At 42.8% G+C, this 130,129-nt stretch overlaps 1 protein-coding gene across 2 annotated transcripts; it reads left to right on the plus strand.

Moving 5' to 3' along the window:
• The first annotated feature begins 29,638 nt into the window (after positions 1-29,638).
• On the plus strand, positions 29,639-99,135 carry TET2 (tet methylcytosine dioxygenase 2). Of its 2 annotated transcripts, none has more exons than XM_064417112.1 (10): positions 29,639-29,782; positions 76,787-80,168; positions 82,342-82,432; positions 85,860-85,953; positions 87,058-87,266; positions 88,071-88,221; positions 90,376-90,465; positions 92,915-93,052; positions 94,391-94,751; positions 95,989-99,135. In XM_064417112.1, the coding sequence occupies exons 1-10, from the start codon at positions 29,753-29,755 to the stop codon at positions 97,404-97,406; spliced, it is 5,964 nt and encodes a 1,987-aa protein (XP_064273182.1). In that variant the 5' UTR covers positions 29,639-29,752; the 3' UTR covers positions 97,407-99,135. The 2 variants fall into 2 exon arrangements, with proteins under 2 accessions (XP_064273182.1, XP_064273183.1); XM_064417113.1 differs by having other exon boundaries at positions 96,007-99,135.
• The last annotated feature ends 30,994 nt before the right edge of the window (positions 99,136-130,129 follow it).

A 130,129-nucleotide genomic window follows, 5' to 3' on the forward strand; every position in this document is an offset into this window, starting at 1 on the left:
CTCTCATGCATCCTTCCCTCTGGGTCCCACACATGGCCTCACAGCAGCCAGGAGCAGGACCAGTTCAAGGAGAGATGCTGGCAGGGCTGGCAACTCCCACAGACCCCCTTCATGTCCCAGGCAGCAGCTGCCCCGTGCTTTTAATCACACAAACGTTTTATGTAACCAGTTCTCCTGAAGCTGGAGAACACTGGAAGATTTGCAGGAGCTTTTTTGTTCACTGCATGGCCCCTTTCCCCCTCTCCTAATGCAAACAGGCTCTTAACGATCTAAACAGCAGCTCGGAAATGTTTAGAGCAAACGTATTCCCAGCGGCTGGCAGAGCTGTCACTGCCTGCCAGGCAGCTGTGGGAGCAGGGAAAGGAGCCAGGTGGGGCTCCCGAGGATGGTCAGCACCTCTAACTTTTAAAGATTTCCAGCTTTTCTGGAGTGATGGAGCTGCTTTTCCTATAACCCGTGCAGGCTGGGCTTGGTCAGCCTGCATGCTGCAACCTGCAACCTTGCATGCTGGCAGCCAGCCCCCTCCAGAGATAGACCTGTGCTGTGTGTTCCCATTTCTGCCACACTCCTGGATATCAAGAGCAAAACTGCTGCCTAGTGAAATGGTGTTACTCAGCTTCAGGACAATATTTGGACATAGCCCAACCCAGCACTCTTACCAATCTAAACTCTGATGTCCATGTTTGGAGTAAAACTTTGTTGCATGAAATTTGCAAAAAAAAAAATTCAGAGGAAGTTTAAGGCATGCTATAAAATACCTGATATCAAGATAATCTCCTTCCAAATTCAGAAAGACAGTAGCAGCCATAATTTGGCTCACCCTCAGTTGTCTTCATTGCCATGGTAAAAAGCCTTCCCTACCCCCCCAGCATTTGGAAGATTTGCTCCTGAGGCAGGCTGGGGGAGAGGACCCCACAGGGCAGTGATCACTATTCCTATCTCTGTAAAAAACATCTCACTTGGAAAACCCACTGCAAGGGACCTATGCTTTTAAAAAAATTCAAGGCAAACAAATTAGCCAGTACCCCTAAGTGGGTAATCATCTCCAGAGACACCAACTACCCCAGAATGGCTGATGTAAAATCACTTTTAAAATGGGAATGAATATTCATGGAAGTATCACACTACATTCACCCACTTGCTATAGAGCAAGCCATTTTGTAAATCTGATCTCATTCCTGTGATGATGATCTGTCACCTTGCACTGCAGGTGACAGGGACTAAGCTGCCCTGTGCCTTTGTTTTCAGGAAGAATCAGGCAATTATTAAAAGTTTCACTTACTGTTTTCAGTGCAGCCCAGCCTGACAAGAAAGCTGGAAATACTGGTGACATTCCAGAGTTTAAAACTTCTAATTTCCAATACAATCTGCACCAGCTGGTATGATCAACTTCCCCAGTAAACAGGCTGAGTTGTTCAGAAATAACATTTTGGGGCAAGGGAGTAGGGAAAACAGTAAGGCACGAAATAGATTTCGCTCCCAGGAGCCACACCATGGGGTAAAGACAGCACTTCACTCAAAAATATACCTGTTAGGGATTCCCTGCCTCCCTTGCACCAGCACAGACTCCTCTAGTGAATCCAAGTATTCCCATTTTAAAATGGAACAAGAATGGGCAGTTTCATCTCTTCTCCCTCAGTGCAGCACCACCAGTGCGCCCGTGGTGCTTTGCTGTTAGGAATGGCAGATCCCAGATCCCAGTGGAGCAGGTACCACCAGTTTTCACTGCTGGAGCAAGGAGGGTTGAGGCTGATGAGCGATGCAAAGGGCAGGAAAAGCATCACCACCTCCCCTGCCCACTTCCAGCTGAGCATGAGGCTGTGGGAGCAGCCATTCCCTCAGGTTTGTACATGCCTAGTAACTAGCAGGCTGTGGCACTCAGCAAATTGTTGTCTCAGGCTTTTTGCTCCTGGTTGATGAAACACAAACGTCATTCCCTGTGAAAACAGGTGATTTTGGTCTCAACCTGTTGGTTCAAGTTTGTGCTTCTGGCACTGCCTTAGCAAAAAGCTAGGAGGGATGGAGAGAAGTGGCTATTAAGCTGCAGAGGCCTTTGATCTGCTCTATTATGTTTTACGAGGCTTTAGAGCTGGACAAAAGTTAGGGCTTGCTCCTCTCATCAACTCTGGAGGTAGAGCAGCAACAAATGCAGCTGGACAAGCTCCCCCAGCCCATCCTATGGGCATCCTTTGGTGTCCTTCAGGTTTTTTAGAATGCACTGTGATCAACCTGGGGACATATGGTGGGACACATGGGCTCTGGGAGAGAAGGACAGATGATAACTCTACTCCATCCCAGCCGTGCAGCATTTCTGGCAAGACACTCTCACCCCCTCCACAGAGGAAGCTTTTGGGGGCTGCAAGGGAAGAAAGAGCAGGATGAGGCAGCAGAGCTGCCAACAAGCCTCCCTCTGACTGACTGTTTCTTTGCCTGGGTGGACTTTGCCACCACATGACTTGTCTTGAAGCTTGGTTAAAAGACAGCATGTCTGACCTTGCCCAGATGTAGCCCATTCATCTCATGGGGTTGATGACACACTTTACCACAAATTGAGTTAGGTATTCCTATTGGATGGCAGATTTCATTCCGTGTGTACTTCTACAACACAAATCTATTTAAGAAAACTTACTTTCTATTTAGCAGAAAGTTAAAGTATTTTCAAGAGACTGCATGGCACAGAAAAAAATAACAGAAAGGTGTCTTCAGAATAGCCCTGGCTACTGGAACAGCTATCTGTGCACTTCAGAAAACATGACCTCGTGTGGGCCAGGAGAAATAATATGGTGAGTACATTGCAGCAAAGGGGTCAGACAATGCAGCTCTTTTCCCTCCCTTTTGTTTGAAACACCTATAAAAGCAGCAGCTGTTTTTCTCACACAGGGTGAGAAAAATTGGTTGTGGTGTGCTCAGCCCACGGGCATGTTCCAGAGCTGCAGAAGATCCCTCCAGGGCCTGTGGGAAACCAGAGCCCCACACCTCTGTGAGCCAGTGCCAGAATAACCAGCCTGATGCACACAGCACCCATGTTAGAGGCTGCTCATGAAAGTGTGGGACTAAGGGATGAGGTTCTCTGCTGCAGAGACCATAAAGTCACAATGACCTTGGAATGTATTATAGTGGCCTCATCAAAACAAAAACCCTTCCACTTTTCTGTGCAGGAAAGACAAGGAGAGCTCTCTCTGCTCCAGGGAGATGCTTACACAGAGAAAGCTCAATCTCTAATGTAACGTGTTCACAGAGTTTAAGAGAGTTCTGTAGCATGCAAAAATACCTCAACTACGGTTATGATATAAACACCTGCAAAAGCAGATTAGATCAGTCTGTTAAAATGCTTAAATAATACCCCGGGTTCATTTTCGTGCAATTACAGTTTCCTGCAGCAGCTCACTAATGGAGATGTCAGTAACACTTCACTGGCACGTCTTGCAACAGCTCTCAGTGACCCTCACTGCCCCTTCTCACACCAGTCTTGGAGCAGCAGCAAGTTTGCACTGAAGCATCCGTTCCCCTGCTTTTGTTTCCACAAAATAACAAGGAGAGCATCTGAGAAAGGCCTGAGTTCTCTTTTACTTGACAGTCTCATGCTAACATTATTGAGCATAACTCTTGCTCAGACTGTAAACTAAACCAATAAGATGTGAGGTTTAGCAGGGGCAAAGCATGTCCTACAAACAATAAAAATCCCAGCCAGCTGTCAATTAAACCAAGAAAAAAAAATCCCTTTCAGACATTAAGCATTTTAGTCCTGCCTCATCAAAAAGTCTTCCTGATCTTGGGAAAAGGTAAATATCCTGTGGCTGTACCTGTCCTGGCTGATTTCCCTGGCAGGGAAATCCTCTGCATGTCCCTAAGCTGCCCATCCTCAGAAGGGCAGCACAGGTGCCTGTCTGCAGTCAGCCCTGCTTCCTGTGCACTGCGGTGCCTTGATGAGAATGTCCCCTGCCCACCCACTCCTTCTCTGTGGCCTTGTTTTCCCATGCTGGAGAACACCAGAGCAGCACCCAGCTCAACATCCCTACCCATGCCCAGCACTCAGCTCAACTCTCCCAGTGTCCCAGTGGAAAACTCCTGCTCCAGTGATGGCCTGAAGTGACCCATTTATTTCTCCCTATTTAATAATAAGGCAAAGGACATATTCCCTGAAGGGCACTGATGTTGAAAGCCTTGCCATACACCCCAGGAAGGAGAGCTGAACTCTCCCCATTTCCCATTTGAATTGTATTCACTAGAGCCAACTCTGTTGCCTTGGAGGTGGGAGTGAGAGGTACTGCTTCTTTGTGTCTGCTTGGTGTCAATGAAAAGAAAATTCTCATATAAAAAAAGAACATTTCCCCATGTACAAATAAAGACTTGGCTGAAGTCTCTGGGTAAGATAGATCTGTGGAAGTCTTTCCAGTGGATGTAGAAATTTGTTAAACATTTCCATCTGCTGAGGAGTCTGGCCATCAATTTGTCCTTCTAAATTCTTAAGTAGCATTGGTTTTCCAACATTGAAAAATGGAAAATTTTATTTGTGGGAATATCCAAACCAATAAATATTGCACAGACATGCACACGGGGGAAAAAAGTGGTGGCAGGTAATGCACAGGCTTGTTCTTGCCAATTAGTATGAGGGGTTTAGGAGTACTCACAAACTCTTCATGAAAATGGCCTTTTAGGCAGGCTGACGTGACCCAGATGTTTTTAATTACAATGACTCTGGGACTAATTTCTCTGCTTATCTGTCACTGCCCTCCAGCACTGGTTCCTGTTGATTAAATCTGCCTCAGTAACAGAGTACAACTTTGGCTGGAGATACTCAGTTTCCTGGTGATTGGGTGTTAAGGCTTCACTGCCTTTCCACATAAGTTAGCACATGCAAGGGAGAGCAGATCCATAGCATGCTACCTCCTTTGCCCTGACACGTGCTCAGAGTGTGTTCCTGTCCCTCTCTCCACAAAAGTAGAGAGCCAGAAGCCCTCTTCTGTCCTCACGAGCCAGAAGCCAGTGGAAGTGGATTCCAGAGGGGACCAGGACCCACAGCTTCATGTGGAAGGGCAAGAAGATCATTGAACACAAGGTCCTCTGCCCTCAGGGGCAGAAATAGCTCATCCCACAAGCCCCTCTCCCTTCCACAGACAGAAACCTCACAGGGATAGGTGAGATTCCACAGTCTGAGACCAAGCACATCATGCCACTCCAGCCAGTGAAGGGGTCGCCATTGGACTCAGCAAGGTGAGAGAAGGTTTAGGGACTGAGGCCCCAGCTCCAAACTGGAACAAAGCAGCTGTACCAACCCAGCCTGGTGAGAAAGCAAAAGCAACATGAATCACTGGCAGCCCAGCGTCCCAGCAGCAGCCACAAGCTGTAGTTTTTCTTCTAAACCCTTAGAGATTCTCCAGGTTTCAGAGCACTTTAAAAAGCCCTTATGAGTGTAGAGCAGGATTTGGGCTTATTAAATTAAGTGCAATTTATTTTTGTAAATCTCTGGGAGGACTTCACATCAAAGCCTGGTCTTGAGAGATAGTTTCAGTCATTGATTTTCATTGGCTTCACTTGGGAGGTGTATACTGCATACAGCTTAAATTGTTTCTCTGAACCACTTTAAGAAATCTACAGGAAGAAAACCCTCTCCTGACCACAGGTGACCCCTCATTTGATGCTCCTGTTATATGGGATCTGGGGTAGCCTGTATCTCTGTTTTGGTCCAAGAAGCCCCTTTTCAGGGCAACACTATTAGCTTTTATGAACTTCTCTTTATATATTTAAAGTGACTGTAGTTCCACTAATGGCTATAATTGTTCCAGACACCCATTAATTTTGATTTATTAACTTATTCAATTTCCCATATTGTAGTCTTGCCCACACTGTAAGTAATTTACTGTTTTAATATTGTGGGTCAATACTAATCATATCATCTCTAAGTTGTTTAATTAATAACAATTAGCACCTCCCATCAAGAGCTCATTTTCCTGAATGAGCACTGTTAATGTGATTTTTCAGAATCATTACCTGTACCCACTCCCAACTGACTATTCAATATGTTGCACCAGTAAAGACACTTTAAGCAGCTACAGTAGCTTGTCATCTCCCATGATTGTATCAAGAATCCTGTCATATTTACTTTTCTTAAAGCCTTGGCCCTCCAGCTGAGTAATATCATGTGCACCTCATTTGCAATGTAATAAAAAAGTATTGATACAGCATGTGAGTACAGGAAAAGAGCTTACCAACATAAACAGCAGCTCAAAAACCAAAGGGTAAATAAGAACAAAAATAGCCTCTCCACAGATGTGTGTGAGTATATAGTCCTTTTCTTCTTATGATTTTAACGACTTCTGACTTTTTTTTCAGCCCGACATTATTTTTTAGTATCAGCCTGGCATCACTGTGGTGTTTAACAAGGAATGCACAGGTATAACAGTATTCAAGTCCCTTTCACAGAGATCTTTCCAACCCCTCTATGGTCTGGCCACTTAGTCTTTCATGTCAGCAATAAACACAGGAACTAATATTCAAATTAGTCAATATCTATTTGCAGACTAAATACTCATCTTCTATCAGTTTTTCACCAGGGAAGAAAAAAAAAAATCTAGTGTCTGAATTGAAACTGAAGTGAACTCCCCAAAACGTTCACATTAATATGCAGTGGCTTGCCCAGTGACATAGCAAAGGCAACGAACTGTTATGCATCAACAGACATGGATTGGTCACACTCATTTTAACACAGGAGCTAAGCAGGAATGGAAAACAACTAACAGGCAGAGTTTTGGAGATGGGAAAGAAACTCATCTGCACAGTGGTTGGCCAATCCTGGCAGCACACACTTTGAAAATGCTGAAAGCTTACCTAGGTTTGAAAGAGGCTTAGATGAGTTCCAATGAAAGAAATCCCTCCATCACCATTATGGAACACCTTTTACTGGGGAAGTTTTTGCTGGAAAACCCCACCATAGCTCTGCTTTCCCCTGGGTGCCCACCAGGGCTTTGGCCAGAGGACAAAGCAGAGCCAGAGGCTGCTATATCCCACCTATTGCTGGGTGTGACTCCCACCAGCAGTCTTCCCCTGCATGGCTTTTAAATCCAGAAGCCAATGGATCAAAAATCCTGCCAGAGGATGCTACCTGAAGGACTCAGAAATGCACTGCTAGCACAGAACACCCCAGCACCAATGGAAGCAAAATAAAAGACAAAATATACACACAGCAAATTTATATGACATGATCATAACCCAAGTGATTGCTTCTCATCAGACTTCCTACTCGATTTCACTATGAGGAAGGTATCTGCTACGTGCAACCAGCTTAAGTCACTTGCAAACCACACATCACTTTTGTTCCCACATTAGCATAAACCCAGACTTTCCATGTGGTCAACAGAAATGCACACACAGGACAGCAGCTCTCGTGCTCTCACTACCGCCCGAACCACGCCAGGAAATGTGGTTAACCCCACACGAAGTACGGCAATACTAGCAGTGACATACCAAACAACATGACGTGGGGAAAAAAATATCAATGTTACTATTTTTACACAGGTAAAGTAATGCAAAGAGAGGTGAATGAGACCTTGAGTAGAATGGGGAACCCCACAACAGAGCTGAGCCAGGTCCTTCATCCATTCTTCTTCTGTGTGGTTCCTGGCATGGGACAGTCACTGCCCCGCGCCACATCCTCCCCTTTCCTCCCCTGCAACTGGCTCTGTTCTGACAGGTGCCCATTCCAAGTTTGCTCTTTCCCAAAGGAAAGGGAGGCAAGGGAACAATTAATGCAAATACAAAGTTTCAGAAAAATACCAGACATGGGGGTTAACATGTCAAATGCTGTCAAAGAGATATTTACCCCAGCATAGCTGGAAAAGGTGCCACAATGCAATCCTTGACAGTCACTTAATCTTAATCTTCTATGTGAAAAATTAAAGACTGTATTAACACAATGTCAGACTAACTTAATAGTACTCTTTTATCAAGTTGATATGATGGTAGCTAATTATTAAATGAGTTAATGTATGTCTTGTTATTTAATCTACCATGACTGATAGAGAACTCTGTCAAATACTTATTAGACACTCATTCCCTCTACACCTAGCTGAGACTAACGTAGCCCACAATTAAACATCCGTGCTCCCTCACTGCCAGGCACAATCACACTACCCAATATGAGCCCATTAGATATTCCCTGGTCCAAAATGGGAGCCTCATTCTCCATTTGCCTTATACTGACATTTCTTTATCTGGTTCAACATCAGCCTTTTCATTAAGGTCGTGGCAGTAACTCAGATACAGACAAGATGCTTTAAAAACTCTAGGGTTCATCAGGCTCTAGAAACTTCATTGAAACATCCTTGAAACTTCATTGGAAGAAGCTGAGCAGGAATCCATTCAGACATGGCTTTTGGTCCCAGCACTGCCAAGGGAGATGTTTCTTTTGACCACAAGAGGTCTTGCACTGCCAAAGGACGACTGTCCCTCATCAGGAGGCAGCTGCCACAAGGCCACAAGGCACTGCTCAGAGCAAGCAAATTTCTTCCCCATTCCTGGAAGTGTTCAAGTTCATGGTGGACAGGGTGTTGAGCAACTTGGAAGGTCTCTCTGCCCATGGCAGAGAGTAGGGTTGGAACTGGGGGATCTTCACATTCACTTCCAACCCAAACCACTCTCTGATTTTTGGGCCACACTCTCATTGTTTTTCTGCACTGCCATTAGGTCCATCCAGTATCAGCATTCAGCTGGATGCAAAAAAACTGAAAAGGAAGCCACCTACCTACTCTCTTCTTCAGCCAGACCTACTGGCCACTCCTTTTGGGGTTGCTGTTAGGGTCAAACCAAGCCTCGAAGTAGGAGCAGAGAATGCTGTTGTACTGGAGCAAGGCTACTGCTCTTGGGACCAGAAAGAGTGGAGAAGAGGAGGAGGAGCAAGATGCAAAGCTCAACATACCTAGTTTGCTTTAGGTCTTCTCAAATTGCTGCTCTTTCACCACTAAAAGAACAATTACCAGACAAACTGTTAAGCAACCTAATATTGCATTCACTTCAGACATCAAAAAATATACCCTTCCTTAGCAGAAACTTCTCACAATCACCTAAAGCCACCAACAGAGTGGGGCAATTTCAGACAGGCAAGTGCTTTCTAAACACCTGCATGAGCCATCCTGCTAACAGCCCAGCCTGCCCCATCGCTTTGGCTTTGTTTCAGGGAGCTGAAGGTGGGATAGCAAATGCTTGGCCTCATCCCTCCCTAATGGAGCTGGCTTCAGCTCATGTCCACTTTTGAACCTCCTGGCCAGGGGAGTGTGAAGCAGCCCTAAAGTTCTGACAGTGTGTGAGCTTGCAAATGGGATTTAGCAGAGCGCCTCTGTGTCTGTGCATACCTCTGGAAAACATCCCAGTTTGGGCTTTCAGAGGAATCTGAAGGCTAGGAAAATGAATGCTTTGAGTTATTCACACACTACTCTCACTTCTCTAGAGAAGTTTTCATAACTTCCAGCAGGCTTAGGACAAATCTTCACCTGGGCTTTTGGCTTCTATATTGTAAGGTGGCCTTGCAACATGCCAGGGCATTTTGAAGTTCTCACTGCTGGGAAAAACCAGGAGTGAAGCAACTGGGTATTTTATTTTATTTGCTGACTTACTTGGAGGAAAGGGCAGAAGTCAGAAAGTATAATATTAAATCCTGTCATAACTTCAGCTCATATACAGTCTCAGGAAAAGGCTTACTCCTAAAAATGGAAGTTGTTTGTCTGCTCATAAACAAGTCAATTGAAAATAGATTAAAATATAGACTGTATAAGAAGAGCTTCCCACCTGCCTTTGAACGCCTAAGGGAAATTACCTGAAAATGCAGAAACTGTTATACAGATCAAACAAAAGCACTTATCTATAATTACTGGACTTATCTGTTTGTCTCGGGACTAGCAGCAACAGCTCCCATTGTCAGGAATAAATATGGTGCTGTGATTTGTATTCTCTTCTTCTATCTCTTCCACCAAGATCACTCAGGAAGGACTCAGTTTATCAAAAAAAATGTTTCCTCAACTTCACTAAATAAAGGCAGATTGAAGAGATTTGGCCAGATAAATGAAGGAGGGAAAAAGAACAAGAAGAATAGCCAAAAGCTCTTTAGAGAGGATTTTCTTTCCTTTTAATAACTTTAGAGCTGGACCTGCTAGTATCTCAAAGACTTTGGAAAGTCACCTGGGAAACTCCTCACATTTCTGCTATGTCCTGGCTCTCATCCTACTTATTCAATAAATAATTATTAAAGTTTTAAGTATTCACAGACGAAACTTCCTGTTGCTTAGACTGAACAGGCTCCTGCCAACTTGACAAGCCAACACTGCACGGATGATACCGAAGCCAAAGGATAATTATCCGGTTTATATGAAGCTGAAGGAAGTGAGTGCCCAGCTGGTTTGTAATCATTTGCTGTTGGCCAGTAGCCACAGGGACTTGTCTCCATCACACACCTCAAGTTTACGGCTTTCTTCTGGGAAAAGGTGTGCCCATGCAGCTCCCACTCAAGGGTGAAAGTGGTTAATCATGCCCTACTAACTACTAGAGTTCACGAGGCAATTTTAAATACAATAGAATAGAATACCAGCAATCTGTCTGTTATGTCCTAACTATGCCCAAAATGCATCTCGGTGGACAAAAATGACATCCAGATGATCTGTGTCACGTTTGGCCCCACACACAGATGGAGACCTGTCCTCCGTGAGCAGTCACACCTCCAACTGCAAGCGCTCACCACCCTACGGCTGCTGAGGGAGGACAAGTCACTCCTGCCTGAGCTACTGCCCAGCACCACTGCGTCCCAGTGCCACCAAATGCTGAAGTCCCAGGTGAAATATGAGATGCCTGTGCATTCCTACACCCCTGCATCTTCCAACACCTCCCTCCAGCCCCACAGGCTTCAGTGCCCAACAAGGGACAGGCACAGCCCTTGTGCCAGGGTGGGAGCTGTTTGCCATCTCTATGTCACATTTACAGCTTTGCCAAGAGGTTCTCATGTGCAAGTGGGCAGCACAGAGGACAGCATGGGGCTCAAGCTGTGGGGACAGACAAAGCTGAGAGGGATGGGGATATTGAAGGGATGAGGTGGGACTTCACCAGGGGTGTAAACTGCACAGGCTTGGTGATCAGAGCAGCTCCCAGTAATTTCTAAGCCATGAAGCTGTCATTTCAGAGAGAATGTAATTGCTAGAGGAATTACTTAGTTAATCATCAGGGAACAGATCCATTATAAAAAAAGAAAAGCTCTATCCACGGGGCTCCCAAAAAAATCAATTACTGGAAATGGTCTGCTGGGGCTCCCTGGAACCACTATTGGCTTAACTGATTATTTCTAATTTAATACAAATCACACACTCCCCCTCACACTTTGATCCACCCACTTCCTGGAAGCCAACCTGGTGCCTGTGCCTGGATAAAATATTCAATGAATCCTGAACCAGTGTTGCTGCAGCCTTTTAGAGATGAGAATTTAGCTGTTAGATATTTTTGAGGACTTGTGCCATTAGGTGCAGCACTGAACTCCTCCTCCAGCCCTCCAGACAAAAGCAGTCCCAGAAAATACTGAGCCCTTAATCCATTTCCAAGAACAGCTTCTCCATCTTTCTTTCTTTTTCTCCAAAGATGATAGAAAGTTGGTACTAAGAGGCACCAACAGCAAACTGTGGTGTTCTTCTGTGGAGAAAGGTCCAAGCCCTGATCATCTTCCTATCACTTTCTTCTCAGAGGAAAAGTGTAAGCAGATAAACACGTGTCTGGGCACTGCAAGTCTTCAGACAAGGGTTAGGATGAATTTCTGAACCAAACACACAGGAAAAAATTAGGTTTCCCACCAAGCAACTTTTTGCAAACCTTTGGCAAGCTTGCTTTTTCAATAAACCATCTAAAATCATAACCCTTGGACGAAGAGGAGGAAGAAAGTTATAAATTTTGGCTATAAAGGTTTGTGTTTTAAATCTGTCTCTCCCAGGAGTCCATCTTATGCTCCCTGGACAGATTTTCCCACAGACAGTCCCACACATCCCACCAGTAACCCTGAGATGATGCATCTGCTTAGCAATGCACCCTGTACCACCTAAGCACAAGAGCCTGTGGAGAGAGGGAGGCAAACCCCACAAGTCCCTTTAAGGAACCCCAGTTTCCCAGGCTGCAGGCACCATCTCCTCCTGCCTCCACCAGCTCTGAGCCCAGCCTTGGCTGCCAGGGAGGAGCATTTCATCATGCACCACAATCAGGGAGCTGACAGGGAAAAAAACATATGGGAAGAAAACCTGGATCCTGATAGCTCTGGAGACTTTCTAAGCAAGTATTTTTGTATTTGTAAGGAAACCAGCTTCTGTCAGCAGCAGCTGTAATGGGTATTTGGGCCAAGTTGTGGCAGATGTAAAAACCATCAGTTTGCCTCTGCACCCTCCCATCCTATGGGTCTCAGCCACTCACCCCTCAGCCTTCTCACCTTTCTCCAGCTTCACTGCAGTTCCTCACAAAACAGAGCGCTGCACACTCTGAGACAAATTACCAAAATTTAGCCTTTTCTGGTTTTTGGGGTTTTTTTTAAACAATGGCTACATTCAGAGGCCAGGTGTATTTGTATGGTGAGAGTGCAGTACGCTGTGTGATGTCAATGTTTTCCCTTTCAAAAGCAAGTGATACTGAAACTAGCCTCTTCTTAACTTAATCTATTTTTTGCTAGCTTTGGGGTTTTCTTAATATGCAATAGGGAGTCTTTTAGGAAATGTATTCTCTTCACAGCTTTCTTTTTGTCCTACAGTAACCCTTTTTAAAATGCTGAGTATATGCTTGCTCAGATAAATGTGTATCTGAACACACAAGCAATTATCCTATTTTCATATAATTAATTTTTTTCAAGATTCTATATGCATTTCCTGCTCATTTGACCATGCAATAATTAATTAGCATTAATTATCTTAGATTATACCTTCTCCATCTACACACAAATTCAATTAGAAAGGCAGGCTTTTTACAGCCCACTTCAGAGAGAACACCACAAGCAGTGAAAACATATCCGTGGTGAGGACATATTTCACACCTGCCAGAGTATTCTGAGAAACTATTACTATTTTTCAAGAACCACTAAAATCAAAATCAAAGCCAGAAATCCACGTGGTCTCTGCTGCATCCATGCCAGGGACTGGACCTTCCCCCTTCTCCTTCATTGTCCCTCTTTTCCACATCCATGGGGATATTTTCTTCCTGGAAGAAAGGGTATTTCCTTCCTCTAGGTAGATATATCTGTACTTTGAAAGTTCTCTCACTGTCTGGACCAATCTCATGGCTCTTTGATGTCCTCTTGTCCATCTCCAGCTGGTGCTTGCAAACACCCAATTTAAAGCCCACTCTCATTACCTCCAGCAGCTCTTTCTCTCCACTTCAGGAGCCAGTAATTACAACTGAGGACCAATATCTAACATTGCTGACAAATTAAAGGGTTTCACTTCTGTGCTGCTGAAAGCTGGATATGTGTTTTTCCACACTGGGTGAGCGTTTCGGTTTCCTTCAGGAGGGATATGCCCACTCAGTCCAGGGAGAGGCAATTGGGGAGATTTTTCTGGTAGTGTAAGACATTTTCAGCCAAACCATTTCACCACCTTTAGACCAAGTCCTGCAGGAGTGAGATTTGAGGATGTTGTGGTAATCACTGCCCTCCTAAATTATTAGGGATGAGGTGACAGGGAAAATTATCACTCCTGGGTGGCGAATGCTATCTGGATGCTACAAAAAGCCAACCATAAGTTAACATGAAAGGAAGGAGCAAAGTGCAAAAACCCAGACAGTGCAGCTTAGCAAAGAGAAAGGGAAGTGGTAGCACAGTTTTCTTTAGAAGACCAACTACATAAGACAGTGCCCCTGGGAATGAAGCTTTTGAAGTACCAGCACAAGGAGATTAATCATCATGCCATTAAAAAAAAGAGAAAAATAAAGAAAAGAACACATCTAACCTGAGACTGTGCAGATGAGCATCATACTGATGCAAGAGATGAATCATCTGCCACCTGTGCTGACTCAGAGCAGCACCATGGGAAGCAGCTGGTGCCAAAGGCTGTGCTGCTGAGCCCTGCACCCCCACACTGCAGAAGATGCCCCTTAAGCCCCCAGGAGAGAGGGAGGGAGGGGACCAGGGATGGTGGGGAACATGTGCCATGACATGACATCTCTGTGCCATTGTGTCAGACCCTGTTCCCTGATAAAAGCTTTGGGTGCACATGCTGTACACATGCATATGTGCATGCATATGAATCTGCATATATATGCACATATACATGCATGATTGCCTATGCAGTCATTTGTATACCCCGAGACAGTACACCTAATTTGGGAGCTATTGGCACTGAAGGATGTTTGTGACTTCTGAGAAACTGAGCAGCCTTCAGTCACATGTCATAAACCTGTCACCTGGAAAAGGGAAAGGAGTTTCTCCTCAGGGCATGTAAGCAGCTTCTTATCCTAGCCTTCCCAGCAGGGCTTGGTCCAGTCACTGTCCCCCGTGCGGTCTCTGAGTAGGGGATTAAGTTCCCTGGAAGTGTTTGGTGGTGCTTCTGAGATCTCTGCCTCCTTAGAGGGGAGATGGCAGTGACATAATGGCCCTTTGCCCCTACCTTATGAAGCCCCTTTCTGTGGCAGGAGCCATTTCCCCCCCAACAGATGCTGCAAGGAACAAACTTGGCCTCCAGGGATGGTGGCAGGTGCGCAGTCCCCACACCTGCCCATGCAGCTGGAGCTCAGCTGTGGCAGGGAGAGCACCACCAGCACCCCTCTTTCCCAACAAAGCCATGGGAAGGAAGGTGGGAGAAACATGCAGTAGCCACTTTTCCTGTGTTTTGGTCTGCTCCTTGCACAACCAGGTGAGGAAGAAAGAGATTTGTGGGCTGCCTTTAAAGAGCATGTTGAGGCTGTATTTTGGAGTCATGAGCCTGCTGTTCAACTGGTGGTCCTAACTCTGCTCCTAGAGCACTTCAGATCACTTACCAAAACATCCTTTGTTCTCCTAGGCTTCCTACATTTGCCTTAGGATTTTTAGCACATTTCTCTCCAGCAGTGCAGCCATTAAGCAAGCCTGGAACTCATTTCTCTTCTCAGACTCCTTTGAGACAGTTTTTGGCAGATGAGATTAAATCAAACTGCCCCAAACCACCCATCAGTTCCCTTCCCACCACGCACATGGGGACCAGCCCCTAGGCCAAGCCTACCCCCATGCACAGAACTGAAGGAATGAGGAAGGATGGTTTTCACATGTTGGTGGAAAGCTGGTCAGAGGATGTGCCATCAGCTGGGACGTATCTGCATCTTGTGGCTTCCCAGCCCCCTCCAAAAAAAGTGTCTTCCACAGAGGAAATATGCTCACCAAAGCATCCCTCAAGTCCTTGAGCACAGCTTAGGCACATGTGATGGCGCTCCTGGACTGGGGATGTGTGCAGCTCTCTCAGGAGGCAGGCAGCAGGACAGCTGTGGTCCATGCCAGACCAAATGAGGCTGTTAGGTTTTGGTTGCTTGTAGAATTTAGTTGTGTAAAGCAGCACCAAGGAGCTAAACTTTGCTGGGGAAATGATTTTCCTCACACTAGGTAACGATTTGTATACAGATAGATATGCCAGGACATGGTTACAGTTCATTATCTCATGGAGCCACGACCGAAAATTAGAAATTACTCCCTCAGGACAAAGTCTCCCAAACCCAGCCGGGCAGATAGCATTTGTAAGAAAGTTTTCCACATCTAAAGATCCTTCCCACATAGCAGACCTAAGGATGCAAAAGCTGCCCCCAGGGTCGGCATCCCGGCCAAATCCTACAGGAAACCTCCTGACACTTTCACCGCTGTGCAAATGAGAGCCTTACACATAAGCATTCACGAGGGGGAATTCATGTCCCTGCACATTTAAAATCCTCTGGAAATGCCTTGCCCGTAGCTAAATGAGTAAATGAATTAGTGTTTAATGCCACCGCAGGCTGTGCCAGTAGCTGGCATCCCCGGCGGTGTCTGACGCCTGTGGATGCCGAAATGGCAGGCACGAAGCGACAGCAGCTTCTCACCTCGGGCAGCGGGGAGAGGGAAATCCTCCGTGAGACTGAAAGGCGACTGCGGGCGCCAGGGCTGCCAGGTGTCTCCTGCAAAGAGCCTTTCATCCAGGCAGGGCGGAGGCGATGGGGAGGAGGGCGGGAGGCTCGGCAGGAGCCCTGTTCACCCAGGCAGTGATTCCCGCAGCGCTGGGATGTGGCCCCGGGGGCCGGGGTTGCACAGACGGCTGCACGAGGTATGATGGCAAGAGGGGGCTCTCCCTGTTCCCCGTGTTTTCTGTCAGGAGGAGGAGGAATGCAATAGTTTGAGGAGGAAGAACCTCCCTGTTCACGTTAGAACAACTTCTCTTCCCCTCAGTCTCCCCAGGAAGATTAAGTTTATCCTAGTGCTGAGCCCAAACCCCAGCTCCATGAGACCCAGCTCCCCCCGTGTCCCTCACGCTGTCTCCTTGCACCACAAAACCCCATTAAAAAGGTTTGTGCCTCTGTGGGCTACAGAATGCTGGAATCTCCTTCTCCCATGTCTCCTCGGAAAACAAATCCAATAAGGGACGAGGCAGAGGATGAGGATGGAGGTGGGAGCAGCACACAGACATCACCCACACCTAACAAGGCTCACCCTTCCTCTCAGCTGTCCCTGCTCCCTACAGGACTACACCTGCCCAAAAGCAAGCTGCTGTTCAGCCCCAAGGGAGATCAAGCCCTTCCTCAGGCTGCCCTCTGGTAACCAAAACATTTTGTCAGAACAAGGAAAAAAAAACAGAGAAAAACCCAAAACGTCCCAAAGCAAGCACTCTCAGATTTTTCTAAATTACAATTTAAATGTCTGCCAGTCTATCAGCCGATAGCAGAAAGCAGATTGCAAGTGTAACAGGATGCAATCGAGTCAGACAATTCCAGGGAGAGCACCAGAAGGCTTAATATTAGAAGTATTGGCATTCACAGCCTTTGCTAATGCTTAACGATTGTTTGTGCTGATTTGGGCTGGCTTCGCAGTGTAGAGAACAACACTTTCTCTTCAAAGCTGAGAGAGACCATCATGGTCTGACTGTACTGGTGGCTGCTTTCTTGTAAATACATTTTTTCCACACCTTAATGTGAAATAAATACGTCGACAAAATTAACAAACAAAAGTCAACTCCTCAGATTGAAATCTCAAAGGATGGACATTTTGTAGGCAATTTTCCAACCAACACCATTACCTCAGGAGAAAAAACACACCTGCAGGACTCAGAGGGATTTAATGTCATTGAAATCCTGCAAAAAGTACCAAAAGAAGACAAGAGGTTTCTGCTGCCTAGGGCTACCCTTCTCTTTAGGGAAATCCATCTCTAAATTGCCCCTGTTGCAACTGGGAGCTCTGCTGCTCTCTTCAATTTGGTGTGTTAAAGCTCAGGCAGGCTGGGTCACACTGTCACTAAAATTGCTCTCCTGACTTTAAAGTGCCTGTGCATTTAAATTAAAAACATTTCTCCATGCTTTGGAGGTGAGTTTGGCTGCTCACTGAGCTGCACCAGTTGGTGCCCATCCCTCCTCAGGATGCTCTGCCCTTGAGGTTCATCCTGTACCAGCACAGAGGTGCTTTGGAAAGAGGTCCCAAGCCCTCACCTCTGGGGAAGGGGCACCAAACAGAGCAGGCATGTGGGGATGGGCAGCACATATGAGACTCCCAGCCACATGTGTGACACTAATCAGCATGTGCACGATAAGTACAGACAGCTCAGTGCCTATTGCTTAGCACCCACCAGCAGGGAGAGTGTCAACACCTTTTGGGTGGCTTGGAAGTAGATGTTAATCATTAAATCCCATTTAGTGCTTCCCAAGGGATGAGGCCTGGCATATTATGAGTGTTTTTTCTAAACCCACTGGCAGAAGGAATGTCCAAGGGGAAAAGTGGGGGGATTTTTTTTTTAAACCTGAATAACCTTGAAAGCCACATGACAACCAATTAATCTATTAGGAGGAATAGTCCCAGACCCTCAGCAGCCTGCAACATCCCACCCAGAATAATCCAAGGTTTGTTTCTCATTTCATTGGGCAGTAGGGCTGACAGCATCCTGCACCCTGCTTTCCCCACACTCAGGCCAGCCAAAATTTGTGATACCTTAAAACAAGGCTGGTTTTACAGCATGAGGAAAAGGAGATGAATGCAGGCCTCCTGCTTTCTCAACTCCTGGGGAGAGAGAGGATGTACCTTAAAAAGAAGCTTTCCATGGCTGCATTCTGTGGATGCTGCTACAGCATCCCCATCCACAGAATGATGGGGATGCCAAACAATTCCCTGCAGAAAGAAAAGGCTGTTGCTTTCCTGTAGGACCACGGTGGACCAGAAAGGTGACTCTAAAAAGGGATGAGAAGGAGGAAGGATGAGAAGATGAGCCCAGGACAAGCCCTTTACCCGGCAGGTTTCATTACATGTCACATTTCATACCCAGCTCAGTGCTCTGCTGAAGGGCAGCTCCCTGCCTTCACCACTGCCATACCTAAAGACAGAAAACAAACCAGGAAAGCAAGATGGGGGGAAGGTAATGAGGGCATTGTTTAAAAATGCAAATTCCTTGCAGCTGCTGGATCAACTGAATATGCACACAAGGGCTCTGCACGCCCATGCTGCTCTTCTCCACTCTTCACACCATGTGAGGTGTGCACGGGCCAAAAGGGCTTGGAGGCATCATTAAATCAGGCTGTCACCTCCATACACAGGTGACACATGTCAGGTACTGCAATGCCATGAGCAGGCTCCAGATGGGGATTTTTACCTCCCCATTGCTGCTGATTTGCATGTAGCAAAACCAAGGAGTTGTGAGAAATATGTCAATGAGTTTAAATGGACTGAAATGCCAAAAACATAAATTCTAGGTGACGTTCAGCTTCCAGACCAGATCTTGCTCTTCTTGCCTCAGGAAAGTTTGCCTTTAGCGAGACTCAGACTCTGACCTGCACTGAAGCCTCCAGACAGGAGTCATTGCTCAAAAGCTTGGCCAGAGAAAAACAGTCTGAAAGCACACTGTGGGTGATAAATATTATCTGCTGAGAAAACATTATGTTCAAAGTGCAAGAGAAACAAATGAGAAATTGAGAACTTTATTTTCAACATGCTAAGTGTGGGTCTCACCTAAGTTTGGAGTGAAGGGGCACTATATTCATCAAACTTTTAAGCTGTCTTTCCTGAGAGCATTTATGCACATATATGTTTACATCCCTGTCACTAATCTAGTACAGACACAAGTGCACATGTACAGGCAGTGTCTACCTTCACTTGGGATCGGTGCCTTTGCCCTCAGTGCAGCTGACCTGGTGAAATCTCCCAGCAGATGCCCAGAGCTGTTACAAACATCAGCCTCAGCAAACATCAGCTCTGCTGCCTGTTCGTTCTCTCTAATGCAATTAGGACAGATTAACATGGGTGACTAGATGTGAAAGACAACTGCACCTCGCCATCTCCATCCCACCCACATTTATTAATTTGAGTCCTGCCCTTTCCATAAACTTGCTGCTCTCTTGACCTCCCTCAGATGGAGCACCCTTTTTTTGTTGCTTGAAAATTCAGAAAAGCTCTGGCAGGGAAGCACAGCCAGCTGAAACAGTCAAAGCCACAGAAGCCCTACAGCAACAGCCCACAAAGTTCCTTTGATAATCAGGACACATGTGGGAGCTTCACAAGCTCCATAGTGGGCTAGCAGCCACCTCTCTTTACTCCTCTGTCAATCCCTGGTTTCAAAAGCCCTGGAAAGGCTGTAAAATTAATACAATTACAACTCTTTTGCATGGGACATTTGATTTTATCTGTTTACTTTGGAATGCCAGGCATCTGCTCTCTGCATAGACCTCCAGCAACAGGGCAGAGATCTTCAGATTTGTGTCATGCTTTAGTCACAGTAACAGCACAAATTTAAAAGTGTGATCCACTGACTAAACTGGACCACACAAACAACTTTTCTGACTTCTCACACAGCACAGCCTTTAGGTAACCAGCTAAAGCACCATGACGTGTCTTTTAGATAAACCCTTGATTGAAAGGCTCTGACACTTCCCCTGTTAAATTATTCCACAATTTAAGAAAAAAATGCCACTTGCTCTTAACAAAGAGAACATTTCAGGCTGAATTTCTCTAGCTTTAGCCCTCATCTATTGTGTTTTGTTTTGTCTTTGTCTGATTCCAGGTTCAGTAACCCCCCTTGGCATCCTAGCAAAAAGCAATGTAAGGTGTTCCTCCTCCTTCGCTTGTGACAATGTGTTCTGTAACTCCCTAAGTGTGGACAACTCAGGAAATGGCACCTCTCCACTATTTATCTTACTCCAAGCACCCAGATTTTATTTTCTGCATGGTCTCCAACCATGACATTTTTGTTCTTCCTGAGACTCTTAAAAAAAGTCCATCATTTTCTTGACATGATGCAAACATGGATCTCTGAAGGACTGTAGGTGGTTTCTGGTCCATCCTTGCCTGTGTGGATGTTTCCTGACAGGCCTTACCCTGCTGAGCCTCTGGTGTAATATCTTCTTCAGGCAACTTCTTTAAGTGCAGAACAATCTTTACAGTCAGAAATTATTGTCCTGGCAATAGATGCACATTGCTGCCAATTAGCCCAGGGTTTCCTTGCTTTATTTCCAGTTGATGCTCAGCATTTTAACAGAATTTAACAGGGAGCGGATGACTTACCATGTCCTCATAGCTGCCAAAATCCCAATTCAGCAACTCCAAACCCTTCTGCTTGGGGGAGAGCTTTGCTGTATAAGCTGTCATTCCTGCAGATGACCTCTGATCTCCCTCATCTAATATATTACTGGAAGCTCTCCAGCTGGCTGCATTTTTCCATCCAAAGCTTCACCAAGCTGTGAGGAGGATACCTCCCTGTGGGGCACACTTTGCCCTTGCACAGCACCACTGGGCTGCTGGCTCCAGAGCAGCCTGTTCTGCTGATGCTGAACCTGTGCCCCTCCTGGGGACCTGTGGGCAGGTGCCCATCCCTGCCAGGGGGTGACTGCTCAGCAGCTGCTCGTGCAGCACCTTCCTAAACATCTCCCTTCCCACCAAGAGGGCTGTAACAACCCTCCTCTTGACACCCTCCTGTCTTTCCTCTTTTTCCATCTCCAAAGTCATTCAATAAATCTTCCTCTTGCTTCCTCACTAATGTCAGATGAATAACAGCCTTTCCTGGTATTTGTTGCAAAATTTAACTCAAATTTTCTCTGCATAGTTTTCCCAAATCAGCTGTGCCCTTCCATATCTGCCTTTCCAAGCTGTAATCTGTCCCCCAGAGTCTCTGTGGTGCCTGTTAAATCCTAGTTTGCTTCTGTGCTAAATATCCAAACACTTCCTGTTTATTTTCTGTACTTCTGGCATGATTTCTGAAGGAATTAAAACCAAATCTGTTTATCTTTGCTAAATCCCTTTGCTGATAAGGGTATTAGTGTTCTTATTTACAAATGGAAGAGTAAGGCAAAGTAGGACTGTAAGTAAAAATCTCATAAAGTGAGTCCCTTATTTAGATGTCCTGAAAACATCCAGCAGTTGAATTTTCTAAAAATGACAGATAAAATATCCTCTAAAATTCGTGCCCCAAAAGGTGCTTCAGTTTAGGGACCTCAAATCAGTGACATCCCCATGCCCTTGGTACTGAATAAAATTGAGGATCCTGCCACAGAGGTAGAGAGCTCATCCACAATTTTTTTTGTGGAAGGAAATAAGTACATTGGAGGCTATGTGCCAGTCAGAGTCCTCAGTCACAGATAACCTTCTTCTATCAGAGCAATTACTTTTTAATATGTCTCCTAATTTTTCAGAGATGGCATTAGCAAGGCAGACGTCATCCCAACAGCTATAATTTTTTTTAAAACTTTTCACCAGGTTCATAAAATCATTCTTTTCCTTGTCTCTCAACACCTTATTAAGGGAAGCAGAAGACAGGGCAGGTTGCCACCCCCAAGAAGCAGTACAGCTATTTTTCATTTTGACAGTGGAAAGGTGCATGTTGCCAGTTTAAGGCTGACCACTGAACATGCTTTGGACTCCAGCCCTCAGCCCTGCCCAAAGTACGTGCTGATGCCAGTGACCAAAAGGAAATCCCACCTGCATCACTCCACTGCCAGCCAGAAAGGGGCACACATTGTTACATTGGGATCACAGAGGAGACCTTGTGAGAGTGAATGCTGCCCCAATGAGCCAGGAAGGCAGCTGCCTTCTCCTGAAAGAAGAGAGAATTTGTGGGGTTTTTAAGCTGCTCAGGATGGCAAGGGCTTCTGCTGGTACCTCACAGCTGCTGAGCTCTGACAGTCCACTCTTCTCGCTCTTCAAATCCTGACATTAATATGTACCTTTTAATATAATGCAGTGACTGTGACTCTGATGTATGCTTGCATCTTTCAGCAGAGCTTCTCAACAGCTATTTGAAGAAGGGCAGAAGGGCAACTGTATACAACATCCCCAGTTTCACCCGAAGAAAAAGGATTGAGTGCCCAGCTCCTTCCTTGAGCTGCAAAACCCTAGGCTACTGCCAGTTCATGTCCAAACAGGTGCTCCTTGGGTGTCTTGCCCCTGAGGAGATGTGGTGCTGACTCCCTGCCTAAATCAGAAGAAGGCATGTAAGAAAAACTCAAAGCAAGCTGACAGCTCAGCTAGGACCACAGACAAACTGCTCTGCCAGAGAAGGAAATCAAAAGAGACAAAGACAGCTACAGCATTTATCTTCTTTATACATTGCTTCTAGATTAGAAAATCCACACTACAGAGATCACCGGCACACATGCATTTACATTGCTTTTGAAAACTATTTAGCTGCTTAAATGCATGCTGCAAAGCAGTTAGCTTTCCATATAGCTTTCTTTTACAGGGTAAAATTGATTTAAGCAGAATTTAACTCAGTATAATTGTGCCTGCACTAAGGACATGAACAAACATGACACTTCTGCTCAAGGGCTGAGAATTTTTGAGTCACAAGGCAATGGCAACCCCATTATAAGGTTTGGGTTTTTCATCTGGAAGCACTGGGAGAACAGCAACCAACAAGTAAAGTCCTACTGAGCTTGTTAAAATGACTAATGATTAAAAATGAAAAAGTAAAGCTCTTTGAGTCATACAACCTTGCAGCTTCTGCCTTTCCCAGCTCCTGCCCAGGCACACAACTAAGGCTCCTTCCAAAGAGTAGCATTTGCTGTATCACATCCCAGGTGTCTGTATATCAGCCTGTTTAACTGTTTCATCAGTCCCTTCTAGTTTTCCCTTGGCACTTTTCCCTTTGCAAGAGTCTCTTAGGAGCCAGCTTTCATTATATGCCAGGAAATCACAGGCTGCGCTGCAAGAAGTGGCACATATCCTTGACTTCTCTGTTAACAGCAAAACCTTTTCCTTCCTAATTGAGAGATGAACTGTAGAAAATGACCAAATTCCTGATACCTAAAGCTGTATGTTAAAATATATACACTGGAAAATATCTAACTGAAAGGGACCAGTACTGATTACTGACACTGTCACTAGTGTCACTAGCGGACATCAAGCTCACTGGAACAGAGATACCTTTCCTCAGTGCTACAGACATGGGGAGCTTGTTTTCAGACACCTAATTTGAAAATGTGGTTTCAGGAGATCAGTGCTCAGTCACTCCTTCACTTTCTACCATGATGTTCTGAGGAATGTGAAGTCAGTTTCCAGGGAGAAAAGACACTGAGCCCCTCTCGGGGCTCAAAAGCTGTAGGAATTTAGCCTGTAGGAATTTAGCCCTCCATCCTGCTCAATTTGCAGTCTAGCAAAAGTCATGTACAGGGACAGATGAGAGAGAAGCCCTTGAAAACAAGCCACTGCTCAAACTGGGACACTTCTCAGTAAAGCTGAGAAGGCAGAGTGAATACTACTGATTTCCAGCAACAGAAGCACCAAACTCCTGTAAAAGCCTCCTGCACCCTGCTTCACACAGGCTCACACTGCCACTGAGGGCTCATCATATGCAAGGGATCCCCCTCCATCAGTGTCACCAGCAGAGACCAGGAGGAGCACACAGGAGTCGCTGTGGCCTCCTCCACCTGCCTGCTCCCTTAACGCTGCTGCGGAGCCACAGGGCGAGAGCTGCCAGCAAGGAAGGTAATGCTGAGCAGTGCAGCAGACCCCATGGACAGCACGTAAAGAACCACACCAGGATGCAACCCACCAGGCTGTGGAAGGCTTTGAAGATAAGGAGAAAACTAAACATCAGTGGAGAAGGCAGGAGGAAAAAAATCAGTAAAGGATTTGGCAGCTGTAGCATGCCTTTCCTGCCCAGTCCACTCAAGCCCTAAGCTATTCATGCAGCTGCAAAATGCTCACAGTTCAGGGATTATCTAAGGATTTTAATTCCTCCAACAATCAGAGAATGGATGGATACAGCTATCAAATGTTGCTCTAGCCCAGAAATTCAGGGAGAGATGCACATTGTCACATTCAGAACCTGACACCAGTGCAGCAGTCCTGGTTGCACGTCATTGCCCAACGATTCTGAGGAGGGTTAAAAACAGAGTTTTCCTCCCCAGAGCTGGGCTGACTGATGGTGTAGCTTCAAGCCACCTGATGGCTGTGTAGTGCACTTGACAGCAACAGCACAGCTCACCACACTTTGCTGTGGCAGGCATTTGCCTGTGGGAGAACATTCCACAGCAAGCCTGGCTGGTGGAGTGAGACCGGCTGCTGCCTCTGCTCACAGGGAGGTGTTTTGGGGAAGGGCAACCATGCACTCTGCTCCTGTCCCCCTGCGTGTGTTGGTCTGTGGTACTGGGCTGATGCACTTGTTTTCCCAGCTTTGCTGCCTTTCCCAAAGGTGCTGCAGTCCAGGAGTGAACACAAATCAGCAATGCTGGCAGGCTGGGGAGGGGGATGAGCAGAGCAGGAAGAATTGATTTTGATCCTGAATGTCACTTGTATCTAGGATCTACACACTGCTGAGTGCTCTTTCTTTGCAGGTCAGTTTCTGGCCCTTTCTTGGAAGGTTATTACCACAAGTCAACCAAGTAAAGTGACACTTCTCAGGAGTAACCACAGACCTGGTTGTCCATCCCTCAGCCCAGACTTTGCCCTACATCCCGTGAGTAAAGCTTCTGATTCTCTTGAGTAGAGGATTCAAGATTTTACTTCTACAACCATGAAAAAGCAAGCTTGGGAACTCAAAAGGACAAGCTGTACCTTCAGAAAGGATCCTCCTGCTTCACCTCTGTTTAAGCCCCCCTTACCCCTTCTCCTCTGCCAGGGGCTTCCTTCCCCCAGGGTATTCATCCCAACCATCCTAACAATTGCCTAGCAGAGGTCTAGGGTGCCAAAATTCAGGCTTTCCAGCTATAAATGCCTTAGGAATCACAAGACTACAGTCATCTTAAAGCCATAAACAGTGAACAGCAGCATAAAGACATCTACACCCATTGGCAAAAGCCAAGGCTTCAAAAGTTGAGCCATCTACAGCTCTTAGGAAACACACATCTCCCACCAACAGAATGACAGCACTGGGCAGACAACTCGTCACAGCATCCCTGCAGGCATGCCAGCCACTGGGCACCTCGCTCCCAAACAGACAAACAAAGCTCCTATGTGTTTCCTCTGCAATAACTCATCTCTTCAGTCCTGGAAAAGTCCCTTCCTGTCCAGGGTAGTAATGCAAAGACATGACAAATAATGATCTTTGATGAATTCGGGGGAAAAAAGTGAGGTGGCATCCTGTCATCAATATGAGTATGGCAGGGCCACCTCCTGCTGCCTGCTGGCATTGCTGCAGCCCCAGCATCAGTGTGATCCCTCAGCTCTGCTGAAAGTATAAACCAAAGCAAAACAACAGCTCACCGAACTGGTCCTGTTGCCTTTCCCTCACCTTGTCCCTCTAGGGCTTCTGGTGGATGCTGCTGTGATCCAGACATGGGCCCATGAGGAATCAGTGTCCCTCGTCACAGAGACAAATGTCTGTGTGGAGAAAGGACACAAGAGATTTTCTGCAGGTCCATCATGTTACAGCAGACAGTTCTCTGGGTTCCAGAGGTTTGCTTGAGGAGGTGAAATGGGGTATCTAGCAAATTTCTTTCCTCTCACCTCACACAGCTGTTCACACTTTATTATGGGAGCAAGACAACATGAATAAAAACAACACGAGAAGTTGAAGTCTCAGTAGAAACAACTGAATTATGGCTCTGAACTGGTTATTGCACAGAAATTCAAAGTCAGAGTTCAATTTGCCCCTGCAAGCTGTGTGAAGTGGGTAACTAATACAAACCTACTTATTCTGCAATGCGGGGTACAGGATGAAATATTAGCTGTACTGTACATCTCTCTGTATGTTTCGTTTGGGCTTTGAGGAGGCCACGCACATTACATTCCCTCAGTGAGTCTGTCAGGTTTGCTCACTGCAGCAGGAATCTGACCACTCCAATCTCTCATCCTGGCCACCCCAACATCCTTGACAGTGAGCAAGTCTTCCTCTAGCAGAGGGGCAAGGCCCCCATTCTTTTAAACCACTGGAAAAAGTGTGGGCAATTACACACTGTACACACAAATGCTCTCATTGCAGGATGCTTTTCACCTGACGTTCTGCCCATGAGAAATGGTGTGGCTGGGATTGTTGTAGAAACAGCTCCAGAACATTGTTTGAGCTAAGTGCATTTCAGCACATTTCCAAAGAAGCTGCATATCTGTTTTTTTACAGCAGATACGTTCTTTGAGGAATGCATACAGCTTAAGTCAGGGAACAGCATGTTTGAGGGGTAAAAGACTTTTTGCCCCCAACACTTTAAGGGTGAAAAAGTGTGGGGGGTTTTATGTGACTTCTCACTGTGGTCATGTTCAGTCATTTCTCTCCCTGTTTGATAGATACGGCAAAGTAAAATGGGTCAAAATGTCTCATTCAATAAATACATTGAAGCAAACAGAACTACTCTGTTTAGGGAGAATTTAGGTTCACTTCCCTGCCATCAGGCTGCTAACACAGTAACCATAACACCATAATACCAAGTAACATGCATTGTAGAGCATGCTACATTTGACAGGGGTATGCACAACGAAAAGCCATTGTCTTGGAAGCCAAAAGATCCTGGTTTGTCAAGATGTAGCAGGATGGCACCGGGTCACTTAGCAGGTTTGTAGGTCGAGACAGCTGAGCACAAGCTGGCTGTGCAGGGGAGGCTCGGTAAATGTGCTTCGGGAGGCAAGACACTACTGCTGGTTAAGCAGGACTGCTCCTGAGTTTATTGAGCCTCGTGATTACAACAGGCTGTCATTAGGGCAGTAAAGTTGCAAGAGAGAGAGAGTGAGAGAGAGCAAAGAATAGGGAAGGGAACCACACCTAGGTCAGGAAGCATTTAAAAAATGCACGCGTTCTCACATTCATATGTGCAGGTAAAACATGCATGAGTGGTCCCTTATCTTCAGCACAGGAGCACAGTCAGAAAAACAAAGCTCAGTTTCAAACTCCTGCTTGTTGCTTTTGGGTTTGGTGGTTGTTGGAAGGTTTTTCTTTCTTTTTTTTTTTTCCATTTTACCCCCTGTCAGGTACCCAGGCTTGCAGCTGCCTGCTCATGCCAAGGGAAGATAGGTCTTTGCTCCGATGCAGCAGTCCTGCCAAAACCAGCCACCTGCCTTTTCCAGCCACAAAGGGCTCACGGGCACGGGAGGGATCGGAGCCATGCAAAGGAGGGTCACCTCTCCCAGCGCAATGCAAATTGCTGGAGAAAAGCACAGAGAGAGGCCCCGCCAAAGCAGAGCCTCGTCTGGGCAGAGCAAGACGGTGCAGAGGATGGAGGTGTTAAATGTTAAATGCTCTGTTAGAGCAGCTCAGGGACGAGACAGCGCTGGGAAGCCACTGAGAGGCTGAGCATGTTCGCTCCTTGTCGTGTCAGCTGCATGTGCCACGCCAGGGAATAAAGCAACCCCGGGCTTTAATAAAACAGGCAAACCTAAAAGAGTTTTAAATGCTGATTAAAGCCTGCTGGAAATCAAGCAAGTGCTGTTAAAGCACAAAAATGGCAAAATTGAGGCAGACCTTAACCATTTTTTGCATCATTTACTTTTCCAAGAAGAGAGAGACCTGAGTCTATTTGCATAGATTTAGGCTGCACGAAATGCTGCTGAAGTCAGCTCTGCAGTAGTAAACACAAAGGTCTTTGTCAGAAACCCCTGCATTTTCCTACAGGATAGGGCTAGGCAGCCCAGCACCTTCCCAAAGGCTGGGGAGAACGAGCTGCCTCACAAAGGTACCCAAGCGACACTCTGCCACCAGCTATATTAGCAAGTTGTAAGTGCAAACTTTTATCTCTGGTGTACTTCTGAAATGTTTCACAGAAATTAAAGTAAAACCAAAACTCAGTGTACAACCTGTGATATGAAAAACAAATTACTCACTGATGACCTGAACTTCCTAGAAATCACTCCGATCTGCATCAAATGCACCGGATTTGTCATCTTGCTGAAGCCCATTTCCACCAGCCTGTCTTTGCCAGGCAGGAGACAGACGGAGATTCAGCATCTCTTGGGCACCACTGATGAACACAGCGCTTGTAGACCTTCTCCGGGCACCCCCCGGGGTGAAAGACACACCGGAGAGGGGGAGAGGGCCTGGCCGGAAAGCTAATGCTCTCCTAAAATCCTCCCGGGCCCCGCACGCGTCCCGGACAAGCCGGAGGACAGCAGCCTGTGGGCTGCTCTACCTGGCGCAGTGGGTAAGTGCAGGGACCCGCTGGAGGGGCGGCCCGGGGTCCGCCGGCGCTCGGGGCTCCGGGCGGTGTTTCGGCGCTGTGAAAGCCCAGCGCCGGTTCCCGGAGAGGCGATTTTGCATACTTTTACTTCTGCTGCCCGCAGCTGCCCAGCTGGAAGGGCTCCAGCTCCGCGGGCGAAAGGCGGCGAGCGGCGCACGGAGGGGATGGCAGCGGGGAGCTGTCCCCCGCCGGCGGGGCTGGCAGGCTCGGGGCCACCAGCCTCCGCTCCCGGGGCTGCGGGCTGGGACCGGCAGCCGGACCTCCTTCTGCGGCTCCAGCTGTCGCGGGCACGACACCGTTTCTCCTGCCCGTAGTTTGGGAATGGTGCCGCCGGTCCCGCTCGTCACGCACCGAGCCGCGGGGATGCGGGCGCTCCCGGGAATGAGCGTCCAGCTCACCCCGCGCTGAGCAATCCCGGTGTCTGCGGGCACGGGGCCTCATTTTGGGGAAGCCTGAAAAGATGTTGTCGATTTCCCCCCCGCCCACTTTTCTTTCTTGGCTTTTCTTTTACTCCTCAGCCGGCCACCGCGCGCTGCCAAGCTGCACCCCGCCGCACAGCAGACGGGCTCCCGGGGCCGTGGGAAAGTGCCGCCGGCGCCCGGGGACGGGAGGGATGCGGCACGGGGGGTGTCCCACGGGGGGTGGCGGGGGCTGGCGCACGGAGGGCGGTACCCTCCGCCCCGCCGTGTCCCGCGAACCCACCGGCGAACGCAGAAAGGGCGGAGGGGTGCGAGAGGGCGGGGGTGGGAATCCCCAGAAGGCCGAAAGAGCGTCAGCAGCCGGGAAGAAAGCCCCGCGCGGTCGGAGCGGAGCGGGGCCGGCGCCGCTGACGGTGCTGGGGGCGCCCCCGCGCGCGCGCCGGGGGGGACCGGGGGCAGCCGCGCCGCGCGCGCGGGGCGGTGCGCGGGGCGGGCGCCGACGTCAGGGCGCCGCGCGCATATTGATGCGGGGGCCCGGCCGCGCTCGCCAAGGAGCAGAAGGAAGCAAGATGGCGGCGCTGTAGGAGCGGGGAGCGCGGCGCCCGGGCTGTGCGTGCTGGATGTCGGCGAGGCTGAGGGACGCGGCAGAGGTCAGAGCGGGATCCCCGCGCCGGCCGCCCTCCCCGCCCGGCACCGCCGGGAGGTGTCGCGGGGCAGCGCCGCGCCGCGCCGCCGGGGGTTCGGCGAGGAGGGGGCGCCGCCGGGGGTCCCCCAACATGGCTGATTGACAGGGGCGGCCGGGGCGCCGCCGCCCCCTCCCCGCGGGGCCGGACCCAGGCTTCGCCTCGCCGCCCCTCCCCGCGCCTTTGTCTGCGGACGGGGGACGGCGGCCGGAGGCGCCCCGGCTTTGTGCCGCTCCCCGGCCCCGGGCGGACACAAAGGCGGGCGCAGCCCGGGGAGAGGGGAGAGAGGCGGGCGGCTTGCGGGGCCTGGGGAGGGCGAGGGGTGGCGAGCGGACCGCGGTGCGGGGGGCTCGGGAGGGAGAAGTGCGTGCGGGCGAGGCGGGGGCTCGGAGCGAGGCCTCCCGTTTTCCGTGCGATGATCCACACGCGTGTTTTGCCCGCGTTGCTAAACCCCGCCGTCGGGGCACAATGCGGCCACGGGATGAAAAGGAGAATCACTTTCCCGAGCGCGTTCCCCTAAAACAGCGCTTTCGGCCGGGTCAGGCTCGTTCCCCGCCAGATGACAGACAAGAGCAGAACCGCACCGCGCCTGAGTCGGACGCGCGGCGGTGCGCGCTCGCTCGCTCGCACCGGGGCGTTTATCGGCGTTAAATCACCCTCTAGACACCAGCACTGATTCTCTTGCCCAGAGTTAAAAGGGGGCTTTTCGGCTCGCGGTCTGAGTGTTGGAAATTCAGCAGACTCTTTTCTGCTAAGTGATTTTCCTTTTCGGAGTGAGGTGAAGGGAAAAGTGATGTGGTCTAGCGTGCTTTCATCGAAACGCTGCAGCCTGAGATCTCATCACAAGATTTGCTTTCCATGATGAGCGGCGTGCCAGTGTGCAGGCTTTGAGCAGTGATCGGCAGCTCTGAATATATGTTCAGCATCATTTTCTTTTCTTCTTCTTCTTCTTCCTTTCAAAGTGAAGTTTAAGAGTTTCAGAGATGAGCAGATAACACTGTCCCTAGTGAAAGCAGGTCAGTGGGTGTTGTTTGTCGGCTAATGAGGCCGTTCCATTCGCGTGTTAATGGCAGGTTGACTTTCTGCAGCAGGGGGTGAGTGCAGTCACACGTGCACTTGTGTATCTGCATGTGTATTCCACTTTGGAGGTTGTAAAGTGCAAAACAGGACGTGGTTGCCGGAGATACTCAACGGGGAAATGTCAATGATCAATTGTCATGTCTAAACTCGAGTTACAGCGGGATCCGACTGCTGCTGTTAACTCTCTGAAACAATGTACCCATCTTGGATTCTATCCCACAGAAAACCACCATTTGGAACCGATGGAAAAAAAGAAATCTCTGTTATGCAGTATTTTGTCTCTCTCTTGGAAAGCTTAGAATGACCCCTGCCAGTGAAGTCAGTAAACATTTAAATCTAGAAGCCAGGGTGAGGCGAGGAGGGAAAAAAGGGAATGCAAAGCTGTGGAAAACAACAGTGGTTTGCTGGTGGTACTAAACTGCTGTTAATGTGAGATGAAGAACTCAAAAGTCATCTTTCAGTGGAAAGAGATGTTACATTTTGGGAAGTTGCATAAAAAACCCCTTTGTGAATGCATCCAGGGAACCTCAGAAAGTGGTTTTGTATTGCCCATTCCACACAAATCTTCAAAAGAAGACAAAAGCTGAACAGGAGACACTGAGGCACCTGAATCTACAGAACTATCACTGTTGGTAGTAAGGTTTTTAATGAGAACTTTGGCATTGTGGTGATTCATTGTGGTGGCTTTTTGCCAGAAAAAGTGGTATTGTTTTTATATAGTGCACATGGTCTTAGACTTTGGCATGTCAGCATTGTTTAAAGAACAAGAATCGTGCTCTTGTTGCAGACTTATTGAGTTGTTATGATGGACAGATCTCCAAGGTCTCTTGTTGGTACCTGTGCTGCACTGGGTAGCAGAAATACAAAGTTGTAAATGTTTTGGCTTTTGCATGCGGAATTGGGAGACCCTGTAGTTGCTGCTGAAATGGATATTTCAGCTGCCAAAGTTGGATGGGACTGTTCCTTCTTGCCCAAGCACTTCAGATGCTGCTGGCCTGTGTCTTTCACAGTGTTTCCTTAAATACTAACAACAGCCAGACAGCTCTAAAGAAAAGGGGGGAAAAACCCCTTATCATCTTTTGGAGCAAATCTGCTGCTCGAAAAAACATGAAGGTCAGGTTGGATTAATGTTACTGAGCCTGGTCAGGTTTACAGGGAGTGCCTCAATCCTGAGTTACTTGCACGGACAGTAGTGGTTTTATCAGAGTGTGCCTAAGCAGTGACTTTAAATGCCTTGTTCCACTTAGTTCCAAGTGGAAGATGTATTTCATGTTTCGACAGGAGCCAAGTAAGGTTCTTTCTAAAAAGCTGACAATTTGTCAAGGTGGAATTCCAGAAGAGCTGTCAAATTTGGCTGGTCACAGGGAGTGACCCCTCTACCTCTCTCTCTGGGCTACTACACAGTAGCTATAGCCATGTTAGCAGCATCTGTAAGCTAGCTTCACAACTGGAGCTTGAAAGTGGTAGAACAAAGTTGCCAAGTTTCAAGTAGAGCTGGTGGTTATCTTGGAAACTGCATTGGAGAACACAACCACAAATTATTTTGGCAAATAATATACAGTATTTATTTAGTCCAGCTCTCTGATTGCTGTTAAGGCAGTTAGCCAGCAGCATTAAGTGTTGTGACATCATTTTGAAAGGCAATGTGCTGGTTCTGAAATGGAGTGGGATGTACTATGATTCATTATTTAAAAAAAAAAAGCTGTAGTCTGACAGAGATAAAGCATATGACTGCATCATGGCTGAAAGCCAAAAAGAGAATTGTATGAATCAATCACACTTGCAGCATTATTCCCATTCCTTACTTCATAAGGCAGTGAGTACCATCTTACTCATTTAGTGACATTCTGCAACAGAAATATCTTTTGAACACTGAACAAGTAACTACTAACAAGTTGCCATAGTTCCGGTTGCTACTTTATCATCACTGCTTACATGTTCAATTTGCATACCTCGTCCCAATAATCCTGGATAATAAAACCTTACAAATGGAAAGTACCATGAGTAATCATCCTCTCAGTCACCCATTGAAAAGAAATCACTTCTGCCTTACCTTAGGGTAGATAAGTTTGCTTTTAAAAATCTATATGTGTGTGTATATATGTGTGTGTGTGTGTACATATATACATATGTGTGTGTATATATATGGAAAATTACCCATTTATCCATCAGTGGGTGGATGCAGAGATGGTGGGGTTAAGGAATAAAATTCAGACCCTCCAGCATCAGCTGGACTAATCCCAAATACAGCTGATGACTGACCCAAAAAGATTGTTTGGATTAAAATACTGGGAATGTGCCTCGCATTACATAGCAGAGAAGAAGGTAGAGAAAAACAAGGTCTGAGAAACAGAAAGAACAGCTAACTAATTTTACTCAAGTATCTCACACTGTTCTTGAAATGAAGAAAAAAATATGTCCTAACTTATAGGTGGATCAGAAAGGGTTTTCTACTAGTTTTTCACAGTAAAGAATTTTAAATCTGAGGTCACTTTAAAGACAATTGCCATGCTTTGAAAAACACTTTAACAAATAAAAGGCATAAAGATTTAGATTCCCGTCTGTCTTTTCAAGCAGGCTTGTTCATCTCTGTAAAACACCTTCCAGAACGCTGAATCATCTTAGCAACCTGAACAAAACTGAGGCTGTCTTTAAAAAGTGAAGTTTTCTGTGGAGGTGGGGATTCCAAGTTGGAGGGTTGTTGCCTTGTAGTATACATATGGCAAGAAATCCCAGAAGGATTATTCTCACAGATAAATAAAGGCTTGCAGTATTTGACCTAATTCCTTGTGTGTGTGTTTTTCCTCTTACTAAAACAAAAATAAAACATTAAATACAGGAGGAATTTCTGTTGCAGTGTGGAAAGGAATAGGCTTGTTCTATGCTCAAGTTCAGCAAGGAAGAAAAATTCAGCATTTTAAGCCTAATCAAGTACAAAGTTTTGTTAAACCACAACAGACAGTTTCAAAGAAGAGAGCAGGTGAGTGTTTAGATAGCTAAGATAACCAGGAATAGCTCAATTACCAAATACCCCTTGGAAGTGTCTTCCCCAGGTACAGGGCACTACCATCCGCACTCTGATTAAATACTATGATGCAATTTAGACAACATGAAATAATCTTCACATGTTCTACAGCATTACCTCTAACCTCAAATATATTCCACATGTTTTCCCAGCACAGGAATATTGGTTTTACCAGGTGTATGCATGGGGGAGGGGAAGTTTCCAGGTTTAAGTTGAATTTTTGCAGCTGTATAAGAACATCTTCAGCACTCCACATAAGCTACCCCGTCCCTAAACTCACATTTCAATGACTAAAGTTTAAACAACTCTGCTGCCTGATCTCCTTTCCAATAATGCATCAGCAGTCCAAGTTTGTGTTCCAGTGTCCTGGCGTGAGCTACTCTAAGTCACAACGTGTTGGGAAAGGATTTGGCTCCATTGCAGCGAAACCCCGGCTTACCAAGTGGGTAGGTTTAGGTCAGGACGATGACTCTCCATGTGCTTGCGTGCACGTGGCTTGAGTGTTTACAAACAGTGTCCCAGCATCCTCGGCAGCTGCCTTGACGCAGCAGTGAGGACAGAGTTCTAGGAATGTCCCGAGTCCTCACGGACGGCGGAGGAGGGGGACAGAAACAAAAAAATGCAGAGTTTTAAGAACTCATATCATCGTTTGGGTTTTGGCTGTGCTTTCTGCATCTGTGCTGCATTCTTGACCGCTGGATCCTTTGTCGAATGCTGGTGTTTTTTTTTCCTCTGCGCTTGAGCGCAGTGTGGGCTGTGTTGACGGGTTTGTCTGGAACAGACTGACCCGAAGTATGAGATGGGGGTTAAGGGAATTGTTGCAAAGGTTTCAAATTATTTTTGTGCCCCTCCTCCCCTTTTAAAAATGTATAATTAATTCAAGTCTCAAAAGCTTTTATGGCAAAACAGCTCTTTACAATATAAGAATCCCACTGTAAATGGTTATATATTTTTTCCTTAATTAAGCATGATTCACTGCTTGTTAGGATACTAGAACAATCCTCTTTTTAAAGAACAAGAAAGAAATAGTGAATCCCACTAACTTTATGAGTAAAATCAAATAGCTGAAAGTCTTTATTACTTAATGAGACATGTTGACACAAAGAGGCATTGCCATTACAAAAGCTTATACCACTGCAAGGCAAGTTTTGGATCTCCATTAGATGTAAGAAGCTTGGTGGAAATTTCTGCATTTACTCAACCAAATGAATAATGCCACCAATCTGTTGCTAAAAAAAAAAAAAAGAGCGAAAGAGCGGGGAGAGAAGTGGTGTTAATTGTTGGGATCCCTTGCAGAGACAAAAAATTTGTGATTCTGTGGAAATGCACTGTAGCTGGTCAGAAGCACCCAACTGACAACATGTTTCATGCTCTTGCCTGTGGAGCTAAACCAAACCTGTCAGGCCAGTTCTGGTCTTCAGAGACACTTGAAGCCTATGCCCTGCATGTGCTTTAAGACCTCATTATCAGAAGTTGTAATGCTCCTTATCCAGTCCCATGCACAATTTTCAGACTTTCTTAGGCAGTTTTGCAGGAATCACTCAGAACATTGTGCAAAGCACATTACTTGCTTTACAAAATGAATCCTAAGATCTGTTTTCTCCTCATAGCAAGGAAGCAGTTGGTACAAATGCCTCTTCCATGTTCTGAATTTGTCTGGATGAGTCATGGTATTCACTGTAATGCAACAGAGTAGGAAGGCTGATCACAAATCTTGTTATACACATGGTTTCTGCTAGCAGTTGTATGTTCACGTTGGTTGCTCCCATTTTCTGTTGATACCTATTACAACACTGTAGTTTTGTAATTTTGTAACACTGCAGTGGTGTCTTCTCATTTGCAGGATAAAATGATTTGTGTCCTGTCCAGAATCTGCTTCTGTTTCAGTAAGCTCTTTACCACTTTTTACCACTTTTCATTTTCTTTTCTGGCCTTTTTTTTGACTTACAGTTCCCATTACTCTTGTGCTGTCTGGGCAGCAGAAGGTAGCAAGCAAGAGTAAAGCATGTGAGAGAATATTTGACAAAGGCATTCCTGAGGTTGTGCTGACTATTTGTTCCTTCTCTTGCCACTTCTAGCATTGTTAGAGAGATCAAAGGGTAAATATTAACCCTGGGCCTGATTCTGAAGGGAGAGTTCTGCCCCCATCTTCAGTGTCCTTTAGCATCTTTCCAGATTTGTCCCGTCAAATGAAAGACAACTGTTCATGAAACACTCACCCCCATTAAATGCCCCTGATGCTTTTTTCATCTTTGTTTAATCTGTTTGTTCTTTCAGTGCTACTTCACTTGTGTTTGAAGTCACATTCTTTGAAGTTATAAAATTTTTATACTTGCCAAAGGACACAAAACTCTTTCAGCTCTTATGTAAGCAAAAAGGAGAAAAGAATGATTGCATATTTTCTCTTGTGTGCAAGTAGCATTGGACTCTCCTGCTCATGGTAAAATGAGGAAAAGGAATTGTTGCAGTAAAACAGGAGTTTCTACTGCTTTCCCAAAGTTAAAGACCACAGAAGTGAAGTATTTCCATGAAGCTCTAGTGCACGTATAGCTTAATAAAACAAATACAATTTATCCCCACAAGAGAAATTATGAAAGCTGGCAAATACACGGGTCACCTCTTCCTGGGATACAGAGCAGTGCTGGTATGTGTGCACACATATTACAGATTTTGACATACTTTCTGGTTACCAAATTTCTGTTCCCTCTGCACTCCTTTGCTTGCTTTTCTATTTCATTTCAACTTTGTCTGCCCAAAACAGCTCTGAAGTATTACTTAAATGACAATACTAAATATCAAAAACATGAAAGCTGAACAACTGGAAAGAGTCAGATTTAACACTTCTTTCATTTTGTGTATCTAGTAGACATTTTGTGGGAAGGAAAATGTATGCTAGTGTGCTTCCCATTCCATTCACAGGTAGTTGCAAATGTACACATCACATACCTAGGAGCAAATGAAAATACAGATCAAATAGGGAAAAACACTCTTGATATTCATAAAGATGAAAACCGCACAAAGCAGAAAAGTACAGCCTTTCAGTTCTCTGTTGTTTCTATGGTGCTTTCCATACTTTATGTGGAACATTTGTTTTTCCTAAATAACTCCAGACCTGTACTTTTCTGCTTCCCTGTAATCCTTAATGCAGAGAAGCTTCTGTAGGTGTGAGAAAGCAGTAAGAAAACCAAGGACTGTGCTGATCTGTTTTCCTTCTATAACTCTGTGTATTGCCTGAGAAGTGAGAAGCCAGACAGTAAAATACAGATTTATATCTATTTTTCCACTGTGTCTATGTTGTACAGTTGACAATATTTTAAGTATAGGTGTTTTTTTTTTTTTTCTTCCCAATGTCAGCTGACTTGTGATCCTGCAAACTGCCATTTTCACAAAGCCCTATTCATTTTTCTTGGGCTCATCAAGCTATACCAGAGACTCTTGGAGCAGTGAGGGACCTAGTCAGTCATTTACTTTGTAGTACTGGGGGAAAAAAAAGAAAAGTCGTTTTGGAGATTTTTTTTATGGGGACAGGGAGAAGGAATGGATGGAAATACTACAGGTATAGAAGCTAAAAACCTAATTTTTACTTAGAAACCCCATATTTTCAAAGCAGTTGCAAGTTAACATGTATTTTGCTATAAAATATAGATTTTAGCTGATGAATAAGAAGTTATGCTTCTGGAAGAGTGGGTCTAGCTACTAACAGAATAGCTGCATTTTCTTGAAACAATGAGCTGGTTAGAAATACTTTGTTGGACAAGCTGGAGCATGAGCCTAATTCAGGATGGCAACTCTGATGCTTCTAAATATAAGGAGAGTGGATAGAGTGAAATTAATTATTGCACATTAGGAGGCACCTCATATCCCAGCCACGAAACAGAATCCCACTGTGCTTGGGGCTGTGCAAACATAAGCCATTTTTGTTCTGTCTTACTATTTAATTCAGTATAAGAGGCAGAAAAAGGGGGTCTGGCAGCACACAAGGGGCCAGAGTGTTAGTAACTCCTGTTTATAGCAGAGGCAGGCAGCTCCCTTTCAAAAAACTAAATATTTGCAGTAAATAAAGCAAAGCTGCTGTTAGTGCCTGCTCTGTGTGTGTGTGTGTGTGTGTGTGTGTGTGTGTGTGTGTGTGTGTGTGAGGAGTTCCTAAGCAGAACTGCTGCAGCCTTTTCCCCAGGGTGCTGATGTTAATGAGCAGGCAAAACACGCAAAGAAGGAGAGAAAGGGTATAAAATTAATAAGCAACAACTGAGAGCCAAAGCACACAGAGATCATGCAATGTGGTACAAACCCTGCTGGAGTCATTCATTTCTGTGCCTTTTTTTTCTTAACCCTAGAAGACCTACAGGAAAGCTGTGGTATAGCTGGGAACTGAACCCATATCTCCTAAACCCCAGTTCTTTACCCATGATACCCTCCTTCCTGCTCATTCAGAAGTTTAGTTATCGTTTTCTCTGCTTACTAAGATAACAGAAGTATCAATTTTAAGAAACAGAAACTAGACGATTTTCACTTTTTTTTAGAATTTGGTTTTCAGTAGCATTTTCTGTTGATTGACAACATGTTCTGGTTTTGCTGAACAAACTTTTGGACCTCTAATCAGCAGTGCTTATCCAAAACAACTCAGCAAATTAAATAAATCTCCTCAGGGAAAAGGATGACTTTTTGCTTTTTGCTTTGTGGCACTGTTTAAACCCTTCACTCCAATTGAGAAAGGATGCAGGGAAGAATGTTGTCTCCATTTTACTGGCACTGTAGATGTCTTCATGTACCTCCAAACAAATTATTAAAATAATAATTATAAGTAGTAGATTGTGTCAGTTAATCACAGTGTGTGAAACAGTTATGACATTTCTATAAGTAGGTACTCCAGATAACTCCCTTTAATACCCCTGAGCCTCCTATTCATTCAGGCAAGATTTCCCACAGTCTGCAAGCCATTCATGTACATCAGCTCCAATCTACCACACAATTCCCATTTGATCTGTTTTATCAATTAGAGGATTGTCAGGCTCCACAAACCTTCATGTTGCCATCACACTTGGTAGCAGAGCTCAAAGGAGGGAAAAATACCAAAATAAAACCAATTTTAATTTGTTGTTGGAAATCTCTCTGCTGGAGATGGGATGCACAAACCTGCATTGACCTGACATTAACCATAACAGCATTCATAGCTTTTTGTTCAAGAGTCTGCCTTCATCTCCTGGACCTGAATTGGAGATGGTAATCTTTAATGTCTCTGGACTTTGAGAATTCCTTTGCTGTGGGTCATAGTCATAGCTCACCTGCCTGGTTACACAGTGCATTTAACCAACCACCCTATTTAACTTCAGCACATTCGTGGACTTGTGATACAATCTGCATTTGGAAATAAAATCCAATAGTAATTTAGCTCATGCAGCATCTCTGATGCTGGCAGACGCAGCTGACCGTGAAGGACAGATGGATTTTTCCCTGCCATGTTTAGAGACACAATACCATTGTAAATACCTTGGAAAAAGATGGAGCAGAGCATTCAGACTTGCCTCCCACAGTTGCTCCTCTCCCCACAGCAGTTTGGAGGTTCAGGCAGCCCAGCCCCACGTTGCTCATGTGCACGTGGCCACGCTGTTTACAAACACCCTCCTAGGTGTCCCCAGGCACCGCTGGGTGCCACACTGCAGCTTGTGAGTGCTCCTGTTTTTCACCCACAGTCTTGGCTGCTTGTAGCAGTTGTGGCTAAAGGCAGGGCTATGACAGGCTGTGGAGCCTGCTAACTCGTTCAGATTTACTCATTTTACATTTAAGCAATATTCAGGCCAGGAGTTTAGAGCGAGGTTGTCCACAGTGAGTCAAAAATAGAAACTTCATTGCTCGATAGCGTAGTAGCACTGGAGAGCGCTAGCTAGATGTACACACAACAGTGAGGAAGGTACTTTTCTGCTTTCCAGAAACACTACTATGGAATTGGGTAACGTTTACAGTAGGCAGGGTTTCAAAAAGCCTGTGGAAATGAATGTGCCCTTTTATTTTTTTCATTTCTCACTAACAAACCAGGGACCAATTCTTGTCCAGGCTTAAGAGATGGGGCTCAACAAATAATTGGGAGCAGCTAGTATTTAAAACCAGAGCATTGTCACTCAGAGAAGACTGCTTTAGTTCTGCTTTGTTTTAGCAGGCCACTGGCATACAGAAAGGTTTGAAAGAGGTTTGAACAGCTGTGTTGCAGCGTTAAATGGCCTCCTATAGCTGAGGCACAAAAAGACAAAGCCTGTTTCTTTCCAGCTGCTCAGCTAAAATTGTATTCACTTACTTTTGCTACTCTCCTCACCAGTTCAGAGTTCAAGGACTCATATATCCACTGTACCTTGAGTTCAGATAACAAGATAAAACTACATGGAGGGAAACAAACAGAAAAGTTCCCATTCTTCAAAGACGAGCCTTTTTCTTTACTTGTTCCCCTGTTTTGTTTCGGGGTGTGCACAGTTTATTTTTCTCCTTTTGTTTTACTCTCCCTCCCCGCACCCCCTCCCGCTCACCCTCTGCTGCGTGCACACCCTCTTCCAGCCGCCTCTCTGGCTTGCCTGGCGGAGAAGTGCAGACTCAGCAGAGACTGGTAACACTTTAACTCTTTGTCCTATTCTCAGCTCTCCCAGGAAAGGTCAAAGCAAATGAGACTTACAGCTGCGCTTAAAACACAGCCCCTATAATGGAGAGGGACATTGACCACAGACTGTTCCCCCGTCACATGTTTTAGTTTCTTCTTCCTTGAAGCATATAAAATGTGTGGCCAGCGTGAGATGAAACTTTGCATAGGTTTGGGTGGCTGAATCTGCTTATTTCTCGTTAAGAGGAAATTAGAGACTTGTGACTTTTGTTTGTACTGGCCATATCACGCAACTTCTACTGATAAACAGAAATAATTTAGGAGCTACTTCCTCAAATGCCTGAAACATGGTCTTAATTTCATCAGTGCAAAGCCAGCAAAAAGCTATTACAGACACGAAGTCTCTGTTATATGTCTTTGAAGTCATTTTGGAAACTTTGGCAATGTGCCCTTATACAGTTCTTTTCCCTAAGAGTCACAGTTTTGCATTGTGTTCTGGGACCATGTGGGCTCCAATTTTACTCACTTAGCGCAGAAAGGAGTCCCATTCTTCTTAAGAACAATTCAGCACTGCCATTTGCTTACACTGACAGACGAACCTGCGGGGCCACCATCAACATTAGCACACATCCACGTGTGCCACGTAGAGGAAGAAGGTTCCCACTTGCCCTTCCAACACCCGCCGTGGTGTCTCCCAGGGCTTGTACGGGGTGTGCGCCAGCCGGGGCGCTGGCGCTGGTTGGCTCAGCGACATCACACTGGCGCCAAGCTTTACCTCTTGGCTTTGGCACTCCAGGTCATGCTGATGTCTCGCCACGTGCTTACGCGCACATGGCAGCAGTGTTTACAAACATGACCCCAGAACTCTTACAGGCAGTTATGAAAGAGGCAGCGAATGCCACATCGCGCGTGCCAGGCTGACCTAGATCGCCAGTGCTGGGAACGAACAGCGAGGCGCTCGTACCCACACAGGCTCTGAGAGACGTTCAAAGCAGATGATTTTGCTCCCAAACTGTTTTGAAGTATCATTGCCACCATGAGAGCGTTTTCTACCATAAACTAAAAATAGCTACTATTAACTACCAGGAGCGGCGGGTAAGTGATTCAGCACCTCAGGGATAGAAGTGACTGCATTCTTTGGTACTCTAAGTCTGTTCCTGCATTGAAATAACTCAGCGCATAAAATTCTCACAACGGGAAGGAAATGCAAAGCTGGATTACTCTGGCTAAAAGAAAAGAACACTGCACGATCGTGTAGTTCCTGATTGACAGTTCCTTTTTTATTCCTTTATTAACACTTGCACTCGGGCACTAATGAATGCTTTGTAGTCAGGCTGTGACCATCCATTTAGGAAAAAGATGCCTTAGTAATTTCAAATTAAACACTTCCATCTACAGAACATGAATATCACTATATGGCTGATTTGTTTTTTTGACATAGGCCTTAAGAAAAAAAAGCATAACAGAAATGCTGCTTCAGCAAACTAAGCATAGACTGTTCAACTGTCAAATGTCCATGTTCTGTCTTCACATGTATATTTTTTACAGTACACATCTACTGAAAAAAAAGAAAGCATTCCTTCCTCATTGTTGAAGCTCTTAAAAGAAGTTTGTATTGTATGCCAAAGTATTCCAAAGCAGCTTGCTCTCTAGAAGTTAGCAGTTTATAGTAGAGTGGAGTACATGATCCAACAATTCGTTTTTGACAGATTCTAGCATTCTTGAAGTTGTCTCAGAAATACACGTATGTGAAGACAGGTACCATAACTGTGAGTGATTACTTAAGATAATCAGAGTTTCCTTGAAAAAGCTGCAAAATGAGCAAAAATAATCCATCCTTGTTAAAAATCACTTCCAGTTTTCACTTTTGGAATTGAAGAATTCAATATCAGCTTTGCAAAAGCCTCCTCAATGCTGAAAAATTATTTTGCTCCTCCCAAATAGAAAGTTTGACTTTTCAGAAGCAGTTGGTAAACAGATGGTAGTTCTATTGTAATACATCGCAGTGTTTGTAAATATTATAATGATAAAGCCTGTAGGAAAGACACACTATGAGCTTCTCCGTGCCTCTTCTGCAATACAGTTCAATCCCATTACTGAATAAAATTTTTCTAGGTATAGATGTCATCTTTTCCAACCATACCCATGGCAGCTCTACATTACAGCTGTCAAAATTCCTGCAAAGTTTCTTTGCTATGTAAGCAAAATGCAACAAGAGAGGGTGACATGTGTTCACTCTGGCTTGGTCACTAGTTCATTTCATGTGGTCTATGATAGCTCTAACCTGAGCTGGGGAACTGCTCTGCAGGTCAGCCCCTGACCCATTGCCAGTTTTGTCCAGTCTCCTAACTATTTTTAGGCTTGCACTTAGAATATGAGCAAATGTACTTGGTAAGTTATTGTTGTCTTTTCACTGCTGAACGTTCATTACAATGTTCATTGCACTGTATATAATAGACCTGAAAATAAGAATGGAAGTACTGAAAATAGGTCACTTCTGTGTTCCTATTTTAAGAGCTCTTTGTAGCATTTCTCCTGCCTGAGGAAAGCAAATCCACCTTACTGTGAAACTGTACAAGTATGGGCAGAGTGGGAGAATGGAGAATTAGAGCCTTAGTGTAAAGTCATTCCTTAATGTATATAGCTTTCCTCTTGGGTACATCATTGTACATCCTCTGGAGTCTTTCTTCAGAAACCCTAAAGCACTTTTTAAATTGTTCTGAATCAGAGAGTACTGAGGTTTACAAGGATTGGATTATTAGTATTTATGATGTCTATGGGCTTTACCAGTACATTTAGCTTAACCAGTATAATGACTATACAGATACACAAATTCTGTCTGGTGACTCTCTTACTCAGAGAATGTTCTTATTGTTTATATTTTCTTACACTATATGAAGAGCTTCTTTTAGTCACCCAATGAAGAGAATATGAGGGAAGAAGTGTTGCTTATGATGAAATTTATTTTATTCAATGCTTTAGCTGGGGGCAGGAGGTAAGGGAACAGTGTAAGATTACCATTGTATGCTACAGGGTGAATACTGCCATTGTGTCAGTTTAGATGAGTATCTCAAAATAAATACAGACTCTGTCATGGGTTTGTCCTCTAGGTAAAAAAGCAGTGGAAATCTTGTTTAACAAGTTCAGCAAAAGGCACGCCTAAAGTTTAATTATGTCTTCAGATGCACAGGTACAAGTCTTACTAAAGAGTTTTACTCAACTCCCAAAGAACAAACTTAGAACTTTTGATTTTTCTTACACTTAGATGGATTGATCTACAATCATGACAGCGCACAGTTTGGGGAAGAAAATCCCTTGGCATAATAAACGACTATTCCCAGCCACAGCTCTCTCCCACCTAGGTGGGAGAGAGCAAGAGATTATTTGCCAGTTCATATTTTTCAGTCAAACTCCTCTTTCCTCACCACTCTGAAAAGCCAATCTACCAAAAAAAGCAGGGGAAGATGGAGAAGAGATGAAACAACATTTCTGGTATTTACCCAAGGGTTCTGTATTAATGTCTCTTGGAGTTGAGAATCCTGGATAGGATCTGAATTGCACATCAGTTATGCTCCAGAAGTTGAAGCACTGACTGAGGCAATGACTTCCTAACCTAGGAGGTAGACAGATGGGTCAAATTGTTCCTCTGTCTCTCTTACTCATTGTTTTCTTAGCAGAAGATGATTCCTACACATACCAATTGCTTATTGTTTTTGTGCACAGAGAATAAAATGTACAGAATACCTGCTGGACAGTACATTAAGTTACACTAACAACTGCATGATGCACTCAAAGGCAAGGTGGGTACATGCAACAGGCCCCCTAAATACATGTTCAGCATAAACAACTGGCAGAAAATGTTTCCCATCACCCTACTTAAAAATATAACAAGTCCTGTAAATTCAAGAGTCACAAGAACTACAATATGTGAATAAGAGAACAAAATCAATGAAATGAACAGGGAACATTTCAGATTTTTTACAGTATGGGGAAAAGTGCCCAGAGATGTTCTTAGGAAAGCAAGAAAATCCCCCCCTTATAGAGTGAGTTTAAAAAACAAAAGATGGCTGAGCCATACCAGCAATGGCTCTTCTTCATATCCACAGGATTAAACCAGTGAGGTGCTGAGGTTTCTTTCCATGTCTTTCAGTCCTACAAGAAACACTACTGTGCTTTGCGCACCAGCCTGGCTTTGGCCATGGCCAGCCTCAAAGCTTCAAAACATGACAAAAAGCCCTATTTCTAGTAGTCAAGTTATGTGCCAATAAAAGAAAGCAGCTGCATATATTTAACAGCCAAGCTGCAGAAACCCTGATTCATTAATTCAACAGGGATACACCAGAAGCAGCAAAATCAGACTTCTCTTCTACTCATGTTTCACTATCCTGGCAGCCTTTTTATTTTTCCTCCTGATTTTTTATCCTTGCTGCAGGTCCACAAATGTGGACTGTCGTTGTCTCAAGAATGGCAATTTCCATGAAACTCCATGCAAAATAATGTCATGCATCAGTATAATGTTTTGATGTGGACAATTTGGGTTAGTTTAATTTTGAGGGGAAGAGTGGCCAGTATCTTTCCTTTGTGGCCTATTCAAACTTGCTTGCACCCTTATTCAGGAAAATTCTTGGGATATACTATATAGCCTTTCCCTGTACCAGTGCACAGCAGTAAGAAAGATGGACAAGCTGCTCCTAAAAGTTGTATGAAATAGTCATGGAAGGACCATTTGTTCCATCTTCTTCTCCCAAGTCAGCCAAATCAAAAAACTGGCACTTTTGATAAATATGTGGATAATCTGCTCTAGAAGACCTCTGCTAACAGAGATTCTGTACTCTTCCAGATCTTCTCATTTTGATGAAGATTTTTATCTTATGGTCAGATAAAGCATTTCAGTTGAAGCCCTGCCAAGGCTACAGAAGAAAAGTAACTTAATGTGTGACAAAGCCACAAAAAAGAGCCTTTTTTGCAAAAATTGTCTTTTTTCCTCAAAAATGTTGACATAACTGCTCAGCTTGATGTTCACTCTAACTCCAGGAACTGCTGTTCCTCATTCAGTGTTTATGCTTATGAATGTTCCTGCCTTGAGACATTGCCCTCAGGCTACCGATACAAGAAACACCCTAAGAATTTCAGAAAAAATGCTAGTGTGTGAGACAGAGAAGTTAGTGTCATCAAGGAGGAGGAACTGCATAGTGGGGGGATCTTAAGTAATTACACATTTTTGTGAGGGTCTGGTGACCCATCAGAATGTGCATTTCTTGGCCAAGGACCATGCCTGTGTTATCTGAGCACACTGCTGCTTTTCTGTATGTGATGTAAAGAGTTCTCTGCCACAGAAGATCTGGACAATACAATGAACAGCTTACGTGTAGGCACTTGCTCAATGTGGCAGTAAAGAGAAGTGGGAAAAACAGATGAACACAGTACTTAATCTTAGCAGTATGTATGGCTTTGTTAAGCTGTAGTGAATGAAAACAGAAACATGTTTTAGAGAATGCAAAACACTAGAAAATTTCTCTTGAGCTGTAGTGCCAGAGGTGTATGGTTTGACCATGGGAAGATCTGAATTCTCCTCCTCTTTCTTCTTCCAGTGGGATTTTCAGATGAAATTTGCAAATTATGAGTGTTGCCATGTATTCTGACTCCAAATACAATAGCTTGTGCTGGATCAGGGCCTCAAAATAGGCAGCAGAGAATGAGGGAACAGGAAGTAAAGCACAGTGAAAATAACTCTGGAGTGTGAGCTAGATAACATACACTGAGACACAGAAGGGCTCTGAGGAGCTACCTTTGACTTCCTGGCACAATTTGAAGAAAGACAGTATTTAAAGAAGGTAGCAGCCAACTTATTTTAAATTGCTGGAAGGAAACAAAGACAGCGGGTGTGCTTAATCTAAAGACCTTGCCATCACAGCCTGTCACTTAAGCAGGTTCCTTTGTAAGCAGCAGACGTTTCTGTGAATTAGGGCCATGTCTAGGCTTCTGCTCCTTAAGGATACAGTCTGTAGGGGGTTTAAGTCTCATGGTTTTGGCTATCAGCTGGAGGTTGGCTGAATGTATTACTGAGTGATTATACATTTCTCTGAGGCATTTGCCCTTTAGCAGACCATGATAAAAGCAGACAGTTGTTTGCTTCAGTGTGGCACTTCTCAGCTGCTGCTGGCTGTTTCCCTGTGTGCTCCTTCCTCTAAAGACTTCACCACAGTATGCCTGAGAGTACTGCTGCAAAAACAGGGTCCAGAAAATCTCCTATCACGAACATGTACAGACTGTCTGCCTACCCCAAGAAGCTATTTTCATTTTTTTTTGGTTTTGCAACATCCCAGAAAGTTGTAGTTTATGTCACTAGCAGCAATTGTGGCCACTTCCACTGTTCTTTGTATAGCGGCATGAACTGTTAAATTATCTAAAAAGAGCAAACAAGTGTTAGGTTTTTTTCAAAGATTAGATTGAAGGAACAGGAAAAAGCTCTCTCCTTTAGTTCTTTCCTTTTGTTTCTAGTTTTAATATTTAATGAACATGTGATATCGTTTTAAGCTAGTCCTGATGGTCTTGTGAAGTTAGTATCTAAAGCAGATGGCTGCAGTGCTTTAATAAGGTGGTTACTATAGAAACACAGCACTGTGAAAGCAAGAGTTTCTGTAATGCATAGTTCCCTCACAAAACATTTTAAAGACTCCTGATCTACATGTAGCAGGCCCAAAGAATACTAACCAAGAAATGGAAAAGAGAGATAATATGCCTGGAGCATTTACTTCAGCTGGGGTCCACTTAAACTTAGCTGGATAGCTAACATTTTTGTGGCTTGCTAAAGAGCTGCTTGAAACAACATGAAACATGCAAAGAGAGATAAGCAAAAATATTGATGGAGGAGATGACTGTGGGCAGGAGACAGATCGTTTCAGTTATCTTTTTTTAGAAGGCATGTTGGACTCAAACATTAACACAAACAACTTTAAAAACGCAAAACACCCCCAAACAGTCAGCTAATACACCCAAATATTTACTTCATAATCCCTGGGCTTTTTGTTTACTTCATCCTTGCATATCTAATGTTGCCTATCAACACACTTGTTGCACCCTAATGCATGGGGAAGGACACATAATGTGCTTTCAAGGATTTGGGCTTTTTATTACTGCCTCTGGTTTTCTTTCTTTTGCCAGAACTGTTTTAACCTGAAAGTACCTAAATTCCTCTGCATGTGCCAAAGCATTTCACAGGCTAAGACACAGACTGTAGAAATCCTTTTAAAATGTTAATTATATATATGAATATGATCTGAACTAAATCAGGACATTCAAGGGGGTAAATGGCAGTCCTTTTGGAAGGGTTATGGGTTCTGTGCTCAGAACTAAGCAGGAAAGTGCTACCTTATCTGATTGTGTCCTTCCCTCCAGGGAATTTAGAAGTAGTTTTCAGCAGTCTCAGAGGGTGAGTATACAGAGGTATTGGCTGGAGAAGTGTAGAGACTACGAAACAAAGAAGGTTTCAAAGCAACACTGGATGCAAAGATAGCACTTGTGAGAAATAAACATCCTTTCATACAATCTGGGCATCCTGCAGAAACTCCTGGTTTGCACTATAGTCAGCAACAGTGCTGACCTGGACAAGGTTCAGAGGGAACTGGAAACAACCAAGGCCTTTTCTTTGTTTTATCCTTTCTTTTGTTTCTCTCTATTCTCCTAAACTGAGCTGGTATGTGTGCTTGCATGTTTTCTGCTTCCCTCTGTACCTTAAAACACCTAAACTGGCCAGGTTCAGTTGCAGGGTTTGCCTCTGTTAGGGAGCTGAACATAATTTTAAAAGCAAGAAGGGAAAAAAACCCTGTGAGAAACACTCAACTAACAGGGTTTTCCTCTACCCTGAGACTTAAATTCTTTAATCAGTTCCTGTTTCTGTATGGTCATATCTGATTACTTTATGGGCTTTTTCTGTGACTTAAAACTTTCAGAGAAGGAAAACCACAAGTGATCTAAAACACCTCTCACTTTTCTGCCTTGTCACTGTGACCCTCGCCACTGTCATCCTCTACACACCAGTCAAGGTACATCTTACCTACTTTGCTCTGTAGTTTAGTTACTTTCCTTCCAAACATCCCCATTGTATACCCCATCTCACTTATGAGGCTTAGCCTGCCTCATTGCTCTTTATTTCTCTGTATTTTGCTCTGTATTGCTCTGTATTTCTCTCATGCCTGTGAAGTATTACTGTGAGCAGCACTGCCCACAGCTTTGCAAGTTTAGCAAGTCTAGAAGTCAGAGGTATTCCCTGCTCTACTTTACATACTGTCTGCTTTGGTTTTGATGTATTTACAGTGCAACAGTAAAGCTATACACAGATACTCAGAAACAGGTATCAAGCCCTTATTGTGATGCTCACTGTTTAAATAATCCTTTGGTACAGCATTTGCTCTCTGGGGATGACGAAGCTCACCCTCAGACTATCTCCACGTGCACTTACAGGTACATTAAACACACAGGCACTGCACACAAAAACAGAGATCTCTGTCTCTATTTTCATAACAGGAATATTTTTAGGCATGACAGATACTATGAAGGAACTCTGCCTGGCTGCACTCAGGATAGATGGGGCAGGCTATTTTAGGTTATTACATAGAAGTTCTTAAAAAAGAAAGCTTTGTAACTTGCAGGCAAAAGCTGAGGGAAATCTGTCCCTCAGACACCAACAAATGGAACCCTAGGGGAATGAGTAGCCCTGTGGTCTGTATGTAGATTTAGCCTTGGACCCCTTTGGTAGCCTCAGTAGGACTTGTGTGATCCATGAGCACCTGTTTCCAGGTCTGGCCTTTGACTGCTGCTCCATGTAGGATTGTAGTCCCTGTACTGAAAAGCTTTTCCCCCCTTTCATTAAAAAGAACATGAACATGAGTGCTTTTCCACAATGGTGATTATTTAATCTCACAAATAATGTCACTGACTACAGTGACATGACATGTGAGAACTTACATGCATCACTCTATAGAAGAACTCGCTCTATAGCCCTTTGGGAGAAGCATATAACAGTGAGGGGAGTCAAAAGGACATTTCATATCTTTCCAGTGTTGACCAAGAGGCCCCCTAGCTCAGAAGATTCCTGAAGACATGCCTGTGGTTCATAAATTGCACAAAAATAATTAACAAATTATACAAAAAAAAAATATAAGTGCAAACACTGGATAGAGGTGCAAAGCTTGGAAGTACATTGAGTGAGATGTTGTAAAGTTGGGAAAATCCTTGCACCCTAGACCTTAAAGGTCTGCTTTTATGGTAGAATATGAGTGAGAAGAGGCAGAAAGCTCTTTGTAGGAAGATAACAATAGAAAAGAAAGAAAGAAAGAAAGAAAAAAAAACCCCATGCTTAGTATGGCTTGCAATAGAAACATTCTGTCACTTGTCTGTGGTGGCACTGGCTTATCTTTCACACAAGCAGAAGTAGAAAAAAGTCTGGTGATCACAGCCTCTGGGAGATTATCTCATAGCACTATCTGGGTTAGTCCTAAAGGGCTGGAAACCTTTTACATTGATGCAGTCATAATTAAATGTGATCCAATTGCATTTGTGGAATTAACTAATCACTGGTATGAGTAAGGGGCTCACAAGTCAGCCAGAAGTTACTGTGGGAAAACCTCTGTGGGCTAAACTGAAAGCTCTTGAGAAATGTTGATATTTAAATGGCAAACACAGTAGTTCAAGAACATGGGGAATAAGCAACTCTGCTTCTAGCATTTCCTGGCATATGACAGTTTTGAAAAGGGGATTACTCTAAAGAAAATTCTCATTCTCACGTATGTTCATAGCTTTAATTAGACCAAGCGTAGATGGAAATTCACAGTCTGCTTAAACTATTTAAATCTCTCTGATATGTTCCCTTTGCACACCTGTTTGAAATAAAGTGTGAGTGGAAAGAATAACCTCACACTGCTCTTTCAAGCTTTTATTGTACCAGATAGGTGGCTTTGTCTGCCTGAGTTGCCTTAGCTCCTTAGTATTTAGACTATTTTTTAGTAGACAGCTGGGATCTGTGTGTGGAGAATGCTTGCAGGAAACTGCAAGGGGCAGGCTACAAGAGGATACTGTAACCTAAGTAGCGTGAAGACTCCACTAGCTAAGTCTCATAAATGGCCATGATCATGTGCAACTAATACATAATCCTGTCCCAGTTCTGCCTGTGAATTATATTTTCTTCAGTAAAATTACATTGTTCATTCTTTCAAAACCACAAATTTGAATGTTACAAGCTAAGGGAGGGGGTTACTGCTGGTCGGCAGGAGCTACCCTCATAGGTTAAAATGTGAATATCAAGTCTCTATATGTGATTTTACATTAGCTTTTCACAATATTCTGTGTTTGCTAAAGGTGATGTTAGGTCTGTTTAATTTTGAAAAAAACCATATGTAAAGGGGCTGAAGATCCTTATTACAAAACAAAAAATCACTATTGTGCAGTAAAATTAAAGCTGCAGCTGACAGATGCCAGCATCATAAGGATTACACAGCTGTACCCACCACACCTATCAGCCTGACCGAGGAGACCACAACCCGCACACTATGTTCTGAATTACAGGGGTTGTATATGTGCTGACACTCTTTTTAAAGCAAAGTTCTAAAAAGACTTTCTCACAAGAAGATGTAACCACATGAGAAGACTCTTGATTTATTAAAAAAAATAAAAAAAATTATGCTCTGTGAAAGTCCCTACCACACCCCCATTAAAATGGTGCTTTTTTTGAACTTCATTCTAAACTCACTGAAATGAGTGAAACAAATCTAATTTCAGTGATCTTGGGATCATATCTTTAAGTTTAATTAAACAAATGCTGACCAAGTGCCCAGGTGTAAGGCTATGGAAAACTACATCAACTTTTCATTAGAAAGCTTTCATGAAATTCCCACCAAACTGAATTGTATTTCTAATGAGCTCACCAACCTTGGGGATCAAAGTTCCTGATGATTTATATTTTAGCAGCAAGCTTGCCTGAACACTTGAGTATTCTGGGGTTTTTGCCTGCTGACTTCTCCCCTTCTCCCTCCCCCTTATTTACTCTGTTCTTTTCCTATCAGTATGTGCCACTGTACTGTACACGGTGCAGTTACATTAGCATTTATCTGATGGAGCTGAAAGCCTAGATCTTTCTCTGTAACTTTTGTGAGCCAAACTTTAAAAGCTTCTCCTTCTCCTCCCCCTCCCAGATCCCTGCAGGGAAGAAGCAATATGAACAAGAACACGCACAGATCTCTCAAGAATACAAATTATGTTCTGAACAGAAAGTTGGCTCATGCATGTCAATTACTTGTTATAAAGAATAAAACATTCACCTATAGTTAACCTTTAGAGGGAATGGAAAACACAAAGTTATTGCTTGCTATATGCTTTTTACTGAAGTGGCAACTGGCAGAATGAACTGTGAAGGGGGAAAAAAAGTTGCTCTAGAGGATTCTGGGAGAGTAATTTTTGAGGCAGCAGAGAGAAAGTCTTGCAGCAAAGGACAAAATTGATTTGTTGCCAGGGTGTGCAGCATGGGAAGAAGAGACATGCTCAGCAGTGGTGCTTAATTGTCCTTTTTACACTCACTGCACTGTGTGTAGTCAGGAAGAAAAAAAAAAAAGCCCAATCCCGAGTCAGACAATGCAAATGCAGAGGAGTTCGGCCTGCCTGATCCAATGGACCTGCTTAAGCTCCTTGCTTATGTGTGTTACTAAAACACCTGTGGTCACTAGAAGATGTGCCATGAATTATTCACCATGCTTGTTTCTGGTGTATCTATTCGTAGGTGCCTTTTCAAAATGCTTTTGCTTTTTAATTTTTGCTTTCTAATGCACATTCTTAAAGCAGCAGTGTCTTCAGGAGAAGACTGCATTGGCCTGTAGTGGCACAGTTGTAAGCCTGTCACTCTCATTAGACAGGATCAGCATACTCCATGACTTACTAATATAAATATATGGAAAAGTATAATTAGGAGGGCTGAAGGAATAGAAATTGCTTGGCCAGAGTGAAAGCATCAGAGATGATGGACAAGGTAGTGAGCAACAAACCTACTGAGAAACAATCTACTGAAATCAAATAAACTTTTTTTATGAAGATGCAAAACCACAATTAGAGTACCTAAGCTTAATTATTTTTTTGTCCTCCAATATTAATAATAAACTGGACCTCACTCACTTCTACCCTTGCCTCATGTCCATGCTGCTCCACACTATTAAAGGAGAACAGACTCACTCCCTTCTCACTGAAGTGTTGTGCTATAGACTTCCTCATACATTGCAAGGACCAAAATATCCACTACAATTTAGTGGATAAAATAAACTTAGGGCACTCTAGAAGCTACAGATGAATGCTATTTTTTTTTTTTTAAATAATAGAACTATTTCCTTGGGATCTTTCTGGTGCCTGTGTATGGGTATAAAGTCTGGTTTCATAACAGAAGCTGAAGGCCTCTGTTCACAGTTCAGACCCTAGTAGGAAGTTGACATGTGAGGTAATTTAGTAGTCTAGATCCTGACCTGATGATGTGTACCTCAAAAGCCACGAGGAGTAGTTGATCTCCACACTTGCTCCAGACACTCACATTCCTGACAGAGAGAGGCTGATGCATAACTGTAATACTATCCTTGGTGACAGTCAGGTGACAGGGCTGTGGCTGGGATTGCTCAGGTCTTTATGTGACTCCTGATTTATGGTCACCTTCTGGAGGTAAAAGCAGAGCACATGAGCCAGGTATCCAGCTAGACCATGAGGATGCAAAGGGGTACAGTAACTACATTAAGTCATTCTTGGTTTGTTTGGGGTGGAAGGTGTTAATTAAGGGCATTTCCTTCTTTGGGAAATGGGTACTTGCAATAGAAAGCTATTTTTAGTCACTCTGTGCTCCAGAAGTTGATACACAGAGCCTTGACCTGTCTGCTGATAACACATTACCTCATTTGCAGCTTCACTGCTGACGTGTGCTCCACCATGTCCTTGCCTGAACCTGGCAGGCACCGTGTGGTACAGTTGTCATGGCATTGTCTGAAGCTGTCAGCTGCAGCAAGGAGGTTGCTATCTTTCAAACCGATGCAGAAATCCCAAATAAATTCTCAGTAGCAACATATCTTAACAGGAACACTTAGGGGCAGGCTGACATCTGTGTTATACCAGGAAGATCTGGAATGGTACCATTTTACAGGAGTGCAGTGACAGCCTCACGTGTAACGCTATTGCTCAGACCTTGAGCCAAAACTCAACCAGTATGACTCTGCTGAAATCAGGGGAGCTGCCCTGACCCACAGCAGTGCAACACCTGCCCTCGTCTCCACTATTTCTTGCAAAATACCAGATATTTTTGGGCAAAGCTAACAGGGCATCCTGAGCAAGCGTTCAGTCTCCACAAAAATCTTGTCCCATACAGTGAGTGCCTACCCAACAGACTCCCTTCCTCCTCTCTGCCAGGTTTTCACTGCTGCCAGCACAACGCCACATCCATCTGGACAGGCAGACAAGTCACACTCCTTTGGAGGCAGCCCGGCTGCCTTCCATGAATTGGCGCGGGGCTGGCATGGCGGCGTGCCGATGGGCTGCGAGCCTTCCGCCGGGAGCGCGCGCGTCACCTCTGTGGCACGCTCGACATCCCTTGGCCTGAGGCCCGTGGCCTGCAATCATGAGTCAATGCTCACACTGGGTTTGTCACCCAGCTGACAGTGTAGTGACCTTACTCCAGGACACAGATTTGGTTCCACGTGCTGCAGAAAAGATATCGTATAAACCATTTGATCATTTTGAATGAGGCGTTCACAGCACATCTTGTGAACTAACTAGATGGGTAAATTCATCCTCCTGTATTTTTGCCACATCAGAGACCTTTTTCTCATCATGTCCATCACTGTTACCACTTGGTCACACCACACTAGCTCTTAGAAGGAAAGAACAACTGTCATTCACCGAAAGCTGAAGTCCACAATTTTGTTAGATTAGTTTTAAAGAAAACAGAAAATCCTATTTCTTATCTCATTTCTTACTTCTATAAACTTTTTTTCACCTCTTGCTCTGTTCAAGAGAACACTGTTCACTCTGTTCTCTTTCTGCAAGTGGAAAAATATTACTGCTTTATTTCAAAACATGCTTTTGTAAGCTTTTTCTTCCACTATCCAGAACCTATTTTTTTTTATATCTACCCTTCTCCATTTCACATTCTCCTCATCCCTTCCTGCCCTCCTTTAGGATACTTCCTTTGATCTCACTGCTGTTTTTCCCAAAGAAGGCCAGACATCTGAATAATCTAAGCAAGGTCTACATCTGTATCTGTAAGCGCTCTCCTTACTCAGTTCTTGGCAGCTGCATGCTCCCAAGGCACCTACACATTTTCTGCCTGTGTGACTGCCCTGCTTCCCTTCACATCCTTCAAACTTCTCTCTTCAGTTCCTGTGACCAAACTTTGTAACTATCTTCAACTGTTTCCTAAACAGTTCCCTTCCCAAATTAAAAATTAGGAAGGGACTTTACCACATTCACAGCTTTCTGTCCCTTTTAGTTCTGAAACTCTCCAGCCTTTCACATGTGTGTCACTTTAGTGTGTGTGAAATGTTCTTCGGGAGAACTTTTTGACTGGCACAAATTTCCTACTCTGCTGTTGCATGACTTAGCATGCATTAAAACAGCAGAGAATTTTTATAAACTGTACCACCTGTCTGCCCTGCCCCCTTCTCAAGCATTGCTCTGGGCTTTATTTTTGACTTACCTTCCCCAAAACATTACTTATCAAGCTTCTCTCCATAAAAGACAAAACATCTGTAAATCCAAAGTACTGTCCTCTAGCCAGTCAGATTACAGTAAATCTGTTGCTTCAAAAAGACCTGGTCAGTTTTATTTCTTACCTTCTCACCTCTCTCTGTGATCACAAACAGGGAGTGTCTTCCTGTGAAAAGCTTCCTGAGAAAAGCTTCCTGTGAAGCAGGAGAGGTTCACTGCTGAAACTCTCAGTCACCCAAGAAAAGCAAACCCAGAGTAATCTTAATCTTCCTGAGGCTTGGTGCTCCTGAAACTACCTGCTTGGAAAGCATGCCATGTGTCCCAAATCAGGAATAGTTCCCACTCCAGCCAGAATAATTTAGCATTTGCATTTCAGCTCAGAAATACTAAATATTAGTTTACAGCATGTGTTCTTCATGCTCAGAACACAAGCAACAGTAATGGTACCAAAATCCCTGGAAAAGACCTTACCTTGTAGGTTTTCATTCGGTTCTAAAAAGCTCTGTAAGCAACTCAGGATAATGACTCTGGAGTTGGATTCAGCATGTTTGGGTTATTGATCTACTAATCCTCATGCTATAACACTTCTACTTCTTCAGCAATGATGTTCCTGTATAACCTGCTCACTGCAGGATGATCTATTTCAATGGGATAGAGATACAGCTTTACAGGATCATAACAGAAGTGTTTATTCAGGGGAAACTTCAAGACAAACTAGGAAGTTTTGAGGAAGTCTCAGACTACATAGTATTAATACTGAAATAACTACCGTAAAAGGCAAGAAAAAAATATTTTACATAGTGCTAAAGTGATTTAGAATAGCCTATGCAAGGCTATAGAGAAGAAAGAAAACATATGGCTGAAAACACTCTGGAGTATTCTGGCTTGCACACAGTGTCATGCTCACTTATACAGTTATTCATATTTCTATATATAGCTCTGTGTATCCCCCAGATTGTCAAGGTGTTCTGGATAGTTTGCATAAATAAAAACCTGACCTGTAAAGATCACTCTTTTCAGTTCCTGCCCTTTCCTTACTCTGAACAAAAAATGTAGTTAACTATTTCAGAGGAAGACCGATTTTTGTGCCTGCAAATCAGGCTACTTCATCTTTCTGTGTTGAGAGTTTGGAGCTCACGTAAAGGGAAGGTGGATTTACACATGGAAATATTAATCCTACTTCCTGTAGCATTTGGCTTTTCCTTGTAACAAAGTTTATATACCTGTTTAGCAAAGGAGGTCCAGTATCAAGGTGAAATTGCTACTGCACTTCTTTTTTTTTTTCATAATACTTTGACCTCAGCTTCGCAAGTCTGATTCTGGCAACTGTCCACATATTGTCAGCATCTTGTGGAGATCAGCAGCAGTTTCACGAACTACATATGGGACTGCTGACTGAATGGCACAGGCTGGTTATGCAAAGTGGGCTACCAAACCAGCAGCAGTCCACAGCAGAGCTCAGGTATCCTGCAGGACAGCTGCATTCACAAGGATCTGACCTGTGCATTCTGTGGTCACCTAACCTGCATACCTGACTGCTGGTCAAACAGGCCCTAAGGACCAGCATTTAGATGTTTGGAGAGTCAGACAGGTATTTCTGTAATTCCACAGACTTTCTGTTTATGTTTGTAAATCCCCAGGACGTGTCCATCTGCATGTCTATGTGCTTAAACACCACCGCACATTTTGGCCCATCTTTCGCTCATTTCTTCAGTCTCACACTCAAGTTTTGCCCAGGGCCACGCTGCCGTCTCTTGGTAGCCTCAGCAGGAATGGCCAGGCTTCCCTCCGTGTCCCAGTGCACTGCGGGCACTCCCCCAGCAGGCTGGCTGTGCGTGGAGAGCTGCTTCCTCAGCAGCTGGCTCACACCCAGCGAGAAGGCTGCCTCCAAAGCACGTGGATGCACATGCAGCTTTTTCCAGCACGGCAAAGCTGTTCCTCTCCAAGTTTTGAGATCAAGGTCCTCAGAAGGTGCCAGCTTGTTTCTCCCTTAAGAGTTTGTCCATTCTGCCTACAGGAAAACTCTTACGTGCTTGAAAGTTTCACAGCAATTATTCCCAAGTTTAGACAACAATGAACACACATGCAGTAAAGCAGCAGTGAAAGCAGTTCTCAGTGTTTCATGCACACACAGAGCTGATGTTAGTCACGCACAGCAGCCAGATAAAAATCCAGCCTGTTGCTTCATGATCTCTGATCACTGTGGGAATCATTCTGTTGCCTGCTTTGCAGCAGTCACCTCACCACTGCGTTCTCCTCCTGCATTTGCTGGTTTTCCCCATTACACAACCCACTTAGCTATTTTTCCTGAATTAAAGTTACTCCCATTCCTTGCATGTTTCCATGATTACTCTATGATTATCTATGATGTAATTAAGAGCTCTGCCATTTGGCATGGTGTATCCTTTCTGGAGTAATGCAGCACTCTGCACTGCTACTTGGTGCCTTCTGGTTTCCAAGCAAGGCCATAGGAGGACAGACATTCAGCTGAGCAGAAGGGTTTCTCACTGAGACCTAACCTTCCTGGCTTCATGGAAAATCTGTTTATTCTCCTCACAAATACCCAAAATATTTTGGAAAAACAGAAACAGAATTCTTCAGCTTAGGCATATTTCCTCCTTTTTCACTATAATTAGGAATTGCCTGGAGTGACTCACCTTCCCCCATACACCCCCTCTTGACAATTTCCTCCTGGACTGTACCCTCTCAGCAATGCTGGCAGGGTGTGAGAGAAGAAAGAGACAACCACCCTTGGTATTTTCTTCAGACAAAACTGTTCCTGAAGTGTTCTTTCTTTGGTGTGTTCATTATTGTTGTCCATAAAATAATGAAAGGAAAAACATGCCTATGTTAGCCTGTCAAGGGAAGGAAGCAGGGCAAGAGGCTTGTTTTTAATTAGTCGTTTTGTGAACATTTGTGCAAGGACAGAGTCTGCTGCCAAACAGCATCTCAATTAGCATGTCCCTATGGGCAGACCTTGCTTGGATTGATCTGTGACTTACAAAGGTGACAGAGAGAAAATGCAGAAAGGATTAATTTGCTTTTTTTATTACCCCCCTCTTTTTTGTTGCTAGGAGAGGAGACTGGTACAGTGGGTGGTGTCTAACTGGGAGCAGTGACCCAATTCAATAAACCTGGCTTGGCTCCTGTGGGATTGGAGTGAGACAGTGCAGAAGAGCAGGCTGGGACCACACCAGGCACAGAGCAAGAAGCTGTTTCTAGTGCTTTATTAGGGGAGAGAGGTGAAATATGAAGCAGTAAGGCAAGGATGAGGAAGAATTTGAGAAAGTAAAAGTACACTGAGGAAAGACACAAATCCAGAGAGTAGGTTTTGTTACTGGTTGGTAATTCTTTGCAAATTTATCAAGTTCTCCAAACTTGGAGAGGATTTTGGGGAGGGCTGGAATTGAAGGAAAGGAATACTCTTTTCTTAAGAAAAAGTTAATGAAGAGTATTTTTTCCTACACTAAACAAGATGTGCATCCAGGCTTAAAAAAGCCATGATATTTTGCCAGAGAGATATTTTAAAGGTTTTGGTGTTTTTGTCACACAGCAGAACGGTGTTTTGCATCACTGAAACTCCCTGAGGAGTGCAGTAGCATTTCTCAGCATGTTAATTGTCACATAGTGCAGCGGGTAGCTTCTGCTCAGGAGAGGGGGGTGGCAGTGAAGAGATTAAAATGATGATTCAATCAGGAGACTCTCAGAAATCTGCCTAGTGACAATTTTTTTTTTTTTAAAGACTCAGGCTCTGTGGCATAGTTACAAAGGAGGAGTCTTAATTAAAATTAGCAGGCAGATGAAGCATCTGAATGGGCATCTTTCAATTCTTTTTCCCTTTCAGCTCACAGTAAACCCTCTTCTCCTTTTTTGTCTTTTCTCACAACAGCTTAAGTTTGCTTGAACAGTTTTGCTTGTCCATTTTCTTTCCATCACAAAAAAAAAAAAAAATCCTTTCAACTGTACTCTCTCCAGAGTGCCACACAAATAACTTGCATTTCTATGATTCCTTTCAGCTAGGAACAATTTAGAGGCATTTCTGCTTATCAGCCTGTTAGTCTGTATATCACTCTCTATCCCATTGTAGTTTGTGAAACAGGCACAGAAATTAACTTAGGGTCTGCATCATGATTAGCTTTTGCTGGGTGTCCATAACAGGAGTCACACATGGTTTATTTGCAAGCGTATGAGGTCAGAACAGAAATGTTGTTCAACTCTGGCTCCAGCTGCTTCTGTTTCTGACACCTGTTGACAGTTAGGGATAAAATTTTATGTGCTAGGACGGACAAGCAGAAACTCTAAGTGTGGAGATCCTGAAGCTAACATGAGTGCTTGAGCTTTCATATACATACACACACACACAGATATATATATATATATATACCATGCAAGATTTCACTGCTAGTAGTAAAAGTCATGTCATACTACATGAATTCAGATATAGGTGTTATAAATGACGGTAATCAACAATTTAATTCGCACCTCCTGTTTCACTACCCTCTCATCATGCAGGAAAAGCAGGCAAAGCTCCATTGCATGCTTCCAACAGAGAAATGAAAACCCACACCCATTTCATATCCTTAAACCAAATTTTTCTAAGTAGATAGAAAAAAAAAGCATGTACTCTTGAGTAAGTAACAACATTTAAAGGACAGACAAATGAAATTTATTTTTGATTATCATCATCATATCATTAAACAGAACACCAGGTAAGGCCAGGTAACTTGGCTTTTAAGTTTGTTATATTCCTAGATTTTGGAACAGCTTTCAGCTCAGCAACTTGCTGTGTATTTACTTTGCCAGGCAGAACAAGCCAGCTTGCTGCATTTCTTGCTAGGGTTTGGAATTAAAATGTAGATTCAAAGCAGATGGGGATGTTTCTGCAGCAGCTGAATAGAAATACACAGAAAATGAGAAAACTCGTCCCTCCCCCTCCCAAACAAAGTCAGCTATCATCTCCTTCTGACAAAGGCCTATTCTTCTGCAGACCACATAAAACTATCTATCTGGTGAAGATCTGAATTTATGTACTATCAGGGCCCTTTGTGAAGTGCTGGCAAGCCCTTGGGCCAGCAGAGCCTCATTGCTCTCAAGGCCGCTCTTCGAGAGGAGCAGAGCGACCTCTGTTCAGGAACTCCTTCAACGCTTGTTTTACATACAAAGGGAAGGGAAAACAAAACAACGAGAACCAAAATCAGCGAAACAGAAAAGTATTTCCTAGATGGCTGGTATCTCATCAGCACTCAGTCTAACCTGTTCTGTATTGGAGCAGCACATCAAAGCCATCCTCTTGGATTAGAGGTTAGTAAGCACAGACAGCTGGTCTCCCCCTGGATCTCTCTCCTACACTGACCTTGCACAGGGAATCCCTCCCTCCTTTATCCTTAGATAAACTCCTGTCGCCCCTGAAACCTGAATAACTGTGCCACCTCACAGTCACATTGCCTCTGCATCTGTCACGCATCATTGTGAACCACCTTTGTTGTCAGCAGGGAGTTTCAGGTCATTACCTGCCTAAAACAGGATTCAATCATTGTGTTAGTGACTCTGAGAGTTTTCTTTACCAAGGCACAGGAAGATTTCTTGTATTTGAATTTTTCTTTTCTTGGCTATTAACTAAGCATTTCATCAGATGATGACTTAAAATAATCGAACAAGAACAAATCCAAAAACCCATCCCCCCCACTTTCTTTCTCTAGAAAGTCAGTAAATCAATTTATTTTCAAATCTGAATGCTAATTTCTGCCATTCTACCCTTGGTGGGTACATTTTAATTCTACAAGCTTTGGATTCCCCTCTTCACTGTTGTGGTTTCTTTTTCTTAGTCTTTTCAGTGTAATTAGTCTCAGCTGTGATACTACATATTTTCTTCTTCCCTAGGGCAAAATATTCCCCCCAAACAATTTCTGTCTGTTCTTTACCTCCCTCTTTAAATAGTAATTTACCTTTTAAGAAAACACAACTGCCTCCCTCTGTCCTTATCTCTTCCATGCACAGAAAGAACAAGAACAAGAATTTCTACTTCTTGAGAAAACACCCATAAGCTCAAGGAGAGAAAAGGTCAACTGTGACAAGGATTATGCATTTCTGAAACTCCTTCTCCTATCTACAAAGATTCCTATTTTATGTCTGAACTACAGAACTAGGGTTTACCCTTGCAAAACAAAAAATCTTGCTATACCACTTGTATCACCTGCTACAAGGTGATGATACTGTTCTCCATTATTCAAACAAAAGCTTGTTTTTCTGAATTGCTAACATGCCATTTAAAGCTAGGAAATAACAAGATTCTCCTAGATTTTCTTTCTTCCTCAGCAGCTCTCAAATACAGCTAAAGTTGAAATGAAGACAATAAAAACAACCAGCTGTGAGGACTGAGAAAACTGAGGAAAGAAAGATTTCTGCCCATCCAACACTGATTCCGTTTTCCTCTGCAAAGCATTTTTCAGTTCTGCTTGTAAGACAGACATTGAACACGGACCAAAGTCAGATGGGGCATTAATTTACATACCTTCCTGGGTGTGGGGAATCTTTCAGGAATATGCCTCTTATCTAAGACCTTGTGCTGTCATGTTGACTTTTTGGGGCTCTGCCTCAAATGCTCAGATGCTAAATATGCATTTAGGGTCAACATCATGTAGGGCAGGAAACTAATGCATCTATTTAGTGCATTTAAAATCACCAAAAATTTTAGGTGAAGAAGCACAGTTTCTCATTTTTCATCTGGGTGACTTGACTTCAGCTAAGCTTTCTGTCATGAGTAGAGATAACAAGTGAGAGAACTGTGTAAATCTTCCCAGCAGATGATCTGCCTGACAGCCTAACTTTGTCAAATGCACTGTCTAACTATACCATTGAAAGAGAAAGCTGATGATCTTTGCTCTTCTGAGGTGTCAGGTACTTAATATCATCTGTCTTCTTCATTCAGATACTATAAATCTATTTTTTCCCCTTTAAGAAAAGAGAAGATTACTTGATTAATGAAATGAGAAAATGAGAAATACAGAAACTAGAGTTAAAAAAAATAAAGGTTTTTTTGTTATTTTTTAAAAGGCTTACAGAAGAGCTTCCCTTCAAGCATAAAGTACAAAGAATGCAAATAAACATTGTCAAGCCATCAAACACTCAGTGTTACAACAGAAGAGCACTGTGGGAGTTATTGGGGCATGACCAATATACAAAATACCACCAGTACTTTTCCTGTAATCGACAGTAACGCCTTTAAGTTACTAGAAACTGTAACATTTCTGTGTAAAAATCTGATATCTGGCCTAGTCAACAGCAGTTTTTCCATCCATTGCAGTGGATGCAAAAGTTTATGCTCCTCTTTTCCATGTACAGTCCACAGAAATGAAAGTATTAATAAAGTAACAAATTGTTTTACAATTATGTAGGTTGCTGTACCTAAAACTAAATCTAAATGATGATAAGGCCACAAATGAGAAAAAAAAGTCAATAACAGATTGTTACAGCTGCTCCTCTTTTCAGTCAGCTTATTGAAAACCCAGTAAGTCTCAACTCCAGCAAGTTCATTTAAAACTTAAAAGCTTGGCTGTTTGTTTTACAGTGCCTATGAATAGTTCATCCCTGAGCTTCTGGTCGGAAAAAAAACACCCTATATCCTGTCCTGTGTGCTCAACATTTTGCCATGCCACGCTGTACACAGTTCATGGCCTGTGGCCACTGTTTTACAGTGCCTGGCCACCCTGAATCCTTCAGGGAGTGCTACTCAGTTATGCTCAGCATAACATGCACTAGTTACTGTTCATGTCTTCATGTGTGAAGTGCAAATCTACTCCTGAAAGAGAATGTTGGCAGTACTTGCCTTAATTAACCTGGTTCTGTGTATTAAAAACACATATCTGTAGCTTTAACAGAAAGAGGCAACAATGAAGTTCAACGTGCTCACAAAATGTTTTCCCTGCATTTTGTGCTTTGTTATGTATGGGTTACTGCAGTTCCCTGTGAGTCTGTATCTGTGGTTGTGACCTATATGAGCAAAATAACTGGCAAAGGCTGCTGCTGGAGCGTAAAGGAAGTGGTGTCACGTGCAAGCCCCAGCAGCATTCAGTAACTCCCTGTGGGGAGGAGGAGGGCTCTCCAGAGACAGCCTCAAAGGAGTGGCTGCACAAATCCCACAGGTGGGATCTCAGCGCGTGTGCTGATGCCAGGCTAGGTGGGAGCAGATTACTCCAGTGCAAGCTGGCAGAACTGGAAGGCCTATGGAGCTGCTCTGCACTGGGAGGGGTCAGAAGGTCGCATGGACCAGCTCTTGTAAAGACTGGTTTGAATCAAAGTTGTTGCAGTTACTTGGAAATGAGTGCCATAGTTGCAAACCATGAGCTTAAACCTTCAAATAAGCCAGTGCAAATTCCGCAGTAGGTTCCTAGCAAGCCAGATCCAGGGGGAAGCCTCTGTAATTAATACCCAACAAAGGTCACTGCCTACTGATTCCAGGGTTCACAGGCCAGCCCCCACAGGTGCTGCAGGGGCATCCCAACAATGGAAACTTGAAGACTGTTGGTTGGCAGTCCTTGGTAATTTCTCTAAATTTCTACCAATTTCTCTAAATTTCTACCAATTTCTCTAAATTTCTACTAAAGTCCTTAGTTTTCTCTAAAAACTATTGTCAGTGTTTTTAGTCATCAAAACTTTTAGCCACAATCTCTAGCTGCTGCAATGCCTTCCTCCAGCTTCAGCTTCCTGCAGTTCTGTGGAGTACATTCCCTCACCCCCATCCACTTCCTCTTGTTAACCTTGTAATGGAAAATCTCTCTCAAAATCTCTCTCTCTCTCTCTTCCTTGTTGCTATCTGAAGTACACCAATCTTTCCTCCAACACAAATACAATCTGATACAACAAACAGAGGCAGAGTTATTACTGCTGACCATATATTTAATCTTTCATAGCAATTTCCTTTGGAATCCTGATTGAGCTTTTTGGTATTCGGTAGACACAGGCTGTTCCCAATGTGTCTCTTGTAAAGGGGACTGCAAATCCTTGAGCTTTGTATTTCCCTCCTTTAATTTAAAGCAACAGCAGTGTATACCAGCATCTAGTTACATCCATGATAGCCTGTTTGACCAAGTCAGGATTTAAAACTGAACTTCAAAGAAGCATCTTCTATATCATGGAGGTTTGATTAATTTACAAGGCTGTGCACATTTTTACAAAGCAGTTTCTCAGCCATTAGCCCACAATACCAGACTGGTTTTAGCATAATCTCAGGATCTTTCCTCTAACTCATTGGCAGCAGCATCACTAGAGTTAAAATGTTTTGGTGTTCTGTGTTAGCTGGAACATCTTTTTGCTGATTTCCGAGTATCGTGTTTTACAATAGCCTCCTTCAGGCAACAGAGTCCAGAGCAAAATTTAATCTTCAGAGAGCATAACAAAAGGAATCAGCCTTAGTTACCAAAAGATCATTAAGTAGTACCAGCTGTTTTCAAGACATTGAATTTTTTCAATGAAGACAGAAAACTGAAGTGCGGACTAAGACTTTTGCGGTGCCTGGTTATATTGCAGTGTATGAGAAAACATCTAACAACTCTGAAGACATCTCTGCCTCCACAGCTCCAGGAAAAAGGGCTGGGGCAGGGAGCTCAGGCAGGGGGAGGTTGGGAGCTGCTGGGATTCCCAGCAGTTTCCAGGATGGGGCTGGGGCCCTGCTGGATGATGCTGATACATGCCCTATATACACTGCATGCTCAGCTGGCCCCTCTGCTTGAAGAGAGCAGCATGGTTTTCTTGGGATCTGTCAGTGACAGGACTTTAAAAGTACTAGAGGGAAAAGGTAGGAAATAGGATGGGCTTGGAGCCATCAGCACCCTGAACATGGAGTCCAAACAGCTTCATGACATAATTTCTCACTTTCGTGCTGCACAGTTGATGCACAGCAGTATGGGAACATGTTGCTTTAGTCTTCCACATGCTTTTTTAAAGATTAACTGCAGGTACTCCAGGATATTTTTTTTCCCATCTAGTTTTCAGTTTTCATTTTATGTGCAACTAACTTTTCAGAACATTTGCTTAATCACCAATACCTATGAAAGACTTTTAAGACAATTTTGGTTTGGGAAGCTGAGGCACACATCTGATTTATTAAACACAGTTTCCGCAGAAAGCTTTGGTGAGCTAGATGAGGCTATTAGGAAGGTTTGTTTGCTGGGGAGTGTAATAAGCAGCTAAACTTTGCCATTCATCCTTGCCCCCCACCCTTCTCACAGTAAAATTGTTACCTCATTTTCTCATAATCAACCTGGCTGGCCCTCAAAGGTTAACAAACCAAAGATAAAGTACCCTTACATGCATTTGACAGTGGCATTCATATTAGCTTAGCTGACTGCATTAGACATTGAGTATCCTGATAGATGTCTCCTCTCTTCTCCCAGTTGCCCCTGCCTTTTTTTTTTTTAAAAAAAAAAAGCAGCTGTTCATTGTCCCCAGAGGCTGCACAGAAGTAACACTACCAATCACAGTCTGCGCTGTATTTCTTCTGAGTAAAACCAGTTGCATATGTCAGAGCTTAATCCTTGCCTATCATCCTTGCTTTGTCCCCAATACTGTTCTCTTCCTGCTGTGTATTGGGGGCACCAGGGTGACAGAGGGACCATAGGTTTGTGTTGGCAAGAAAAGCAGGGACTGTGCTGTGCAATCCACTTGGTGCACGAGGACACGCACACGCTTACGGGAACTCAAGCACACAATGCAGGGCGTTCTCTCCTACACCTGCATTCCTGAGCTCAAGACCACCGCAGCTATGAGGCTGCTGGCTGAAGGACTAGCCTGGCAAACACTCTGCATAACCTTGCCAGGTAGGAGCAGTTCTGCAGGGCTTGTGGGATCAAGTCTTCATTGCTGGAGGTGTGGATTTAAAAAATGAAAAGTCACCTGACCCTTTTGAGAAGAGTTCCTCCACTTAGGTCCTCTTAGAAAGACTAAAGAGAGGCATTTAAAAGGCTTCCATTAACTTTCATTATCTGTAGGAAAGATGTTTACTTAAGCTGAAAAAAGTCTCAGCTATGATTTATGAGTTTCATTCAAAGTAGTCTCATATCTTAGATTTGTCTGTAGTTCCCAGCTTTCTAAATCCAGTTGAGTGTGTACTTTACAATGGTGAGCCTTTCATCCACACTGCTTCTTTGTGCACAAGAGCATGGCTGTGTTGGGGACAGACAATAATCAATTAGTGAAACAGTATCTCGTGACTGAGAATATGAAGTGGGCTTTGCAGAGGCTGACAACAGCTCTTTTAACTCACCCGTTTCTGTACGTCTCTTAAATATCCTAAAATATCAAAGGTCTTTCATCAGAGCTTCAGACTCTCTCAAATCCATGCAGGCCACTAGATACCTCAGAAGACCATGAACTGATGTGAGCCGGCAGCAAGTGGCGCGTTGCCAGGACGAAGAACAACCGACTGTTTTCAAAGCTTTGAAAATATTTGAAAAGGAAGGACAGAGAGAGAAGTGTTGCACTTCCCTTCAGGACTGCTCAAATGCCGCTCTTCCAAGTGTCAGCTGTGGGAGTCTAAAAGTCTTAGTGAGAGTTAAATCACAATCTGCCAGTTCCCCTGGCTCCTTTTAGCTTGGCAGCAGTGAATTTTCTGCCTCTTCATGTTGCATCCCGCCACAAAGGGAAAAATTTAAACAGGAGAAACAATGTTTCTTTGAATTACTGGAAATTAAAGAAAAGCAGGAATGCCAGCTTGTTCTCGAGTCCCAACTGTTTCTCAGCAGAGCAATTCTGAGTCTTTTAATTTAGTTAAAAGGGAGAAAGTTTCATGCTAGAGCTGTGTTTTTAAGCAATCGTCCCATTCACAAAATCTAGACTCATTTCCAGTTTCCCTGCAATACCTAAGTGATATTCTACAGAAAGGAAAAAGCCTGTATCCTTGTAATAATCTTTCTTCTCTAGTAGTTTTCTTAACTGTTTCTTGTCACAAAATACAGGGAACTCCCTATATACTCTCCATTTATGCTTAAATACTAAGAAGTTTTAAATGGCTATACATAAAACCCACATTGTTTCTAAGTGGGGATAGAGCAAGATAAGAAGTAACTGAGAAATGGCCTCAGTTGTGTGAAAGCATGAACTGGAGCCTATCACTTTATCCTCAGAACAAGATTAACAGCAGCCTTCTAAAGAAAAACCTAAAAACTCTCTTGGAAAGGGATATAAAACTAAAATTAGAAAGAGAAAAAAATACTGTAGCCAAGATGGAAACTACAGAAAATATGTTTTTCAAGCCAGGCTTAAGAAGCCAGGCTGCAACTCCTCAATAAATGCTGCCATGATGCGTAGTTGGAGTCTTTTGACTGACAAATTGTTTGGGTTCTGAGCCTTTTCATCTAAGATCAATGACCAAGTTCCTCCCAAGCTTGTATATTGAGCACTCAAAATGAAAACACAGTTCCACATCTTCATCTCAAACCTAAAGCTGAAGGGGATGGTAACAGTACCCATGCTGAGCTCTCTGGTGTGCTTGGAACTGTGGTATGGCAGCACCAGCTCAGGTTTTGTTTCTCTCCAAGAGTTTTGCTTTTAATCAGGATTAGACCTCAGCTTTTCTTAGGCTGTCAGCTGGCTCTGGTCATCAAAACCACCTTATCTTCCATCTCTGGTACATCTGGAGAGGTAACTGTAACTGTTTTCTCAGATCTGGATTTCAGCCCAATAATCCATGCCATTGTTCTGTGCAGATTGCAATAACCCACATGAAAACTGCTCCTGAAGACCACACACAAATGCAGAAAAGCTGAATGGCAACCATAGCTCCAGGGAGCATCTTCTCATAGACCTCTAAAAATGCATTAGATTCTTATCTTCTGTACTGCCTCAGCAACAGTGGAAGTCAGAAGAGATATTTGTGCAAGTAGCATGAAGACATGAGAACACTGAAAGGTTTTAAGGAAACAACCTTTTCTATAAAGCTCTGCTAGGAGTAACAAGCCTCTTCTGCTGATTTCAGTGTGATTTATACACTGAGGGAATGAAACTGCTTAGTTATTGAGGGGAAAGTCAAGGTAATTCATACAGGTTTTCGGAAGATTATACAGATATATGTTATAGCTGCTCATATATCAAGCATCTGAATTTGGAGAAAATCTAGCGGAGTGTAGCATATGCATAATGTCTCCAGAGGACAGACTGTGGATTTGCTATGTGACCTCCATGAATTTGGTCAGGGAACAAATGGTATGGATATAGATCCACCCAGGGAGGAGACTGAATGTCATGAACTGGGTTGTTTATTCTGTCTAAGGGGGGAGCATTAATGATAGTCTTCAGTTACATGGGGAGAAAGAAGCCATAGCACAGAAGGGAAAAAAGCCTGCTCTGCATGTCTGTGGCAGATGGGATGAGCTGATACAAGGTTATGTTTTACATGGTAGAAGCCTTCTAATGAGTTAGATTAATTACTGCGTGTAACTGTGTGTTATTATGCAATGCTCATCATCAGAGACTTTTGAAAACAGGTTGGAGTGGACTGGTACAGGTCTGGCTGGTGTTGCTCTGAAGCCAAGGAACAGGACACTGACAAACCTATTTTTCCCATGTGTTTATGAGCATTTGGTCTGGTTTGTAAGTCACGAAAGGCACAAATTGGGAGGAAAAAACTAAATCACAAGTGGGAATGAAAACACATTTTGAAATTAAATCATGCAACAATTAAAACAGTGTGAGATGTTTCCAAAACAAGTACCCTTGTTTTGGCTCAACTCCTCCAGCTCCACTGTGTGGAAGTGAAGCCCCAGCTGGACATGCAGGGACAGGCAGCATCTCTCTCAGGGGCACAGGGCATCTCAGGGCTCACGGGCCCAGGCAGGGATCCCTAGAACCTGCCCCTTGGCTATATCAGCACACACATGGCATACTGTGTAGTGTGGAAGCTGCCTCTTTGGCTGCCTCTCATTTCTCAAAACACAGCAGCCAAAAGTTGAGTTCACTACAACATCCCAGCCTAGGTGTGGCAGAGCCATGAGAAAAACTGAGGAAGAATGTGTAGAAGGGTGTAAAGGCTACCGTAGTGAGGCCACTGAAGGGGCTGAAAGCTCTACTTTAGCAGCTAGACATGCAGGAGCACCAGTCAGAGTACACCTTGGAGCCATCAACCTTCTCTTTACATTCTCCCCACTCTCCTCTCAGTATGACCTTCAACTTTTAAAAAGAAATTTAAGAAACCTGCATTTTGTAAAAAATTCTGTTTTCAACAGAACTGAGACCAAAAAGATTTCCTACTTGAAGTTCAAAGGATAATGGAAGTCAGAGCTGTGTAAATAGGTTTTCTGAGGACACTGCAGCCCACAAGATTTTATTGTCTTTTATCAGTTCTTCTGCTCATACGTCTATTTTCTAATGTTACTGACCCAACACGATGAAACCTTGAAATTTTTAGCTTGCCAGTGTTTCTTTTTTCCATCCAGTGGTTTTTCACTCTGCCAAAATCTGTGATGAAATCATCATGGATAACTGACCTTTGACTGGTGCTAGGAAGTCATCAACCCAAGAAATCCGTGCTATATCCAGGTCTGAAGCCAAATGGACAAAGATCACAGAAACTGGAAGATAATGATGACAGTGACCTCTTGGTAACCCTCCCTAAACAGCAGGTTGATAACATCAAGTGTGCCTTGAGGAACGGTTCAGCCACCAACGCTTGCTTATCCTGGCGTGCTCACAAGAGGCAGCACTGCAGAGCTTGGCCAGAACAGCAAGAGAAGTCAGCTGTTGCTCTCAGGGAGCTGATTTTAATCAGCAGCCTATATCACCATTGCCGTTTGACACATGGAGGAGCTGAAGTAGTGAGAGGAAAATCATCCCCCAGATATATATCATCCTTTCTGCAGACATCAAAGACGGGTCAAAGCACCAGTTGTGCACCTGATTAACTCTGCTCAACACACCTAGCCTAGCATAATGGACTGAGATGAAGAAGAGACTGTTCTGTTTTCCAACCCAAACATCTTTGCCAGTGTTTAATTCACAGGCACCACAGAATTACTGAATTATGCCCTGTGTGGGTCACAATTTGAAATCATTTTGCTGGCCCAGACTTCACAGAGAATTTTCTCATTATGCAAAAACATCTCACTCAACACACACTTGTTTGAGCACCCCTGAGATTTAAGGCTATATCTCTGACTGTCGGATACAAAGATTCTCAAAAAACAGCAAAGACGAAAGGGTGCTCTAGTTCAGCTTCCCTGTATTTGTTAAAGACATCTAATAGTCAGGGTGGTGCTCAAGAAATTGAGCAATTCTGGTCTTAGAGTATGTTGGGATCCCAGCACCCAAGGTCATACCAAACAAGCTAACCTGGGGAGCACTGCAGCTCTGTGGAATGGCCTGTCTTACAAAACACCTGGATCCACCATACTCCAAACCTAAACTACAGAAAAGAGCTCCTAACTGGCAAGAACAGACATAGATGCCAACCTCACCTTGAATGATCTGGTTATTGCAGCAGGAGAGTCCTTTTGTTTCTTAAATTCAGCCTGGTTCTGAAGTTTGACCTTTAGGGAAACATTTCTTATCTGGTCATACCATGGTGGCATTTAAAGCAACTACTTTAGGAGCTGTGGTGTTTTGCCAGAAGTGCTACATAGTACAATTAGGTACAAAGTTTGTATGGAACACAAATCATAAAAAATGGGAACTGGAGAGCTGTGTGATGCGACATTATAATTTCTGTTTACTCATATTTTATAATCCTGAATTCATTTCCTTTACATAATTGTTTTTTCCCACCCATATGTAGAGCCATTTAATTTTTACTTCCCTTGATTTTATGCAATTGTTAAAATAGTACAGTTTTTCACATCTGGGTAGAAATTATACAGTATCCAGTCTTGTTGATGGTTATATAATGTAGCAAGGGGAAATCACTATTTAGCTTTACTATCATGCCCTCTGTATTAAGGTCAAAAATCAAACTGATTCAAGTGCTTTTGCAATACCATTGTATCACTGAAATGCAGGAACTGGCATCAGTAAATTGAGGGGGGTTTAGCACTAGTTGATTTTAAAAATGCATGAATTTTGAAGCGTCTGGCTTGGAGAAGATTTAATGAATTATTAATTCTCATATGTCACAAATTCCATGCTCTTCATTCCTCTATGTCTGCTTATACATATATTCACTAGTCACCATTTTCCCTGTAAATTAAGGTTAAATTAGCTATAAATTAGGTAACAAATTTTATCCATCCCACATTTTCTTTTGTTTGACACAGACTATCGTAGATCTAAATGCCAGAGAAGACAATTATATTCATGTAATATGACCTTCTGCAGAATACAGTCACAGTGTCATTGAGGAGTTTCTAGATTAACCCCTTAACTGCTCTTTAAAGCTACATGAAGAAAGCAATATGTATATTTTAGGAAGAAATATAGCTTTAACTAAAAAACTTTAAGAGACAGACAAGTCATGGCATCCTTACTCAAGTTTTTTTCCAAAGCATTGCTAATGCCCTAAATAAATAAACTATCCAAATGAAGCAACAGTTGAATGTAGTGCAAAAGGACCCTATTGTAAGCCATAGAGCCCAGCTAACAACAGGGCGTCCTTGTCCTTCTGGGGCCTCCTTTACATCTGCCTTGAAGTTTCACTGTGTTTTCCTCAGCCATCACATATGCACTGGGGCAGCACAGCAGTGCTGCTGCTAAGGAGCAGAGCAAATCCTTAGGGGATGTTGTGAGGTTTTGAGCCTCAGTTCACCTTGGGTATGAATGCAGTCTCGAATCTGGTCTTGCCTCTCCTCTAAGTTTCCATGTGGAAGCTCATGTGTCTCTGTGTATAAACTACATACCTTAAGTGCAAAACATATAAGAAATCCTTAAACTCTACCACATGTGTTCAACTCTTTATCCCAGCAATAATGGAAATGTCTCACTAATAAGGAGCTTTGATGTGTTACATCAGCCCTTAGCCATCGGAGTTCACTGCATGTCTTTTCTCCTCTAGGGACACCGGCAGTTGCTTACAGGTGTTAACCGAGGGCACAGCTGCAGCAACTGGTCTTTAGGCCACGGAATCACATCCCATAATATCAAATCCTGGTGTTAAGTGTCATTGTAACTGCTTACACATCTTGTTCCAATGTTAAAGAAGAGAAAGCTTTGTCATAGGGTTAATCAGAAACAATTTTGAATGTATGCAAGTCCAGAAGATTTCAGGTTTTAGAACAGAAATTGAACTTTCTGAAAATGTTATGCATGAGTGTTCTTACCTAAGTAATAACCACTCATGCCTGTTCTCAAATTTTCATTTGATAGTGAAATAGGAAAAAACCCAAACCCCTAACTTCAGGAGCTTTTTCACATATTGGAAGTTCAGTATTTATAACTCTTTGCCAGATGCATGAGCTTCAGAGGGGAGATGCAACTGCACAACAGCACATAAGGATACGTAGCCACAAGCGAGGCCAGCTACCATACACAGACAACAGGAGCGGGAGAGCGTGAGCAGAAAGTACAACTTACCAAACTGGAGTTTGGCAAGGCATGTGGGCAAATTCACCTCCTGTCGAGAAAGTGCTAGAGGGGTTTCTTTAGACCTCTGTGTCATCTGGCAGTGGCAGAAGGGTGCCAGCAGGATGGAGGCTGTGGCAACACCCCAGGAACAACCCAGTGAGCCATCAACAAGCTTTTGGGTATCTGACTTCTGCTTTCCTGATAATCAGTTGAGCACAAGTCAGCTGAGGCTTTGATCTGAGGATATGTATTTCTGCTGGGGAAAAAACCTCTGAGGAGATAAATGTCTATCTCAGCTAACCCCAGAAAGGGAAACAACCCATCTGACATCCCACCTTTTGGTCCTTTTAGGTCCATGACTGCTCTGCCACAGCTATTTCCCCACCTACTTTTTCTTCTGGGAATCTTGCCCAGTTTTGCAGAAGATTGCACTCCCCTGCAGTGGGTGTATTTATTCATTCATTCATCTGAGCTGCTTTTCATTCATAAACTCCCCAGATACAGGTGCTATAGAAAATAAGCTATGACCCTCCAGAACTGGCTAAAACTAAAGAAATATTTTCGGTGAAAGAAAATGACACAACTTCTGTTGCTGCAGAAATGTCTGTTCTGCTTGTAACAACACCTTCCACAGTACACTGATAAGAGGTGGCAGGAATCTGCCAAATTTGTCCATAAAACAAACAACAAAAAAATCTCAGGCTCTCATTCAGTGCCTAGTTTCCAGTTTGTGCCCTGTGTGCGGCAAGAAATAAATGTACTTACATCGATTGCATCTGAAAAAGTCAAACAGTGGTAGTCTGAATTCTAACTTGAATGCATATTGGTGGGATGAGATGCTGATCCATTTGCACAGTAATGTGCTATATTTAAGTCATGCATCGTGGCATCTTCAAAGAGGCCAGTCATAATTATGATGGATTAGACTGCAGAGTCAGTCCTAGATGCAGTAATTGTTTCACAGATGCTGATGATGTGACTTGAATTTCTAATGAATTGTAGCTGAAGAAAAATATGTGGAGCTTCTAAATGGTCTGGATAAAATACAGTTATGGGAAAGACTAAAAAGACTAACTGCTGCACTTGGGGGAAGGTAGATTTACTTTGAGAGGTAGAGAGTTCAACTCACAATGTTTGTAAAGACAACCACATAGACTTTTTAAGATGCAAGCAAGTAGCAGTACTACTTCATGGTGTCCCAGGTAAAACCAATAATAAAGATATCATGGCCATTTTTTTTCTTTTTTTTGCCAGTTCTACATTACAAATTATGTTACTTTACATTTGCTGTAATTTGTAGTTGCTTGAGAAAGATTTTTGCTAAGGTGTGACTTGAGGATAGTGAATAACTGGAGTGTAGACAGTGAGAGAAAGAAGTGTAATGCAAAGTTACCCCCATCCTAGATACATTTCAAATAATGCAAATCTGGCACTTTTAATGCATGAATTAACTTCGTATTTTGAAGAACCAAATGACTCCCATGTTCCTTGCAATGTCTAACACCAGTGCCTTTTACACTGAAAGTGGTCAGAATTTGGGGGAACATACCATGAGATCTTTGAGAATGCCATGAACAATAATTCATCTCACAAGATAACCTTGTGGGTTTTGAGAACAGCATGAACCTAAGACTTTTTTCTCACCACAGATGTGCTCCTTTGAGGGGTTTGCAAGCTAAGTTTAAAGAAATCAGGGAGCCCTCACTTCTAAAGAAAATGGTGGGTTTATCTCATAGATAGTAAGGAGTTGAGAAAGATATTGCCTGGGGATTCCCAGAAGGAATTTGGTTGCAACCCACAAGGTACACCAGAAGAAAAAGCTGCAAGGCAGATTTTGAGGGACAGACAAAGTTTCTCACAGCTTACTCGCACAGGCTAGATTTTTTTTTTAGAGAAATAAATCTTTTAGAAGCAGCTTGACAGCACGGTGTTAATCACTATGGTGCCCTTCATTTCATACTCGTGAAATGCAGCAGCCTATACACTCATGTCTGTGGTTCACCTGCAGTTTTTAGGAATGAAATGTGTGAAGGCAAACAATAGCTTCCAAATTAGTCTGGTATTTTATTTTTGAGACACTCTGGGAGCATCGTTCTGCTGCCTGGCCTAGAATGACACATCAGAGGGATCCTTTTCACACGGCTTTCTGCTAAGCATGGGACATCATCTCCCTGGGAAAGCTGCAAAGGCTCATCTCTTGTGGTACTATAAAGCTAGGGTGGGAAATACCTCTAGAAGCAAATAAGCCTACACTACCGTGTTAAAAAACCCCAGGCAAGACTTACAAACATATTTTTCCATCTCCCTGTTCTTAGCTTTCCCTGCAAAAATTCTTTTTTAAAGTATCATCACTTGCAGTGAGAACTTCTCTACTTCTGTCATAAAAAAAACCCCATAAATTGAGTAAAGGAAGGAAAAAAAAAAACATCAGGAGGTCAAAAGTAAATCTAAAAACAAGTCTGGCATTCGGAGGAAATGAATACAAGTTATCATATAGATGCTTGCTGGTGAAAGTGTGCATTTGAATTGTCCTGCGAGCAGAGAGAATTCTGCTGGATGCAACATATTTAATAATTATAATAATTATTAATAATTATATTATTATTAAATTATTAATTTAATAATAATAATAATAATTTATAATTAATATTACTTATAAAAGCATTTTAGAATCATATTACTAAACTGAGTAAGGCAGTAATACTGCACTGAAAATTATATAAATTACATTTAAATAACATTTAAAATTACATTTTAATAACATAAAAATATTAATGTAGGATAAATACATAAGCAGAGCAACCACGATGGGAGAACTTTTTCTGTACAATAGTTCTTACTAGGTAGTGGCAATACTAGCCACATGTCATGCTTCTTCTGACTCTGCAGTCCAAGCAGCGCTGACCTGGTAATGGAGAACCCTTCAAATTCTTCTTTATGCAAAGCAAAAATAAAAGCTTCAGAACAGACATGCATATATCCAAATTTTCTCTGTGCAACTTCAAATCTGTAAGATCCACTGTCAGTCTGCCTTCTGTCATTTGTGACTGGTTGAGAACCATAAACCAACAAAGAATAAATAATGATCAGAGTCAAACAAGGGCTTTATCTGTGTTAACTGGGTCTGTGAATTCTGGAAAGATGCATGTGAACAGGATTAGCTTGTCATTGTATGGAATTTGCTCACTGCACATTGTCAGTACTTTTATCCAGCTAAAAACTTCACTTTGTAAGTAAAGAGTATATGAAAAATGGGATTTCCCATCCCAACAAAGAAAAAAATCCTAGTTCCACAGCTGCAGAAGTCAATTCAAAATCCAAAGCACAGTTTAAGCCATGCATGATGTCTATATGTAAATTTGAAAGGATATTGATACCTGAAAAAAAACCATTTCCATCAAACCTTTCAAAAATCACTCTTTTTCTGTCAACTCTACTAATCTGCTGATGAACTGTAAGAGTTCCTGTGGACAGCAGTCTAGTATGGCTTTGACTTGTGTATTGTGCCACTTGCATGGTCTTCAGGAATGCCAGTTTTAAAAGACCCTGTCAGACAGCTGAGGACAGAAAAAAAAAAAAATTTCCCCTCTAATTGGAAACTTGGTGGCAATACTACTTCAAGTCAGACAAAAGAGGTTTGGCACACTGGATCAAATTACAGGATTAGCACCAAGTCTGGGAACCACAGTTCCAACATGACTTTCTGCCTTACCAAGGGCAAAATGTGATGACAGAGGAGTCTATGCAAATCATTCAAAAGCAGAGAATACTTTTTGCACCACTACAAGAGATTTCTTCTGGTAAAATATTTTCTTGTGTGTTAAATGGGAGTAAGGAAGTCACTCTGTATTTTTACTCTCTTTTTATCTTGAAGAACAAACCTTTAAGAAAAAGGGAGACTTGGGGGTGCAAGATGCACTAGGATAGTGAAACGCCCCTCGGGTGTGCTTGCAGGCTCACGCTGTGTGTGAGAGCTGGTCAGGGCAAGGGGTGCTTGAGTGCTGCAGGAATTGTCAGTAACTGGCTATCCTTCAATGGACACTAAAACTGACTTAGATTCTCTCCTGTTTCTTTTCTCTTTCAGATACGTTCAGAGGGTAGCCTTGTGGATGGCCTCAGAGCAGGCCAGATGGAACAGGACAGAACCAACCATGCTGACGGCAATAGATTGAGTCCATTTCTAATACCACAGTCTTCTCACGTTTGCCAGGCAGAGCCTGCTGCAGTGAAGCTGCAGAATGGGAGTCCAGCAACAGAGAGGTCTGAAGTGGAAATAAATGGAGACCACAAGCCACTGTTCAATAAAAGCAACTTTGGAGTGCCCCACCTGAAGGGAAGTCCAAACAATCGTGTTAGCCCAGACCTTTTACAAGAAAAGAAAGTATATTCCAAATATATGCAAAATGGTGGGATCAAACGCACTTTTAGTGAGCCCTCTCTGTACGGACTTCATGAGAGCAAGAAAGTGAAACAAGACAACGAAGTAAATGGAGAAAGAGCTGAGCCAGAGGACAATAGTGAAAAACCAAGTGTCTCCAATTGTTCCAGTGAGAAGAAATGTGAGAGTTATAAAAGACAAGAAAATGAAGCCTCAGATTTGATACCATCTACAAGATACAACAGCGTTGGTTCAGAAAACCCTCATGACCTTCTGATTCAGGATGAGCAGGAGCAGGAAAATATTCATTGCCATAACAGGGACATTGTCTTACTACTTAAGAACAAGGCAGTGCCAATGCCTAATGGTGCTACAGTTTCTGCCTCTTCCATGGAAAGCATGCATGGTGAACTCCTGGAGAAAACACTGTCTCAATATTATCCAGAACATGTTTCCATAGCAATGCAGAAGAACACATCTCATATCAATGCCATTACCAGTCAGGCTACTAATGAGTTGTCCTATGAGACAACACATTCATCCCATACCTCAGGGCAGATCACTTCCCCACAGACCTCAAACTCTGAGCTGCCTCAAGTGCCAGCTGTAGTGGTTACTGAGGTCTACAACACAAAAGACTCCAGTAAACCACCTGCATTGCCAGGTAGCTGTTCACTTCAGAAAACAGATCTACAACTACAGCAACAGATTCCAGGCTATGATCCTCACCAGTTACCTGTAGGAAACAGTAATATTCATGGAAGCATAGGGCAGATTCCCAACCAAGACCTCTCTCTAAGTTCCAGCAGTAACCTGCAAGCTCAGAGCACTGTTCTGGAAAGGTACTCTGAGCAAGCAGAAAATAATGGTGCTTTCTTTACACAGAACTCAATGTTTCACAAAGATTCCTCCACTGCTCCTGCTCCAGAAATGAACAGTGCACTGTCTGCCGCGGTGCGAGAAGGACACCACTCCTATGACAACAGATGTGATGAAACTCTTCCTGGGGAGATAAAAAATGAAGGGCAACAGGAGGGACCAATGTCAGAAAGTCCCAGCCTCAGCCAACAACAACTTCAACCTCAGCAGAGCCTTCTGCAACAGGCACAAATGTCACAAGATGTCAGTGAAAGCAACCCACAAGCTGCTGTGGCCGCCTCGATTCCGCAGCGCCCCGAAGGAGTGACGCTGGCGTCAGAATCTCCCCTCCAAAACCTGCACGCACACAGAAGTGAGGGTGAGTTGCAACAACACTATCAGCATTTCCCAGGACAGAGAGAACCTGAGACTCCTCCTGACAAAGAAAAGGACCAAGTGAAAGAGCCTGTACAACAGGCTCAACATTATTCAAAACCAGCCTGGATAGAACTGGTTTCCACCCAGTTCCGCCAGGGAGAGCCTCCCCAGAAGCCCAGCGAAGCATTATTGCGGTCAATTCTTCAGTACCAGGCAAGCACAGCCCAAACAGTTTATACAAAACAGTATGCTGGAAGTCCTGATTCATTAAAAGGGCCTTCAGGACAGGCCCAGAGCCAGAAGATAATGCAACAGGAACAATTTCCTCCACTGTACAAAAACGAGAGCTCCCAGCTGCAGCCGCATCCCCCAGCTGACCAGCAGCTGCCGTTCCAGAAACACTCACCGCAGCCACAGCTCACGAAAGTGGATGCCCTTCTCAAGTCTCAAGTGCAGCAACACCCTCCACAGCAGCTCCATTTCCAGCCAAGATCAGAACAAGCTGAACAGCCTTTAGGGGCCCCCTTGAAACAGCAGCACTTGAATCCCCAGCCAGGGGAAAACGGGCAATTCCTGCATTCACACATCTTGCAACAGATGCTGCAGAAACAGGCAAATCCAGTGCAACTGCCATGCAGTCCACAGCTAACCCCAAACCAGCAGCAGGCTCCACCAATGAAAACTAAAGACCTGCCCCAAGCCGTATCCCACCCTCAAAGCAATGCTGAGCAGCCTCTAGACAGGACATCCTTCAATCAACTTAAAGCAGACGAATGTTTCCAAACTGGGAGTAAGTACACTAAATCAGCTGCATTCCCACTGCCTAACCCTCAGCTAGGCCTAGAGCAGGTACAGACCATGAACAACAAAGCTCCCCTTTACACTCAGAAGGCAAATGCCAGTCTCCAGCACCCTTGCCCAAACAACAGACACCTGATTTCTGAGAAGAAAGGGAACGCCGCAAATATGGAACGCCTTGGAGCCAACAAAATGCAGGACTTGCAGCATGTGCAGTATTTTTCAAATAACTTGACCGCAAAGCAAGATATGAATCATTGTTTTCAAGAACAAGAGCAACAGACACAACAAGCCTCAGTTCTGCAGTTGCCACCCCTCCAGCCCTCACAGGACTATGGTGCTAGTCTGAACCAAGACCTCCCGAGCAAACAAGCTCCACAGCTCCCTCAGCAGTACTTACCACATGGCCAAAGTGCCCCCCACACCCAAGACCAGAGAGGCTGTCATTTGCAGTCCCAGACCCCTAAGGATTTTCAAAAGCATGCTGCTCTGCGGTGGCATCTTTTGCAAAAACAGGAGCAACAAGCATACCAGCAACCCAAAACTGAGATTGGTCCCAGTGCAGCACGCAAGCCTATAAAAATTGAGGCTGGCGCAAAGTCTAATGTCTGCATGCGCCCATCAGCTGGACAGCTGGAAAACAAAATGTGGAAAAAAACAATTAAACAAGAGAATCAGCACTTTGGCTGTGAGAACATGCAACAAAAGAGCATCATTGAGACCATGGAGCAGCAGCTAAAACAGATACAGGTCAAATCACTGTTTGATCATAAGACTTTTACTCTCAAATCACCCAAACATGTGAAGGTTGAAACAGCAGGCCCTATTACCATCCTATCTCGAAATACCAGTGCTGCAGATTTTGACACTCAAACCCCAATCTTAGATCAGCAAGCACACTTGTCTGCTGAGAAAACCCCGACCAAAAGAACAGCTGGAACTGTTCTCAATAATTTTTTAGACTCACCTTCCAAGTTATTGGATACGCCTGTAAAAAATTTATTGGACACACCTGCCAAAACCCAGTATGATTTCCCATCTTGCAGCTGTGTTGGTAAGTGCTGAGATGTATTAAAAACATAATAGTTCACAGGAAGGAAATGAGCCTTCAAGTTGGGATCACAGGGTTAGTTGGATGTTTTTGTTGGAAAATTTTTTTGGGGTTTTTAAAGAACAGTAATTAGTGAAGACTTATAAAACTGGGATTTTACACACTTATGCCTACTCCACTTACCAACCCTAAACATGGTCCCTTTCTCATTATTCCATAAAGCAATTACCTATTTGATTTTTCAGTCAGAATGCTTATGGCTTCAGATTCATTCTCCTTGAGTAGCAGACATGTAACAACAACATACTGATAAAAAATAGGTCATAACTTTATGACCTAATTTATTTGTCAAGGATAGATACAGCTTTTAAAAAAAACTATCCCGCTCCAAAACTTTAGAGCCTTATGGCCATTTTTTGCTCTAACAGTGAAATTGTTGAGGTTTCCCTTAGTAAAGCCTAAGGAAAACCAGATGTCAGATTATTCCTCACTTGTTGCAAGAGTTTATCCTCCTTTTCAGGCATTTGTCTCCTGTAAGGCTAAAGAAATCCACAGTTTCATAGAGAAGCTACGCAAGCAGCACCAAAAAAAGCAGTGGGGAGATCCTTGTTGTTGCTTGATGGCAAACCCTGTCTCCAAGAGCAGGAAAAATAGAGCAGAGGGAAGCAGAGTGATAGGCATGGTCCCCTTGCCCAAGCTTTCATACAGTACTGACACTGCACATAGCCAAGTGTAAGAGGCACTTTCAGACTCTACTGGATAAACTATTCAGGCTGAGACAAAAGGTTCAGCACCAAAAATGAGAAGAAGAAAATAAAAATCCTTGTTACAGTTTCAGTTACTAGGATTTTGTATCAACTATAAAAGAGGAAAGTTGAATCAATGCTCCTCCAAAACGCAAAATTGACCTTTTTGCCTTTTTGAATGTTGGGGCTGTGTCTCAAAGATGATATGTGGGAACACAACCAGGAAGCAGTGTATTTCTAGAACTCCCAGGAGGAACTCTGGAAGACAGTTCCTTGCTCTTCCTTTTTTTATAAGAAACAACCTTCAAAATATATGTTTTTTTGAAAACACAGTTGTCATTTTTTGGGTTTTTAAAATATTGTTTCTTCCATATAATTAACACAAGTTTTTCTGGCACTTATTTCCTTATTCCTTATCCTCACTTTTTTTTTTTTTCATACTGAAACCACTAAGCAAACTTAAGAATTTATCCTCCATTTACATTTTAATTCTTCAGTCCTAGCAGACACTAGGAAATACGAGAGTATGAAACTCTCTCTGAAGAACCCAGTGCCACAGCATAATCTATAGGTTTATTGCTCTTTCTTATCAATATTGTCCTTAAGAAGATTAAATTAAGCCATTCCCACTGACACATTCATATTTCTACCATGCCTTCATCGTGCTTCCAGAGGCTGGCTGTCAAGAGCAGCACTACCCATCCAGCCTGTGGAGTTAGCATGGCAGAAAGCATCAAGTCAGCAATCAGACATCAGCCAGCACAGCTCCACCATCTCCTGAACCCAGGCAGGGCCTGGCCACTTCTTTCACACAGCTGGAGCCTGCTTCCTGGTATCACACCAAGCATACAACATGTATTGTGACTGCTGATATGGTCCTACCTACACACAGAAAACTGAGGCCACATTCTTGGCATACAAGGGTTTTTATCAGGCCTTGGGCATGATTTTTTTTCAGCAAACTTGGGGGTTTTTTTAATTTCACAGTCTTTTCATGAGTGGCAGGAATTCTCTGTGTAACCTTAGTGGCCAGTTTTTCAAGCTCTAAATTCCTGCACAGTAAAAAACAAGCACGATACAGCTCTCAACATCAGTATTTACCACTGTTATCCCATTTATCCTCCTTTCTATATACCAGGAGAGGAGGAAGTGGGAGAAGGAGAAACAATTGTTCGCTGATAACAGGAAAATGCCAATTTGAACGTCAGTGTTTGTGCTAGGGAAAGGCACACAGTCCCTATCACAGCTGCTTGCAGGATTAGCCATTGCTTTGCATGTTTAGTACAAACTGGTGGGCAAATACCTTAGACATAAGTGTTTGAAAACTGACCCCAGGCCCATACAACAGTCTTCTAACAAGCTTTGCAATGTAACATTTTACATGAAAGAATTTAGCTTCAAAGTAATAACCTTTATTTTGTTTTAAACAGAGCAAATTATTGAAAAAGATGAAGGTCCCTTCTATACCCATCTAGGAGCCGGTCCTAATGTGGCAGCTATTAGAGAAATCATGGAAGAAAGGTAATTAGTGCAAAGGCACAGAGCAGATTAACTTTTATCCTTTTGTGGATGTCAGAATTTTTCCAGCTTTTGCACATAAAGAAATAAACAACTGCAAATCAAGTAATTACTTGTAGGCTTAGCTACTCCAGTGTTGCCAACATTACGCACCCTGCTATTCACCAGAGAGTCACAATATTTGACAGGGCTAATAGTCTGCTGGCTGGCACGGGCTGTGCCCTGGCTGACAGATGCCAGCAAACCCAAGCCGGAACAAGTTCTCACCAGCCTGCCAAGCAAGGCGGCTGGCAGTAGCTGCAAAGGCAGACATGGAGCTGGTGTTCCCTCTGGCTAGGAGAATGCCAGCAGAGAAGGAGGATGAAAAGCAGAATACCAAATTTCAGCATTAGTTCCCCCTCACAAAATTACTAAATGTCTAAATCTCATTCATTCATGTCCAGAGGAGTGCCACAAAATTGCTGGATGGGATTTCTGCCCAAGAATCAATAAGTAGTGTTGTCAGAAAACATTCCCCTTCTTTGGAGTATTGCACAAACCCAGTCTTATCTTGATTATGGACAATCCCCTCTCATCATGTTGCATCCTGTGGTGTATTTATTACATCAATGCTAACCAAACCAGGAATTTTTAAAGGCACAGAAAAGATATATGATATGTGCTACTTAAAAATATGAGTATCTAAGATACAGAAATTAAAAGCTGTCACAAAAGTGACTTCCGCACTGTGAATTCTGCATTACTTGTAGCCAATAATGACCAGATTTTTAGAGGTATCTGGGAATTCAGTTCCCCCCTGAACAAAGAAGCAAAAGAAAAACTATTCAGTTAAGTCAGAGACAGATGGGAATTTGGTTTGTTAGTACCTTAAAAATCTGGACTCCAGAACAGCAGTGAAGCCCCAGCTAGTTGCAGAACCAAAAGCAAGCGGGCATTACTGCAGTGCTGGGTCTGAGCTAAGGAGCACCATTTCTTAGCAAGGCCTGTTAGCTTGTGCTCATCACTGCACAACCATGGGGCACTTGTAGCCTATGAAACCCTTCAGAATAAATCCTAAGGTGCTTTCTCTTTCTTAGCACCTCTTTCCCTGTGACTCTTGTGCATGGCTTGCTCCAGTAATTTTCAGCTTTGAGAGCAGCTTGAGTGCAGGTAAACTACATAAATCAGCTTCCTTCTAGGAAGGGAGAGTGAACACTGATTCTCTGAAGAAATTCTTTATCATCTGTCATCTCCAGAGCTCTCATAAACTGGTTCTTTAGTATTTACAAATAATAAATAAAAGAGGAAAGTCATTAATGTTGTGATGTCAATTACAGAGATACAATTTTTTTCTGTTTTTTTTTTTTTTTACATTGGAAAGTAATTTTTCATTCTTAATATTGACCTTACTTTTTTTCTTTTCTTTTCTGAATTTAATTTAATTTCATGTTGGCAGAAGGAAATTAGGAGATATCATAGATAATGTGCAACTAATCAGCCAGGTTCAGCAGAGTATAGCAGCAGCCACTTGAGCAATGGTTACTGTTCACCTGTATGGCATGAGCTATGAAATTCTGACTGAAGAACTCCAGAACTTATTAGTTAATCTTGTATCCCTAAGTAAAAAAACTCCAAACCCTTCACTATAAAGACACTCTCAAGCATACATGTGCAGTTGGTGACATTAATCACAACTCAAGCACTTTTAACCTGGCTTCCAATGCATATGGATTGATTGTTAAGGAATCAGCACTGCTAAAGAAGCCAGGATTTGGATTTAGACTTACAATTAATATTTTAGCTATACCAGAACTAATTTCTTGCAGAATCCACAGTGTATACAGACATTTAACCTCTTCCTTCTCCCAATTCCTACTTCGTGCTCAGCAAGATTTGCTCTAGTTTTAAAGCCAATCAGCTTTGACCTGAAAGCAAGCATGGCAAGCATCAGGCAGTAATTCCTTTCTGACATTTGAAAAAAATTGGGATGAAGTCCATTTCATTTCCAGTATGTAATGTACAAGATACTTCTATAGAGGCACCCACACAATTGTCTTGCAATCCAGATTAGAAAATTGATAGGAAATGTTAAGATTTAAAAATGTTTTTTTGAATGTGGTTAACTAAAGAAACAAATAAATACTAATATCCAAGCTAAGCAGGAAAAAGTGACCTAACAGTTGCCTGCAGAACATGTGTAGTACAACTTCATTTTGCTTGTATAATTTCCTGTGACACTGAAACTTCACAATGAGATCACATCTAAAAATAAGCATTTTTCATTTCCTTTACAGGACAAAAGTTTAAATACAGATACTGGCCCTTAAATATGTCACCAAGATTTTAGTGCAAAAATAAGAGGAAAAAGGGTCAAAAGTCCTTCAGGCATCACTAAATGATTACTCTGTCAGTAAAGGCAATGAATAAGGAGACTGATTTAGTTAGTCCCCACACTTGCTATTAAAAGTTAACAGCAGTGAGAGTGGCAGAATTCCAGAAATGGTGATGGAAGTACAGTTTGCCCAGTGCCCAAGCAGCAGCCAAGTGGCCAGGGTGGCTCAGTCTGTGTAACACTGTGGGTTCTGCCCCGGCCTCCCTGAGCCCTGCTGCGCTCCTGGGCCCAGCAGGTGGGCAGTCCTAGAGAAATGCCTGGAACTGCCTCAATACATCCTGCACTTTTTATTGAGTCAAGATATCCTTCACGTGGCATTTGTCACATATCTCCACCTGGAAAGTAGATCCTCTTTGCTCTGGCTCCAGCATTGCCTGCATCTGGAGCCAGAGCCTGCCTTGAGAGCGTAATCCCCCTGAGCTTGCCCACCTTGGCTGCAAAAAGGCACACAAATGGTGTCATCTGAGGGCACCTTGTGATCCTATCTGGAGTACAGAAGTCGAGTAGAAGTAAATAAGTAACAATTTATGAGAGGATTATAAAGTTAAAAAAATAGATATGAAACAAATTAATCCTGACTTAACTGATTCACACTAAGCCAGAAACAAGCACAGAAAATTAATAAAGTGACTGTTACATGCCAGCTGTTCCATGACAACTTAATTATGTACATTTCACAGAAACAACTTCAACCCAGAAATTAAAAGAAAAATATAAAATTCTTCACCAAAATAAAGAGACTTATTTTTTCAAAAAAATTCACTTTTCAAAATGTCATCTATAACAAATGCTCTAAAGAAATAGCTAAAATATTTGGTAATATTAATGTGATACTGATAATTTTTACCCATCTGGGATGTATTAAAGACATTTGCCTCTCTTAATATATCATTCCACCACTGTAATAAAATCATGAAGACAAACCACACTGCACATCTTTCCCTGTAATTCATAGTGTTTATTTTTCTAAGATAAGACTGGCAAATGTACTCCATCTTTTCAGTGTTCACACAGAACCACATGAATCTGCTTACTGTACATATTTTTGTTTTGTTCAAGATTTGGACAGAAGGGTAAAGCTATAAGGATTGAGAGGGTTGTCTACACTGGGAAAGAAGGCAAAAGTTCTCAAGGATGTCCAATTGCTAAATGGGTAAGTGATGTAAACAAATTAATCTAGTTCGGTATGATGGTTCATGTAGCTGCCAGCAGTGACATGTCCTGTTAACTGACACTAGGAAACTTCACATGGCTCAAAGCAGCAGCAATATGGGGTGCCTGTAGCCTGCTCCCACCCTTCTCTCACTCCATTGGCTTGCTGCATGGAGAATAGCAAGAATAAAATTTAATTCAAAGGTATGAAAACCTAAGAAGAAGGGCATGTTTGCTTCAAGTTTTGCACCACCTGACATTTTCATTGCTGTTTAATTTTAGCCTACAAATAAGTCTAGTAAGTGCACCGCTGTGATGTCTTTTAAAATACCCTCCCAGTGTGAGAGAGGTGTTAGGACACCCTCTTAGCAAACACTGTTGTACTTTGGAACAAATTACTGAGTGGTTTGGATTGCTGGGGAAAGACAGTATGAGGAAAAACTAATACATTATAGTTTTTAGGCATGCCAGACTGCACCCTTTTTAGGAAATGCTTCTCAGTGCTTATGCTACTGGAAGGACGCTGTTTTATTTTAAAAACATCTACTGCTTTCCTCCCAACACTGCAGTGTTTGTATGTAACAAGAAGATGTCACAAAAATGTGTGGCTGGTTATGAGTAGAGCTGCTTAAGTTTGGAAGGGAAGGGGAGAGAACTCCCATGTCCAGTTATTTAGTCCCTTCCTTACTGCCTGCCTTTCCCTGCATGCTTCCTGCCCTAAGACAGGTGTCCACTACCCAGTCTGTGCAGGGTGCTCACTTTCTCTTGCTCACCAATCAATCTGGTCCACACTCGTAACACAGATTCAGGAGAGGAATCCTGCTGAATCAGAGCATGGAAGATACTTTTAGAAAGCTTTCTACCACACAGCTTTCCATGCCATCAGTCAACCTCTTAGAGTCAGCTTTGTTAAACACAAAGGGTAGCCCTGCCATATCACAGTGAGAAAAACAGACTGAACTGCCAGAAACAAAGAGGAGGACACAAGTAGAAGTAACCTACCCACACACAGAGTAATGCTGAGGTTTCCTGCTCTCTTGCTCTTCACATTAAGAATGGCATCGTTTGTGTTGGGGCTCTGGGGTGTGTGTTGCTGTACATGCAGGTAGTCCGCAGAAGCAGTCAGGAGGAGAAGCTGCTCTGCTTGGTGCGCGAGCGAGCGGGACACACGTGTGAGACGGCCGTCATCGTGATTCTCATCCTGGTCTGGGAGGGAATCCCAACCAGCCTGGCCGACAAGCTCTACTCGGAACTCACCGACACCCTGAGGAAGTACGGCACGCTCACCAACCGGCGCTGCGCCCTGAACGAAGAGTAAGTGGAGCAAAGGCTGTGCTCACCAAACCTGCAGCTCCATCTTCAGACCCAGCACCTCTACTCATGCTGTTACCCCGAAACATCTACAACCTTCCCAGCTGTTTCATGTGGTTTGAAAACTCACAAACATTGTAGGAAACCCAAAGTAAACACTCTGAGAAAAACATTTTCTCAGAGCTGTGAAGCATCTCAATGTATTTCAAAGAAGAGATCTCAGCAGGGGCCAGGATACCTGATATCTCAACACTGAAATAAAAGCTGGGTACATTAAATCATACTGGTGTAAGCTGACACAGACTAGCCTCAATCTACAGAAATTGCACTGTATCTCTTTCCCATGCCTTTCTGAGAGACAAGAACATTTAGACCAAAATTACCACAGCTATTGCTGTATGTTACTTTGGCTTCATGGGCAGAGTCATATTTCAGGAATTATTGCTTAGCCCCTGTCAGAGGGCTCCCGCATTCCTGCAGGGCTGTCAGCACAAGCCCCTGAAGCACTATGAATATCAGTACCTAACAAGGCACCACACAAACATACCCTCACCCGAGCAAAGCCACGTTTCTCACCCAAGTGTAGAATCCCCAAAGACCCTGCTTTGTAACGATTAAATTATTCACTCTGATAAATTCTTCTCTTATGATGTGTATGTCTCCCTCTTGCATTTCTTCATTATTTACTGTTGGAAGATTACCCACATCCCTGATTCCCTGGAGCACTGGCAGAACGCTGATGGCCACTGCCAGAGCACCACAGGGGGACCTGCCTGCTGCTAACAGCTGTGTTCTCTTATCTTTTAGACGGACTTGTGCATGCCAAGGGCTGGACCCTGAAACTTGTGGTGCTTCATTTTCCTTTGGTTGCTCCTGGAGCATGTACTACAATGGTTGTAAGTTTGCCAGAAGCAAGATTCCAAGAAAGTTTAAGCTGATGGGGGATGACCCAAAAGAGGTTGGTGTCCATTTCTGAAATGAGCTTCGTTTGCAAAGAAATGTTTTCTGTCGCTCTGTAAATAGAGATACAGTACAAGAGAGCAGAGCCTGAGGCTTCCCTGAGTGCTGCACATGTAGGGTAATTAAATAACTGCCAGTCAAAACCAATTGATTCCAGTCACTGAGCCAGCTGAATCGACTGTCCAAATTCTGACAGCTGGTAAAAGCCCTGAGACTTGAAACCATGTTTTCAGGCTTTCACAATTAGAGAAGAAGGCATGGCCTGAATAATTCTGGCTGTATTAGGCCTGCAATTGAGCATTCCCCAGTGGCACAATGGAAGGTTTACTAGCTAATGGCACATAACACTGCAACTGGGAACCAGAGCAGACTGGTTCAATGGAGACAAACATGATGAAACTCAGAGATCACAATAGGAAGAAGAGGACAGGAAGACTCATTCTACATACAGTCCTGCTCCACTGAATGTTTCCAGACCGAGGTCTGTGTTACAACAAACTGGAGAATGTTTAAAATGAGCCAGAGTAATAAACATTGACCTTAGCTTGGACATAAGATACCCTGAAGTTATGACTGCAGTGACTCCTGGACACTCCAGCAAGTCATGTGAAGCTCCAGTGGCCCAGTCTGCTTTCTGGCAAGGATGTGCAAAATTAGGCTCTTGCCTGTGTACTGGCACATTAGTTTCACTGTATTCTGTTGTCTTACACAAATGCAATCATTATTCTCATAATCAGAGAGACAGGTAATTCCACATCCTACAGCCTGTGCTGAAAAGAGTGCACTGTTCAGAATATCATCATAACTAACATACAGGTTTTCCTGCCCACTGTTCTTCTACAGCACCAAGAACTACAGAATTGCTCTCTTCCTATGGCACAAAGCCTTCTTTATCACAGCCTGCAATCCTAAACTACCTACATTTCTAAGATGGATACCCGGCCAGAGCTCACCAGGGCACTCTTCCAACTTACATTCTTGGATTTATGTCCTATGGAAGCCAGATTTGTGCAGGAAAGAGGGCTTTTCCCTCCAGTCCTGGTCCCAGCCAAAGCATGCATCCAGACCAGGGGCTGGGTTCCATAGCACAGACACAGTTTACAGGCAGCACAAACAGAATCCTCACCAATAGAAACTAGAAAATACACTAACAAATGCTAACCTACAGGCCATACAAAAGCTCCACATTCTGGCAGCAGACACAAGATCACAGCAAGATATTTTTTGACAATTTCATGTCAAACCAAACTAGGATATTGTCCCACAGTAGGGAATGCAAACTTTCAACACACCAAATGCATTCCTCTGAAACCTGTTTTCTACCAGCTCTTCACATCTTCCTTAAATGCAAAAATTCCTGAAAACAAATATGCCACTCCAGTATGCCACCATTTTGTATGCACTTAAAGATAAGGGCCTCATACCAGGGAGGTTTGAATTTGGGATTCTCATCCTTGGACAATGGGGAACAACTCTGGAGTATATTATTACATAGTTGGTTTTTTTTTGGTTTTTTTTTTTTGAATGCTTTATTTTGACAGTGTACAATTTAGAAAAAAAAAAGGAAGTGTGGGGGGAAGTCATTCCCACCTCCCCATCACCAATTACTAGACACAGCCATCCATTACTTAAGGATTGGGAACCTTTTGAAAGCTGCAATATTTAAATATTTTTAAATTTCTGCATGTAAAAATATTCCAGTATGTCAAAGCATTGTCATTGCAATGTGCAAAACCCTTAAATTAGCCATATTTACTTGGACCATTCTGATGTTATTTCTCTCAAGCTTTCTGAAGAGTATTATTTCCCCACAACTCCAAAAAGGAAAATAATGAGGATTATCACTTAGATCTAAAACATATCCACATTGAAGAATGTGATTTTTCTTAATATAAAACAAATTAAGAGTATAGTATATGATGTTCTATTGCAGGTTTTCCACTACACTGCTATAACTGCTCCATTCCTTTAAAGACCTTGGAACAATGAAATTAAAAGGAGATTCACACCAGTCACTGTCTAAACACCAATGATACTGGTTTATGCCTTTACACAGCTCTCAGTGTAAACATGATTGTGTACAGACCCTAACTTGTTGGATCCCAGATGTACAGTATGGAAGTGTCATTGAACCCTGTTTCATCTCTAACAGGAAGAAAAACTAGAATCCCATTTGCAGAACCTGTCAACCCTGATGGCACCTACCTACAAGAAGCTTGCACCCGATGCATATAACAACCAGGTATGTGATGGGGGAAAAAGGAATATGAGCAGTCATGGAAATAACCTGATTTTTAACATACTTCCCAATGCTTCAGCCTTCCATCAAACCATCATACACATTTTGTGCTAATATTTCTTTGATATCAGCATGAACACAAATAGAAATGAACAATTTCACTTAAAATGCTCTCACAAGTAAAACTAGCAGAATTTGGTCCACTAAATAGAATTAATCTTTTCAGCTGCATCAACATGATAAAACTATGTCACTCTTCAGCTCCAAAAAAAAAATTTCATGATTTAGTATGAACTACCATCCAAACCAACAAAGCTGCCATGTATATAGCATGAAATTGGCAACAGTTTACACTCAAATTCTGAAGCCACAGTTTCAGTTCTGCTCTCTCAAGCAGCAGATGAATTTAGTTTTCACCTAAAGAGCCTTTATAAACATGCTTTTAGAGTGAAGTTCTATATTTGAATACACTCAGCCCTGTGTATGCACACAAATGCCTATACCAGCCTTCCTGCACGAGGGGATCTGTTCCCGGACACAGTCAGAGCTCTGATGAGCTTCCCACTATGGCTGTGTCTCATCTACATTTCATTACAAAATGTCTCTCAGATAGTTACGCCAAAATTGGACAGCACACCACTTGCAAACATGTAACTATTGACCTTATTTTCATTGCTCAGGTTTACTACTGTTAGGAACATTTACAGAACTTACAATCCCCAAACTTTCAGCATCTACTGCAAACTGTGACATCACCCTGCATTCCTATTGACAGCACTGTACAACCAGCACAAGACAGATTCTCAGCTTTAACAGAAACAGTAAATTAATACAAAACTGTCCATTATTATCTGCTGCAAAATTCACTCCTTTACTGTGTATTTAGTAGCAACTACACAGGTTAAGCAGACTCAGTGCAGACTTAGCCAGTTTCACTTACCTGATCAGATAATCTTTGGAGATCATTATGGAGAAAACTGTGGCTATGTGCCCACTAGCTGTGGCTATCTGTCCAAATATCTGAGAGACATTCTGCAAGAGAAAATAGGAAGAGAAAGAAATGAAAAATGAGGTGCTGAATAATAAATTGTTTCTTTGCTTGGGCTGCTGTTCTTTTCCCACAAAAATTCACTGAAGAACTTTTCTCCAAGTAAACTGTGGTGCTGCCCAACATTTGTTGAAAATACACGCTTTTACAAGTTTCAGTTTTTACCTTGTGTAATAAGGCATGTGTATAGCTTGGCTTATTTCAGGAGTTTCATGTAGACCTTGTATTTGTGGGGAAACTGTACTTGAGCTACTGCCAGTGGCTTTAATGGGAGATTATTGAGTTCCAATTTGTATGATATTGTAAAAGGTTCTAAAACCAAAAAAAGCACTAAAACCACATTTCAGATTCCCAGATTTATTATAATCCAAATCTGGACCACTTCTGAATTACAACCAAGAAACGGAAAGGAGCTGTTTCCCAGCTGGACCAAACATTTCGGAGAGCAGCAAAACCCATATAGTTTGATCAGACAATATAGTCTGGCTAACATTTCAGACTGCTCACATTTAATTCCAAAGAAGTTTACACAGTTTTCAAGTTTTTTTCTGCTCTTGTTTTCAGATTCCAGGGAAGTAAATAATCCAGATCTGAAAAATAAATGTGTGTGAGCAAACTAGACATGATTTTAGTGATTTTGAATGAAGATTGGGAAAGCATCTAGTTTGACCTTAACTTAAAAAGGGATCCATTAAGTTCCATTAAGTGTAGATGTTCTGTGCATTCACTTGAAAGGCTCAGAATTTCAGCAAAGCATTTTATAAATGTGGTTTCATTTTTAATTTTCAAAATAAAATATGAAACCATCATTTTTTTAAGGCTTTATTTTCCGTTATAAAATAATTTCTTTTTGTGTAAGGTTTGTTGTTGCATTTTGAGTTCTTTGTAAAGCTCCTAAATAATGACTACATGGGTACAAAGTACTGTCTTGACTGAATTTTCTCTCCTTTTAGTCAGGGTTTAGATTTGTACTTAAGCTAATGAAATACATGTTTAACATGCCAAAATATTACAAATCAAAAAGCAAATTATTATTTTTCATTAAGTCATTCTGAAGTCAGTTTTCTAAAGCCATTTTCCCTTAATAGCTTGGTAAACTTCCAGTCTACACAAATATATCACTCTCAGAGTGCCAGTCACGGAAACCATGCACTGCATTTGTCATGTAAAAACACCAGCCACCTGGCAGAAAATCAGGAGTAATACACAAAGAAAAGTATTAGTGACTAATTTCACGATCACGACAGAGACTGAAGGTACCAGGGAACAAAGCTGTAGTTTATTTGCTTTCAAGATGTGTTTGTTGTCACCTCCAAGACACGAGGGAGACCTGCCCTTTGCCACAGCAGAGCACTCCTTGTGCACTCGCTGGAGCACGCAGTGAAACCTGTCCTGTCTCTCCAGATCGAGTACGAGCACAGAGCCCCCGAGTGCCGCCTGGGTTTGAAGGAAGGTCGCCCGTTCTCAGGGGTCACTGCCTGCCTCGACTTCTGTGCTCATGCTCACAGAGACTTGCACAATATGCAAAACGGGAGTACTCTGGTAAGTCTGGCATGTGGAACAGCCTCCTCACTCCAGCACTCAGCTCCTGGATTTCATTCATTATCTCCTCTCTGTTTAATTTTATATTGCACAATGCAGATTAGTAAAAAAAAACAAAAAAACATTAGGCAGTAACTGAGCTAACTTATTACCCCCTACATATTTTTGTTTCAAATGAATGAGACTTATGGTGTATTAAAGGTTTAACACAGACCTGGTAAAAGAGGAACTGTGGAGACAATGGAAAGAAGGTCCCAGCAGCACTGAAATACCTGTTTCAGTGTTCCTGGCACAAAACAGTTCATATTCATCCTCCTGAAATCCTTCTTTTTCTAACAACTTTGGATTATATCTTCTAATAAAATAAAAGTAGAAACAAATAACTACTTTCTGAGTGAGTTTTTGAAAATTTGGATTTTATTCCTGCTTTGGATGAGCAGAGAGTCTGAAAGTCCACATACCTTGACTCTCCTCAGTTCTGATTTCTGGCAGGTACTGCAGAAGTTCTGTAGAAGATACTAGAAAAGCAAGCTGGTTTTGAATGTTTTTGTTAAATTGGATTATTTCTGTGGCAAAACAGTTGGGCCAAACAAAGGAAAGAATACTCTTAAGGCTGTAGTTAGAAGCAGCTCCCTAGATTCACAGTACAGCTCTTATTATGACCAAAGAGACTATGTGCCTTTTTAAGTCAAACTGAATTTTTCCTGTTTTCAGAGTCTGACTTAATTCACAAGTTAATCACCATCAATACAATGTACATTTCCAGCTGAGCTTTCTTCCCAAAGCTGGGACAATGATTTTGCAGCAGAATATGTCCCTATCAGCACCTTTTTCCACAAAGATCCTCCTGATACCTGTTCTAGCTAGAATACAAAGGCTTGCTGCAGTAACTCCCCTAAATCTTGTTATTAACATTACAGTTGCACTGTAAAGAGGGTGAGAAGTACAATACCAGTATGTTATCTTGCACACTTTCTCTAATAGGCAGCTACCTCATGTATTATAGTGAAAGAATTTTCAGGTGAGTACCAAGTCCCAGGTTTCACTACTTTAGCTCTCTAGCCACAGTACAATGGATCACAGAGTTTATTTCACATGAGGGTAATCCCTAACTATGCTGTTAATTTCAGCACAAGTAAAAGAAACAAATATCTGTACACCTTCTGTTTCTTTCAACTCTGGCCAACAAAGTAATGGAAGAAATTACATTTGCAGGCTTGTTGTGATATGCAAAAATAGCAGAGAAACTTACAGTTTACAAAGAGATTGCCACATGCCAGTGCTGACAGTGTCAGGGTAGAGGTAGAGTTTCAGATCTCTAATACACTTTTCTAACAGGTTTGCACACTGACTAGAGAAGACAATCGTGAAATTGGCCAAACACCAGAAGATGAGCAGCTCCATGTGCTCCCATTATACAAAGTCTCTGATGTGGATGAGTTTGGAAGCACTGAGGGCCAGGAGGAGAAGAAGAGGAATGGCAGCATCCAGGTCCTTACCTCCTTTCGACGGAAAGTACGGATGTTAGCAGAGCCCGTTAAGACCTGTCGGCAAAGGAAGCTGGAAGCAAAGAAAGCAGCTGCAGAAAAGCTTTCCTCCTTGGAGAATGGGTCTAGCAAAGCTGAGAGAGAGAAGTCTGCTGCAGCACGCAACAAGCAAGGCACCTCTGAAGCAGCAAGCCACGCAAAGCAGCTGGCAGGTAAACACAGGAATCTGAGTGGGGTCAGCAGTGGTAAGCATCCTACAAATCAGGGCCAGTTATAATCAGCCTCAAGAAAACCATTCTTTTCAGCCCAAGAATGTATTGAAGTAAAAAGGCAAGAGATTTCTTGAAAGTGAATATCAATATTATACAATACTACAGTGCCAAATTTGGTACAACTCCAGAGAAGAAAAAATAAAGTTGCAATGAGAAATCTTCTACTGTTGGATAGTTAACACTTACAGAAATGTAGAAACAAACCCTGCTTGCTATCCAGTATATTGTAAAGTATCTTTAAAGAACTAGTAGTGCTAGAAGCCATGAAGAGAAGTTGTGGTGCTGCTGCCAAAGAATGACCTACACATCACTCAATGTCTGCCACTGTTATAGAGCACCTCCTAATTTCAGGAGATACAAGCATAACCTTTTTACCACTATTTATACTCTCTGCCTCAAGACCAAAAGCAAAGCAGGTTTTCCATAGTGGAGTAAGAGTTTATGGCAGTTCTCAGCAGCAGATTTGAGAGTCCTGAGCAAAGGAGGTATCAGAACTATTTTATTATTGCAGCAGTTTTCCCAGAGAGGAAAAAAGTGATACATCCAGGGCCACCCAGAAGGTCACTGAAATACCTATGAATAGAAGTCAGCTGTCCCATGACCCAGGCAAGGGTTGTGACCATTAAATGACGCCATTGCACTTTAATGAATGTTATTTTTGCTCTTATGTCTTCAATTAATTTCACTTACTACTGCACTGTTCTGTCTTCCAGTGAATGTTGGCTTTAACATACTGCTAGGGACATTTCTTGGAGTCAGGTCTATTCATGTAGATGAGAAGAATTATTTATTCTTGGGGAAAAGAAAGTCACTTTGTGCATGGCTGTTTGGGAGCACTTTGATGCTCCATTTCATGGGCTACTTAAAAGATTATTCAACTCTTTGGATTTTGTACATGTGACTCTGAACACACTGCACTGTCCTCTTTTTTCCACTGCCAATAGCATCTGATCTTGTTGGACATATGCCAAAAAGGAAGAGTAGCCTTAGTATTTATTCAGCTTCTTAAAGGATGGTGTTTGAGATATGAGAAAGGGAGCATCTGTTAATACATCTACTTGTCTTAGAAATTTCATATGAAGTATGTAATTTGTTGGGTGGTTGGTTGGTTTGGGTCCTTTTTTTAAAGAGCCTGTTTGTTGTGTGGTTGTTTGTTTTTTCCTTTTTACATCTACAGATCTTTTACGTCTTTCAGGACCAGCCACACAACAACAGCAGCAGCAGCAGCAGCAACATCCACAGCGCTCTCTCCCTAACAACCCTCAATCAAATCCCATTAACTCTTACTCGGGTTCAGGTTCTGCAAATCTCTATGGAAGGTTGCCTAATCCAGCCAATGCTTATCCAAACTCTTTGTACACTTCAGATCCATATGGAGGGTCCAATCCCGTGAACCTCTATCCAACCTCATCACAGTCTGCGGGGTCTTATTTGAATTCTTCCAGTCCCATGAACCCTTATTCAGGACCTTTAAGTCAAAATAACCAATATCCCCCCTACCAATGCAATGGAAACATAGCAATGGACAACTGCCCCTCTTACTTGGGCTCCTACTCTTCCCAGCATCAGCACATGGACCTGTATAATTGCCAGAGCCAAGACCATATATCAAAACTAAGTCTACCACCCATTCAAACATTATACCAGCATAGGTTTGGGAATAACCAGAGTTTTGGTCCCAAGTACTTGAATTATGGAAACCAAAATATGCAGGTAGACTCCTTCAGTAATTGCACCGTTAGACCAAATTTACACCACGTAGGGTCATTTTCCTCTTACTCAACCCATGAGGCCAATGGCCATTTTATGGAGGTTGCCTCAAGGTTAAAATCTAATCTGAATAATCCAAGCATGGATTATGCCTCCATGAGTAAAACAGGTGAACATCATCACACGCAACCCCCTCCACATTTATCACATGACTACCATCCTGCTCCAAGTATGTTTAGTGGTCCTCCTAATTCACTGCATCTCCAAAATAAGGATAATGAAATTATTTCGCATGCAGTTAATGGTTTGTCTAACATGCTTCCAGGTCAAAACCATGACAGGACTGCTCCCCAGGGTGGTTTAGATAAAACTGACGTGCTGAATCCAGAAAAAGCAGAGGATCCCGATGAAGTCTGGTCAGATAGTGAGCAGAACTTTCTGGATCCAGAAATTGGAGGAGTGGCAGTTGCTCCATCTCATGGGTCAATTCTCATAGAGTGTGCAAAACGCGAGCTCCACGCAACGACTCCCTTAAAAAATCCCAACAGGAACCATCCCACCAGAATATCCCTTGTATTTTACCAGCACAAGAGCATGAACGAGCCAAAACATGGTCTGGCTCTGTGGGAGGCAAAGATGGCTGAGAAGGCAAGAGAGAAAGAAGAGGAATGCGAGAAGTACGGCCCAGACTACGTGCCTCAGAAATCCTACGGCAAAAAAGCCAAGCGGGAGCCGGTGGAGCCCCACGAGCCCTCTGAGCCAACGTACCTGCGCTTCATCAAGTCCCTGGCACAAAGGACACTGTCGGTCACCACGGACTCCACCGTCACCACATCTCCATATGCCTTTACACGGGTTACAGGGCCTTACAACCGATATATCTGACTTCACACCTTGCTTGGTTACCTCATTTGAAAAAACACCTTGTCATCACTAGGGCAGTAGTGCTTTAGGGTTCGCGGAAGGCAAGGGTGGAGAAGAAAACAGTGTTTTTATGGAGCTCATCAGTGGAAAAAGCCTCGGCACACCAGCAAAAAAGAGGTAAATCTCACTAGAGCACTCGTTTTCCACTGATTTAAGTGGTCACAGATGGCACGTAGGAAACAGACCAAAGCATCCTATGCAAAAAAAATTCGAAAAATGGAAGAAGAAAATAAAAGGAAAGAAAAAAAGAGAGAACGCAACAAAAAAGGGTTTCACAATTTATATTGGAAAACACTGGCTCTATTACTGAAAGAGATAATCTGCAAATGGATTTTTTTTTTTTTCTTACAGTTTTCACATCTGTGGCCACTTTTAATGTCATCAAGTTTGCATAGTCATGGAACAGGAGCAAAAACAACCCTAAAAAATAATACTGTAGTATTGCAACTGCAGGAATCTTAAAATAACATCTGGTGCTGAATCTATGATGTACTGAAATACTGGAATTATGGCTTTTTAACATTCAGTTTTTACTGTAATCTTAATAGTATTTTGATTTTATTTAACAAAGTAGATAAGACAAATAGACAGCAAAACACTGAATTTGTTTGAATATTCTAAAACCATGGTGCTATCCAAGAGAATGGTGTCTTTATTTTATCAGTGAAACAGTTAATGCCTTTATAACAAAATGTCAATGATGTAGTCAAATGTTCCTCAGCAACAGGGAGGACCTTTTCATTCATGTATGTATTGAAGTTACCTGGTGTTAAAATAAGCTTACTTTTTAACATATGGGAATTACAAAGACCTCTGGATTTTGCTCATCCAGTCAAGTCCTAGAAAAGGACAATAAAAATAGAGAGAAAAATATTTTTTTTAAAATAGTGTTTCAAAAGCACTTTGTCTACCTAAGCTTGGCAACTTGAACAATGCTAAGGTACTAAGACATTAAAAAAAAAAAAAAAAAAAAAAAAGAAGAGTTTACTTTGATTTTAAAATGCAAAGATAATTTTTTTAAACTAAAAAAGCTTTTAAATACTTTTGGTTTAGCCATGCATCAGCTAGTGGGCTACATATCCATTTTTAATACAGTCAGTTATGGTAAAAATGGGGCTTACTGGATATAAGGGAATACTTTAGTACACAAAACACATTTTTTTCTGGTGCTCATCTCACACAGCTATACTGTAAACTGTTTTCTACAATTATTATGACAAGTTCATTGCTCAAATATGTACAGTTTTAATTAAAGAATTTTATATTAACCACAGGTAATAATTAGCAGCATGCAACAGACTACACCTAGTTAGCTTGGGCTTCTGCTGTTTCTAGAGATCTGTGCACTCCCACTATGGAATGGCAGAACTGCTTTTGTGTTGATAATTATGTACATTGTGGTGCAAGTCATTTCTCGGTGCAAGTGGCCTCTTTTCCAGAAAGACTGAGCAGACCGATGCCTACACAAGATGACTGAAACAGGGTTAGTTCTGTGCGATTCCGTTGATTCATAGAAAAAAAAAATAGGCAGCTGGCTTGCTGTGGTGGTTTTAAATCATTAATTTCTATTAAAAAATTAAAAAGCAGGAGAGTTGTATAGTAAATTAAATTGTAAACAAAACTTTTTTTAACGCAATGCTTTAGTATTTTAGTACTGTAAAAATATTAAATCTATATATATTTGGGTTTTGAGCTGAATTCACATCATGGTGCTACTCAGCCTGCTACAAATATATCATAATGTGAGCTAAAAATACATTAAAAGGTTTGAGTGATGTTCCTACTTGTCATATACCTCAACACTAGTTTGGCAATAGGATATTGAACTGAGTGTGAAAGTTTATATATTGTACACCATCTTTCTCCCCCAATAGCCTTTGAAAAACAAACAAACAAACAAAAAAAAACCTAAACAAAAAAACTCTCAATACTTGACATTTTAGCAAGTATAACTTGAACTTCAACTTTTTTTTTTTTTGGTTCTAAAAATTCAGGGATATTTCAGCTCATGTTCTCCTATGCCAACGTGTCACCTATGTGTATGTAAAGCTGTTGTAGGTTAAATATATTATTCTTGGGTTTTTTGTTTTTGTTTTGTTTCTTTTTTCAGGGATTTAATATTTTTCTTTTGAATCCCTTCTCTTATTTTTCTTGTACATGTATTGTGTAACTAAAACTAATTTTGTAAATTTGTTAGCTCTTCTTATTGTAACAGAAGTGTTTAAGAGATTTAGAATGTTTTGACTGTTTCAAATGATTAAACAAAAAGAAAGTAGAATGCACTGAGCTGATTAAAGGGAAATATGTAAGGCAGGGGTTTGGCAAGTGACTGTTTGCTAGAGTTGTTCAAGTCACTCTCTAAACAAGGCTTCTTGGATACTGTAATGAATAAAATAAAATATAAAAAGGTACAGTCATTACAAGGGCTTCCCTAAACATGCAAACCTCCATGTCCCAGCTATATCTTGTGCAATATACTGTAAGATTAAGTTTGGTCAAAAGAAATTCTATCCAACAGAATCACAACCTAACTCAAGTAAATCAAAGGAGGCCTTTGGGTTTAATGGTCAAATATTTATTACAGCAATTTTGTTTTTTCTCAGTCTGTGACTTTATCCACTCATTGAAACAAAAGTTTCAGCTTTTTGGAAAAAAAATTATGGTTTTGTGTCAGATTAAGTAAGTCATAATATATCTTCATCTTTTGATGATTTTTTAAAATCCTATCTAATTCATGTAATCCATAGTAGATGTTTGGTCAATATGCCATGCACTGTCATTTGCCAAACTGCTGGCAGCAGGAGCAGGAAGCTTAGTTGGTGAATCAGTTTTTATTGTAAATACCTGAGCTGTAATTTTTGGTGTACAGAACCCTGCCTCAGTTGGAACGAATGACAAAGCAGACAGAGTTGCTTGTATAGGATTATCAGGTCGATTATAGCCATACTTGAAGATGCTTCTGAGAGTTGTCAACTTTACTTGAATGAATTTTTCATCTTGATTGACGCACAGCAGTATAAAGTTCACTTCTAAAGCTAGTGGTTAACTGGTTAACTTGTGTAGGAAACTTTAGCAGTTTGACACTAAGGTAATGAACTTCTGTGTGCATTTTCTATGCTTATGTTCTACTTTTTTTTTTACTTTAGTTTCATTCATTTTCATGAGATGTTTGGTATGTCTATAAAAAGAATCCAAGGATGGTTATAAATACTGTAAGTATTGTAATGTAATGCAGGTTATTTGAAAGCTGTTTATTATTATATCATTCCTGATAACGCTGAGATGTGGGTGTTTTTAATAAAATTTATATTTATTTAATGCACTCTAAGTCTGTCTTGCAGAAACTTGTCTTTCCTTGTAATTTTTACCAGCTAACAACAAAGCAGGCATCACGCTCAAACAAAGTGCATCACTGGGGACTTCAAAACAGAAAGCCTAGATATCACATTTATTCCTAGCTCTGCTTTGACTCCTACCTCCAACAGGTTGGGACACAGGCTAGAGAGGCCAGGCTACTGCTCCATAAAATCTGTGTTTACAGGGAAGGAGGGAGGCATTTTTATGGCTAGGAAGAGACAGTAGAGCTCCACTGCTGTTTTTCCATTGGTGTTTGTGTACACAAATGAATATGGCATATTTACTGAGCCAGTGCCCTCGCTGCTCAAGTAACAGCCACGAACGCACACCTAGCAGAGGCAGGACAAGGGGGAGACTCTAAGCATTTTTTTGTTTGAGGTACTCAGCTCTACCTAGTTAAGCATTTTTCTACTTTATTTCAAATCACTCCCAAAGGGTGGGAGGCTCCAACAAACAGTATTGTGCCAGGGAAGGGCTAGATTGGATGTGAGGAAAAATTTTGTCACCAAGACAGTTGCAAGATTGGAAAAGGCTGTCCAGAGAAGCTGTTGAGTCACCATCCCTGGAGCTACTCAAAAGACCTGTACATGTGGCACCTGGGGACGTGGTTTAGTGGTGGAATTGGCAGTGTGGGTTTACAGTTGGACTTAAAGACCTTAAGTGACTTTTCCAACCTAAATTATTCTGTGACCCAGAAATACCCCAAAACCATTAAAGCTAAAAACCTCAGGTATTATCTAAATCACTCACAATCTAGAGAAAAGCAGACGCTGTAAGAAAGTGTGTCTGAATCAATACCAGGACATACATTCTTGGAGGCATCAGACAAAACCTTGTTCTCCTGGTCCCTTTGTTTAACTTCAGGGCATACCGGGGGACTGAATTCTGAAATTGCCTATTCTGTGGGAGGAGACAGAAATTGCTCTCTCCACAGTTGCAAAATGTTTCTGTGACAATAACAAGAATTCTCAAGCTTCCTTTTTTGAGAGCCTGGGTTTGTTATCAACAGTGGTCCCCCCATCCATCAACTCCACGCACCTTGGAAAGCCCCCCTTCTACGCACATTCACATCACTCAGTGTCTTGGGAAGGTGAGGATTTCACACTCAGCAGTCTGTAATGCTCCCCCCATCTCTCATGGGTTCCCAGATGGGAATGTCTTGAGGGAAGCTAGCACCCTGCAGCAGCCAAGTGCTGCTCTTTTCTGTGCACAGGTGCATGTTCCTGCATCAGCCAGCTGAACAAACGCATGCACTGGCTTTCACGGAGCTCTTTCAGCCCTGTAGCCTTCCTTGGCAAAGAATCCCGACATTAATGAATATCCCCACTTCTGCCTTTCAGCATGATTTCTTCAGTGTATTTCCAGAGATCTCGTTCCAGAGGTGCTAACATAACACAATGTGCTCATAGCCAAGACCCAGAGAAGTCAAACCAGACCTTCCCATGACACTTCTCCCAGGAACACAGGCTCTTCCTGAGACTTGGGGACTTTGCTGCTGTGTCTCAGGGGGTTGTGACTGCTCACTGTTACCACCCAAAGCGCTGGCTGTAGCCCCCATGCAGTGGTTACAACCGGGAATGCCCAGCTGAACATCCAAATAGCTTCTGCCTCACCTTTTCTCTTCACTTCCCTATCTGTTTTGCCATTTCCCACCTTCTGACTCTCACAGAGAGGACAATACAGTTTTTTATGGGAATGATTGGAAAGCCTGTGATGACAAGCCAAACAAGGGTGAACAAACCCCAAACAAAAATTAAGAGCAGCAGGTAATGACGCTCAGAGATATGGAAAAGTATCCAACACAAAAAAGGATGAGAGGAAAAGGACAACAGATTTCTCTTGGAGAAGCAAAACAACTTACAGAAGGCAGGGATTAAATTGTGGGCAGTGGTAGTTTTGTTACATGCACATTTTCAACACACTTTCAAAGAGGAAATGTTTTAGAAAAGCTCAAATCCTTTCACTCAAGTAAAGCTCCAAGCAGAGGAACAAGACCTTGGATTTAAACATGAACCCTGTGGTTTACCCTGTCTGCAAAACAGAGCCTATAGAAATGCACATTCTTTTGCCTTTAGGCTGTTCCCAAGAGCGAGGCCCTGCCAGCAGAGCTCTCTGTTACTTCCACACTTGTGTGACAAGTGCCACCCCAAACCTGCAAAGGCTTGTTGGTAATCCAGCATCACTGATACTAAAACTGGCACATATCATCTCAGCAGCAAATTAATAATCTGCTATTTAATTGTCACAGTAATATTTGTTTTTCCTGAAAAAGATGCATCCATCAAGTTCCTGTTACGCTCAGCTCTGTTTACCTAATGCAGACACAACTAATAATTTTGAGGCACATTATGTCTCAGAGGACTGACAGTTCCATCCCCACCAACCCATGAGCCACAATGACTGCTCTCCATGCATCACTCTGTGAGACACTCTGCTTTCCAACTATGTTTATGCATTAAGCAAGTCCATTTACTTTGACCTGTAAATTATTCCCTAAGTTAGTTTAATTGGGGGAAATATTGTGCTAGGAGAGATTCTTCCACAATTTGGGAGACGAGTCAGCTCCATGTTTTATTTGCCTCACCTCTAACCAGCAAAGGGAGTATCTGTCATCAGCACAGGAAGTGCTGCTTAAAGAAACAAAAAATGCTCATTTTTAGAGGAGAGAAAAATCCTGCACTGCGGGCCGGAATGTGACAAAGAAGGAAGAAGTGTGTTAAAGATCTACTGCTGTCCTTTCTGATGGGAGAACACTGAAGCTGGAAGCTGCTTACATGACTTGGATGTTGCAGCATGGGGCACTTAAGCCCCAGACAAACACCACTGCCACTGCAGCAGAGTGGGGGCCAGGGGCCCTGAAGAAGGGATCCCCAGATGCCAGGCCATGGAGAAGAGAATTATATACATCCTACAACATGCAGTAAAAACATCTCCGGGCTTTTCTGTTTAAAAATCTCTTTTCTGTTGACTTCAAAAGGTCTCCTTCCTTGCAAGTTTGTGAGAACAAGACACCAGTCTTTTTCCCCCAAAACCATTTTGCCATTAGTTCAGGTGCTTGGAATACTCCCAGCCTTGGCACTCAGGCCCTCCATGTCTGAACAGATTCAGATCATCATCATTCTAAAAGGCTTAAAGTACTCTGGGGTACACACAAGTGCATCCCATCAACCCCCTTCTTCCCACATCACAAAGAAACACTTCCCAATGTTATATGAAGGAATGAGGAAAGGCTGCTGTTCTACTTCCTTTTAAAATGGGGTTTAATCCTCAGTGTTAAAACCAGTGCCACCCTCTTGTTTCATGGTCCCAGCAGAAACAGAACATCACTGCTGGAGGCAGCCACAGGAAAGTTTGAAGGGATTTTTCTTTTACAACCCAGTCAATCTGTGTTAACCTACTCAAGATTTGCTTCAACTATCACACTAAATACTTTATTTTCATAGTATTTTGCACAAGGAAAACCATCCCAGGGTAGGTACACTTCCTCCTAACATCATGGCAACACAGCTGTACACTCCTAAATCATAGCAGAAAAGCCAGCCTGGCAGGAACAGCTTGGGATTGTGGTTCTGCTTCCTCTTAGTTTCCACTGCATTAGCAATTGGAGCCTCATTGCATTTTCAGGCGCAATCATCTTCCTCTTATTTTTCTGCTCCCATTGTGATTATTTGTAAAAATGACAGCACCATTATCTTGTATGTAAGGCTTCATACAGACCACTTTGGTAAAGAGATTTAACTGGAGGGGATGGCTTTAAGTGCAGTCTGCTCTGAAAAGGGCCAGATAAAGTGGCATCCTGGGGCTCCCAGTCTACATTTCAATTATTGTTTAGGCCAATGTGCCTGATTTGGAAAGGGGGGTGGCATTCCCCCCCCCCTTCCCCCCATCTATCCATCCCCAGACAGATGCAACAGATCTCCTCTGACTGGCCCTTCTCCCCACCTGTGTAGTCCTGGTTCTGTTGACATTTGTACAGGCACAAAGCTGGTCAGATGGCAGCCATCCAGTTATAATTAATGGGAGCAAATGGTTTGCTATAAACAGAGGAAGGGTTGGCATGGGGGAACGTGACAGATGTCAAGCAAAGGGAAAACATCTATTAGCTGTTCCATCCTCCACTGCCACCCCAGTGCATTTGTTTTGCATGACAGCCCTTCAGTTCAGGCCCTGGTTTAAAGCATCCAGAGTCCAAATATTGGGTCTGTACTTGAATATTTGCAGCATTCATATAGCCCTCCTAAGCCAGGATACTGAGAGGGACTGTATAAGGCAGAATTTTAAAACCTCAGGCTTGCCTGCTCTTCAGGAATTTAAACAGTCTTATAATCAGTAACCCTTGCAAATCTCCCCTCTCTTTGTCTCTTCTGTGAACACTCTCCATACCAGAAGCAGGCAGAGGTTTTGTCAGAGGGCTGCAGTTTGCAGGCATTTATTCTCCCAGCTCTTAAGATGAAAATTATTTCTCATTTGCACAAAAGAATTCCAGTAGCTCTGGCACAGGATGCAACCAAGAGCAGCCTGCTTCCACCTTGACCCAGCTCCTGCAGGAGCCTTAGGCGAGCTGCAGAAACTCTTCAGCTGAGCTGCTCCAGGGAACACAGGGACCAAGTCCATGGCACAGTGCAGGTGTGTCACAGCGGACACTCTGGGCTCCTCTTGTCCACAGTGCCAGGCAAGAAAGACCAGCACAGAGGAAAGTCACCTGTACCAAGACAATGCTGCTGGGGATGCCAGGTGATACAAGTCAAACCAAAGCAGTACAGGGAGGAGGGGGGACTCTGACAGTTCCTGGAGCACTCAAATTGCCAGACGGAAATCCCAGCCACATCAGGTGACAAGACAAATGTGAACCTCTCACAGGACTACCAAGACAACTTTTAGATCTGCTCTTTTGGTAATTTTCCCAGCAGTAACACACCAGCATTTTACAGCAGGATTTGCATCTCAGAACTCCTAGCCCCAGCACATGCAGAACATAGATTCCAAATTAAATCAAATTGAACACCAGATGTGCTTTTGACAAGGAAACCAGGTCAAGTGTAGCCATGAGGTTTCAGATCTCCTGCAGCTGTGCCTGTTACATGAAGAAAGCAGTGCTGCCTTCTCCTCCACCACATTCTCCGTTGCTGCACAGCAGCAGCTGCTTCCTTGGAAAGGCAGACAAACAGCTTAGTTACACATTCTCAGACTCAGCCCAGAAAAACACATTTTAAGTGCAAGGGGAAGAAGAAAACTTCACAAAGTCTGAAGAGAACAAGTTTCTGTGAATCCAGCAAGTATTTCTGTGTGCTCTCTTCATGCATTTACAGTTAGGCACTAAGAAACTACCCAGATATACAGCTAAGTATACATATCACAGAGTCACAGAGGATGGGTGAGGCTGGAAGGGACCACAGTGGCTCATCTGGTCCAACATCCCTGCTCAAGCAGTCAGCCTAGAGCAAACATCACACGAATTGCATCCAGACAGTTCTTGAATATCTCCAGTGAGGGAGACTCCACAACCTCTCTGGGCAATCTGTTCCAGTGCTGTCACCTGCACAGTAAAAAAAGTTCTTCATGCTCAGGTGGAACTTTCTGCTTGTTGCCTCTTGTCCTATTGCTGGTGTCACTGAGCAGAGCCTGGCTCCATCCCCTCGACACCCTCCCTTCAGATACTCACAGACACTGATGGGTTTCCTTCTCTCTCATCTTTTCTCGAGGCTGAACAGACCCAGCTCCCTCAGCCTTTCCTTCTGAGAGATGCTCCAGTCCCCTCACTGCCCTTGTGGCCTCTGCTGGACCCACCCCAGGAGCTCCATGTCCCTCTTGTGCTGAGGAGCCCAGAACTGGACACAGCACTCCAGATGTGCCTCACCAGGGCTCAGCAGAGGGGCAGGATCACATCCCTCGACCAGCTGGCAATGCTCTTCCCAATGCACCCCAGGACACCATTGGCCTTCCTGGCCTGCTTCCAGCAGGTCAGCCCCCAGCCTGTGCTGGTGCCTGGGCTTATTCTTCCCTATGCATAAGGTCAGGTACAGCTGACATTTAACTAGCTGGGAATATTAGAAGCCACTTTCTTCCTCTTTCTAAGAAAGCAGTTTGCTGCCCATTGATAGGCACGAGTTACACGTGGCCATTAAGTTACACTGTGAAGATCTTTCTACAGAGAAAGCCATGGATTGTCACTTTAGGAAAGCCAGTGCCTTCTTTCAGGAGGGTTATGTGTTATACTTGTGCTGATAAACAAACCAAAGGTTTGCTGCATATGTGGGGCCTGCCTGCTTGCCTCTAAAGCACACACCAAGCAGTGAGCAGACACTGTTTGATCCATGGAAGGTCCTGCTTCTAGCAAGTATTCCCAAACAATTCCTGCAAAAGGGCAAACAAAGTGCTTGCCTACTCAGTTAACACTGATCAATCAACTACAGTTAAGAAGAAAGGTTATACATTATACAACCTCTTGCCTACCACACACACAAACATCTTCCAAAACGTAGCTGGGTTCCTGTTGGGAGGCGTGGTCGCTGTTTTTAAATGACTGCCAGAGGAGATTCAAGCCTTCAGTGCAGGGGAAAGAGCATTAGTCCACGACAAGCCTCTCCTCGAGGAAGGGGATTCCTCCTGCCACTCAACCCAAATTATAATAATGCATGTGCCAGGCCAGAGGGACAGAACTATGCCTAAGGGGAAGCATGACTCTGTAGTATGGGAATGAAGAGCTTTGCTGCCTGTTCTCATTTCTGCTTATGGATGTGATGTTAATATTAAACAGCACATTAAAAGACAGTGCTCAGAAATCGTGCTTGACCCCTGCCTTCCTCTTCACAGGCACCTTCCCCTGTAGGCTCTCTCCTTTCCCAGCTACAATTTAAAAGCAGCCAAAACAGAGGTGTGATGCTTGTCAGGAGCTTGGTTCCCCCAAGCAATGAGTCTACTTTGATCACAACTTAGGCAAAGAAACTCTTCATTTTGGGGTCAGGTCACATTTCTCTATGAGCTGTGCTGTGGGCCTCCCATTCTAAGCAGTCCTGAGTGGGTACAAACAGAAAATCCAGCTGGTCATAGATGTCAGGGAGGTTCCTCACCTCCAAGGGTAAGGAGGGACTGAAGAGGGAATAGACAGACTGCAGTCTGGAGTTCAGCATCTAAACTCTGCTTAGAACCTAGTTTAGATATTCAAGCCCCTAAACTCAGTTTCTAGGTCACAGCTGACTTCCAAAAGATTCTGCTCCAAACCACATGGGAATAAACATATTATCAATTTAAGTGTTCAGATACTGTGGTAACAGCACCTGATTTTTGTATGCTTGAACTGGGCGAGCTCAACTGCTTTTTATTCTCTTAACTTTTTTTTCCCCTGCTTTAAACTTCCACTCTTATGAGGTAAGCCCTATTAAAACACATGGCTTTTCCTCATCTTTGCTTTAAAAGTACCTCCTTTAGAGAACTGTTCTATTGTTAAGCAGTTTATTTAAAAAAAAAAAAAAAAGAAAAATAGTGGGTGAGGGAGAATGAATGAAAGAGACAGCTTTCTGTAAAATCTTCCAGCTCATCTAGTCCACCTCAAAGCAGGTACAGACAAGAATAGCTTCTCAGTGTGTGTGTAAAATTGTTTTACTAAATGTGGAAGGCAAAGCATTGATTCAGTCTCACAGACACGAGAAGTCAGGATGGCACAGAGCTGCCATTAGTGCTCTTGCTGCTGTGAAATCTGAAAGGAGTGGAACGGCCACTCGCTCAGAGGCCAACATAAAGGCAATGAAGGAAGCCAAAATTACTCTTCTGAATTTCCTCTCACTGCTGCTATAATTGGGCACCCCAAGGTATTTTCTTCTTGTTCACAATGCTGAGCAGTCAAGCCCATCACTGCATACATAGTAGGCAGCACAAAACTGTCAGCTTTTTCGTAGACTTTTCATATGATCAATCAAATATTTCACTATGACCCATAAAATCCTATGTGCATCATCAAAAATGCTGAACAAAAAAAAAACCAAAAACCCAAAATACTGAAAAAAACCCCAGAAACAGAGATGCAGATCTACTTACTGCTTTTTCTCCAGTAAAAATCCATTAAAAATGGCTTCCTTTCCAATTCTAATCACATCAAGTACTGGTGAGGGGAAAAAACCAAACCCTATTGGCCAAAATCAACTTTCAGCTGGAGAAGTGTCACACAATTCAACAACCATGCTTTTAGTTGCCTCAACAGCCAGAGCAGTGTAACAGGACTGGCTCTCAGCACTACAGGCACGCTGTAGCAGCCCCCCATGCAAACTTTAGCATCTTGCAGTGAACTGCCCCAAATGACAAGCTGAAAAGTGCATCTTGCCACTGGCTGACAGCTCTGCAGGCAGAAAGGCCCTACCCCAACTCATCAGCAGTGACCTTGAAGAGCTGATGGGGACTGCAAATGCCCTGGGGCAAAAGGTGTCTGCTACTCAAATGCATCCTTTGGCCCACCTGGGTAAGAGAATTAGAGGTGAAGACACCGAAATTCTCTCCCTTGAGTGTAAATCCATGCATGCAGAAAGCAAAAACCCCCATCACTGTGGCTGAAGGGCCTTTAACTTTAGACCTGGACTTGATCACTGTGCATCCCTTCCAACTCAGAACATTTTGCAAAAGAATGAAACAAATCTTGAAGTCTATAGAAAATACGTGGCCAAATACACCACAAACTCTTGGAACCTTAAAAGGTTTCAAGCTGTGCATGCTGAAAACCTTAGAAAGCCACCTGATTATTGGAATATAAACAGGCACTTCAACTTCTTTTTAACATCTCACATTAACTAGCCAACACTCAGCTGGCCACTTTGAGAAGTATTTGAGTGCAGACTAACTGTGGATCAGACTACAGTAACAACTATTTCCATATTTATTGAAACATCTTTTTTTTTTTCTCCCTCAATTATAATTGTAAATTTACAATTTGTAATCTGTAAATTTACAAAGTAAACCTTTTTTAAACAATTTTTGATTGCTCACAAAACAGTCCAGATACACTGCAAAACCTAAGTTCTGGGATATAAATAGTAGAGATTCTGGGAATTGGTTATGAAATGCAGAGCTTTCTCAGAGCCTTACTTTACAGGGCTGAGCTCAGCAAGCAAGAGCTGACAGTGCTGCTCTGACCCTCTTGCCTCTTTAAGACCCAAGAAACTCTCACAACAGCCCAGTTCTCCAAAGGTCCTTCCCAAAAGGCAATTCGTAAAGTTTGAAAGCACTAACATGACAGTGGTTATGGGACTTGTGGGAAAGCTAGCTCAAGGCAAGACAATGCAGCCCTTCTGCAGAGTGCTACAGAATAACCAGGAAGGTGTAAGAACTGACACAGAAGCGAGTGCACTGCACTCACCCTGGCCCATCAGTCAGCAGTACAGCAACTGGGCAGTGTTTGCACAACTCCAGCTAAGCTCACCACAGCTTTTACTCCAAGATGCACGCAAGCTACACTGAACCACAAGCACCATCTGGTAACTGCTACCAATCACAGTAAGATGTGGACTGGGGATTTCTGAGTGGATCATATGTGACAGAGGAAAGGCTGGCTTGAAAGAAAGAAAAAGGAAAATGCTTCATCCCATTCCATATTCTCTGTATGGAAAAACAAAAAAAAAAAAATTAACAGAAATAGTGAAAACCAGCACAATTCTGGCACAACACAGAAAGAGGAAGAAGAGGGAGGACAGTCCAAGGACAGAAACTATGACTGTTTTTTGCTGTGGATGTGATTTCACCATTGCCTGTTACAAGCAGGAGTCAGGCCGAGACAAAGAGGATTATTCACACTGCAAAGACAACCTCCCGAATGTCCAGTTTCTCCATGGGCCTCATAAGCAGACCATGACCAGACACAAACTATGACCAGACAGCACTAGCTGCAGAGCAGCCCCTGGGAACCGAGCTTGGTGCATCCATGGGAATGGCAGAGAAATTGATCCTGGCAGCCAGAATTCAGGTTTCAGAGCTGCAGCACAGGACTACCAGGACGTCAGTAAAAACCACAAAAAACTCCCAATTCTATGCAGAGCTCTGGGAGTCTCTGCAGCTTGTAAATTGCTCCAAGGATTTTGAAGATTTCCTTCTTTGCATCCATTTTCAGGTGCTGAAGAGATCTATCCACATAACAGGTTGGAAACAGATTTCTCCTAACAGAGAAAGAGGGTCTTTAGTAAACACCATTTCCCAGGCTATTACTTCTGCTTAAGACACCCAGACTTTTATGCATCATTTACAAGACCTCTTATATCTTCTAAGAAATCCTGCTTTCCTCATCCCTCAATAGTCTCAGACCTTTAAACCTCACTGCACAGTGACTGCAGCTTTGCAGGAGCCTTTCAGAGCTGTCCCCTCTTCTACCAGGATCCCCACTCTGACTCAGCTGGCAAAGAAATTTTAAGAGCAAAAATAAAAAGCCATTCTGAGAACTATTAGGTGAATTCTACTTGTCATTGTGCAATTTCTGTTCACAATGGAATATTTTAGTAAATTTTGTGCTTGTGCACCTTCCTTCAGTCAAAAGAATACCCAAACCTGCTCATGCCTTCATGACATTTTCCTGCTGTGGACCTTTAATACTGTGGCCATCGATACTAATCCCAGGAAATGGACAAAAGCCTTCAACCTTCAACAGGTGCTCACATCAGGCTCTACAAGGGAACATCATACCAGCTTTTGCAGCCACCAAAATGCCTGTCAGCCAGAGTTTTCAGAAGAATCAAACCTATGAGCTCTCTTCAGTCACCCCCTCTCTTTTTGTTCAATCCACTCTACCCCTCTTCATAGCAACTCAATAACCTGTTTACCATACCTACAGAAATCAGCATCATTAAAAGAATACTTGTAACCTATAAGAAAATTAATAAAAAAGGTTATCTTGCAAAGTGGCAAGGAATGGGATCTAAACCAAGATCTAAACCTCAAAATTCATTGATGTGCATTGTGACCCTTTCACATTTTTCACTTTAAGAGAAACAAAAAATATGAACAATAAAGCCCTTCATTTCAGATACTTTGAAAGGAAAAGTCAGTGAACAACACTCTCTTAAAGTACTCTCACATGTGAGCCACACCCAAACTTAAAACTTTTGATTTTAAGACATATTGAAAATGAGAAATTTAAAATGGACCTGGGGATGACTAATTCCCTTGGGCTGGAAGATGGCATGATGACTGGATCACAAATAAAAATAAATTATATTCAGAAAGTCTAGGAAACAAGTAATACACTCTAATGTAACTAGTAAACAGGAGGTAAGGAAACCCAAGGAGCAAATGCCAGAACTTCATCACACATTAGAAACAAGTCAGTCCCACTCTTTTTCAACGTCTTTCACAGGAGGAAAACACCTACACTTCTGTAGCCAAAACAGTCCTCTTGTAAAATGGCCTGACTCATTCTGGATACAGTCAGCAGGCAAGTTTATTTATTTGGTCAACTGGCAGTAGGTTGTGTAAACAGTGTAAGATCACCAGGTTCCTTCACCTGCTCCGTGCCAGCCTTGCTCACGCTGGGCTTGTCCCCATTGGAACGGGGACATTCCATTGCTAATGAGCACTCCAAGCCTCCACCCTGCCCAACTGGGAGCTATCTCAGCTCCAATAGTTACACTTCTAACACAGGGTGCTCCTTATCAGCTGAAGGGAGAGGTTTCAGCCTGCAAAGTAAACGCTTGCAAGCTCCACAGGAAGAGAGCCTAAGCTGTGGTTTCTTCAGAAAGCATTAACAGTGTGAGTAAAGAGAGAGAAAGGTCAGCAGCAGCCAGTTAATAAACTAATTCATGCTTCTTAACTGGAACTCAGTCCCAAAGTTAGTCAAGATCTAGCTGAAACCTGAAATGTTTTCCCATGCAGTCAACATCTCAGATTTCTCTTTGGTAACCCAGGATTCAATGGCATCGTTCCCCTTGACAGGAGGTTTTACCTGTTTTCTTGGGCCCCAAGACACTAACCTGATTTAAACACATAAGCTCTTGTGCTCAAGCACATATTTACTTTCAAAATGTGTTATTACACTAACAAAACAGTCTTACCAATGCTGTATTAAAAGCAAACAAACCAACCAGACAATCATTCGTTTCAAGAGCATTTAATCACAGCCTGAAAAGGGTTAAATGCAGGAGCAAACTTGTCCATAAATCACAAAAGTCCTTTCAATTTCCAGTGACAACACAGACAAGCTTTTCACTTTCTCACGGCCCATCAGAAGAGCCTTAATCACAGCCTCACACTCATTCCCTCGCCCATCAAACCAGAAGAGATGCCGCACCCCTCATCACAGCCCATCCCTGGGTTTGCTCACCCCTCCAGGCAAGGAGCCTGGGACGGTATTACAGACCCTCTCCCAGGCTATTTTATCACATATGGAGCACAGAAGGAACATGGATAGTTATAGCACAGCACAACCCAGAGTGGTTTTATAATTTTCTAGCTGGGTCATGTTTTTATTTAATTTTTTTTAAATTTCTTTTTTAGAAATCATATAGTAAAAACACTCAACCAAACAAACAAAATCCAACTATTCTTTGTCAGTTACCAGGTGCTTTATTTACACAAAGTATTTTCACACGTTTCAGTGATTTCTTTTCTGACAGTGATGAGGGCTAACAGCAAGGAATTCAGCCACAGTGGGACTTGAGCAGCTCCACAGGTGGCATTGCAGGGTCTAAGCAAACACGAGGCCTTGGGTGAAACTTGGGACTGTGTCAACAGAATCACTGAGCTCCCCCAAAGTCCAAACAGGTTCCTCAGGAGATGCAGGCAAGTGGCAGAGCCCAGTCTCCTGGGACCTTCAGGTCTTTACGAAGAAGCAGCATCACAAGTCTATGATGGACATGCTCTGATTAAAATAAAACACCTCCAGTCCTACTTTCAAGGCAGGAGTTATTACTTTTAGACCACATCTAATTTGGCATTTAGCTGAGATGTGGTAGATTAGGCCTTAAACCCTCTCCATTTGGGAGGAGATCCAATTTTATAATTCTTAGCTCCCAAGAAAGCATCCTAATACTTAAGCTAACAGTATCCCAGAGCCTGAGCTTTCTCCACTGTTCCAGTGGCTGCTCATGCATTTGTCATTATATGGAGAACAACATGAAATACTAGAGCCTCCCTCTTCACTTCAGATACAGCCACTCAGACTATAAATCTCTCAGGTTGCAAGATTAATTCAAAAAGTTGCATGAAGGCTGCTCCCACTGAACAACCAATTGTTTCCCCTCACTGGAAAACTCCACTGTAAGGCACAAGGCAAGGACTCCAAGCCCTGAGCCCAAGGTAGGAGTTAAATTGCTGCCTCCTCCCAATTACCTACTACCATAATCTTCTTTCCCCTTTTACTGAGCTCTGCATTTCAGCCACAGCTACCATTTCATGATGGGAATTACACTTCCAGAGCAATGATACCTGAGACGGCCGTAAAGAACAAGTCCTGCTAAATCCTGTCAGAGCAGCCACACTGCAAGGAAAGTAACACATACTCTCAGGTGCAAGCATGGTGGGAAGGGTAAGAGGCAACAGAAACCACAGTTGGTGCTGCTCTCCAACACACTCTTAAAATCCTTCAAGTTTTAAGCTTCAAGATTTCTTGCCAATTACACTGCTCAATGCCTTCCATACACACCAGTAGTAGGTATTAAACTGAACTCACCTTCTTAACGTGTTTTCCCCTAAAAACTGCCATGATCTATCTTGGAAAGAGACCTCCCCTTCTTTGCTCTCATTTTGTAACCTCACTTAAGAGGCAGCAGACGTACCCCGGGAAGGGGAAACCCTCCCCTCACTGCTGCAGAGCAGCCCCCACCCCAGTGCTGGACTAGTCCCAGTCGCACGCACTCTGCCCAGCTGCAAACCCTCTCAATCAGCTAATGGAGAGCAGGTGAACACATTACTAAAAAGCTGAGGTATTATGTCAAAACCAGAGCAGTTTCAGCTGGGCGCTCTGCTCCTCAACAACGCCTGTTTATTTTCCCCTATAAACTGAAATACTATGCCTTTGAATGATTCTGTCTCATAGGTGTGCTAGTTTACCTTTGAAAAAGTGGAAATGACAAAACCTGCTTTTTGCATTCCTCACAGTTAATTAGATTTAACTGGGTGGGGAGGAAGGGAAATCTCTGGTTGGGTTACTTTCCGTGTAATGGTGTAATTCAGCTTTTCCCTGACACTACAGAACCCAGCTATGCCTTGCTTAACAGCAAACTCCCATTCTGGGAGTCCAGACAGTTTCTCTGGCTCCACAGCAGACTGTCTGAGACTGCTGTCTGGGGCACAGAAGCATAATTATACTAATTAAGAGAGAGAAAAGATAATAGATACAGAAGTTCTTTTCTCTAATCAGCTCTAGGTCAAAGCTTTACCTACAGCTAACAAGGAAATAATCTATTAATGAGCCCACATCAGGAACTGGCATAGTCACAGCAGTGCAAACACAGAAAGTCATAATTTGCAACAAATGGGTTAGAGCTACATTTTTTAAAAACTGCAGTCTTGGGCTTATTTAACTAAAGGCATTATTATCTTTAAACTGCAACTGCCTTGGTGCTTGGTCTTAGCTTAGAAAGAAGGGATCCACCCAAAGCAATGAATACAATATACTGACATTTCAGAGCTAGGGCTACCAGAACAAATGCTGAAAGTCCCAATGAACCTCTGGAAATACCAATGCATTATACCAGGTATTTGGAAGACAGTTTTTCTTATTTCTCCTGCTAAGCATGTTGCTTATTCAAGAGAAAGATGCCCTCTATTCTTGAATGATGCTAATGCATATATCACAGGACTCTGGGTGTTAGATCATCCCAGGCAGCTTAGAGCTTTCTAGAGAGAGTGGACTGGTTTCTTCTTGTACAACTATTTTATTGTGTACTCTGTGTACAGTACATTGTGTACTGTATATGTATGTATATATTGTGTATTCTATATACAGTCTTTCTTAAGAGAAGACTAAGAAATTGATTGACAAAAATATCAGTGCGGATTTTGGAATTTAATTTTTTTTTTTTTTTTTTTCAACAGCTGGTAGATGTCCCCACCAGCAGCTGAAGGGCAATGGGATGCAAGGAACTGATTGTTCCGTGCTTGTAAGAGCATGGTGATACACACACTAGAAGCTATCCTGCCTATGTCTCATAGCTGTTACTGTGACTGATAATCTTTTTCAGGTAGCTGGCTGGAAGCAAGCCTGCTTTTTTGTTGTTTTTTTCTTTCAGGGAAAAAACAATTGCAAAGATGCAAATCACAACTGACAGGTGCTCTGCCGGCAGCCTGCAGTGAAGTGGGACACGAGGTCTGGGCTTTATGATAGCTCCTCTAATTCTATTTCAACTGTCATAATTGTGTAGTTATTGGGGGAGTTAATGTATATTTTATATGGAGCCTGCTGGGAGGAAGGTTTGGGAAGAAAGCAGTGCCAAATGCTACCTTTCCTCTGTACAAGCACATACTTCCAGAGTATTGTGGTTTTAATGTCCCCTAAGGAACAAGCTGTTAATCTTTTTGTGGACCTAGGTTTTTGGCACAGCAGGGCTGCAAAAAAGGACACAAAACTATTGCAGTCTCCAGATTTTGCAGCAGAAGCAACAGTTGTGATTTCAGCAAGTAAGTTCCGCATGCAATGTGCAGGAAAGAGCGCAGTCCATGTAAACTCTGCAACACTCTGTAAAGCTCCCTGCAGCACGAGCTAGTTCAACCAGCACCGGGGAGCACCAAGCAGGGGAAGCTCCTTAAATCCCCCTCTTCAGGGACTCAGGCTATTCATGCAGGGCAACAGGAGGCCCTGCTTTTCATCTGCAGTTCAGCATGCTGAGCTCTGCCCTGCCTACCGCTTTGCTCTCATGAGGAAGGGCAACATCTCTGCTACACAGCATGAGCAGAGGAAGCAGCAGTTTCCTTGCCCTTCCTCAGTGGTTACAGCACTCATTCAGGATGTGGGAATAAAACACAGTTCCGCGTCTACACGCTGGAACTCAGATCCATCTGTTCAGTTTTGCAAGGGCTGAATTTCCTCAGAAATTGGAGAACTGAAGACTCTGAACCATTGTGTAAAATGACCTCTCTGGAAGCTGCTTGGATGGAGCACTGCAGGGAGGGCAGTCTGTGTATGGCTCAGGTAACACAGATGTGCCACAGCACTTAGCCACGAAGAAAAAACCAGAAGTGTTTCTGACAATGGCAACAGCAGGACTGTCCAAGTCCAGGGATTTATGTATGTAAACCAAGGACCACATAGTTTCCAAATTTAGATGGCTACAAGCAGGCTGCAATAGGAGCTGTATTAGTTCTTCCTGCAGACCAGGGCTTGTGACTTCCATGCTCCAGATCAGAGGCAGGACAGACAGCATCTCGTGTCCATGATAATCAGGCCCACCAAAACAGAGCCCAAGCACCTAGACATAAACAATCATAGGACTATCTGTTAATTCAGAAAATTAAACAAACAATATCCAAGGCCATGCTTGCTTCCCTGTTACTTACTAAAATTTTCCAAAAAGAAATAATGCTAAAACTGTGTACCTGCTAATAATTTGCCCATAATTTCCCATGTTTTATGGGAATCCAGCAATCCAGAATTGCAGCCTGAGAAACGCTTGAACAATGACGGTTCTTCAAATACTACCATCCTTTTCTAAAAAGATTTAATTTCTGAAGATAATGGGGAACAACTATCCAAAGCCAAGCAAGGCAGGATCTCATCTTGTGTTAAGAAAAGTCTGACTACCTCAGGTCAAAGACAGAGGTCATAGCTGCTTTTTTTGTGATCACAGTTCCCAGTTCAGAGACAAATAAGGAAAGCACTCACTGTAATGGAATTGTTAGGTTCAGCTGGGAGAATGGGAGAACTAGCTTACACTCCAAACAGGATAAACCAGCTCCTACCGGTTTACATAAAACACCCTAAATAACAATGCCAACAAATCACTGAACCAACAGAGCATAAGATCAAATTGCTGTTGGATAACCAACAGGGCCTCTGAGCCAGAGTGTGCTTATCTTCAAAGCACTGCTATTCACCTGCTGATTCTTTAAGGTGTCTCATGCTCTAACACCCTAATTTTCTCTATAAAATCTCTGAATGCCAAAAAGATGGTAAAGGGAAAGTGCAAGCATATTATGGAGAACATCTGAACTTCTCTTTCCAAATGCACCTTTTGTGGCTACCACAGGACCCTCAACCTACACAGGATGGTCCTAAGCACTGCATTCCTCCCAGTCCTCTCCTCACAACCCTGCATTTCTAATATTATCTTCTAGATTCTCATCCAGCTGAAGTGACCTTGGCTGGTGTGCAGAAATTACTTTATATTGCTACATACTGAATTTAAACATCTCTGCAGTGCACTGTGTTTCTGGTCTGTCTGGCTCAGGCAGCTCTGCCTCAGTACGTTCCTGTGCTTTTATTTCTGTACTGCAGCAACCATTCAATCACTGTACCATTCTAAAATATGATTCTTGAAATGACACAGCAGAAGTCCATTTTTATTTGTACCAGCAATTACTGAGCACTGCCTGCTTCTCAGCTTTTGGGGTGGTTTGCTTGTTCTTGAGTTTTTGGTGCTTTTTAGGGATAGGATTCTGTTTTGATTTGAAAACAGGAGAAAGAGAAGGGAAAGTAATTGTTACCCTTAAAAATCTGTGTACACGAAAGCTTTGTGTTCTTTTTCAAGTAATGCAAGTTATTTCCTGCCTTTTTATTTGTGATTGCAATTATTCTTATGTTGATAATGTAGGAGTCAGAAGCCAATCTGCTTGCTTTTAACTACGTTGACCATGCAAAGCAGATTTTAATCTAAACAATAAGCAGATTGAAGCCAGAAATAAATGTTGGTCCCCAAGTAAAGGAAGCCTACAGGATATTCCCAAAGTAATATTTTTTAGGATTGGTTCCACTGATATTTTTAAAGTAAAATAAATTGGCAACAGTTCCATTATTGACAATAACATCAGAAACTACAGTAATTCTAATAATGATTTCCATTTCTTATTATTTATAGAGAACACTAGTTTTTTGGGCTTTCTGGCTTCTGGGGGTTTTTTCCCTAAGTGAGTACGGGCATAGATGCAGTTAAACAGAGGATCCAAAATGCATCTGCCCATCTTTGTCAGTGCTACATTTCCCCTGACTTATTTAGTAAAAAACAAATTACACTCCAGATTTATGGTGTCTGAAAAAAAGCCATTAGTGAGAATTTGATTTGCATAATTGAAGTATCACCATGGAAAGTAAATGTTATTTATTATCACAAAAAAGCAACAAAATTGAAGTGGTGTTATTAGGTGTTCACTTGCATTGCAATAGGGAGAAAGGTCAAAAGCATTTAGCATTTTTTAAAAAGCAAAAATATCTTCAAAGTTGCTCATTTCCAAACACCTAATTCATTCCTAACAATTCACTATAGCTCCCATAATTTATGAATCCCAAGGATGCACTTAAACATCTGCAATTTCATTATTTCATGTTTTATACCATTAGCTTAAAATTTTGACGAGTCATTGTGCAGGTAACAAGTTGAGAAGTTGAATATTACTACTGCAGGAGAAGTAATGAACACGGCTGTTCAGCATGATCAAGAAAGGATTATTTCCTGTGACAGGTCATAGCAGAGGATTTTCTTGCTGTTGTTTAATACCTGCAACAGCTGAAAAAACAGCTGCTTGGTTTGAACATTTCAAAATTCCCCAATGAGAAAATAACCTTTGTTTTTAACATCTTTTGTGTTTTGAGGAGGCTTGTTTGGTGTGTGTTTTTCAAGAAAAAATGCAGAGCTCACAACCAACTCATTTGAGATCTTTCAAGTTCATAAAATCCCACTCCTCTTTTACCAAAGCAGAGCAGTTTTCACAAAAAACAGCAGAGCAGACATATCATAACAGCCTCATGAAATAAACAAGGCTGTTTTATGATACATTCAGCAAAAGGTACTGAAAATTTGGAGCATTTGCAGAATGGCAATGAAATACTATGCAGCCAGTAGTGAAGTCTCTCACTCCTGCCCTTCCACAGAAGTGGCCACAGCCACTGGTAGGGCAACATCCCTGAGGATATCCTTTGCCTCACAGGACTTGCCTTTAGCCAGAGTCTAACCCCTTATTCCAGTTTTCTCTCCCCTTGTAATTACAGGAAGTGAAGCTGATGTCTCAACTATTCCGTGGCTTTCAAATTCACACACTTTCTCCAGGAGTTGCTCTATCACAACCCATAGGTGCCTCTCACATCCTTTTCTGATGTGCTCCGTGAAGCCAAAGAATTACAGGAACAGAACTAAATTAGCCACTACCCTGTCTGCTTCTACCTCCTCTACCCAATTTCTGCATTTAGTGTTGGACTAAGTTTAGAGAAACTCTGTCTGATTCAGCAGTTCTGCTAATGATCACACAAGGAACACCACTACTGGCTTGCCGCACCTAAATGGTAACAACTCCTTTTAGATGCAGCATTCCCTTGTTGCACTGGCATTTCAAAGAGGCTGAGAGCAGTAATTCACTGGCTTCCCTTCATCTAGGTCAGGTTTCCCAACCCGTGGTTTCCACACCATGCATGATGTGCAAAGCCAGTTTGAGAGATATGCACTAAAACCAGACCCGCCCACAGCTGTTTCTGTGGAGGAAACAGGAGCAGTAAATACTGCCCATGCAGCTCAATACTTCTTCTTGTGCCTGACAGCAGTCCCAGACCTGCCACCATGCCTCTTCGTGTGAAAAAAGTTAATGCTGAAGGTGGAAGTCAACAATCTTTGAGTGTTTACTCATTTGGACAAGACTTGTTTTGCTGTCCTCTAGGCCTGGGTTTCCACAGAAGCAGGCTTTGTGCACAAGGGTATTTACTTCACTGTTTTCACTACCCAGCAGGAAGTGTAGCACCAGAGATTCTCCCGTGCCACATGACAGCGGGTCCCAGCAGTCCCTCTGCTTTCCCCTTCCCTGACTTGTCCTTCTGAAATAACCAACAAATTACTTTGTGAGGATGTGAATAATGTGACCATGCAACCATGCAGCTGTGCTCAGTCATCTGACTGCCATGTGGCATTAACTTGGACGCTAATCTGGATGAAGCTGTCATTTGCTTTCCCTCAGCTCACCTTTCCTTCTTTCCGTACCTCATGAAAGCCTCCTATAGGTTCAAATGGGTTTTTTTTCCGCTCAGGGTATTGCAGCATTTGCCACAAACTCATTTCAACATCAAGAAAGAAAACTTCATAACCATGTCCTGCAGGGGGGTGGCAGAAAGCAAAAGCAACGGCAGTAACTCCCATCTCCATGCACACCTCCACAGGCAGCAGTGCGCTCCCAGAAAAGCACTCCTCTGAGCCGACACCCTGCACCACTTCCCTTTTCCTGCCGCCGTCCCAGCGCAGGGGAGAAGCTCTGTGGCTGCTGCCTCGGCCCCTTCTGCCAGGGCAGCAGGAGCAGGCGGGGAGCGGAGCGGTGCCCGGGCGCAGCGGCGGAGCTACCCCTGCTGCTGGCGGGCAGAAGTGCGGGGCGCGCCGCTCTGCCCCGGCCGGCCCGGGCCGAGCGCAGCGGGAAGCGGCTCCCGATCCCCACGGCGCAGGGCCGCGCTCCCTATGCCAGGGTGTTTAACCGAGAGTCACCCAAAGGTCACTAAATGACTCCGGCTGCAATAAAACTTGAAAGTCCTGATGCGGTAAATCTGCCACTTGCTGAAACCACTACATCATGTATAGAAATGAACATCTGTAGTAAGTCTTCAGTTTCACAAAGTATGACCACACTTCCAATTTGGGATCTGGAATGCAAGAGACAATTTTCCAAGTACTTCAGGAGGGAAAATTAGACCGAACTTGAGCCCACTATTTGTTTTTGATAGTTTTAAATTTGACTTAATATTTACGTAGCTCCCTCCCCCAAGCATATTTCTTTTCATTTGCCTGCACCACTGAACTGTGCTCTCCAACCAACTTCCATCAGTGACCACCTTAATGAAATAAACCATTGTCTGCTCCAAGTCAATACAAGGAATTGGACCAGGTTGTTGGATAAAGGGCAGTAAAAAAAGCCATTAACAAAAATTTGAAAAAAACACGGTGAATGCATGGATCAAAGGTTTCTGCAAACATGAAAATACTGTCTCTGTTCCACCTGACATTTCCAACTGCCATTTTTCTTCCTGGGTCAGTACTTTCATCTTACAGGATTTTTTCTTAAGACACCTGTAACAAGGAAAATAACACAAAATAGATTGACAGCTTGACGACTTTTAAGAAGTGAATGAATCAACTGTTCCCCCCTAAGATCATGCTCGTTTCAGAAGTGGTTGGGGCCTAAAATAACTGGGGAAGTTGAGGCTACCACCTCTCCAACCCCTCACCACAGTCTGACCATGTTCTCAGAATGAGAAACAGGCTGCTGTGGTCAGCGTGTGTCACGGGGTTTTGCAAATGATACAGAAAAGATGATGGGCTCTGAGACACAAACCCAGGCAAAAGGGCCCTCTCTCATTCACTCCAGCTCACAAATACAAAATCAAAACTGTAATGCACAAGGTGGGAAAAAAGATCTCTCACAAAACTCTGCTTCTTTCAACTTCACATTCTCTTGTTTTCATATATATCATCTTCTTTCACCTTCAGCACCCAGACAACTCCAGTTCCAACACTTCTACAAATCTGTGTTCTCCAAAAAGGAGCGTACAAGCCCTCAGCTTGCCTGCACGCTCACTATCCCCAGTCTCAGAAGCATCAGCTCAGCAAGGAGAAAACTCTCTAGAGCTCTACTGCTGCCTAATCCACATGCAGATCAATTTTTCCTCTGTGTAAATTCCTCAGCTTTTCATTCTCCACTGTACGGCTCTTCTGCTGCCTTCTTGTCTCAAAAACAGTCAGAATGCCTCTGAAGGCAGACATATTTCACATGGGATGCCAAAGTCCAACTTCTGCAGAAATCACTAATGGCTGGATCATACTATGATGCTAAGTCCTTGTCAGCCCTCTCCATGAACATTTGAAATGGGCTGAACTAGAACTAACAACTTTGGAAGGGGAAAAGGGAGGGAGAAAAAAAAGAAAGAAAAAAAAATGGCCTAGTGTTTGCCAACAAACAAACCATAAAAGATCCGTTGAACTTCTCCTTTCTGCCTTCCTCAGATGGTTCTCTTTTTCAGATGGAAAGGGGAACTGTATAAAGAAAGACTTTTCTGATCCTCTTTCCAAACTGGCTTAATGATCATCCAGGGTTTGAGGCTGTTGTTAGGAGTTGGGTTTTGGTGATCTTTTAAAGGCTGAATGCTTATTCAAATTCTGCACTTCATGGCCATGTCATCCTACCCCAGTAAATAATGCCCTATTCCTTACTGTTTAAAACAAAGTACAGAGATTTTATTCCTGCACTGCAGTTCCACTTCTGACTTGATCTATGAACAGACCATTTCCTCTGGCTGTAACAGAGATGTCCATCACTAACTGTTCATGCCATGCTTTGCTCAGTTACCACTTCCTCAAATCTGCTGACTTGTTTAGTCTGGTTATCCCTCTGATAGACATTTCTATCAAAATGCCCTTGCTTCAGTTAAACAATCAAAGCTATAAAACTTTGAAAGCCTAATCTGAGAGGTGGAAAGCTCATGAGGCATTTGCTACAGTTAGATATTGTGCATCAACAGCCTTTTGGGGACAGTCTATTCAACTGCATCAAACTTACCCATAAAATCTCTCTTCCAGAACTACTGCTCAATTTAACATAGCTAAATTGTGCATTGTCAAAAGAAAGACACGTAACATTTTCTCGTCCCCTAACAAGAGAGAGGGAGGATGGAATAAAATTCTGGATATGCTCACCTTCCTATCCCTCCTTCTCAGGAGCTTCAGGTTCAAGCAGAATACCTCTTGGCATTCCCCTCTGCACTGCTGCACAAGGGATTAAAGTAGTGATTAGAGCACACTTCTAACAAGGACAGATCTGCCTCAGCCCATTTGAAAAATCAGAGAGGAAAAAAAAGCAAGATATACTCAATTGATTATCACAGCTGGTTTTTGCTAGTAACACTGTAATTCAGTTAATAAAGTTGCAACTGATTTAACTTGGCTCCATGTCCTTTAATGTAAATAAACTGCTGCTGGCATTAAACATATTAACATTTGAGCATATAGTTGAAACACCACACTTCTACTGAAACAAACACCATCAGCTTGAATAAAAAGCCAAATACACAGACTCCTACACCAGAACATCTTATTAATGGAAAACTGCTAACAAATATAGTTACTTATTGGGACTTTATGAATAGTTCAGCTTGGATGACTGCAGTCTTATCATACAAATATTTTCAGCCACCCCGTCAAAGAAATTGCTTCTAGTTTATACTTTCATTAACAGGATTGGAAGTAAGAAGAAAAGACTACAGTAGGTCTGCATTATGTGCAGAAGTTTCTTCATGTATTAAAAGATTTTAACTTCCCACCATCTCTGTCAGTGCTGTAGAAGTATTTTACAGTAACACAAGCTAGGTATGCCAGTAATCTCCAAGCCAGGTCAAAGGGTTTGCAAAAGCAATTTAGATGTTGCTAGCTTAACCCTTGGAAGGCAGTGACTCTTCACTCACAAACTCTTCTGTTTGGTTCATGTTAGAGAAATACATAAAGGCTGGTGTCATTCCTGAGAGCTCCAGGATTCAGCTGACAAAAGGACACAACAGATAGGGTTTAGTTCCAGGGAAAACAACTTCCTCAAGGTAAGTCACACTTTTACCTCCTTTGTGAACACAAGGCCTCCTTTTCTGGACCTCTGCAACACGTGGCACGTAGGTCAGCAAGACATTAAGATACAACACCATGCATTTAAAGTCCCAATAGCCTACATTTTTATTATTTAGGGTATGCTAAATTTATCCTGCTTACATGGCTGGTTTGTGTTACAACCAGCCAGTCTCCTCCACATAACTGTCAAACAATAGCACCATGACACTGCAGTATGGAAGGTGAGGGGTCAGGGTCTGTATAGAGCTCACCTCTTTCACATACCAGCCACTGCCCCTGAGTAAGCAACTGGTGTTCACCTGCTCCTCAAGTTCTCTCCATGGCACAACAGGAAAAGCATTTAATTCTTCTACCATGTCTTACCTTTTTCTTATGCTTATGAGTGTTAGCTCTTTAAGGTGGTATATATATTTTGATGCACCTAATACAGTGCTCTCTGATTATGATTACTAGTTCTAATAGATGCAGAAAATGGCTACTGCTGCAAAATTAGGTTTCTCCATTATTCATATTGTGGAAAGTAACATCTTTAAAATTAGAAAAAAAACAGTTTTCTAGATGTTATACAAAATAAAAATTTTATTTTTAAGGATACTCTATCATTCGATGGGTCACAGTATTTCAGTGCAACATGGTTTCGAAATGAGTAATTTAAAAATAGACATTTTTAAATAGGAAAATGTGTAACTTAAAAATTCAGAAAGCGAAACCCAAAGAGAACTGGGAATGAGCCAGTGACATCTATTCACTATGCAACTAATCATCATAAAGAAACCATTTCTGCTAAACTTATTTTAATAAACTTATATTTAGAAACTGATTAGGCTTTTAAGTTAAAAGGAAAAAATCCTAGTCTTAGCCATGTACATGTTCATTAACTGCTACAGCTTGCTTGGTCCCTTCTTGGAAAAGGACATATCTCCCATCCTATCCTCATCCTTATTTCTCCCCCAGTTTTGAAGAGATGTCTTTTACACAAGATCACCAGATCACATACTCAGTGAAAAATATCACGTGCTGTGCAACTTGCATACATAACACTTTCGGGCAGACCATAAGGATATTGGTATGATTCAGATTAGCTACACTAAGTATGCAACAAAGAGCCTGTACGTCACAGAAATATCATTATGATATTTTCAAGAATTGTGTCACTTCTTCCAAGAAGTGTGAATTGAAGAGAAACATCTAAGACTAATTTGCATTTCAGTTGGGAGGTATCTTGAACCATTCCAGCTCAAGATAAAGTGCTAAGTGAATCCAAGAGCAGACTTCACAAAGCAGATTAGTAACCAGGGAAGAACACCCTTTAAAGGGCTTGCAAATAAGGGACAAAGAGGTTGCAGCGACACTTCTGTCCACAAAAACACATCTCCAATCTCTTCTTGTACTGGGACAGGAGATGCCATTCCTTTCCCACATCTGAGTCCCCTTGGTCTCTCCTCTTGTTCTCCCAGTTGCATGACTAGCTAAAACTTTCTTTTCATATGCATTTCACAATAGTGCTTATCCTGACTATTTTCTCTTGCAGGATTTCCCTTCTACGTACACACAGCATTAGAAACTTTGACAGGATCCCAAAACTCCTGAACACTGAAAAGCTTTGTGCTGCCAACCTACAAGGCCAGAGAGACATCTGTTAGTAATCAGACTTCTTTGATCTTTAAGGTTTTTAAGCCACTAATGTCCACAACATTACTGTAACATAAACAGATACTATCCCTATTTATAGACACAAAAAAGTGAGGGAGAGGTTTGTGTGGTTTGTCAGTCAGAAAGCTCTTGATTCCCAAATCATAACATACAAGGAATCTAGTTAAAGCAAGGCAGCATGAGGCAAAAAGTGAGTTTCAGTGAACAGCTGTCACGGAAATTTTGTCCTCACCTGACTGTACCTTCCCTCTCATCCCAGCTCTCCAAGGGAAGTAAGTTTCCACTCAGTTAGATGTGATATTTTACTACACTGTAAATTTTTAAGTAGCAGGATATTTTTACTTTGACTCTTAAACCAGCTTTGTTCCCAGGTCTCCTATGATTCAAAGTTAAAATGCTCAAAACTCCCAGGTGGTCAGGAGTCACACTTCGAATTTGGCATTTCTGCACTCCAAAAAAACCGCATGAATAGACCCATGAGGGGACTTAAAGGCCTGCTTAAAAATTGAGTCTAGTCTCCTTAAGAACTCACAAGGACAAGATGCTAATTTACACCTTGAACTTTCATCACCACTGATGTTCTTTTCACTCTTAAAATACTTATGCCATCAGACAACCCTTGGGCAGATCAGTCTGACTAGCAAAGCCTGCATCTTCAGCCAAATCCTGCAGAACGCCTGTCAGTATAGCCCACTCCTCACTGTAAACAAAGCTGAATGAATCCTATGTTTTCCAAGACACTGGAAGGAGTTCCCCACTCAATGTTGGGGCAAATCTCTATTAAAAATCACACCACTCATAAAAGAAACTTTTCTACCCATTTCACAGGTAGAATAAAGGTGACTTGGCTACCCAAGCCCACGAGGTATGCCCAAGCCCACTATGGAGAAGCAGAATTTAATTCTTTGTAGTCCAACATAAAGCTTTTATCTATGGGTAGATGTTTACTCTTCAGCAAATTAAAAATGTGAAATACAAAATGCTTAAGAGAATCCCCAATGGTACAACAGCAGCAGGCAGATTACATAGTAGGCCAACCAGTTGCATAACATTCTAATATCCCTAGCCTCATACACACACCAATAACTGAACACAAGACTAATAACAGCTATGAAGTGCAACAATTTCAGTGACTACACTTACTCTCTTCATCCAAAAGAGAAGCCTACAAGACTATCCAGTGATTTTTTAGAACTGGACACTGCAAAGAAAACGAGATTTTCAGGTCTGAAAAAACCCCCTTAGTTTCCAGGCAAGTATTAGTACATACACAGAAGGAAACAACTAGGTGTGCAACTGAACACACAAATTTGCATATGTGCTCTAACACCTGAGTAATGCAAGTATTTTTTTTCCAAAGATAACGAACAAAAACGTTAGTGATAAATTTGGCAACATCTGTAAAGAATCTATAAACTTTATGAGGATGTTCTTAGGGAAAAAGCTAAAGTGCTCTGGCCCATAAGAAATATTCTTCATGCATAGAATAGTGAAATTACTTCTAGCTCCTGCATTTCCCCTTATGAAAAGAAACTCTTTTTTGACCCTTGCAAGTAGAGCAAATCACCAACAAAAATCTTACATACTGACTTAACAAGACTGACGCAGTTGTAACTTAGCAGATCCAGAATGAAAATTTTAAAAAACCATGCAGCACTACTTGAATTCTGCCCAGAGCAATTTAAAACTTCTGCTACAAGAAGTAGTGAGGAATTAATTAGCCAAAGCTGACAAATAATCGCAAAGTGATAATCTGCTGCAGTGAGCATGGCTTTTTTTGGTTTACTCTCTAAACCTCATCTGTAGCTTCAGGAAGAGAACACAGCAGTAACAGTGAGCTGTGAGAAATCAGACTCTGTGTGGGTGTATCAGCCAGTCAACACTGCTGAGCACCCAGGTCATATCTGCATAACTCAAGAGACTCCCAGGAAATCAAGAGTATATCCAGTTGCTGCTTTCCATTATCATCCACCACTCAGGTGGCTAAAGATTAAAGCACTGTTTCTGTGCATTTAGAGGATGCAATTACAACTTTTGTGCGGTAGGTAAACCTTCTTTCCTGGCAAGTGCATCCTATTGACCTCCCCAGTTACATGAAATCAGCACTGTTATGTATTGCCCTTATATTTTTTAGGCATGTTTTAAAGCATTTCAGTCACTCCTATTTAGAATTCTAATAATTTGTTTTATTTGCCTGAACCCCTTAGATTCTTCCTGTTCTCTTCAAAAAGCTGAACTTTTTTTCCTATTTGTTCTCTAAATCCCAGAACTCCAGTCCATAGGAAGTGGAAACCAGGTTGTCAAACCTGATAGGAAACCACCTTACACTTTACAGCAAGGGCAGAAAAAACAAACTCTTTGCACCCTACTGATGTAACACTGGGTCTGCCTTTTCACCAGAAAAACTGAACTACAAGCCATTAAAAAGATTCAGCCCAGTAAAAGCAAAGGGAAGCATGAAATACTTCAATCAGTTTAATACTGCTTTATGCTGTAGCTCACAAGTATTAAATAAATAAAAGTTATGGCAAGATATAACATCTATGAACAGTTCTCCCAAACATACCTCAGAATGACTTCCTATTCTTCCAGAGGTTTTCAGAGTATATCCATTATTACTAACAGCATGAAAATAACATCCTGACAGGGACAATACCATCCTATTTTCACAGTCCTTTTATTTTCACACTTTAAAGAATAATGAACATTATTTCCACGTAAGTAAAACTCAAACCCCACTTTCGACTGGGGAGATTAATGTGTGAACTTCATGCCAGTGAAATTTACTATTTTGAGCAGCAGTTAATGATTTACATGAGTAAAAAGAACCCTCACTGTTACAACAGCAAGGGGAGAAAAAAAAATAACCTCTCCTTTCTCTGCAAAGAGGAAATCAGGACAAAAATGTATACTGAAAGAACTACGTACATGTGAGTATTATATATTCAACACAGTAAAGAATACAGTTAAGATGGATTTATTTCCGGGAGAAAAAAGGGATGTTTCTCTTTGTGTCCTCATTTCCAGAGGATATTAGTATCAGATATACAAAAGTTCCTTCCATAAAACTATTGAAAAGTGGACACTGCTACACTTACCTTCCTGCTAAAATGAAACCAATTTTAAATAGAACAATACATGCAAATAAATACAAAAAGAAGGCCTAGTCTACGAAAAAAGTGAAAATAAAACAAAAAAATGCTCATTTCACACTTTTTTTCCTAGGATCTGAAAAATATAGTCTAGTTTCTCTGTCCCATCTATCTACAGCTCATTCATTATGCTTAATTCCTGAAAATTTTCAGTGGCATCTCTCAGCAAGGCTACATGTAACAGCATATCTTTATATCCCACCTAGGAAAAACTTTCAAAAAACGAACATGAACACTTTCCTTTCCTTCAAACTACTTTCACCATGATAGTCATCTGTTTATATATTCAATATGAAAGAAATACTTAAACATTTTCAAATCTATGGTGGTATTAGGTATCTCTGACCACTCCAGTTTTCCCAAGTACTATTTGTTATTTCCCTGCACAAGGTCTTATCTGACTTAGAAATTTATTTTTGCTTCTGAGATTCATAACCACATTCCATAAATATACATAGAAATTAAAGAATACTGCTAAAATTTACATGAAGTAAAAATGAAGTAACTTATGGCCTATCTTGACAGCTTAACACAGGTGCATTTGTAATCAATATTTGGTTTCCACATGGGTACAACTTTTTCACTCTTTGTCTAAAATAAAAGGTAAGAAAAAGGACAGCAGTGATTATGTAGAGGGAAAATAATTTGATTTACGCAGTGCCCTTCATTGTTCAGCTGTCCTTAAGCACTTCACAAAACAGCAAGCCTCCTAGGTGTACTACCATATGGGAAAATACAGCAGCTGTTCTGTGAGCTACAAGAGCTCACCTCCAACCACAGGAATCTCATCCTGAGAGGCTGCATGCGAACACAGGGCACTCAAGAAACA

Source organism: Passer domesticus, chromosome 4, assembly GCF_036417665.1.
Source record: "Passer domesticus isolate bPasDom1 chromosome 4, bPasDom1.hap1, whole genome shotgun sequence".
Lineage (NCBI taxonomy): Eukaryota > Metazoa > Chordata > Aves > Passeriformes > Passeridae > Passer > Passer domesticus.

Excerpts from the sequence above, each read along its gene's own strand:
- TET2 (XM_064417112.1), top strand. The coding sequence starts at position 29,753 with ATGTCGGCGAGGCTGAGGGACGCGGCAGAG. Across the intron at positions 29,783-76,786 it reads GGCTGAGGGACGCGGCAGAG|ATACGTTCAGAGGGTAGCCT; the intron begins GTCAGAGCGGGA and ends TTTCTCTTTCAG. Across the intron at positions 94,752-95,988 it reads CCACGCAAAGCAGCTGGCAG|ATCTTTTACGTCTTTCAGGA; the intron begins GTAAACACAGGA and ends TTACATCTACAG.